This window comes from Pituophis catenifer, unplaced genomic scaffold (genome assembly GCF_029215685.1).
Source record: "Pituophis catenifer annectens isolate HBS135680 unplaced genomic scaffold, rPitCat1.0.hap2 SCAF_1, whole genome shotgun sequence".
Classification (NCBI taxonomy): Eukaryota; Metazoa; Chordata; class Lepidosauria; order Squamata; family Colubridae; genus Pituophis; species Pituophis catenifer.
The window spans coordinates 343,894,458-344,036,353 of record NW_027256881.1 but is presented as its reverse complement, the minus strand read 5'-3'; the positions used below and the strand labels follow the sequence as shown (position 1 = coordinate 344,036,353).

General features: G+C 45.4%; 4 protein-coding genes and 2 non-coding genes across 11 annotated transcripts; 1 reads left to right on the top strand and 5 right to left on the bottom strand.

The window, feature by feature from the left end:
- Window positions 1-1,039: 1,039 nt before the first annotated feature.
- Window positions 1,040-17,713, bottom strand: YJU2 (YJU2 splicing factor homolog). The gene is made up of 8 exons (XM_070931899.1): window positions 17,634-17,713; window positions 17,102-17,202; window positions 14,357-14,501; window positions 12,384-12,518; window positions 10,642-10,823; window positions 8,771-8,891; window positions 5,112-5,274; window positions 1,040-1,976 (listed from the first exon to the last, which is right to left on the bottom strand). The coding sequence occupies exons 1-8, from the start codon at window positions 17,655-17,657 to the stop codon at window positions 1,855-1,857; spliced, it is 993 nt and encodes a 330-aa protein (XP_070788000.1). The 5' UTR covers window positions 17,658-17,713; the 3' UTR covers window positions 1,040-1,854.
- An 11,314-nt stretch (window positions 17,714-29,027) lies between these two features.
- On the bottom strand, window positions 29,028-47,008 carry EBI3 (Epstein-Barr virus induced 3). 3 transcript variants are annotated; one of them, XM_070931896.1, is made up of 7 exons: window positions 46,934-47,008; window positions 41,752-41,830; window positions 38,414-38,656; window positions 36,380-36,494; window positions 33,936-34,126; window positions 31,643-31,806; window positions 29,028-29,297 (listed from the first exon to the last, which is right to left on the bottom strand). In XM_070931896.1, exons 2-7 carry the CDS (start codon window positions 41,828-41,830, stop codon window positions 29,145-29,147), a joined length of 945 nt encoding a protein of 314 aa, XP_070787997.1. In that variant the 5' UTR covers window positions 46,934-47,008; the 3' UTR covers window positions 29,028-29,144. The 3 variants fall into 3 exon arrangements, with proteins under 3 accessions (XP_070787997.1, XP_070787999.1, XP_070787998.1); XM_070931898.1 differs by having other exon boundaries at window positions 33,936-34,114; XM_070931897.1 differs by lacking the exon at window positions 46,934-47,008 and having other exon boundaries at window positions 33,936-34,108; window positions 41,752-41,839.
- A 7,962-nt stretch (window positions 47,009-54,970) lies between these two features.
- On the bottom strand, window positions 54,971-67,452 carry LOC139308376 (procathepsin L-like). Its single transcript, XM_070931895.1, has 7 exons — window positions 67,324-67,452; window positions 66,348-66,470; window positions 63,931-64,089; window positions 61,394-61,618; window positions 58,740-58,908; window positions 56,050-56,164; window positions 54,971-55,245 (listed from the first exon to the last, which is right to left on the bottom strand). Exons 1-7 carry the CDS (start codon window positions 67,450-67,452, stop codon window positions 55,146-55,148), a joined length of 1,020 nt encoding a protein of 339 aa, XP_070787996.1. The 3' UTR covers window positions 54,971-55,145.
- A 9,064-nt stretch (window positions 67,453-76,516) lies between these two features.
- DPP9 (dipeptidyl peptidase 9) lies at window positions 76,517-133,065 on the bottom strand. Of its 4 annotated transcripts, none has more exons than XM_070944557.1 (21): window positions 132,921-133,065; window positions 129,677-129,766; window positions 121,011-121,267; window positions 118,575-118,687; window positions 117,185-117,358; window positions 115,389-115,557; window positions 111,748-111,861; window positions 110,247-110,375; window positions 108,625-108,686; window positions 107,378-107,478; window positions 105,601-105,778; window positions 103,310-103,475; window positions 98,970-99,049; window positions 97,625-97,777; window positions 95,225-95,360; window positions 91,479-91,624; window positions 90,466-90,612; window positions 87,885-88,037; window positions 83,648-83,790; window positions 78,582-78,693; window positions 76,517-78,155 (listed from the first exon to the last, which is right to left on the bottom strand). In XM_070944557.1, exons 2-21 carry the CDS (start codon window positions 129,730-129,732, stop codon window positions 78,063-78,065), a joined length of 2,682 nt encoding a protein of 893 aa, XP_070800658.1. In that variant the 5' UTR covers window positions 129,733-129,766; window positions 132,921-133,065; the 3' UTR covers window positions 76,517-78,062. The 4 variants fall into 4 exon arrangements, with proteins under 4 accessions (XP_070800658.1, XP_070800664.1, XP_070800663.1 ...); XM_070944563.1 differs by having other exon boundaries at window positions 132,928-132,965; XM_070944562.1 differs by lacking the exon at window positions 132,921-133,065 and adding an exon at window positions 132,487-132,612.
- Window positions 133,066-133,968: 903 nt separating this feature from the next.
- TRNAG-UCC (transfer RNA glycine (anticodon UCC)) lies at window positions 133,969-134,040 on the top strand. The gene has a single exon. It is a non-coding gene; the product is annotated as a tRNA-Gly (tRNA).
- A 419-nt stretch (window positions 134,041-134,459) lies between these two features.
- TRNAV-CAC (transfer RNA valine (anticodon CAC)) lies at window positions 134,460-134,532 on the bottom strand. The gene has a single exon. It is a non-coding gene; the product is annotated as a tRNA-Val (tRNA).
- Between the last annotated feature and the right edge of the window lie 7,364 nt (window positions 134,533-141,896).

Below are 141,896 nucleotides of genomic sequence, written 5' to 3'. Positions count from 1 at the left end.
CAGTTGCCAAGCATCTGAATTTTGATCAAGTGACCATGGGGATGCTGCAGTGGTCGTTAAGTATGAAAAACGGTCGTAAGTGGGGCTGTTGTTCTGAGCTCCAAGCTTGGCAATTTGGCTGCAAACGTTTTGTCACCATTCGAGAAGACATCGTCGGTGCATTTTGAAGTGGGCTCGTCTGTCAAGAGCATTGGCCTTTCAATACCATTTCATGTGATGCAAATTAGCGTGGATGTTGTTTGTTCGGCTACTTCTGAATCATGGTCTGACTTGTCAGATAAACACTCACACTAATTTGCATCACATAAAAAAAAAAGGTATTGAAAGGGCAGCGCTCTGACAGACGAGCCCAATTCGAAGCACACGGACGACATCTCCTCGAATGGTGACGAAACATTTGCAACCAAATCACCAAGCTCAGCCCAACAGCCCAACTACCAGCCTGAGCTACTTATATTCAGGGATGGGCTCCTGGGGGTTCGGCAGGGTTCGGGCGATCCTCTAGCCAATGATTGCTGGGGTTCGGTAAACCCTCAAATCCCACTCCTGGCTGGCCACGCCCATCCTGCCCCGCCCCTCCCAGGAGTTTCCACGTGACCCATTCATCATTCCAGGTAAGTGCAGGGGCCGTGCAGAGGGTCTGGGAGGGCAAAAAACGGGCCTACCAGAGGTTCCAGAAGTCCGGAAACAGGCCTGTGGGAAGCTGTTTTTGCCCTCCCGGAGGCTCAAGAAAAGCCTCCGGAGTCTGGGGAGGGCAAAAAAATGCCCCCCCCACCGTGGTGCAGGCGGCCGACTAGGCCACACCCACCATGGCCACACCCACCCAGCAATGGGGCAGCAAACCCATTGCTAAAGGATCTGAAGCCCACCCCTGCTTATATTCAAACACATTTCAACGGTCGTAAATCACTTTTCTCAGTGCCGTTGTAACTTCGAACGGGTCCCTAAACGAATGGTGGCAAGTTGAGGACTTACCTGTGCACCGATCTTGCTCGAGAACAGAGGGGAATGAATCCATGAGTTGGCTGTCACAGGGAACACTCTACCAAAGTTGAAATTTATTATTTTTTTTTTTTTACGAACTGCCGTGAGGAAAATGCAGACTTGGCAAAAGTTAAGATTGTGGGGATTCACCCTGTGTGTCCACTAGTCTGGACAGGATCGTCTTCTTCTGAATAACCACTGTTAACATGCCAGGGTAAATTCTGACCTCTTCTGTTTCAGATCCATTAAAATGGCATTTGTCCAACTCAGCAATTTTAAGACGAATTCTGGGAGTTGAAGTCCACACATCTTAAAGTTGCTGGAGTTGAGGAATATCGAGTTAGACAAGAAGAGATGGGGGTGAGAAGATCTATGTAGTCCTTCAAGAGGTCCATTAGGACAGGGGTCCCCAACCCCCTCCCCCCGGGATGCAGCCCACTACCGGGCCATGGTCTATTTGGAATCAGGCCATGCAAGTGGCGGGCTGGATGCACACGCAGGACAATTTGCAGTCGAGCTGCCCGCACATGTGCATGCGTCCTAGCCCCTTAGCATGAGTTGAGCTGCCCTTGCACGCATGCACGCCGGCCTCCCACTCACACCTTCTGTTCACCCCAGCCGGGCTGCCAATACTTGAGAAAGGACACCACTCTCTCAACCAACTTCATCTTGGGGAAAAAAACAAAATAATGCTCTTTGCTCTTCTTGCCGGCCGGGAAAAGTGTTCGCTGGCGGTCTTATCCAGTAGGACATCCCGGATTTCAGCCGGAATGAAAAAGTTTCGCTCCTCAGAAGTGGTGGTGGTGGTGGGGGGGGGGGCTGGAGAAGGTCTTCTTGCAACCCCACAAGTTTTTTTTTTCCCCCAAGAATTCAGTCGCTTTTACTGTCGTCACTGTCTGAGTAAGCCCCCAGAAGGCCGAGGGAAGAGACCCCCATGTTTGAGTTGGGTGGGGTCGCTGTAGAAGCGCCGAGACTGTGCTGTTCTCCAACTCCTAGATGAAGATGTGACAATTCAACAGTTGCAGAAAGACACAAAGGAACTTCGCCAACCCTTCCCAACTCAGACTTCTCAGATCCTGGACTATTGAGCCCATATGCCCCGACCCTTAAGAAAGACAGAAGCTCAGTCCCTTCCCACGAGGGCATCCGAAGGGTAGAGAGATGGTCAATTCCCTTAACAGGAATTTTTGGCATTACGATTCCAACCAAACCCCTTATAAACTAACCCAATACATGTGGTGCTTGATTTATGACGGTAAGTCATGGTGGTTGTAAAGTGGATCGCCCAGCTAACCAACCCGATTTAGCTACAAGTCATCCTTGACTTAAAACCATTCAAAGTTGATGACTTTTTCTTGTGGCGGTCATATAAATGAACCCATGGGGCATTTTGCCACAAAACCCCCCAAAATAAATGCCGGTTGTCAATAGAAACGTCGTAAAAATGTGGTCAGGTGACTGCAGGTTGCCCACTGCCCAAAATGCAGTCACGTGACTGTGGTGATAGGGGGAGTCAGACATTGGAACTGGGTTTAAGCACCTTTTTTGGGGGGGGGGTTCATCTTAATTTTGAAAGGTCGTTAAGCGACCAGTTTTAAATCGAGGACTACCTGTAGTTAAATTCTAATCAAGTTAGGCAGAGTTTTTGCAAGAAAAAGTGAAGTTCAATTGCCACCTGAATCAGGGAGAAGATTAAGGGGATGGCTCCTTGATGCTTTCGATCTTCTGTCTAACTGTCTCTTCATTCAAGGGGAAGTGGCCACATCGATGACACATGAAGGGAATGTCCCTCTGTTTTTGCTCTGCAGAGTTTCACAAGCATCCTTTCTGATTCATCTGTCTGTCTCTCTATTATCTATCTATCTATCTATCTATCTATCTATCTATCTATCTATCTATCTATCTATCTATCTATCATCTATCTACCTCATCTATCTATCTATCTCTCATCTATGTATCTATCTCTATATCTCATCTATCTTTATCTATCTATCTATCTATCTATCTATCTATCTATCTATCTATCTATCTCATCTATCCATTTCTCTATCCATCTCTTTCTCTACCATCTGTCTGTCTATCTATCATCTATCTACTCATAATTTATCTACTGTATATCATCTATCCATCTATTATTTACTATCAATCAATCAATCTAGCTAGCCATCTCTCTATCTATCCATCTCATTACTATTATCTATCACCTATCTATCCATCTCTTTATCTATTGTCTGTCTGTCTGTCTCTATCATCTATCCATTTATCCATCCATCTTTTATCTATCATCTGTCCATCTATTTATCTATTTAGTCAATCTATCATCTATCTCTACGTCTATCTATTCATCTATTCATCTCCCTCTGTTATCTATCTATCTCTTTATTGTGTCTGTCTGTCTGTCTGTCTGTCAATCAATCATGCTGGCTGGGGAATTCTGGGAGTTGAAGTCCACCCATTTTAAAGTTGCCAAGGGTGAGAAACACTGATCTACAACCTGATTCTCGTCCTTTGAAACATCCCACTTCCTCTTTCATTTCAGAAATATTTCCAGACTAAAAATTCAACAGAGACAGAGATGCCAAAAAAGGCAACATAGGCCTCGATTACAAGATCATTTGGAGCACAATTCCTGGTGGATTACAAGGCACGTCCACACTGTCCTGTTGGCAATAATCAAGCCTAGAGTTCAGGAATATCTTGGAACTTTTTCCTGTGATCCCAATTAGCTTACAAATTTAGACTAAGCAGCTGCATGCTGCCCTCTGTTGGAACTAAAGCACTTCACACCATACAGGAAGTCCTCAACTTACAACTATTCACTTAGTGAAGTTACTTTAGACCTGAAAAAAAAATGGCTTACAACTGGTCCTTATCCTTACGACTGTTGCTGCAAGAAAGAGTTGACAGTGCAAAGCAGTATATACTGTATAAACAAAGAGCAAATTTGACACTCCCTTCTAGCACTGATGCTGTAACCTAGTTGGGTCATGAAATGTCTCCAACAAAACCACCAAGCTCAGACAGCACCATCATCTATCAGATCTGTGGGTCTATGTGTGCGCATGCATATGAATGATGAGCAGCTATGCAAAGAGTCTTTGACTCACATCCACAATTGAACCCAAACTGTCTGTTGCTAAGCAAGATACTCGAGTTTTGCCCCATTTTAAGACCTTCCTTGCCACCGTTGTGGAGCGAATCCCTGCAGTTGTAGAGTTAGTAACACGGTTCTTAAGTGAGTCTGGCAGCCCCTTTGCTTGTCAGAAGGCCGCAAAAGGCGATCATGTGACCCCGGGACAATGCAACCGTCGTAAATGTGAGTCGGTTACCAAGTGACCGAATTTTGATCACGTGACCCAGGGGATGCTGCAAATGTGAAAAATGGGTGTGTCACCTTTTTTCAGTGCTGTCGTAACTTCGAATGATCACTAAATGAATGGTTGTAACTTGAGGACTTCCTGCTATCAATCTGAATAAATAAAATCCTGTAATAAAATGCAATAAATAAAGCTAGCATGAGTCTCTATCAGGGATCACTGAGGGCGTCTGTACCAGACAGAAACTCATGTGTCTAATCACACTTGGCCAAATAAAATACGAGCATTGCTCAATTTACAACATTTCATTTAGTGACCGGTCAAAGTTAGAATGGGGCTGGAAAAGCGACTTATAAATTACGACCGTTGCAACATCCCAATGGTCACATGTGATCAAAATTCCGACGCTGGGCAACTGATTCACAGTTATGACGGTTGCAGGGTCACGCGGATCCCCCTTTGCAGCTTTCTGATGAGCAGAGTCGATGGGGAAGCCAGATTCATTTAACAACCGTGGGAACCAATTTAAACTGCAGTGATTCGCTTATAACGACTGTGGCAAGGAAAAGTCGTAGAACGTGGCGAAACTCACTTAGCAAATGTTTCACGTAGTGGCAGAAATTTTGGGCTTAGTTGTGATTGTAAATCGAGGACTATGTGTATTCAACTCAACTCAACTCAACCCAACCCAACCCAACCCAACTCAACTCAACTAACCCAACCCAACCCAACCCAACCCAACCCAACTCAACTCAACTAACCCAACCCAACCCAACTCTTTCTCCCCTGGAGCTGCCTTGTCCTCCTCACCTGCTTCTGATGCTGCCTCTCGGTTTCTTGGTCCATTGGCCGCCCCGGAAATGGGCTTCTTCTTGGCGGTCACCAATCCCGACAGTTGTGTTTTCACCGAGAGTTTTCCCACACTCCGTTCCCAGCTTTCCAGTTTTGGCTTCTTAGCTTGTGGCTCTGAATCCTGGGAAGGAAGGAAATGACACACCAAGGGTTACACTAAAAGCAGCTGTGGTCAAAGTGGACACCATTCCAGCCGTATTGTCAAGTTTCGTGGTCGTCTCGAATAAAATGCATTTCAAACAAAATCTTTGAAGAAAAAACTCCTAGTGAGCACGACATCCTAACATGACTCCAAACGAAGCCAACACTGACTTCCTGACCCCAAACCTTCCCTTTCCGTTCCCCAATTCTCAGCGTCCCATTGGCCCTCTTCCAAATCACTCTCCCCATATCTATTACTTCAGCTCCCAGGAATGTTCCCCCCCTCCCATCTCATCTCCTAGGGGATATTATCTTCAGGGAAAATAAGTAGGTGAGAAGTCAAGCGTCCTCTTGCCACCTGTCCCCTCTTCTCCTTCTTATGTCAGCACTAGAGTAAATGCAGGTTGAAGTGCTGACACGTATATAGTGGTTGTGACACCAAACAATGTAGGGTTGCAATTCCTGGTTTGTGTGTCTCGGTGTCCACTGAAACCACCTGAATTTTTCAATTCAATCAGAATAAATCTGGAGGGGACCTTGGAAGTCTTCTAGTCCAGCTCCCTACTCAAGCAGGAGAACCTATGCCATTTCAGATAAGTGACTGTCTAGACCCGTGATGGCGAACCTACGGCACGCGTGCCACAGGTGGCACGCGGAGCCATATCAGTGGGCACGCCAGCTCAGCTCTGGGGCGCATGCACACGCCAGCCAGCTGATTTTCGGGCCTTCTGGGCCCACCAGAAGTAGGGAAACAGGCTGTTTCCTGCCTCTGGAGGGCCGGGGGGTGGGGGTGGGGGTGGGGGAAGGCCCGTTTTTCTTTCTTACCTGGCTCTATATGCATCTGGGAAGGGCAAAAACAGCCTTTCCCACCCCCTTGGATGCCCTACAGAGGCTGAAAGGGCCCATTTCCAGACTCCCGGTGAGACAGGAAGTGATGTTTTTTCCTGTCCCCAGCCTCCAGAGACTCTTAAGAGAGGCTCCTAGAGACTCCTGGAGAGGCTCCTAGAGAGGTTCTGGAGGCTGGGGATAGCAAAAAATGTCACTTCCTGTCCCACCGAGAGTTGGGAAATGGGCCCTTTCAGCCTCCGTAGGGCCTCCAAAGGAATGGGAAAGGCTGTTTTCGCTTTTCCCAGATGCATAGAGAGGATCTGGAACCAGGTAAGAAAGAAAAACAGGCCTACCAGGCCATCATGCAGCAGGAGCGGGGGTGGGTGGGGTTGTGTGCGCATGCGCGTGGACACATGCACGCGCGACTCTCCCCCGTCCCCCCCCTCTCCTGGCACGCGATGGCAAAAAGGTTAGCCATCACTGGTATAGACTCTTCTTAAAAACCTCCAGTGATGGAGCACCCACAACTTCTAGTGGCAAGCTGTTCCACTGGTTAATTGTCCTCACTGTTAGGAAGTTTCTCCTAAATTCCAGGTCGCTTCTCTTCTTGATTAGTTTCCATCCATTCTTCTTATCCTGCCTTCAGGTGCTTTGGAGAATAGGTTGAGCCCCTCTTCTTTGGGGCAGCCCCTCAAATACTGGAATACTGCTATGTCACCCCTAATTCTTCTTTTCTCTAGACTCACCATACCCAATTCCTCCAACTGTTCTTCATCTGCGTTTTAACAAACTGCATCACTGTTTGGTTTGGTGGCAGCAGTGCCTCAGATAGAAAGTCCATACAGAGAGTGGTAAGGACAGCAGAGAAGATTATAGGAAGCTTGCTTCCCGTTATTCAGGATTCTGCTGTGCTTAGAGCTCCAAGCATTGTTAGAGTCCCCGTATACCCACTTCATGGTCTGTTTTGTTGCTCCTTTCTGGAAGGAGGTTTCAAAGTATTTCTAGCAGGACTACCAGATTCTGTAACAGCTTTGTTCCCTATGCCATCCATCTGGTAAACTCTCAGGATTCATTTCTCTCATCACGTACACGTATACATCCAAACTAGACTATGTTGTTTCCCTGGGTCATATAATAATATATGTGGGTATATGCATTATTTATTTATTCATTTATTTATTCATTCATTCTGTCCTGGTTATGCGGTGTATATTGGAGGTGGAGGCCCTTTGAGAGCTGTAGGCAATGAAATTTCATTTTAATGTATGCTGATCAGTGTACATTCAAAGTGACAATAAAGTTATTGTAAGTCTAATGTTTTAGTCTCCAGGCCTTTAATCATCTTAGTTGTCCTTCTTTGCACTTTTTCCAAAGTCTCAACTTTTTTTTCAGGGGATTTGATCAGATCAGGATTAAAGATTTCCACTCTGAGCAAATTTTGTATGAGCAAGGTGCGTGGGCATACACACAAACACACACAAACAAAAAAAAAACCTCTTGAGATCTGATGTTTGTTCTACCTACAGGTATCCCTCTATCAGCTTATCAACTCTTTGTCTAGCAACTCTTCGAAGTTACAAAGGGGCTGAAAAAAAGGGACTTATGACTGGTTCTCCCACTTACGACCATGACAGTATCCCCACGGCCATGCTGCGATAGCGATCTGGGTGCATGGCAACCGGCTCACACTTACGACAGTGGCAGAGTCCTGCGGTCACGAAATTGCCATCGGTGACCTTTCCCAGCGGGCTTCCAACAAGCGAACTCAATGCAGGTAGTCCTCGAGTTACGACCACAACCGAGCCCAAAATTTCGGTGGCTGAGCGAGACGGTTGTTAAGTGAGTTTTGCCCCATTTTTACCACCTTTCTGGGCACAGTTGTAAAGTGAATCACTGCAGTTGTCCAGCTGGTCATTAAGTGAATCTGGCTTCCCCCATTGACTCTGCTTGTCACAAGTGGGGATCACGTGACCACGGGACACTGCAACCGTCATAAATACGAGTCAAATTGCCAAGCGTCTGAATTTTGACCATGGGGATGCTGCAAAAATGGTAAAACTCTCTTAACTGGCTCACATTGTAACAGTCAATTTCAGTCATAAGTTGAGGACAACCTGCGCACGCATGCACACACACACACACACACACACACACACACACACACACACACACACAGAGTCGGTGTGGGGCATGGATTTGAATTTTCCCCCATTTTACGACCTTTTCGCCACAGTTGTTAAACGAATCACCGCAGTTGTTAAATGACTAACACGGTTGTTAAGTGAATCTGGCTCCCCCCCCCAATTGACTTTGCTTGTCAGAAGGTCGCAAAAGGGGATCGTGTGACCCAGGGATGCTACAACCGTCGTAAATCTGAGTCAGTGGCCAAGCATCTCAAATTTGATCATGTGACCATGGGGACACTGCAAAATGTGAAAAATAATCATGTTATCTTCTACAATGCTATTGCAACTTCGGTCATTAAACGAATGGCTGTAAGTCAAGGACTACCTGTAGAAGGTACTTTGGAGATCGCCCAGTCTGCGGCCTCACTGCTCAAGGCAAGAGGAGACCCCCGTGAAGAGGGACAATCCTTCTCCATGACATCAGCCAACCTCTTGGAGATGCTCAGAGGACTCCTTCCATACCTGTTGCAGGATGTCAGTGGGCTTCCCTTTTGCAAGTGGTTTTGGCCGAGCTGGAGGGAGGTCTTCTTCTGAATCGGAATCTTCCAGCAGCCTCCGGCTTTGGGCTTGCTCCAGCATGGATCTGGGTGAGAAAGAAGAGGGGGAAAGAGATATGTGGGTCGGCAACTGACAGGGAAGAGAGCGTGAGGAGGGAGTTCAAAAACAGAGATACAGTCATCGCATGCTGTTCTGCCCCAGCTACGGACCCCAAAGAACACAGCACACACAAATAACTCAAGTCTTTTTCAAAACAAAGGCTGTTAATAAACTTTCTTAACAGCCTACAAGAAACCAAAGACAAAGTAATCACAATCTTACTAAGGTTGGCAGAAAGCCCAGAAACAATTTGCAGAGAATCCAGACGCGAAGGAGAATGAACTAAAGTTGTTCCCTACAAATTGCTTCAGTCGGCGTTCCTCCTTAAATAGGCTAAGGGAGCAGCCAATTAGCCCCAAGCCCTACTCTCGAGGAGACCTCCTCCTCCTGAGTAGCCACTCCGGCCTTTTGGCAGCCCTGCGTGCCCGAGCATTGAGGAGAGGCTCCTCCTCTTTGTCCTCTCCACTGGAAGGAGCCTCTGGAGGTTCTGAAGGCCCTGGCTGAATCCCTGCCTCTGGCACCACATCTTCTCCAGCCTCCTCACTGTCCGACTCGAGCGCCGGCTGCATAGGCTGCTGGCGCAGCACCACACTAGCCCCCTCGCTGTCAGAATCAGCTACAATCCGCACAGGCCGCTGACGGGCCACAACACATGGTAGGAAACAAAACCCCAATTAAGGAAGTCCCAAATATGCTTTTTTTTCAAGAGGCAACTGGACTTTTGGGTTTTTCTTGGAAGACATTTCGCTTCTCATCCAAGAAACTTCTTCAGTTCTGACTGGATGGTGGGTAATGGAAGGATTTATACTCCTTCCAGGCAGCTGGTTGTTTGCATTCTTTGAGTGAGTCATTGAGGCCACCTGTCAAAAACTGAACAGCCCTCTCTCAATAGAAGGGGAGGGATACGACATCATCTATCTCCAGTCTACAACAGAGTCCTTTCAGTAGTTCCAAGGCGGCTCCATACCCATTTGCACAACTCAGGTGACCCGAGGGCACAGATAAACCTCCAAGTGGCCTCAACGACTCTCTCAAAGGATGCAAATGTCCAGTTGTCTGCAATGAGTATCAATCCTTCCATTCCTCACCATCCAGTCAGAGCTGAAGAAGCGTCTTATTCAAAGAAAAACAAAGACAATCCAATTGCCTCTTGAAAAAGCATCTCTGGGACAACCATGACCTGGATGACTGAGAATCTCCATTGACACCCAATCAAGGAACTACCAACTCAGACAAATAAGCTAAGAGTAAACAACAGCCCAATCAAAAAACACTCCCACCAACACTGACAGGGCAAGCCACTAGAATATAAATATAAATTGAGAGCAAATCTCTACTAGCACTGAGGATGTTATCTAACTGGGCCATGAAACGTCCACTAGAAAGCAAGCTCAAGAGCACCAAGGACCTCCAAGTTTTTGTTTGTTTTTCTGAAAAAAAAAAAACTTCTTCACATAAGTTAGCATGGACCTGTAGAATCCATAGCCACGAAACATGGTGATGGCCTCCAACTCTGATGGCTTCCAGGCACACTGGAGGAATTCATGGAGAACCTATCTATCAAGGGCTATCAACTGGGAAGCCTCTGTATTCTCTGTGGATTGGGACAGCAGAAGTCCAATGAGCACCGGTTGCTGGTGGATACTAGTGGGAGATAGTCTTAGAGGACACATCAAAGATCCCAATAAAAAAAAAATAGCAAGGGCAGATCCCGGGACAAGATTCTTGAGGCTCACTTCATTTCCTGCTCGTCTTCCTCCAATTCCCGCTGCTTCTGCTCTTCCTCAAACTCTTTGTACTGATGCAACATGGATTCAAAGTCCACGTTGGCCTGGCGCTGGTTGAGTTCTTTCAGCTCCTGCAGGTTTTCCAAAACTTCCATCTCTAGTTTGGAATCCTTGGTTCGGTTTTCCAAAACCTGGAAAGATTAAAGAAAACAGAAATGGGTTAGGACTCGGTGGGTAGTTAGTTAGAACTAAGAGTTAGAACTGAGGAAGGTTCTTGGGTGAGAAGCGAAATGTTTTCAAAGAAAGAAAGAAAAAAAACCACAAGAAAATCCAGAAGCCTTTGGGAAATCCAGCTGTGGGATGAGAACAAGAGACCTAAAAGCAAACATCTGCTTATTTTCGGTGTTTATTTTTCTTTTCTTTTCTTCTGGTCTGGCTCTTTCAGAAGGGAGAATGAGAATCAGTAGCGGCCAATCACCAGGAGATGGTGAGTTCTAGAACTGACTTGGGCATGAAAACCAGCTGGGTGGCTCTGGGCCAATCACCAGGAGACAGGGAATTCTAGTTCCACCTTAACCATGAAAGCTGGCTGGGTGACTTTGGGCCAAACACCAGGAGACAATGAGTTCTAGTCCCGCTTTAGGCATGAAAACCAGCTGGGTGACTTCGGCCCAATCACTAGGAGATGGTGAATTCTAGTCCTCCCTAAGGCAGCAAAGCCGGCTGGGCGACTGGGCCAATCACCAGGAGATGGTGAGTTCTAGTTCCACCTTAGGTATCAAAGCCAGCTGGGTGATTCTGAGCCAATCACCAGGAGATGGTGAGTTCTAGTCTTACTTTAGGCAGGAAAGCTATCTGGGGGACTTTGGGTCAATCACCAGGAGATGGTGAGTTCTAGTCCTGTCTTAGGCATCAAAGCCAGCTGAGTGATTCTGAGCCAATCACCAGGAGATGGTGAGTTCTAGTCTTACTTTATTGATTGGTTCGATTTACATGCCGCCCTTCTCCGGAGACTCAGGGCGGCTTACAATGCGTTAAGCAATAGCCTTCATACTTTTGTATATACCTGCTTAGTAGGGCTTTTGCCCCCCCCCCAGTGGTGTTCTTTTTTTATACAAAGTCAGCTTATTGCCCCCACAATCCAGGTCCTCATTTTATGTACCTCGAAAGGATGGAAGGCTGAGTCAACCTTGAGCCTGGTGAGATTTGAACTTGCACTAATTGCAGGCAGCTGGTGCTAGTTAACAGTACTTTAGTCTGCTGCGCCACCAAGGCTCTTAGGCAGGAAAGCTATCTAGGGGACTCTGGGTCAATCACCAGGAGATGGTGAGTTCTAGTCCCACCTTAGACATCAAAGCCAGCTGGGTGATTTTGGGCCAGTCACACTCTTTCAGCTCAATCCACCTCACAAAGTTGCTGTTATGGGGAAAATAGGAAGGTCTCCTGGCTATGTTCACTGAGTTATTTATAAAACCTATAAAGGCAGGAAATAAAAGAGTTGCCGAGTGCCCAAAATTTGGTCACATGATTGCGGTATGTTTGTGTGTCCCCTCTGTCTGCCATAGCTTCAAATGGTCACTAAGCAAGCGGTCATAAGTGGAGGAACATACCTACAGGAATATATAAAAACAACCAGGCAAAGCTATCCAATTCTCCCAAGTACTGAGTTCCTGCTCTTCCACAGTCGATTTAGACAAAAAAGGTAGAATAAAATTTCCTTTCCAGGCAAAGGATTGGTTAAATAACCCCACCTTCATGGGGTTATTCAGCTCTTCGTCTTCTCTTTCCTTCTGCAAGCGTTTTTCTTCTTCTTCCAGCAGCTTCTCGGCCTGGAAGTTTCGGGTGGCTCCATGCTCCATGGCATAATCTGTGTTTTCAGGGTCTGTCTGAAGGGAGAATAGGACAAAGAGAGGACAGGTTTAATTCTCTGATCTGTAACTACCTGTTACTACCAACCTGCCTTCCATTGAGGACCTGTATACTGCAGGAGGGGTCCTGCAGGAGAGGGCTGTGAAAATATTTACAGACCCCTCATATCCTGGACATAAACTGTTTCAACTCCTACCCTCAAAATAACACTATAGAGCAGAGGTGGGCAACTATGGCCCTTTTATGACTCGTGGACTTTAATTCCCAAAATTCCTGAGCTAATGTGGCTGGCTTAGGAATTCTGGGAGTTGATGTCCACAAGTCATAAAAGGGCCATAGTTGCCCACCCCTGCTATAGAGCACTGCACACCAGAACAACTAGACCCAAGGACAGTTTTTTCCCGAACGCCATCACTCTGCTAAACAAAAAATTCCCTCAACACTGTCAAACTATTCACTAAATCTGCACTACTATTAATCTTCTCATCGTTCCCACCACCCATCTCTTCCCACTTATGACTGTATGACTGTAACCTTGTTGCTGGTATCCTTACGATTTATATTGTTTCCTTATATGATTTGATTGCTTGTTTGTACCCTATGACTATCATTAAGTGTTGTACCTTATGATTCTTGACGAATGTATCTTTTCTTTTATGTACAGTGAGAGCGTATGCAACAAGACAAATTCCTTGTGTGTCCAATCACACTCGGCCAATAAAGAATTCAATTCCAATTCCTATTCCTATTCCTATTCCTATTCCTATTCTATTCTAACTGGAAAGGCTGAAGCCAAGGAGGATCTGCTGCTCTAATGAACTGGTTGAGTCACAAACTTTACACCGGATAGCAACAATTGAAAATCTAGGGAGCCGGCTAAAGAAACTTGTTAGTCAGAAGTGACCCAGCAATAAAACCCAGTTAATAGAAGCCATCATTCAATCTTGGTTTCACATTAGAACAGCTGCAGAACTAAAAGACTTGGTTCACTCCATGGGAAGACGTTGTAAGGCCATAATTCATGCTAAAGGTTACCTAACTATTAACTGCTGTGATAATTTTTGTGTATCTCATTTTCTCTATGGTGATAATGTATGTACATCTCATTTTTTCTACGTGTTTCACTTTTCTTCTTTTTACTGTAACTGCTATTCTAATAACAAATCCTTCATAAAATTTTTTGCATTACATTCTTGATTAAATTATCTTTCCATTGATATATAATTTTATGGTACTACTCTAAAAAAAAGTGGTGTTATTAGCTAGTTTTAGAAAATACACAATGAAGGTTATCACAATTTTGGCCACTACTGTACAATGCATACGTAAATGTTAGAAGTTGAAAGATTATCATGAATACCTAAACAGTATTATCATTGTTGTTAGTATTGTGTATAAAGTAAATTGACCCAGACAATGCACTGTTCCGAAATGGCATAGGGTCTTCTGCTCGAGCAGGGGGTTTGTTTGTTTGTTGATTTGTTGATTTATTGATTTATTATTTATTTATTTATTAAATTTCTATACCGCCCTTCTCCCGAAGGACTCAGGGCGGTGAACAGCCAGAAGATAAAACACAGAAATACAAAAATTTAAAATAGATTAAAAACGAATTAAATAATTTGTCTGAATTTAAAATACCCCATAATTTAAACAGATTAAAATTTGTATTTAAAATTTATATTTAAAAGGGGAGAAGATTTAGGCCACGCCAGCTTGATGAAATAAAAAAGTTTTAAGCGCGCGACGGAAGGTGTGCAGATCCGGGTTAGACTAGAAGACCTCCAAGGTTCCCTCCAACTCTATTATTTTATGTTCTAGGTTGGAAGGGAAGAGAGACCTAAAGAAGTTTTACCTTGAACGTGATTTCCGCCAGGCAGCGTGTGCATTTGATGTAAAACCGGAAGATGGGAAGTCCCAAATAAGATTCATTCTGGACTGTCTCTTTCCGGGCGTTAAATTTTTTGCCTTTGTAAATGTACTCGCCGCACGTCTTGCACCTACAAGATTGAAAAGATCTCAAGAAATGCAATTTCTCAACCTTCATCTGTTTCCAGACCTTTTTTCACCCTCCCCATGGAGGTTTATGTACAATTCGCCTTGCGGGCTCAGTCTATTTACTATTGCTGGTAGAAGCAAGTCAGGAGCCGTCAGCAGAAATTGTGTATACCGTATTTTCTGAAAAAAATGGGCCGAAAAAAGCCTCAAAAACAGGCTGAAAAAAGCCTCAAAAACAGGCCAAAAAAGCCCCCAAAACAGGCCAAAAAAAGCCTCAAAAACGGGTTGAAAAAGCCTCAAAAACAGGCTGGAAAAGGGCTAAAAATGGGACATGTGGAGGCCAAAAACTTTTTTGTTGTTTTCCTCTTCTAAATTTAGGTGCGTCTTATTGTCAGGTGCATCTTATAGTCCGAAAAATACGGTAGATAGTCCTTGACTTACGACCACAACTGAGCCCAAATTTCTGTTGCTAAGCAAGACAGTTGTGAACTGAGTTTTACCCCATTTTGCGCCCTTCCTTCCAAAAGCTGGTAAGTGAATCACTGCAGCTGTTAAGTTAAGTTCTTAACCGTGTTAAGAACACGGTTGTTAAGTGAATCTGGCTTCCCCATTGACTTTGCTTGTCAGGTGGTCGCAAAAGGGGATCACGTGACTCCAAGACAGTGCAACCACCATAAATACATGCCAGTTGTCAATCATCCAGATTTTGATCACATGACCATGGAGATGCTGTGACGGTTCTGTGAAAAATGGTCGTACTATTACAACTTCAAACAGTCACTAAATGAATGGTTGCAAGTCAAGATTTAGTGGTAATGATGAGTAAAGGAACAATCTCTACTGTAAAAAGAGCTTTTACAAAATCGTTTCCCATTTAAAGTGTCTTCACCTCAATCTGCTTTTTTTTATAATTTTTTTTTTTTTTTTTAAGACAGACAAACATTTAATACATCAATCCTCCTTTCTCTGTGACGCCTCGGTGTTATCTTCTAGTCTTCTTTTCCATCTTCCATGAGTTTCTTCTATCTTCACATTCTTCCAAACTATTCTAACATTTTTTATTTTTATTTTTTTTATTATTGAATTTCTATACCGCCCTACTCCCGAAGGACTCAGGGCGGTGCACAGCCATGAAATAAAACACATAGATATACAAAATTTAAAATCGAATAAAATGAATTAAATAAATTTGGCTGAATTAATACCCGTAATTTAAGATACCCATATTTTAAAATACATTAAAAATTTAGAATTTACACTTAAAAGGGAGAAGATTTAGGCGAGGCCAGCTTGATGAAATAAAAGCGTCTTTAACTCGCGGCGGAAGGTGCGCAGATCCGGAATTTCATTTCTAAATCAATATTATAGTCATCATTTGTACAGAATTATAGTATCAATCATTTATATCTCTTTTCCAACCAACTATAAAAATAATTCCATGTTTTAAAATATTCTGATTCCTCCTTATCTCTAATCATCAAAGTTAGTTTATTCATTTCTGCACAGTCTAAAAATTTTTTCATTACTTCTTCTTCCAAGGGTATTTTCTCTGATTTCCAATTTTGAGCATACACAATTCTTGCAGCTGTTATTACTTATCAATCTGCTTTTTGAATACAGGCAATCTTTGACTTACGATTCACAACTGAGCCCAAAATGTATGTTGCTAAATGAGACAGTTGTTAAGTGAGCTTTGCCCCCATTTTACTTTCTTGCCAGTTGTTAAGTGAATCACTGCAGTTAAAGTAGTAACACAGTTGTTAAGGGAATCTGATCTCCCCATTGACTTTGCTTGTCAGAAAGTCCCAAAAAGGGATCTCATGAGCCCGGGACACTGCAACCATCATAAATATGAGTCAGTTGCCAAGTATCGGAATTTTGATCACATGACCCACAGAGATGCTGCAATGGCCGTGTGAAAAACAGTCATAAGTCACTTTTTTCGGTTTCGTTGTAACTTCGAACGGTTACTATATGAATTGTTGTAAGTCGAGGATTACCTTGTAGACAGAATGCTAAAAGAAAAGCTGAAACAGCCACTCATGGTGACTATGTGTTTGCATGTCCTGCACTCATGGTTAAGACAATCATGATTTACACATCGGTTCATATTTTTGAACCGCAATGGCTGGTTTTTACAATGGCTGGTTTTTACATCTCATGGGTCCAAGAGCTTTAAGAATCAGATTCAACAATAGCTGGATTCAAGAAGTATCGTGGTTTAGCACAATGGGCAAACCAGGCCAATATGTTTACTTCCTATCAGGCAGCAGCTTTAACCCTGGAGTGCAGATATCTGCAACATTCTTTTATTGCAGTATTTCCAACCTTGGTAGCTTTAAGATGGGTGGACTTCAACTCCCAGAATTCCCCAGCCAGCTTGGAATATAATTTCCTTACTTTTGCTCTTGAATTTTCCTTTGAAAGCAAAGTTATAAACATAAACTATTAACATTTTTTCATCCTTATGGCCCTTTTTTCAGATTGGCCAGATTTTCCAAATTTGCCCTTTATTATTTCCAAGAAAATAGGATCGTCTCACCTTTAACTCATTTCAGAAATTGAATATTCCCCAAAGAAACAGAATTTAAGCATCTCTTACCGCATGTTAAAGGGAGCCATAAGCCGGACCACATATTGCCTGTCCTTTGGAAGTTTAAGCTTAGGGATTTTAGATGGATCGAAATCTGGAGGGTAGTATTTCTAGAACGCCCAAAAATAAAAATAATTGAAATTACTTTTGCCTTTTTTTTTTCAATTTTATTTTAGTCAAAAGATTAAAACACAAACTCCAAAAGAAAAAAAAAATCAAACCAACAAAACAAGACAAAAACATTAAAATAGTGAATTAAAAAAAACAAAAGACTAAAACACATATTAACTCCCAATTTTCAATTTTAAAAAATTGAAAAAAAAAGAGACAAAAAAAGAAATAACTGATCATTTATTAATATCAACAGCCTAGGCAGCCCCAAGACCTCAGTGGATCCCAGCAGATCCTTAATTAAATAAGCTGAAAAATCCACTTGCATAGTTTGGCCTATTTACAACAACCCTGCGAGGTAGGCCACCACCCCATTCCAAGCCCCCAACCGCCCCCAACCATGTTTTTCCGCCCCTTTCCTTTCACTCACGTTTAACACTTTCCTTTCCGACATTTTGCCCCTTCGCGGTTGTTCCCAGTCGCCGGGAAACTCTCCCCAAACACCGCCACTTCCCGGATTCCCAACTCGTTCCGCCTCCTTCGCTACTATTGGCTATCAAACGTCGGAACGGATCAGAAGGCGCATCTTATTGGTCTATTTGACGGTCAGTCAATAGTCATCCCCGCCCTAACCGTCGCGCGTCTATTAACCAGCGCCCAGCGTGCCTGTTTCTGTCGCGTCGTTTGTCCTGCCCTAAAATACTCCGTTGGGGAAACAAAGATCTGGCATTGGTAGTTCCGGGGCTGAAGAATGATGAGCTAGGTTGAATAGAAGTTATTAAAGGCCTTTCATAAAATATTATGCGCATTAAATATTCATCACCTCTATTAAATATTTAATACTTCGAAATATCGAAGGCTCCTTTTTTAATTAAAAAGCGAAATTGCTTGGGGGATAAGGCTTATTAGATGTTTGGTACTTTTTACATAGGACAGAACCCTAAAATAATTTTCATTGCAACCTGTATAATAGTTAATAATGATAATTATTGCTCCATGCTCAGAGTTTTCTTCCATCCTCCCAAGCTGAGTTTATTTATGTCTTATCTTTAAGATGTATATATTGCCTTTCCAATCCAGTTATCCCAAATAGCTTATGAAATTTTTTGTTATAACTTGAATTTTTAAATGCCAACTAAGTACAGCCACTAAATCAGTGGTGAAATTCAATTTTTTTTTTAGTACCAGTTCTGTGGGGGAGGCTTGGTGAGCGTAGTGTGTTGTGGTTTGGTGGGCATGGCAGGGGAAGGATACTGCAAAAACTCCATTCCCACCCCACTCCAGGGGAAGGATACTGTAAAATCCACATTCCCTCCCCACTCTGGGACCAGCCAGAGGTGGTATTTGCTGGTTCTCCGAACTACTCAAAATTTCTGCTACCGGTTCTCCAGAACCTGCTGGATTTCACCCCTGCACTAAATGTAAGCATACAATAGGTATAATGATGCATGACAGTAGAGAAATGAAGACCATTAAACCAACTCTTGTATTTATTTATTTATATTTCATTATTAAATTTATATGCTGCTCATGTTGTCCAAAGCGGTTCACTTATTAAATACCAACTAACCAATTTCTTTGGTGATTTCTCTGCATTTAAGGTACGAGGGCCTCTAAGCAGCCATCTTCATCCTTACCAGAAAAGAAATAAGGCTTTGAAGCCGAAAAGTAGCAAAAAAGAAAATGATCTTGAAAATATATAGTTATTTTTCTCTGACTGGAGACAAAATTTGTTCGTGATAATGTAGGGAAACAATAATATAGAATATAAAATACTGATATACTAGATTTAGTAAAAGCTTGTTATTCTGTAATCATTAGGTTCCTGTAACATATATATTGTGCTTTTGTATCACATATATTATTCCTTTCTATTTGTATCTCCTGTTACAAACATATTGTCATTAGGCCTCTGAAATGTATCTGGTATTTGTCAAACGTATGTCCCTGCCATTTGACCTGCTCATATCAATCTCTTTCTGTGCCACCTAAAAACATGGTACGTATCTGTTGGAACTCCAGCCATCAACAAAGGGGTAATTTACATCTCAATCCTAATTTATGTCTGATCTTGGTAAGATCTGGTCTTCAGGAGCCAGGCACTAAGTGTCCAATTAAGTAAACAAAGATAAGACTAATTGGAAGTTTAGATTCCTTTGCAGGGCAACAAAGAATACACAAACATAAATTAAGGGGCCAGAATTGGGGACCTAACTGGTGCTTTAAAGGTATAAAAAGTGGTTACATCTTCTCTGAAGATGTGAACCCTCCCATATACATATCTCTTTGTATGTGTTTGGAATGGTTTTACCCAGCCTTTTGTCTTTGATCAAAGATTAAATGTTGATTCTTATTCAAGCCTCCGTTTAAGTCTTTCTTTTTGGTTCACTGAGAGCTTAAGCGTATAGCCGGACCTTACATTTCTGGCGCCCAAGGAACGTGGGGCTTGAAGGCAAAGTTTTCTTTCAAGGTTGCCACATTTGGCCCCCCATGCAGCCAACCCCCTTGTGGTTTGGCGGCCTTCACCAACGGCGGACGGAAGAAACCGGCAAGGACCAGAGATGACGTCAAGAGCGCTCCCGGCAAGTTTAAACCGGTGACTTCGACCTGGTCGGCCGTCGGCAGATTCTGTTTCCAGCCGGACCTGAACGCCCTAATTGAGGCTTGAACTGGGTATTGGGGAAGATTGTCCTCTGCTAGGTGAGTAGAGACTTTTTCTTTTGGGTGGGGAGGGGAGTGTTGCTTTGTGAGTGTGTGAATGAGACGAGGGAAATTCCTCAGAGGTTTGCCCTCGAAGCGATGTGCGGAGATCCAATCTGCGTTTCTGATTATCCAAGAGGAGATCAGCCAGAGACGATCGCTTTGAAAGGAGTGTGACTGTTGGAATAAGAATCTGTAGTGCAGGAGAGGGCTCTGACCAAACTTCGGACCCACAGGGGAGGTCTGGGAAATCTCTTAGGGAAAAAGAGAGGGTTTGGTTAGGCTTCGCACCGACGGAAAGGTGTGGGAAATCTCCTCAGGAGACAGAGAAAGTCTAGTCAGGCTTTGAGCTGACAGAAAGGAATCCCCTGGAAAATGGGCAACCATGCTGGTAGTCCATTCGGAATGAGTAACTTTGTAAGAAAAACAAAGCCGTGTACCCCTCTGGACTGCGTGTTAGCCCATTGGGACACAGTAAAGCCTATTGCAGAAAAAAAGATTGTTTTAAAAAAGAATAAACTGAAAGCCCTCTGCACATCCATCTGGCCAACCTACTTAATTGGTCCTAACGTAGGAACCTGGCCTCCAGAAGGCAGCCTTGATTTAGATTTTGTCAACAAATTTGCTGAATTTCTGGCTGCCATAGGACGAACTGAAGAGGAGCTTTACATTAGCTTCTTCTCCAATCTCCTTTGTCGCCCAGACATCCAGAAAGCATGTGGGCTCACTCCAACACCCTCTTCTAAAATTTGCCCCATTGTCACTTTTGCAAAAAAGAAAAAGCTATCCAAAGTGACTGAAGAAGAAGAGGAGTTTCCCCCACCATATTATGTTGCTCCCCCTTCACCTGATGTAAATGCTGTGCCTTTAATGGCTCAGGCACCTCAGGCAACAGCACAATCTGCTGTGCAGGATCAGGTGCGTCCAACTGCCCCTCAGATTAATCCACAAGCTCAGGTGCTCCCAACAACATCACAGCCATCCCAGGCTAATCCACAAAGTTCAACATTCCAAGCAGCCCAAGCTCTGTATCCAGATCTGACGGCTTTAAGTCCTCCTCACACTAGGACGGGACAGACTTACGCACCTGCTGATCAACCGGGTCCCTCAGTCCTAGCCCCCCTTCGACAAGTTCCTATGAAAAACTAGAGACCCCTACTGCTAAGGACTTAGAGGCCCTCATTCAGACAGCTTTCACTGTCTATTCCCAAAGGGAGGAAGAGGAAGAAAAGAAAGAAGATAGGAAAATGAGAAAGCAAGCTGCTTTTTTAGCAGCGGCTTTGAGCCCCCAAAGTAAAGGCAGGGGGAGACCCCTCCCGAAAAATCAATGTGCCTGGTGTCATCAAACTGGCCATTGGTGGAGAGAATGCCCCAACGAACCACAACGGCCCAATAGGGGATGCGGACAAATGAGGGGAAGGGGAGGATACAGACCTGATCCCCCGCAAGCCCCCCTCATGTCAGCTCAGGCTCCTGAATTTTATCCAGAAACCTACTGAAGGAGCTCTGGAGGGCCAATTGCTTCCCCAGACCCTCTGATGGAGCTCAAAGTGGGGAACAAATCTTATTCCTTTTTGATTGATACAGGAGCTACCTTTAGCGTCCTGAACGATAAATCAATCCCTTGCCTCTCTTCTAAAACCACCCCCATTGTTGGAGCAACTGGGATAGAAGAGAATGCCCTGATCAGTCACCCAATGGTGGTTGAACCAACCAAGGGACCATCACTCCAGCATTCCTTTCTAATATTGCCACAATGTCCTATCAATATTTTGGGGAGGGATCTGCTAGGAAAATTGGGGGCAGTTATACAATGCTCCCATCAGGGAGTTTCCCTTGAAATTCCCCCAGAAAGAGCTTATCTTTGCTTCCTAGAGAAAGAAACAATCCTTAGAGGACCTGATTCAAATAAAATAAATCCCCAAGTTTGGTATCAAGGAATCCCTGGGTTTGCAAAATTTGCTACACCCCACATGGCTCAGCTCCTCCCAGATGCCCAACCTATCTCTATTCGCCAGTACCCTATCAAACGGGAAGCCCGGCTTGGCATTAAAGCACAGATTGAACTTTTTCTGAAAACTGGGCTCCTTGTCCATACACAATCTTATTGGTCAACGCCAATTTTTCCCGTTCCTAAGCCTGATGGGACTTGGAGATTTGTGCAGGACTTAAGAGAGGCGAACCGTAGGCTCCGCCCACTTCATTCAGTAGTGTCCAATCCATATACGTTACTGACTACACTCTCTAGTGACCAGAATTGGTATACGGTCATAGATTTAAAAGACGCCTTCTTCTGTATCCCTCTGGCTAAAGAGTGTCAGTCATACTTTGCTTTTGAATGGGAAGATCCTTCTGATGGTTCCAAGTGCCAGCTGACTTGGACTCGCCTACCACAGGGCTACCGTAACAGCCCAACTGCTTTCGCTGCAGCCCTTGCCCAGGATCTTAAAGACTTTGACACCCAACAAACTTCCCTCTTACAATATGTGGATGATTTATTAATAGCTGGCAAAGACCAGAAAGATGTTGAGGATACTTCAATCGCCCTCCTCAATCACTTGGCTGAAAAGGGCTACACAGTATCTAGGAAGAAAGTCCAATGGGCCACTCAGGAAGTACAGTATCTGGGTTTTGTTCTGCGCAAAGGCTGTCGGCTCCTACATGAGAGCCGCCTACAGGCTATTTCAGCCTTACCTACACCCACTAACGTTAAACAGCTACAGACCTTTTTAGGCATCACTGGCTATGCCCGGCTGTGGATTCCAATGTATTCTGTCATTGCTAAACCCCTTTATCAATTAACTCAAAAGGACATGGCCTGGGAGTGGACAGGGGAACATCAGAAAGCATGGCAGGACTTGAAAGATGCATTGGGCCGTGCCTCTGCCTTGGCTTTACCCGATCAAATGAAAGGCTTTGAACTCTTTGTTTCTGAAATGAAGGGTTGTGCCCTGGGCGTTTTATTGCAAAAACTGGGCCCCGAAAGAGTTCCTGTGGCTTACCTTTCAAAAATCCTGGATCCAGTGGCCAGAGGCTGGCCAGCCTGTCTCCGATCTGTTGCAGCCACAGCCATCCTCATCCAGGAGACTCATAAAATAACTTTGGGGGCTCCCCTTAACGTTTATACGCCTCATTCAGTTCAAGCTCTCCTCGAACAGAAACTCCCAGCATGGGCCACCTCATGCCGGATTTCTAAGTATGCAAGCCAGATTTTAGAATCAGACTCTGTTCAGCTTCATAGATGTGAAAGGCTGAATCCAGCTACCCTTTTGCCTTGCCCCCCCGAGGATGGTCCACAGCATGACTGTTTAGCCGTCTTGGAATCCGTGGTAGGCATTCGTGCAGATCTTAGGACTGAACCTTTTGACAATCCTGAGTCCCAACTCTGGACTGATGGCTCTTCTTTTGTAAAAAATGGGAAAAGATACACAGGACTGGCTGTAGTTTGCAGAGATGGCCCCCTCCTCCTACGACAACTCCCCTCTCACTGGTCCGCTCAAGCAGCCGAGCTTTTAGCCCTGATCGAGGCATGCCATCTGTCAGCTGGACTGCGCACTAATAACTATACTGACAGTCGTTATGCATTTTTGGCTGCACACACTCATGCTGCTCTATGGAAGGCTCGTGGCTTTACTGGTGCAGATGGGAAAAGTCTAAAGATGAAGCCCTTGCTAGAAAAACTTGTCACAGCTGTCAGACAGCCATCCCAGCTAGCTATCATTCATTGTCGAGGACACCAGACAGACCACAGTGAAATCTCTCGTGGGAACCGGGCTGCTGACTATTGGGCCCGCCAAGCTGCTGAATCAGGCCCTGCTGTCAATCCCAAGAATCTCTCAGCTTTGCTTCCCTGTGACCCCACGCAACACCTTCCTGCCCTATATGATACTAGGGACCAGCTACACCCTGATGGCAAGTGGTGCGATGGGTGGTGGGTTGTTCAAAACAGAATCCAGCTCCCTCAACAAATGGTGTGGAAACTTGTTCAACGAGCTCATCGCATGTCTCACAGCGGTCCTCGCCCACTCCAGAAGTGGCTCACATCCCGCTATTGCAATCCAAACTTGCGTGGCCTTTGCAAGACTGTTGTTTCTCAATGTGACATCTGCCAAAGGAACAACCCCTGAGGGGGCAGTCCGCTTCCTCTCGGTCGTCTTCTAACTGCCCGATACCCAGGGGAGGCTTGGCAAGTAGACTTTACTGAACTCCCAAAAAGGGGAGCAAAATCTAACCTTCTTGTATTTGTGGATTTATTCACTGGATGGCCAGAAGCCATCCCTACCTCCACCCAAAAAGCCAGAGAGGTGGTAAATGCCTTAGTTGATCACATTATCCCAAGATTTGGGGTCCCTAAGGGTCTTGAGTCTGACAATGGCAGGCATTTCACCTCACAGGTTACTCAGGATGTCAGTAAGTTTTTAGGCATCCCTTGGCACCTCCACTCTGTTTACAGACCACAGGCTTCATCAAAAGTGGAACGTTTGAACAGAACCCTGAAAACACACTTGTCCAAATTATGCCAAGAAACCCAACTCCCCTGGCCTAAGGTACTACCACTAGTCTTAGCAAGAATTAGAGCCCTGCCTTCAGGGAAATTAGGATTGTCACCCTTTGAAATGATGTATGGGAGACCCTTTGTTGCTTCTGCCCTGCCAGATTCTAGTGAAGGGGAAAGAAATATCACCTCATATTTGCATAATCTGGCGCAGGTTTTGTCCTCTATCTCTAAACAGGTCCAGTCCGCTTTACCTCCAGCTGCTGACGTGCCACCATTGGCTGAACCGGGCCAGTGGGTAAGGATCAAAGAACTCTCTCCCACCTGCACTCAGCCCAAGTGGTCTACACCCCGTCAGGTTCTTCTGAGCACCCCCACGGCTGTGAAAGTGGACGGCGTCAAAGCGTGGGTCCACGCATCACGAGTCAAGCACGTCCCCGAGCCCCCTGAGCAGTGGCAAGTCCAACAGCTGGAAGGACTCAAGCTGAAACTTCACCGCTCCCCAGCATCGCCTGTTGACCTGTTCACTGATGAACTGGATAGACTGGACACCCATTGAATATATTTGGTTTGCTGTTTTTGTTGTCTTTGCTGTTTTTCTGCTCTGTTGCTGCTGGTTTCCCCGCACATTCTTTGGAAAAGGTGACAATGGCTCTGATCTTTATTTTGGTTCCACAACTTGTCTCAATGTTTTTGATCCTCGGGACTTTTATACCCGCAGCCAAACTCTTCCCCAACTGAACCTCACATGATCCTTAAAACCATCCCTACTAAATATGTACCTCTTTTACAGCATGATGGAAAGCATTCCATCGTTTAAATAAAAAGAGTGAAATGTAGGGAAACAATAATATAGAATATAAAATACTGATATACTAGATTTAGTAAAAGCTTGTTATTCTGTAATCATTAGGTTCCTGTAACATATATATTGTGCTTTTGTATCACATATATTATTCCTTTCTATTTGTATCTCCTGTTACAAACATATTGTCATTAGGCCTCTGAAATGTATCTGGTATTTGTCAAACGTATGTCCCTGCCATTTGACCTGCTCATATCAATCTCTTTCTGTGCCACCTAAAAACATGGTACGTATCTGTTGGAACTCCAGCCATCAACAAAGGGGTAATTTACATCTCAATCCTAATTTATGTCTGATCTTGGTAAGATCTGGTCTTCAGGAGCCAGGCACTAAGTGTCCAATTAAGTAAACAAAGATAAGACTAATTGGAAGTTTAGATTCCTTTGCAGGGCAACAAAGAATACACAAACATAAATTAAGGGGCCAGAATTGGGGACCTAACTGGTGCTTTAAAGGTATAAAAAGTGGTTACATCTTCTCTGAAGATGTGAACCCTCCCATATACATATCTCTTTGTATGTGTTTGGAATGGTTTTACCCAGCCTTTTGTCTTTGATCAAAGATTAAATGTTGATTCTTATTCAAGCCTCCGTTTAAGTCTTTCTTTTTGGTTCACTGAGAGCTTAAGCGTATAGCCGGACCTTACAATAATATATTCCTGAACAAAGTCGTCACAAGCATTATAGGTTTTTTCCTTATCAGGAATGTGGTCAGAGTGTGTGCAGAGTTCTCATTTTATTTATTTTCTTGAAAAGTAGAGTGTCCCTGAATTTTGCTTTAACCACAAGATGTAAATAGCAGAGTTTTCCCTGAAATTATCAGAACCTGTGGATTTTTGCCTCACATAAAATGCCCAAGAGGAGAATTAAACTAAAAAAAAATAACAGTTTTTTATAATAACATTTATATTTAGCAGTCTTCAACTCCAGATCCTTCTGGAAAAGTTTATCTAAGTGGCCTCCAATAATCACCAGCAACTCGATGGCACATAATCAACCGTTCAGTAGTTTAGAGTATAATGATTAAAAAGATGGAACAAAAGAGAATATGATAACAAACAACAGTAGGGGAGATGGACTCAGTTACAATTGTGATGAAAACATTCTTGGGAAACCTGAAGGACAAGATCAGGGGGAGAGCATCATGGCGAAAAGTTATCTCCATAGAGACCACAGATATGTGGTCTGTCTATGGAGATTTTCAGTCATCCAGGCCATGATGTAAAAAAGATGTTGAAACTCTAGAAAGAGTGCAGAGAAGAGCAACAAAGATGATGAGGGGACTGGAGGCTAAAACATATAAAGAACGGTTGCTGGAATTGGGTATGTCTAGTTTAATGAAAAGGAGGACTAGGGGAGACATGATAGCAGTGTTCCAATATCACAGGGGCTGCCACAAAGAAGAGGGAGTCGAGCTATTCTCCAAAGCCCTTGAGGGCAGGACAAGAAGCAACGGGTGGAAACTAATCCAGGAGAGAAGCAATTTAGAACTAAGGAGAAATTTCCTGAGAGTTAGAACAAATAATCAGTGGAACAACTTGCCTGCAGAAGTTGTGAATGCTCCAACACTGGAAGTTTTTAAGAAGAGATTGGATAACCGTTTGTCTGAAATGGTATAGGGTTTCCTGCCTAAGCAGGGGGTTGGACTAGAAGACCTCCAAGGTCCTTCCAACTCTGTTATTCTATTCTATTCCATGGTTGTCCGAAAGGTGCTTTTTCAAAAGGCCACTGGACTTCTTGATTTTTTCCCTTGAAAACGTTTTGTTTCACATCCAAAAATCTACAGTTCTGAAGCTTCTCCAGAACTGAAGAAACGTCTTGGATGAGAAGTGATACGTTTTCAAGGAAAAAAACTTAAAGTCCAGCTGCCTTTTGACAAACCGCTGTTGCGATATCTATGTGGTCACTAAATGTTGACACGAATTCATGGCATATACTGTAGTTCTCAATTTCTTGTAGGCTGTTAAGAAAGTTTATTAACCTTTGTTTGGAAATGACTGAGTTATTTAAATTTAAGTTTTGTACAGACTTTGTGTGTGGTGTGTTCTTTGGGGTCCGTAGCTGGGGCAGAACAATAGTCCTTAACTTACAACCACAATTGAGCCCAAAATTTATGTTGCTAAGTGAGAAATTCATTGAGTGAGTTTTGCCCCATTTTATGACTTTTCTTGCCCCCTTTGTTAATTGAATCCCTGCAGTTGTTAATTTAGTAATATCGTTGTTAAGTGAATCTGGTTTCCCCATTGACTTTTTACTTTTGTCAGAAGGTCACAAAAGGCGAACACATGACTCAGGGACACTGCAACTGTCATAAATGTGAGTCAGTTGTTAAGTATCCGAATGTAAATCCCATGTCCATGGGGACGCTGCAACGGCCGTAAGTGTGAAAAATGGTCATATAGGTCGACTTTTTTCAGTGCTGTTATAACAGTCACTAGGACAGTGTTTCTCAACCTTGGTAGCTTGAAGATGGCTGGGGGATTCTGGGAGTTGAAGTCCACCCATCTTCAAGCTTCCAAAGTTGAGAAATACTGCACTAGGAGAAATGTTGTAAGTCGAGGACAGTTGTGGTTGTAAGTCAAGAACTACCTAAGAATAATTGTTATATGATGAAATTCGGAAAATTGTAAGCACGAAATGATTTTAACCGATTGAGATGCTGTCTACAATTGTTTGTAAGGATGATATTTTTATGTTGTCTTTTTTTTTATTTTAATCTAAAATAAAACTTTTTTCAAAAAAAAAAAAAAAGAACTACCTGTAATCAATCAGTCAATATAAATATAACCTGAAAGAGCCAAATTGGAAAGAAGAAACAGCTTTGGATAGGACAGACCCTGGAAATTCCACATTAGTGAAAACTCTGTGTGTGAACAAGCTTCACCACCATGAGTGGAAGAACAGATCTTCCTTGCCCTGGGATGGAGGAATCCAAGCCTCCCTCCTGATAGCCAAATCTGTCCCTAGGTTCCACCTTGGTTTACCTTTTCCAAAAAACAACCCAGTCGGAAGATCATTTAAGAGCAAATTTATTAAGAGTACTCTGAAAAAGTACGGTCTGCTTATGAAAAAGGGGAGCCCTCAGAAATGGATTTCCTTTACTTTTATTCTTAGCACAACAAAAGAACTTCAAAACAAAAATTGGTTGGTTTAGAAATAGTCAACTGTTCAGTTACATCACAAGAATCACAGCATCCAATGACGGGTGTGTGCCCATAGCTATAGAAAAAGAGCATTGTATTCTGAATAAAAGTAAAAGAAACATTTGCAAAGGAAAACTATTTTCTTCGTCCACGGAGGCTTGAGAACAGCTAAAAACGAAGCTGTTATCTACAATGTATTGAATGCTCTCCTGCCAGTCCCAGTTTCTGAAAGAGAGGCTTTTTCTTGAAGGTTAAAATTTATGGGAAATTATTAGCAATACAAGGGACGCAGTGGCTCAGTGGCTAAGATGCTGAGCTTGTCGATCAAAAGGTCGGCAGTTCAGCGATTCAAATCCCTAGTATGGCATAATGGGGTGAGCTCCCGTTACTTGTCCCAGCTTTTGCCAACCTAGCAGTTCGAAAGCACGTAAAAAAATGCAAGTAGAAAAATAGGGACCACCTTTGGTGGGAAGGTAACAGTGTTCTGTGCGCCTTTGGCATTGAGTCATGCTGGCCACATGACCATGGAGACGTCTTCAGACAGCGCTAGCTCTTCAGCTTTGAAACGGAGATGAGCACCGTCCCCTAGAGTCGGGAACGACTAGCACATATGTGCGAGGGGAACCTTTACCTTTACTTTTATTAGCAATACAATTGAAAAAGCACTAATTAATTAGCCAGTGCAGTAGTATTACAAAAACCATGTTTCAGGTATTACAAAGTCCATCCTCTGTGGCCCTCACTCTGGCTCCCAGGATGCCCCAGAGGCTGGAAGACTCCAGGCGCTGTATTCCCCATTGTCCAGGAAATCTTTCGCGGCTACTTGGATGTGGTAGGTTACGCCAGAACGGATCCCGGTGAGGGTAAAGGAAGTTTGCTCGATAGGCCTGGTCTGGGGAAGCAAAGAAAAATACCATTTGTTTAGTGACTGTTTGAAGTTGCAACGACATTGAAAAATGTGACTTATATGACTGGTTTTTACAGGACTAACTCTGTTGCAAAAAAGTAATAATAAAAAAAGAAATTCAGGTAAGATGTTCAGACTATGCATAGAATAGAATAAGAATAGAGTAGAGTAGAGTAGAGTAGAGTAGAGTAGAGTAGAATATTGGAATGAAGAACAGGACAGGACAGGATAGGACAGGACAGGACAGGACAGGACAGGACAGGACAGGATAGGATAGGATAGGATAGGATAGGATAGGATATTGGAATAAAGAATAGTGTAGAGTAGAGTAGAGTAGAGTAGAGTAGAGTAGAGTAGAGTAGAGTAGAGTAGAGTAGAATAGAATAGAATAGAATAGAATAGAATAGAATAGAATAGAATAGAATAGAATAGAATAGCAGAGTTGGAACCTTCTATCACATGTGGTGGACGTGTCCAGAAGCGAGGAAGTTCTGGAAAAAAATACAAAAATGGATCCAAGAAATATTAAAGGAGGATATTAATTTTCTGCCGGAAATCTATCTCCTGGGAGTGCTAAAACGAACATTTGGTAAGGACAAGAAATATTTGATTATTCATATTGTCACAGCTCTAGACTCTCCTATGCTAGATATTGGAAAGAGAAAAGAGGACCAACCGAGGAACAGATAGTCAATAAGATACTTGACTGCACAGAAATGTGCAGATTAACGTATGTATTAAACGGAAAGGAGGATTCAGAATTTTATACGATCTGGGATTTGTGGTATAGGTGGTTGGAAATTAAATGCAAAAGTTAATACTCATGAGGAATAATGCACAACTATTAGTTAATCCTATATATTATTATACTTTAATTAAACAGTAATTAATTTCATATATAAGAATTTTTGTACAAACTGTATAATTAATTAGATAATTGATTAGACACCGCACTTGTAAATATACAATATGACTACACGTTGCCGAACCGTATAGTTTGAACTGTAATATATTCTTAATTCAATAAAATTTCATTAAAAAAAAAGAATAGAATAGAATAGAATAGAATAGAATAGAATAGAATAGAATAGAATAGAATAGAATAGAATAGAATATTGGAATGAAGAATAGAATAGAGTAGAATAGAATATTGGAATGAAGAATAGAATAGAGTAGAGTAGAATAGAATAAAACAGAATATTGGAATGAAGAATAGAATAGAGTAGAATAGAATATTGGAATGAAGAATAGAATAGAATAGAATAGAATAGAATAGAATAGAATAGAATAGAATAGAATAGAATAGAATAGAATATTGGAATGAAGAATAGAATAGAGTAGAATATAATACTGGAATGAAGAATAGAATAGAGTAGAGTAGAGTAGAATAGAATAGAATAGAATAGAATAGAATAGAATAGAATAGAATAGAATAGAATAGAATAGAATAGAATAGAATATTGGAATGAAGAATAGAATAGAATAGAATAGAATAGAATATTGGAATGAAGAATAGAATAGAGTAGAATATAATATTGGAATGAAGAATAGAATAGAGTAGAATAGAATAGAATAGAATAGAATAGAATAGAATAGAATAGAATAGAATAGAATAGAATAGAATAGAATAGAATATTGGAATGAAGAGTAGAATAGAGTAGAATAGAATATTGGAATGAAGAATAGAGTAGAGTAGAGTAGAATAAAATAGAATATTGGAATGAAGAATAGAATAGAGTAGAATAGAATATTGGAATGAAGAATAGAATAGAATAGAATAGAATAGAATAGAATAGAATAGAATAGAATAGAATAGAATAGAATAGAATAGAATAGAATATTGGAATGAAGAATAGAATAGAGTAGAATAGAATATTGGAATGAAGAATAGAATAGAGTAGAGTAGAGTAGAGTAGAATAGAATAGAATAGAATAGAATAGAATAGAATAGAATAGAATAGAATATTGGAATGAAGAATAGAATAGAATAGAGTAGAATAGAATATTGGAATGAAGAATAGAATAGAGTAGAATAGAATAGAATAGAATAGAATAGAATAGAATAGAATAGAATAGAATAGAATAGAATAGAATAGAATATTGGAATGAAGAGTAGAATAGAGTAGAATAGAATATTGGAATGAAGAATAGAGTAGAGTAGGGTAGAGTAGAGTAGAGTAGAGTAGAGTAAAGCAGAACAGAACAGAACAGAACAGAACAGAACAGAACAGGATAGAATATTGGAAGGGGCCTTGGGCAAGAAACCCTACCCCATTTCAGACAAATGGTTGTTCAGTTAACATGGAGTGACTGCCATCTCCCGCACTCACCGTTCTGTTAAGCCTTGATCCGTCCCTCGAATAACGGATGATATATTGCAGGGGAAAATATTCCGGATATAACCAGGAACTAGGAGCCTTCCATTGTACATGCAATGTTTTTTTCTTCCCTTGGATCGGGGAGACCGTTACGTTTTCTGGAGGGTCTGGCTGGACTAAGAAAAGTGAAGGAGAGACTTAAACCAACCCAATATACCACTGATGGCGAACCTTTTCGACACCGAATGCCCAAACCGGAAGGCGCATGTGCGTGCACGCCGGAGCCCTGGAAACTCAAACACCAGCTGGCCGATGCACATGCCCGCCGGCCACCTGGTCTTCCACCGGGATCACCTGAGTGGTGCTCCTGGTTCCTGCAGTCGGCAATTTTTCCTCTGGAAATCCATTCCTACTCTCTACAGACTTTTAGCTATACAATTTGGGATGACCACTCTTGGAATGGTGTGGGAGTAGGAATGGATTGCTAGAGGAAAAAAATTGCAGACTACAGGAACCTGGAGCACCATTCAGGTGACTCTGAGGCAGGGGTGAAATGCTCCCGGTTCAGACTGGATCGCCCGATCCGGTAGCGATGGCGGCGGGTGGTTCGGAGAACCAGTAGCAAAAATCCCTGCCCTCCCCACCATGCCCAGCCGAGCCGAACGATCATCAGAGGCTTTTTTTTTTTAACTTTTCAAAGCATTTTTTCTACAACCTCTTCCGATGAAAAAATGCTTTTAAAAGTAAAAAAAAAAAAAAAGCCTCTGATGATTGCGCGGCTCAGCTGGGATCGTCAGAGGCTTTTCAAAGCATTTTTTTCTGCAACCTCTTTGGCCGAAGAGGTTGTAGGGGAAAAAAAATGCCTTTAAAAGCCTCTGAGGATCCCAGCTGAGTTGCCTGATGGTCAGAGGCTTCTAAAAGCATTTTTTTCTGCAACCTCTTTGGCCGAAGAGGTGGTTAAAAAAAATGCTTTGAAAAGTCTCTGACAATCCCAACTGAATTGCCTGATCGGCAGAGGCTTTTCAAAGCATTTTTTTGCAACCGATCAGGCAACTCAGCTTGGATCGTCAGAGACTTTTAAAAGAAAAAAGCCTCTGCTAATCAGGGAATGCTTTTAAAAGTAAAAAAAAAAGCCTCTGATGATTGTGCGGCTCAGCTGGGCATGGGGGGTGGGGGGTGGGCAGGGATTTTTGCTACCGGTTCTCTGAACCACCCGCCTCCATCGCTACTGGATCGGGCAATCCGGTCCGAATCGGGAACATTTCACCCTTGGGACAAACGTCCGTAGGTTAAGTTCAACCAACATTAAAACCAGGTTAGGTAGAAGCCGAGTAGCTGTGTTAGTACAACTTGTTAAGCTTAGTGTTTAGGTCCCAAAGGTGCTTTTTTTCAGGAGGCAACTGGACTTCCTTTTGAAAACGTTTCGCTTCTCATCCAAGAAGCTTCTTCAGCTCTGACTGGATGATGGGGAATGGAAGGATTTATACTCTTTCCAGACAGCTGATCATTTGCATCCTTTGAGAGGATTGTTGAGGCTACTTGGAGTTTTCAACTGTGTCCTCAGGGCAGGGGTGAAATGTAAAATTTGTTACTACTGGTTCTGTGGGCGTGGTTTGGTGTGTGTGTGGGGTAATGTGATTGGGTGGGCGTGGCCAACTTTTTTTTTTTTTAACTTTTCAAAGCATTTTTTCTACAACCTCTTCGGCCGAAAAAATGCTTTTAAAAGTAAAAAAAAAAAAAGCCTCTGATGATCGTGCGGCTCAGCTGGGATCGTCAGAGGCATTTAAAAGAAAAAAACCCTGAGTTGCCTGATTGGCAGAGGTTTTTTTTTCCTTTTAAATGCCTCTGACAATCCAAGTTGAGTTGACTAATTAGCAGAGGCTTTTTTTCTTTTAAATGCCTCTGAGGATCCCAGCTGAGTTGCCTGATCGTCAGAGGCATTTAAAAGAGAAAAAGTCTCTGCTGATCAGGCAACTCAGCTGGGATCGTCAGAGCCTTTTGAAAGCATTTTTTTACAACCTCTTCACCAAAGAGGTTGTAGAAAAAATGGTTTTAAACGTAAAAAAAAAAAAAATTGGCCACACCCACCCAGTCACATTACCTCCCCCCCCAACAAGCCACACCCACAGAACCGGTAGTAACAAATTTTAGATTTCACCACTGGTTTGTCCCAAGATATTAAAATGGCTGTCAGACCAAATTTCTGCACCAGGACTGAAAAACAAAATTCCGTTTTCCTTTCCTTGCAGGCTGTTTCAAAGCCCCCACCAGGCCGACGAGGGGTGAGAATTGCTTGCAAACTCACTGATCTGATCCAGGAAGACTAAAAAGAAGCCACTCGCTGTCCCCAGTGGATTCACGGCTGTCACGTTGAGCATGTAGGGATCGGTGGAGAACATCTGCAAGACGGTCAAACTGCAACTGTGGCTCCCTGCAACGGCTTGTTTGCACTGATGGACGTCTCCCGTTAAGCCGTGCCTGTGTCTCCAAGGAAAACTGGGTTCAGACATGCATTGCATATGCGGCAGCTTAAGGGTTGTGTGAACGGGTGTCCCGGTGACTGCAGTCATGGGGAGAAGTGCATGGATAACCTCTCTCCCTCCTTCCCTTCCTTCCTTCCTTCCTTTCCCTCCCTCATCCATCCTCTTCTTTCCTCTTCTCTTTCCTCTCTATTCTCTTCCTCCTTCCCTTTTTTCTCTTTCTTTCCATCCTTCCTCTCATTCTTTCCCTTTCTTGTTTCTTTCCTTCCTCTTGTTCTTTTTCTCCTTCCTTCCTTCCCTCCGTCCTCCTCTTTCTTTTTTTCTTTCCTTCCATCCTTCCTCTCACTCTTTTCCTTTCTTGTTCCTTTCCTTCCTCTTGTTCTTCTTCTCCTTCCTTCCCTCCCTCCTTCCTCCTTTCCTCTTTCTTCCCTCCCTCCCCTCGATCTTTCTTTTCCTTCCTTCTTATTTTTATTCTTTTTCTTTTCTTTTTTCTCTTTCTTTCCATCCTTCTCATTCATTTCCTTTCTTGTTTCTTTCCTTCCTCTTGTTCTTTTTCTCCTTCCTTCCTTCCCTCCCTCCTTTCCTCTTTCTTCCCTCCCTCCCCTCGATCTTTCTTTTCCTTCCTTCTTATTTTTATTCTTTTTCTTTTCTTTTTTCTCTTTCTTTCCATCCTTCTCATTCATTTCCTTTCTTGTTTCTTTCCTTCCTCTTGTTCTTTTTCTCCTTCCTTCCTTCCCTCCCTCCTCCCTCCATTCCTCTTTCTTCCCTCCCTCCCCTCGATCTTTCTTTTCCTTCCTTCTTATTTTTATTCTTTTTCTTTTCTTTTTTCTCTTTCTTTCCATCCTTCTCATTCATTTCCTTTCTTGTTTCTTTCCTTCCTCTTGTTCTTTTCCTCCTTCCTTCCTTCCCTCCCTCCCTCCTCCTCTCCTCTTTCCACCCTCCCTCCCCTCAATCTTTCTTTTCCTTCCTTCTTATTTTTATTCTTTTTCTTTTCTTTTTTCTCTTTCTTTCCATCCTTCTCATTCATTTCCTTTCTTGTTTCTTTCCTTCCTCTTGTTCTTTTTCTCCTTCCTTCCTTCCCTCCCTCCTCCCTCCTTTCCTCTTTCTTCCCTCCTTCCCCTCGATCTTTCTTTTCCTTCCTTCTTCTTTTTCTTTTTTCTTTTCTTTTTTCTCTTTCTTTCCATCCTTCTCATTCATTTCCTTTCTTGTTTCTTTCCTTCCTCTTGTTCTTTTTCTCCTTCCTTCCTTCCCTCCCTCCTTTCCTCTTTCTTCCCTCCCTCCCCTCGATCTTTCTTTTCCTTCCTTCTTATTTTTATTTTTATTCTTTTTCTTTTCTTTTTTCTCTTTCTTTCCATCTTTCTCATTCATTTCCTTTCTTGTTTCTTTCCTTCCTCTTGTTCTTTTTCTCCTTCCTTCCTTCCCTCCCTCCTCCCTCCATTCCTCTTTCTTCCCTCCCTCCCCTCGATCTTTCTTTTCCTTCCTTCTTCTTTTTATTCTTTTTCTTTTCTGTTTTCTCTTTCTTTCCATCCTTCTCATTCATTTCCTTTCTTGTTTCTTTCTTTCCTCTTGTTCTTTTTCTCCTTCCTTCCCTTCTTCCCTACTTCCTTCCTTAAATATATAGCCCCCCTCATCGCAAAGATTCTGAGCTGCTCACACACAAAAACAGTCCATCAAAATTATAAATACAATTAGAAACCCAAATACAATCCATCAGGCCTCCAAAGCCTTTGTCAGCACCTCAGCGCTGACATAGGAAGGGAGATAAACCCTGAACTTTTGCCTGCTAAATCCCTTTGAAGCCCAGTCTCCGTGGAAATGAAGAGGGGGGGGGAACATTCCTGTGAAATGACGAGACAAGAAGTCAGGAGAGTGACTTGGGAGATAGCCAATGAGAAGCAGATAATTGGGGATCGGAAAGGGAGGGATTGGGGGGGCAAAAGGTCAGTCTTGTCCGCATCGAGTCATGATCCGGTTGCTGTGCTCGAATAAAGGGAAGATTTCCTTAAAGATTGGCAGTTTGGAAATTCATTTATTTTGAGATAGCATCGAAGTCTGACAGCCTTCTTGAAAAGTTCCATCTTCAGCACTATTCTGAGATGTTTATTGCTTTTTTTTTTAATAAACACCTGGACACCCAGCTTGTCGATCAGAAAGGTCGACAATTCAGCGGCTCGAATCCCTAGTACAGGTCTCCTGCCTGAGCAGGGGGCTGGACTAGATGACCTCCAAGGTCCCTTCCAACTTTGTTACTGTTACCTTTGCTCTTTACCTGTAGCTGGCAAAGAAAGACGTGGGCAGGAGGGTGTCAGTTGCCAAAGTCCAGGAGCAATTGACCACTGGGTAGCTGATGGACCTGCAATGGATCGATGGTTTCTCGGGAGGATCTGCAAAGCAGAAGCCCAAAAGTTTTTTTTAATATAACTTTTTATTATTTTTTATAAAAACAAACATTTAGTACAGTACATCTGTCGCCCCCCTCCCCGTGACATCTCGGTGTTATCTTCTTCTTCTTCTTCTTCTTCTTCTTCTTCTTCTTCTTCTTCTTCTTCTTCTTCTTCTTCTTCTTCTTCTTCTTCTTCTTCTTCTTCTTCTTCTTCTTCTTCTTCTTCTTCCTCTCCCTCTCCCTCTCCCTCTCCTTCCTCTTCTTCTTCTTCTTCTTCTTCTTCTTCTTCTTCTTCTTCTTCTTCTTCTTCTTCTTCTTCTTCCAAAAAAGGAACTTTCTTCTATCTTGATCTTTATACAAACCATTTTAATATCTCCTTACTAAAATTCTGCCTATCAAATTTTTAAATATAATCATAAAGCTTTTATCTTATATATCTCTTTTCCAACCAAAAATAAAAACAGTTCCATATTCTATAATACTCTTATCTCTTCCCTATCTTTAATCCTTAAAGTCAATCTATTCATTTCTGCACAGTCCATAATTTTTTTTTTATCGCCTCATCTTCCAAAGGTATTTTCTCTGCTTTCCAATTTTGAGCATAAACAATTCTTGCAGCTGTTATTACATGTATAATCAAATAAGTATGTTCCTTATTGGTCTTTCCTGGAAGAATACCCAATAGGAACAGCTCTGGTTTAAATTCAATACGTCACTGTATCATCTCCAGAAGTCCAAAAGGTGAGTGACACATCTGGATCCCCTCTACCTCTACAGGTAGTCCTGGACTTATGACCAAAATTGAGGTCCCATATTTCTGCTGATAAGCAAGACAGTTGTTAAGTGAATTTTGGCCCATTTTACGACTTTTTTTTGCCACAGTGGTTAAGTGAATCACTGCAGTTGTTCAGTTAGAAACGTGCCTGCCAAGTGAATCTGACTTCTCCATGAACTTTGCAGGTTAGAAAGTCGGAAAAGGGGGTTGCCTGAGGGCATGAATCAGTGTTTTTCAAACTTGGCCACATTAACATGTGCAGAGTTCAACTCTCAGAAATCCCCATGCTGGTGGAGGAATTTTAAGAGTTGGTCCACACATCTTAAAGTGAGAGGTGCTTTCATGAAGGAAAGAGGGAGGGAGGGAGGGAGGGAGGGAGGAAAGAAAGGGAAGGAAGATGGATGGATGGATGGGAGAAAGAGGAAGGAAGGAAGGGAAAGAGGGAGGGTGGGAGGAAGGGAGGGAGGAAACAAGAAAAAGAGGAAGAAAACAAGGGAGGAAGGAAAGAGAAAGAAAGGAAGGGAGGAAAGAAGGGAGGGAGGATGAAAGGATGGAGAGGGAGGCAGGAATAGAGGAAGGAAAAGGAAGGAGGGAGGGAAGGAGCGAGGAAGGAAGGAAAACAAACGGATGGGAGAAAGAGGAAAAGAGGGAGGGAAGAAGGAAGGAAAGGATGGACGAAGGGAAAAAATGGGGAGGGAGGGAGGAAGGAAGGCGTGGAGAAAGGAAGTGAGGGAAGGAGGAATGGGGGAAACGGGAAAAGAGGGAGGGAGGGAGGAAGGAAGGAAGGAAAGGGTGGACGAAGGAAAAAATGGGGAGGGAGGGAGGAGTGGAGAAAGGAAGGGAAGGAAGGAGGAATGGGGGAAACAGTGGGGAAAAGTGGGAGGGAGGGAGGGGGAGGAAGGAAGGAAGGAAAGAAGGAAGGAAGGAAAGGAAGGAAGGAAGGAAAGGGTGGACGAAGGAAAACAATGGGGAGGGAGGAAGGAAGGAGTGGAGAAAAGAGGAAGCGAGGGTGGGAGGAATGGGGGAAAGAGTGGGGACAAGAGGGAGGGAGGGAGGGAAGGAAGGAAGGAAGGAATTGCCACATCATATGGCTGGATGGCTCCATTTGGGTAAGAGAGAGTTTGGGGCTCAGTTTTCTCACTCACAGCCCATCCGGAGATGAATCCTTCGCAGGGTCTGCCCAGTGCTGGCATCCTGGCAGCTGTATTCCCCTTCCTGGGCCAAACTGGCATTCTGCAAGACGAGGCTGCCGTCTTTTTGCACCCCGTTCAAAACGGTCTCCGAGGTCGTGTGGTTTTTCCATGCCACCCGGGATCCACCTTCAGGAACAGGGCAAGTCAAGACCACCCTGGCCTCCCCGAGTCGGGCATACTGACAGTCGATGGGCTCTATTGCAGTCAAGAAAGAACAATGACGTTGGTGGGAAAAAAAATAGCGTTCAGCATTTGCCTAACAATAGCCTGGCTTATCCTGAACTATGGTTTGCTTAACCATTGTATGTAAACCCTAATTTGGATTATGGCCTTTCTGGGGCCCCTAAAAGCAGTGTTTTTCAAAGCTGGCCACTTTAAAATGTGAGGATTTCAACTCTCAGAATTCCCCAGCCTGCATCTCTCTCTCTCTCTCTCCCTCCCTCCCTCCCTCCCTCCCTCCCTCTTTCCCTTATCAAGGAGAGAAGCAACTTAGAACTAAGGAGAAATTTCCTGACAGTTAGAACAATTAACCAGTGGAACAACTTGCCTCCAGGAGTTGTAAATGCTCCAACACTGGAAGGTTTTAAGATGTTGGACAATCATTTGTCTGAAGTGGTGTAGGGTTTCCTGCCTAAGCAGGGGGTTGGACTAGAAGACCTCCAAGGTCCCTTCAAGCTCTATTCTATTCTATTCTATTCTATTCTATTCTATTCTATTCTATTCTATTCTATTCTATTCTATTCTATTCTATTCTATTTCTATTTCTATTTCTATTTCTATTATTTCTATTTCTATTTCTATTCTCTGTCTATATTGTCTGCCTGCCTGCCTATTACCTACCTACCTACCTATCTACCTCTACACTAAGGTGACCAGACGTCCCGCTTTTGAGCAATTTGTCCCGCGTCCCGCGGCGTTTTAAAAAAGTCCCGATTTTTCATTCTGCCTCCTGGTTCCCGGCTGCCTCCTGAATCCCCGCTGATGGCTAGAGGGAAAAAACCTGTTTAAACTCTTGCCGGCGGGGCTTCAAAGGGCCGCCCTACGTTAATTTGCTCGGCTTCCCCCTCTCAGCTGATTTGCACAGGGCTCTGCTCTTGCTAAATTGCTCAGTTTTTTTTTCCTCTTTGTACAAACCAAGCTCAAAACGAAACTGAAAGTAAAACAGGCTGTTGGCTTTGCGGTTTGCTTGCAACGTTGGAAAATTAGGCAGCAGATTTATTTTCCTTTTCCTCACCAAAAAAGGTAAGTGCAAACAATGGAAAATTATTTAGGGCAAAAGAGGAGAGTTCAAGATTTTAAAACACAAAAGAAAAAAAAAGCTCTTTTTAACTAGGGAATTGTAATAATTGAGATATTATTAATTGTATACTGTGTTGAAAGCAGAAATGGTTAAGTTGTGGTTTGGAGGAATATATGGGGGAAATTATTTGGTTTATTATTATTGGTAAGTATAATTAATTGATTTGTAAGAAATTGGATTGCATGGAAATAATTGGAATATTCATGTTCATATTGATTAATATACAAAAAAGATAGTTATATAACTAATTGATTTATATTAAAATGTTGAATTTGTATTAAACAACTGTATTACATAATTACATAATTAACCAATGTGAGGATGGATATAAAAATAGATGACAATGGGAAGGGGTATAAAATAGAATAGAAGGGAAAAATTGAATTTGATTAAGATTAGAGATGAGGATGAAGGGTAATATTGTTTTTTAAAAAAATAGATGAGGAATAAATATGGCAAAAAGGAAATATAGAAATTGTAAATTTAATTGAAATGACTAAACACGGTTTAAATTTGTGAACCAGCCAAATATTCTGTTCAAAGAAAATACATTGTATGTATGTGTGTTTCTAATTATTGCTATTTATTCATATTTGTTCTCTTTTATTCTTTAAAGTTTAACAATTCATTCTTTATCTTAATATCTTTATATTTGTTTGGGGTTGGCTTTCTTCCCTTTCATCTTTTTTATTGTACAGCAATCTTTCTCCTCAAACCTACCACCTCTCTTTTCTTTCCTTCTTACTTTCTCTTCCCCCCCTCTTCTTCTCCTCCCTACTTCCTCTTCCTTTCTCCTTCTCCTCCTCTCTTCCTCCCTCTCTTAACCGTCACTCCTACTCTAATTTCCCTTCCCTTCCTTCATCCCTCTCAATTACTGTATCCTTTTATGCATATGGACTACTCAGAGGGCTGAAAAAGTTATTTTTGACTGGTCCTCGCACTTTTGACCAGTCCTCGAACTTACGACTGTCCTCACATTTTACATTTTTGCCCTATCTTGTCATCATGGTGAAGAGAAGCAGTTGTGAAATGAGTGACATGGTTGTTAAGAATGCTGCACGGGCATAAATGTGAGGATGGTCATAAGTGTGAGGACCAGTCAAAAGTGCGAGGACCTGTCAGAAATGACTTTTTTCAGCCCTCTGGTTAGTCCTTTTGTGCATATGGACTACTCAGAGGGCTGAAAAAGTTATTTTTGACTGGTCCTCGCATTTTTGACCAGTCCTCGAACTTACGACTGTCCTCACATTTTACGTTTTTGCCCTATCTTGTCACCATGGTGAAGAGAAGCAGTTGTGAAATGAGTGACATGGTTGTTAAGAATGCTGCACGGGCATAAATGTGAGGATGGTCATAAGTGTGAGGACCAGTCAAAAGTGCAAGGACCTGTCAGAAATGACTTTTTTCAGCCCTCTGGTTAGTCCTTTTGTGCATATGGACTACTCAGAGGGCTGAAAAAGTTATTTTTGACTGGTCCTCGCATTTTTGACCAGTCCTCGAACTTACGACTGTCCTCACATTTTACGTTTTTTGCCCTATCTTGTCACCATGGTGAAGAGAAGCAGTTGTGAAATGAGTGACATGGTTGTTAAGAATACTGCACGGGCAATATTTATTTTAAATATTTTAACAGTTTCTGATAGAGAGAGGAGGGGCAAGGAGGGCCCACCTAACAACATCCAAGCTGCAGGCCCAGATTGTTTCTTCTCAGACGTCCTGCTTAGAAGTACTAAGGATTTCCCCCCCCCAGTCAATCATTTTAGATCTGGAGATCTGGCTCTCTTGCTTTAAGTGAGATAGAAGCATGGAGACTTTGGCCAAACGTACCATAGAAAGCAAGGTGCTAGCCCTCATGAGGTTTTACAGTATTTTTTTCCCCAAGCAAGCAAATAATTAAAACATAAGAAAATCAAATATAAAATCAAATCAAATATAATATAAAAATACAAAGCAAATAATTGACCTACCCAGAGCCTCCCACAAGTCCTACCTTCACTGGTCCAAGCAGTACTTGCAGAGACAATGAGACCAGACAGCAAGAACATGAGGAGAGACAGGATCCACTGCATCTTGATCATGAGGAAAAGAGAGGTTTGAAAAAACCGCTTAAGAACCGCTTAGCACTCTTCCAGAGTCTCAACGTCTTTTTTTACGTCATGGCAACCAAAATTGGATGCAATCGTAGAAAGTCAGCACCCACCCCTCTCCTAGAAGAATGAAATATTTTGAGGAATATTAAAAAAAAAGACAGAATATTATATTTCGCTAAGTGAGAAATGGAGAAACATTTTTTTTTCGAGGCAGGAAGCAGCCCCAATCTCCCTGCCCAGAAGCAGAAACCGAGGAGGCAGCATTAAAAAATGCAAAGATTTGGTAACCCATTCAAGACAGGATATTTTGAAACTCCGTGCAGCGAAGTCTGAACGAAGGCAGACGGGGAAGGATTGGCCCCTCACTCAAGATCCAACACAGGATAAAGCCATTAAGCCACAATAGGAATTGCCCAACACCCTTTCAGAACAGAAGCCCCTTCATTGCATCACTGGACAGCAGTCCAAACTTCAACCAAACTTAGCTCAGACAAACACCTCGGATTTCCATTTCCTCTTTTGCCTATAGAGCCAGCTATGACAACAGCCAATAGAATACATGTTCTTGCACAGGAACAGGAAGCTCAAGTGCAAAGCCCAAAGAAGGTATAAAAAAACCCCACTCTCAACTCCATTTGGTCAGCTGCCCAGAACCACAAACCCATGTGGTTCTTCTTCATCAATAAACCATCTTTCCCATCAGCCGCCATGTTTCCAATGTCTTTCTCCCAGCTTGGAACTGAACCAAATGGATATTTCTTCTCACCTTGGTCTTACTAAGGCATTATAGAGTGATACCAATGTAGGTAGGTAAATGCGGATCCAGCTGGATGATCACTGAAGGACCCTCTTTAAGAAAGGAAATGTGCTTGTTTGAGGGAAGCCAATTATCTCCAGTTGAAAGGAGAGAATTCCTTTGAAGTAGAAACATTCAGAAGAAGGGGCCCCTCAGTTGTCAGAGATAAGAGACATTTGGTGATATACAGTATGAAGGTTAAAGAGATCAAGTATGACCACATGTAATATTAACAAGAGATAATTTGAATCTATGCTTCAGTAATTGGCAAAAAGAATTATGATTGTTGGCAAAGAATAAATGAAACAGTAATTGGGAAGTTTCAATTAAATACGACAAATGTATATGATCACATAAACTGCTGAGTTAACAGAATCCTTTGTCTAGAAGGGTATAAAAACCATTGTACCTAATTTCTGTCTTTGTTCAATGCTTCATGTACAAGAGCTTTGAACCTATTGTGCAATATACATTGTCTCTGATTAACCCAGAAAAGTTGTGTTGGTCTTACTAAATCCACAACAATACTAATACTGTACTTCGTGCAATCTTAGTGTTGTGGTCCGCCAGCAGCCTGTGGAGCTGGCAGCGGAGTCGGACAGCGACGAGGCTGAGGAAGAACATGGGCCGGTCCTGGAGGCTGGGGAAGGCCCGGATGAGAGCTCTGCGTCGGAGGCAGAGATGGTGCCAGGGCCATTGGGGAGTGAGGTGCGGACTTTGGAGCCTCCAGAGACTGATAGGAGTGAGGCAGAGGAACAGGAGGAGCCTGTTCCTAATGCACGTATGAGAAGAGCTGCCAGAAGGCAAGAGCAGCTCAAGCAAAGAGGACGACTTGGGAGTAGGGCCAAGAGATGATTAAAACAGATCAGCAACGGCATTTGGGCTTTGCCGGAAAACAACATTGGTAGCTTTGTCTTCGTCTTCGTCTACGTCTTGTATTTATTTTTGTATCTGTGACTTCTGAACGTTTGCCAAGAAAGGCCTTTGGCAGTTTGCCTAATTGGACCAAGGTTTGCGATAGGACTGAGGAATTTGTGTTGGGAGGAATTTGTTTTAATTTAGTTGAACAACGCTGGGAATGAAATAATTCTCAGCTGTTCTAATAAAGTTTGTTTGTTTTTTCACGGACTGATTTTCCTACTACTTACTTGGGCCTGGGTCCCAACACTAGATTCTATCCCTCTGTTAATGCAACCTAGAACTGTGTTGGCTTTTTTGGCAGCTGCAGCACACCCCTGGCTCATATTTAACTGATTGTCCACCAGGACTCCAAGATTCCTCTCACAGTTACTACTATTGAGCCAGGTACCACCTATCCCCATGATGGCGACACCTGCCAGAGGTGGCATGCAGAGTCCTCTCTGTGGGCATGCATGTGCCAGCCACCTAGTCTTCGGGTTTCCGGGGCTCCAGCGAATGTGCACGCGTTCCGGTTTGGCCACTCTAATGTAGGTAATGCGGGTCCAGCTAGATGATCACTGAAGGGCCCTGTTTATTCATAGTATTGTAAGAAAGAAAATGTGCTTGTTTGAGAAAAGCAAAATTATCCAGTAGAAACAGTACAAAGGCAGACAAATTCCTTTGAAGTAGAAACATTCTATAAGAGGGGCCCCTCGGTTGTCAGAGATAGAGACATTTGGTGATATACAGTTTGAAGGTTAAAGAGACCAAGGATGACCACATGAAGTATCAACAAGAGATAAATTGAATCTATGCTTCGGTGATTTACAAGAAGAATTATGATTGTTTGGCAAGAATAATATGAAACTTAGTAATTAGAAAAATGTCATTTGATGTAACGAATGTCTGCAATGATAAAACTGCTGAATTCACAGAATCCTTTGTTTGAAACTGTATAAAACTGGAGTCTCATGATCATAAAGTTGTTCAAAGCTTCATGTACAAACTGGCTCTGAACCTATTGCGCAATACACTGTCTCTGACTAACCTAGGAAAGTTGTGCTGGTCTAATTATTCCACAACAGCTCGGTGCTGAAAAGGTTCACCATCACTAACCTATCCTATACCTGTGCATTTGGGGGGTTTTCTTGCCTAAATGTAGAGCCTTATTTTTCTCACCAGAGGAGGCTGACATATATTTCATTTTGTTGGATAGGGCCCAATGCTCAAGTCTGTCAAGATCCTTGTTTATCTTAAGCCTCTATTCTGGGCTGTTGGCTATTCCTGCCAGCTTGCTGTCATCTGCAAATTCGATGAGTTCTGGAGAACTCATCGGAAATCTGTTCGTCAAGGCTACGTTGGAAAAAAAATCACAACTCTTTTATTTTATTTTTTTTCAACCAGAGAAAGCTAAATTTCTCTGTTTTGGCTTCATCTGTGCTCCCTGCTGTTGTCTTATTTACAGCTTCTCTCTTGAAAGCATTGCCTATAAATTGCAGCCAGTTCCCCCAAGAGGAAATGGCTTCAAATTCCCCTTTTTTCTCCATGTTGCAGCTGCAATAGCAAACATCCAGAATGACAAACACGGATGTGGAAAGCCCCTTTTACTGTAGGTCTCCTGCATGCACACAGGTGTTTGTATGGGTGTCTAGGCTTCCCTAACAATTGGGATTTTTTTTAAAAAAAAAAAATTCCAATCCTGAGTGTAATTCTCACAACAACCCTGTGAAGTGGGCTTGTTGGCCAGAAAAATTAAAATCCATGCACCCAACACTTCTGCAAAGTTTTGCTCTTGCAGCCACTCGAGTCTTTATATATATTTTAAAAGTACCTTTTCACTGATTTGACAGTTGTATTTCATGCCTTTTTTTTCCCACTTGTATTTGTTTATGGATTTGGGGGAGCGGGGGGCAGAGTCCGTTGGGGTCTTGCTTCTCAAATCTGGGACTCCCTCCCTACCCTTGTCCCATGTTTTGGAGTGTAAGTTCCAGGCTAGGGTTGGGAATTTTAGGCTTTGGAGTTGCAATGCATTGGTTGGGAACGATGGGAGTTGGGATGCCCAGATATTTGATATTAGACAGAGAGACAATGTGGTCTAGTGGTTAAGGCACAGTCTGGAAAGCAGGAGGGTGTGAGTTCAAGTCCTGCCTTAGTCACAAATGCTGGCTTGGTGACTTTAGGCCAATCACTAGGAGACGGTGAGTTCTAAACAGGGGGATGGAATCAACATCACGTGAAGTATTAGTACTGCTTTATAAATCCTTAGTAAGGCCACACCTGGAATACTGCATCCAGTTTTGGTCACCACATTACCAAAAAGATATTGAGACTTTGGAAAAAGTGCAGAGAAGAGCAACTAAGAAGATCAAAGGCCTGGAGACGAAAACATATAAAGAAAAGTTGCAGGAATTGAGTGTGGCCAGTCTAGAGAAAAGAAGGACTGTGGGGGACATGACAGCAGTCTTCCAGTATTTGAGGGGCTGCCACAAAGAGGAAAAGGTCAACTTATTTTCTAAAGCACCTGAAGGCAGGACAAGAAGCAATGGATAGAAACTAATCAAGGAGAGAAGCAACTTGGAATTAAGGAGAAACTTCCCTAACAGTGAGGACAATTAACCAGTGGAACAGCTTGCCACTAGAAGCTGTGGGTGCTTCATCACTGGAGATTTTTAAGAAGGGACTGGACAGCCATTTGTCTGAAATGGGATAGGGTTTCCTGCTTGGAGCTAGAAGACCTCCAAGGTCCCTTCCAGCTCTATTCTGAAATAGAGCTGGAATTCTCTATACGCGGAAAGCCATCTGGGTGGCTTTGGGCCAATCACTAGGAGACAGTGAGTTCTAGTCACACCAGCTGGGTGACTTTGAACCAGTCCCTCTCTCTCAGCTCAACCCACCTCGCAGAGTTGTTGTGTTGTGAGGCAAATAAGAGGAGGAAGGAAGGAAAGTGTGATGGATATGTTCACTTCCTTGAGTTATTTATAAAAACAATAATAAAGGCAGGATACAAATATATAGTTGTAGGGCGCCAGACAAAGAGAGGGAAGGGAAAGGAAGAAGGAAAAAAATAGCGTGAGGAAGTCAAAAGGGAAGGAAAAGAGACAGAGGACACAGGAAGGAAGGAAAGGCTATGTTCTCGGTCTAATTTTTGCATAATCGATGATAATAACTGACGGTATCGCAGAAGAAACACGGCGCTGAATTAAGGAAACAGGATTTGCTCTCTCTAACTTAAAAGTTAAGTCTTTTTTCTTTTTGGACTGCATTGGTTTCCTTTGAACTAAAAAGTTCATATCAGCCTTCTTTTAAATTTTGTTTTCACTCATTTGGTTTTGTGGATGACACTGGACCCTTGACCCTAGACTGGCCTTTAAGAGCGTGCTCCTTACCTTAAAATATGCCTCGATCCACCAGACATGCAGTGCCCTTCGTCAAAGGAAAACAGGACGATGGGAAAGGCCAGGATTGCAACAGAGCATTTCGACATGCTAAGCAAACCCTCGTTCTGGCTGGAAAGGAAACAGGCCTTGAACCGCTGCCAAAGTGCGTTGTCATTCTGTTTTAGTTGTTGTGTCACACGTATGCTGTTTGGGTCATGCGTTTTTGGTACTTTTGTTTATTGTTTTGGTATGATTATTATTATTATTATTTGATATGGTATGGAGTATGTAAACTGAGAGTTTCTGCACTGGAGACAAATTCCTTCTTTGTCCAATCACATTTGGCCAATAAAAAAATTCTATTTTGTTCTGTTCTGTTCTGTGTTCTGTTCTGTTCCGTTCCACTCCATTATTCTGTTCTGTTTTGTTTTGTTCTGTGTTCTGTTCCGTTCCACTCCATTATTCTGTTCTGTTCTGCGTTCTGTTCCGTTCCACTCCATTATTCTATTCTGTTCTGTTCTGCGTTCTGCGTTCTGCGTTCTGCGTTCTGTTCCGTTCCACTCCATTATTCTATTCTGTTCTGTTCTGCGTTCTGCATTGTTCCATTCCACTCCATTATTCTGTTCTGTTCTGTTTTGTTCTGTGTTCTGTTCCATTCCACTCCATTATTCTATTCTGTTCCGTTCTGTGTTCTGTTCTGTTCTGTTCTGTTCTGTTCCGTTCCTTTCCACTCCACTCCATTATCCTATCCTATCCTGTCCTGTCCTGTCCTGTCCTGTCCTGTCCTATCCTATCCTATCCTATCCTATCCTATTTCAGTATTCTATTCTATTCTATTCTATTCTATTCTATTCTATTCTATTCTATTCTATTCTATTCTGTTCTGTTCTGTTCTGTTCTGTTCTGTTCTGTTCTATTCTATTCTATTCTATTCCATTCCATTCCATTCCATGTTTTCTATTCCATTCCATTCCATTCCATTCCATTCCATTCCATTCCATTCCATTCCATTCCATTCCATTCCATTCCATTCCATGTTTTCTATTCTATTCTATTCTATTCCATTCCATTCCATTCCATTCCATTCCATTCCTTTGAGACAACTATGACCTGGATGACTGAGACTCCACACAGACATTTTGCCTAAATTAAGATAAGTAACAATCAACCAGTGGAACAACTTTCCTCCAGAAGTTCTGGGTGCCCCCATCACTGGAGGGTTTTTAAGAAGAGACTGGACAGCCACTTCGGAATGGTATAAGGTCTCCTGTTTGAGCAGGAGATTGGACCGGAAGACCTCTGAGACTCCTTCCAGCTCTGTGATTCTATAAGCTGGTTTATCTAAAAGTCATACAAATATCAGGAACAACGCTATTGGCATGATCTGCGTCCTTATTCTAAAAGAGGACAACCCTAAAAAAGGTTTTTTTTTTTGCCAAATATCACATTCTCGGACTGCAACATTAGTTAAGTGTGAAAAATGGTCATAAGTGACTTTTTTCAGTGCCTTTGAACGGTCACTAAACGAAGTAATGTGAATAAAAGAAGGAATCATACAGAGTCAGCTACATGAACTCTAGGAGACCCTCTCTATTCACATTATTATAAGAGAGAAACGTGCTTGTTGGAGATTACATTAAAAAACAGCTAAACCCCATTAGTGGTAATAAATCTTCTGATGAGGCCTAGCCGTCACGGAAGGACAGCCATAGGGAAAACATCTGAATGGCCTCACTGTCAGATACACAAAAACAGACACAAGAAACAAAGAGTCACTTATTACCTCTTATTACCCAAGGACAGCAGTAAATCTCCCATTAGCAGACCACAGCACTTAAGGAAAAGTTGTGTGGCTAAGATAATCTTATAAAACTAGCAAGTAATGGTTTAGTAATTAGATGTACATATTATCAAATGTATGTTAACCATATATGGAAAACTGATGTGCCAGCAAAATCCTTTGTCTTGGATATGTATAAAAGCAGTCATATCAGAACACTTTCCTTGTTCAGAATTCCAGATACAAATCTGGTTCTGAAACTGCGCAAATAAAACTGTCTCTGGCTGACCCAGGAATGTTGTTTGGTCCCTTCATTCCACAACAGAAGGGTTGTAAGTCAAGGACTATCTATACTGTTAGATCAGGCGCAGGAAAGGAAGACTGGACCAGCTCGATACATTTAGCAACTTTTATTAAGTACAAAGTAACGAGTCAAGACTGCTGGCGCGCTGCCGGAGCTCGCCTTATATTCGCTCCTGGCAGACGCACTGCCCCTTGACAGGGATTCAAATTTCCCGCCCGATGGCTGGCAGCCAATCAGGGCGGATGTCCTTATAAGGACATAACACTCCTCCCCCCTTAGTCCGAACTGTCAATCTCGTTCACGACAGTCACGTAATCGCGCAGGTACGCCGGACGCCTCGGCACCCTAGCTGACCTGCGCAGTCTCACTTCTCCTCCGTCTCCGACCTGGAAGGACGGGGCTCCTTCGTCTCCTGGTTCCCTCTCCGGAACCGGGCTCGGTTCGGCTGTCGAGTGAGCGGGGCCACCCCCAGCGCCTCCGGCCGGACCGCAGACCTTGGATGGCTGGTCCTGGTGGTCTTCCTCCTGGCCTGTGGATCTCTCGCCTCGTCTCGGTTGCTCGGTTCCGACCCGGGAAGAGCGTCTGAGTCTTGGTAAGCCCATTTCTTGCTCCTCCCTGGTCTCCCGGGCGCTGTGGTTCGGTCTCTGTCCGGCTTGCTGTCGCTCGGTTGGTGGTTCCGCTCGGTTCGGGTGGTGCTGGCTTGCGTTGTTGTCGTTGTGCCGTCCGACCTCGCAGGGGTGGCGTTGGTCCCCTCGGTTGGGCTGGCGTTGGTCTCCCTTGTCTGGTCGGCGGTGGTCGACCTGGTCGGGGTGTTGTTGCGGCGCTACCTCTGCGGGGCGGCGGCGGTCTCCCCTGCCGGGGTGGTGCAGGTCTCCCTGGCCGGGTTGTTGTCGGCTTCCCCTTCCCCCTAGTCCCTGGTCTACCGTTGGTTGGTGCCTGGGGCCATCCGGGTCGGGGTGTCGTTTCTCGGCTGTCTTCTGTGATGGGCGGGGGTCCCCCACGTCGGTGAGTCGTGTGCCACCCTCGCCCGTGGGTCGTGGGGTGCCCGTCTTGGCTGGGTCCCGGTCTACTCGCCTGGAACTGCAGTCTCCCTGGCTGGGCTGGCATGGGCTGCTGTAACTGGTGGGGTGCGCTGCTCCTCCTCTGGGCAGGTCCCGGTCTACCTGCGGGCTGGGTTGGTGGTCCCTGGCCTTGCCGTGCCCGGTGCCCACCTGGCTGGGTTGGTGTTGCCATCCTCCGTGCGGTTGGCCCCGGTCTACCTCGCTGGGCTGCTGACGTGACAGCATCTGGTAGTGGGCTGGGCCGACCTTGTCGGGGTGGTGCTGCTCTGCCTCGCAGGGGTGTGGTAGGCCTACCTCGTCGGGGTGTCGCAGGCCTACCTCGCCGGGGTGTTGTAGGCCTACCTGGTCTGGGTGTGGTAGGTCTACCTCGCCGGGATGTTGGAGGCCTACCTCGTCGGGGTGTTGTAGGCCTCCCTCGTCAGGCTGGTTTTCCTGTGCTCCCCCCCACCTTTTTCGGAGTCGGTCGATGTGGCGTCTCGTGAACTGTCCATCTTCCAACTCGACGATGTAGGATTTGGGGCCGGTTGTGCTGGCAATTTTCCCCTTCAGCCATTTAGGAGAGCCGCTGAAATTCAGTGCGAAAATTGAATCTCCGTTGCTGAAGGCGCGAAGCCGGCGGCTGGCGGTTGCGGTCACTTCCGTGCTGTATTGGGGGTGCAGCCGGTCCAAGGGTGACCTCAACCTTCTGCCCATCAACAGTTCAGCCGGGCTCTTGTGGGTGGTGGCGTGTGGCGTGATGTGTTGGGTGAGGAGGAAATTGTCTATGCGCTCTTGCCAGTCCCCCGGGCCCATCTTGGTGAGGGCCTCTTTGGTCAGTCGGACCATGCGTTCGGCTTGTCCGTTTCCGGCCGGCCTGTAAGGGGCGGACAGGGCGTGGCGGATGCCCAGTCCTGCCAGGAAGGACTCCATGGCCAGGGATGTGAGCTGGGGGCCGTTGTCTGAGACCAGCACATCCGGTAGACCATGTGTGGCAAAGAGGCGGCGCAGGGCTCGGATCGTTGCGTCTGTTGTGGTAGATGCCATGGGCACCACCTCGAGCCATTTGGAGAAGGCATCTACCACGATGAGGAGGTGTCGCCCTTGCATCGGACCCGCGAAGTCAATGTGGATCCTCGACCAGGGGTTGCTGGGGGTCTCCCACTTCGCGACTTCGGATTGCGGTGGCGCTGGGCGAACTTCTTGGCACGGGTCACATCTGGAGACCCATTGTTCAATGTCTCTGTCCATGGAGGGCCACCAGACGTAACTCCGTGCCAGGGCCTTCATGCGGACGATGCCCGGATGCCCCTTGTGCAGGGTCTCTAACGTCCGCCGTTGCAGAGTGCTTGGAATCAGCACCCTGTCTCCCCATAGCAGACAGCCTTTTATGGTGGACAGCTCCTCCTGTTTCCTGGCGAACGGGCTGAACCTTTCCTCTGGCTTTTCCGCTGGCCACCCTCTGAGGATCCAGGACTTCACTTGTCGGAGTGTGGGGTCCTTTTGGGTGTGGACGGCCACATCTGCGGATGACACCGGGCAGCTGGCGTCGTCATCAATGTGAAGTAGGTGGAGCGTGGGGGCTGGGTCTTCGACCGGCTTCTTCGACGGGCATCTGCTGAGAGCGTCAGCGTTTCCTATGGCTGTGCCTGGCTGGTGCACGAGCCTATAGGAGTAGCCAGCTAGGAAGATGGCCCATCTCGTCATTCTTGGGGACATGAAGGTCGGGGTTGGTTGGTCGCCTGCGAGGAGTTCCAGGAGAGGCTTGTGGTCTGTGACTATGGTGAAGCGTCTTCCGTAGAGGTATTCGTGGAAGCGCTTCACTCCAGCCACGATGGCCAGGGCTTCTTTGTCCAGCTGGCTATAGTTCCGTTCTGCGCCGGACATTGTCTTCGAGAAGTACGCGATCGGGGCTTCCGAGCCATTGGGCAGTTCGTGGCTGAGAACTGCCCCTACCCCATACGGCGACGCGTCGCAGGTCAGTCTGATGGGGAGCGTCTCGCTGTATTGGATGAGGACGCTTTTGGACGTCAATAGTCCTTTGATGGCCCGGAATGCCGCTTCCTCTTCCTGGCCCCACTTCCAGGAGGCCGATTTCTCCAGCAGGCGGTGTGGAGTGGCTCAGCAACTGTGGCTTTCTGTTTTAAGAAAATGGCGTAGAAGTTGAGCAACCCAAGGAAAGCCTGAAGCTCCGTTTTGTTTTTTGGGCTTGGAGCTTCATGGATTGCTTCCACTTTTGATTTGGTGGGGTGTATGCCTGTGCTATCAATGAGGAAGCCCAGGAACTCGACTTCCTGTACTCCTATGATGCACTTGTCCCGCCTGACCCTCAAGCCCTTGGCCTTGAACCGCTGCAGGACAAGCCTGAGCCTTTCAAGGAGTTGGGCTCTTGAGTCACCGGAGATGAGCACATCATCGAAGTAAGGCACCACCCCTGGAACGCCTTGGAGAAGGCGTTCCATCATGGATTGGAAGATACCAGGGGCAGCACTGACTCCAAATTGGAGGCGGTTACATTTAAATGCCCATCTGTGCGTGACAATTGTTTGAGCCTCCGCCGTTTTGTCATCCACTGGCAGTTGCTGGTAAGCCTGGGCCAGGTCCAGTTTCGCGAAAATTGATCCCGACCCCAGGGAATGCAGCAGATGTTGCACCACTGGGACTGGGTATGCGCTCTGTGCCAACGCCTTGTTGATGGTACAACGGTAGTCAGCACAGATGCGCACAGACCCATCATGCTTCAGTGGGGTCACAATGGGGGTCTCCCATGAGGCATGATCGATCGGTTCCAGGACGCCCTGGGCGATCAGCTTATCCAGCTGTTCATCTACTTTAGGCCGCAGGGCAAATGGAACTCGGCGGGGCTTGAGCCTGATTGGGGTGATTCCCTTGTCCAGATTAAAAGAGATTGGCCTCCCCACAAATTTCCCCAGCTTACCATCGAAGACTTCTTTGAACTCTTCGATGATGGAGTCGAGTTCGTCCCTGCGGATCTCGTGGATGCCCTGAAGTGAAAGTCCTAGCGGCTTGAACCACTCCACACCCAACAGGTTCGGTCGGCTGTGCTGCACGATGGTGATGGGTAGCTTTCCGTCGAAGTCATTGTACTTCACATGGATGGTGGCTCTGCCTAGGATTTCAATGGGGTTTCCGTTGAAGTCCACAAGTCTCGCTTTCGGGGTTTTCAGCTGGGTCCTTTTGTATGCCGGTTTCAGCTGTTGTAGGTGCTGCCAGTCCATGATGGAGTAGGCGGATCCGGAGTCTACCTCCATCTTGCATGGAGACCCCTCTGCTAGCAGCGTCACGTGGAACTTGGTGGTCCCCTCGTCGCTTGTGTGGGCAATGGTGGTGGTCTGGTGCACCGTTCTGCTTCGGGGATATTCCTCCTCCCCGCGCCGGGACTGGTTTGAGGACCGTTTGGATGTCCTCTGGTTATCTTTGCGATTTTCCCGGAATCGTGGTCTGGGCGGTTCCGGGGCTGGGTCTGTGGCTCTGCAGGCCTCGGCGATGTGGCCCCCTCTTCAGGCATCGGCGGCAGGTCACGTCCCTCCATCTGCAGTTTGCCCTGGGGTGGTCGCCTCTGCAGCTGCCGCATCGCTCTCCCCGGTCGCCATGCTGTGGGTCTTCCCGCCTGGGGGGGCGGGACACCTTGTGGACGGCCATTTCCTCATCAGACTCGGATTGAGTGGTTGCCTCGTCTGATGAGGTCGGGCCCGACTTGTGGATCTTATGGATCCCTCTTGCTTTTACCATTGCGGCGGCTGCTTGCTCAGACGTTTCAGCCGCTGTTGCCTCGTCGAGGACGTCTTTCAGCGGGATCCTCTTCCGGTTGAGGAATTTCTTTTGCAGCCCCACATCTCGCATTCCAAAAACAATGCGGTCCCGGATGGCATTGTCCACATTGTCGAACTCACAGTTGGCAGCGATTTGGCGAAGCGCTGCCACGAATTCCTTGATGGATTCACCTTCCCGCTGGTTTCTTTGCTGGAAGGTGAACCTGTTTGCGATGGGGGTGCCTGTAGGTGCATAGTGCTCCTGTAGGACTTCCTGCAGGTCGTTCCAGGACATCTCCTCGATGTCCCTGGGTGCCACGAGGTCAATCGCCATCTCCAGGACATCCGATCCGCAATGAGCCAGGAAGAGGGCTCTTTTCCTCTCATCGTCGAGGTTCTGGTATCCATTGCCTCGCAGGAACTGCCGGAATCGGACCATGTATGACCTCCACTTCTCCCGGGATGGGTCGAACGGGTTCAGCGCGGTCATCGGGGCTTGCGGGGTAGCCATTCTGGAAGGTCGCTGTGGTGTGGTGATTCTGTTCGGTGGGCGATCGTGCCACGAGTCTTGTTCAGGTTCTCTCCTCTAGTCCTTCGTCGCCAGTGTTAGATCAGGCGCAGGAAAGGAAGACTGGACCAGCTCGATACATTTAGCAACTTTTATTAAGTACAAAGTAACGAGTCAAGACTGCTGGCGCGCTGCCGGAGCTCGCCTTATATTCGCTCCCGGCAGACGCACCACCCCTTGACAGGGATTCAAATTTCCCGCCCGATGGCTGGCAGCCAATCAGGGCGGATGTCCTTATAAGGACATAACATATACCATATATAAAGAGGGAGCAAATCCCACACTCACTAGTACTGATGATGTTGCCTAGCTGGGTCACGAAACGTCTGGAAGAAAACCACCAAGCTGAACGAGCACCAAGGACCACACAGTTCAACCCTGAGCTACAAATATTCTCTTCTATTGGTACTCACATTTATGCAAAAAAAAGAGAGAAAGAGAGGGGGGAGGGAGGGAGAGGGAGAGAGATGGGGGGGAATAAAGGAAAGATGTAGGAATCATTCCATTAGGCACTGGATAAGCTCAAGAGAACATTTATTAAAACTTGCGTACTGCAGACCACTCATCATAAGATCCAGGAAGCTGTTAACAACAGCCGAGCACACCGTAGAGAAACTAGGATCAGAAACCAGGAAGAAATAAATTTGATTTAAACTTTTAACCCAATCTGAGGCGACGATGCCGGCAAAAGGAGAGCTCAGTTGGAAAGGTTGAAACTCCGAAGCGGAGAAGATTTGGGGTGAACCAATGCTGGATCCATTACATAATTGGATAACAAGCTTGATTGGCTACACCACAATGGTTATCATATCCTTTCACCAATCGCATGTAGCCCTGCTCGCCCCACTTCTCGGTCCAGCTGGGAAAGAGGAGAAAGGGAGATTAATAGGTGGACAGTTGATGGTGCACGGCAAAAGCTATGGCTCTTTGTTAGAAATTCTGTTTATATAAAGCACCACCAGAACAAAGAGTACAATCACCATGTGCTTTACTGCTCAACTATATAACTATAACAGGACACAGGAAACTCTACTTAGAACAAAAGAGCATACAGTTTATACCATAGAGCCAAACTTGTAAATACTGCCATCTACTGGCTGAATACTACCGCAGTTGCATAAAAATACATTCCAACAATGAATTCCAACACTCTTGAACCGATCAAGAGGTTCTGCTGTATCCCTTCTACAGCTGCCCCGGAATCTCCTTGGTGCTGAGGTTGAACTGCTTTTTTTTAAAAAAAATATCTGCGTGAAATAAAGACTGTGCAATGGATGCAATTCACATATAATAGAGGGAGTTTGATCGACTTAAGGCCCCAGGCTAGAAAGTAAGAGATTGGGAGTTCTAGTCCTGCTTTAGGCATGAAAGCCGACTGGGTGACTTTGGTCCAATCACCAGGAGATGGTGAGTTCTAGTCCCACCTTAGGCATAAAAGCCAGATGTCAGACTTTGGGCCAATCACCAGGAGACGGGGAGTTCTTAGGCATAAAAAGCCAGCTGAGCCAATCTTCTCAAGGCTGAGAAACCCTGATCTAACAAATAGCCCCTCATTCTTTCTTATCTAAACCAGATGATAAGATAAAATGAGATTTAACTTTGACCTAGGAATTGATTTTCGATGCCCTTCCTCTTCATCCTGTGCCGTATCCTCTTAAATCACCTGTTCTTTAGGATCCAATAATTTGTGGTCTTGTTATCCTCCTGCTCAACGCTGTAGCCCACGGCCAGCATGGCGTGGTTGACGTGATGGGTGCACCAACTGCTTGCAAAGATACCTGAGCAGAAAAGAACAGAGGAGAGAGAGAGAGAGAGAGAGAGAGAGAGAGAGAGAGAGAGAGAGAGAGAGAGAGAGAGAGAGAGAGAGAGAGAGAGAGAGAGAGAGAGAGAGAGAGAGAGAGAGAGGACTCTCAGAAACCATTAGCAGGCGGTCTTTTGAAGACAGAATTCACTGTCTGTGTTCAGCAAAAGAAACATGGGCTGATCTTCAGCAGGCTAGCCTTGTTTTAATAATTTGACGTTATGATTGAGGGGTCTTTGGTGCTCTCTGAGCTTGGTGGTTTTCTTGCACATTTCATGACCCAGCTAGGTAACATCATCAGTGCTAGAAGGGAGTTGGTTTTGCTCTCTGTTTATTAACAGTATAGAAGTGCTTTGCCCTGTCAGTGTTGGTGGGAGTGTTCTTGGTGATTCTTTGATTAGATAGATTAGACAGATAGACAGACAGACAGACAGACAGACAGACAGACAGACAGACAGACAGACAGACAGACACTTGGATGGATGGATGGATGGATGGATGGAGATAGACAGACAGACAGACAGACAGACAGACAGACAGACAGACAGACAGACAGACAGACAGATAATAGATGAATGGCTAGATAGATAGGTAGATAAATGACAGACAGATGGATGGCTGGATGGATGGCTGGATGGAGATAGGTAGATAGGTAGGTAGGTAGGCAGGCAGGCAGGCAGATAGACAGAATTGGATGGATGGATTGATGGATGGATGGATAGATGGATGGATAGAATTGGATGGATGGATAGAATTGGATGGATGGATGGATAGATAGATAGATAGATAGATAGATAGATAGATAGATAGATATGAATGGATAGATGGATAGGTAGATAGATGACAGACAGATGATGGATGGATGGATGGATGGATAGATGGATGGATAGAATTGGATGGATGGATAGAATTGGATGGATGGATAGATAGATAGATAGATAGATAGATAGATAGATAGATAGATAGATAGATATGAATGGATAGATGGGTAGGTAGATAGATGACAGACAGATGATGGATGGATGGATGGAGATAGATGATAGGCAGACAGATAGACAGGCAGGCAGGCAGACAGATAGAAAGATAGACAGACTAAAGAAATACAGTACCTTATATTGCATATATTGACTGCAGCACATATTGTATACGCACAATATTGGAAGAAGGAAACACTACCAACGGAAGAGGATTTAATTAAAAAAATTCTAGAATGTGCAGAATTAGATAAATTAACTAAAGAAATTAAGGGGAAAAGAAGAATCAAAGTATTATAAGGTTTGGAGTAGATGGTATGAATGGTTGAAACATAAGGAAATAAGTTAAATGAATGAAGAAAGGAGGGGGAAAATGTAGATGATCTTTTGTTAGTAAAGAAGAAATGATATAAAGTAGAAAATGAACGTCAAATAAGTTTATACTTAAAATATTTGTAAATATTGATGTATAGAAAGAGCAGACCGCTGGGTATAGCTGAAAAGAAAAGTGATATTTTTCTTTTTTGTGTTATTTTTTGTTGTATGTATATGTTTGATTTTTAATGTGTTTTTAATGTGTTTAAAATAAAAAACTTTTTTAAAAAAGAAAGACAGACTGACTGACAGATGTGAGACTCTTGGTGCTCTCTGAGCTTAATAAAATGAATAAAATAAATAAATAATGGTTTTCTTGCAGACGTTTCATGAGCCAACTAGATAATATCATCAGTGCTGGAAGGGAGTCTTAATATGCAAGTGCTTTGTCCTGTCATTGTTGGTGGGAGCGTTCTCAACAGTTCCTTGATTAGGCTGTTGTTTACCATTTGATTTTTTGTCTGAATCTGTTTTGCCACTAGTATATAAACAGAGAGCAAACCCCACTCCCTTGTAGCACTGATGATGTTACCTAATTGGGTCATGAAATGCCTGCAAGAAAACAACTAGCGGTATGTAAATATAAGCAGGGAGCAAACCTCACTCCCTTCTAGAACTGAAGATTTTACCCAAGCCCAATAGAGGTCGTCCTTGTTCAGCAAGCAAAACTGGCACCAGTGACTTGGTCATTAAGCGGAGCAGTCGCTCAATGACAGCATCCTGTGCTCCAGATCCGACTTTCTTTTGCTTTACGGAGCTATAAAGCCCTTCCAGACAAGGATGGCTCACAAAGTGACTTTTTCATGAGCGTCGTAACTGTGAACTGTCTGAGGCAGTCACTAAATGAGGACTGCCCTTATTTAGCCCCGAAATCTATCTTACAGCAATCTCACACTCCCCAGCAAGGGTGTCAAATTTCAATTTCATTGAGGGCTGCATTAGGGCTGTGGTTGACTTCAGGGGGGCGGGGGCGGGTGTGGTCAACTGGGCAGGTATGGCTGACTGGGTGGGTGTGGCCGAGTGGGTGGGCGTGGCCAGCTTGACACCACGCCCCAAACTGCTGGCATGTTTCCTCTTCGCATTGGGTAGACCAGGACGGCCATATGGGACGGATACAATCACATCGCGGCCCAAATCCGGCCCATGGGCCTTCAGTTTGACACCCTTGCTCTACAGATTCCCAATTACCTCAGTTCTCCTTACCCGACTTATAGAAATGGAACTGGAAACTGTGAGCGTCCACAGCCAAGGATATTGGTCCCATCGTGGCTACCGCTTGCTCCAGAGCCGTCTCGTTCTCTGGCGGAATCATCACTAAGGACGTGCAGTTGCCCACCCGAGTTTCCGGGTTGTAGTGACAGTTGAACTCGTCCTGCAGAGATGGGATGAGAAGATGCGGGGAAAATTTAGCAGCCCCCTTTTCAGACCGACAACTAGAACCTTGGTGGTGCAGCGGACTAAAGTGCTGTTAAAGTAGCACTTAGCTGTCAGCTGCCTGCAATTACTGCGAGTTCGAATCTCCCCAGGCTCAAGGTTGACTCAGCCTTCCATCCTTCCGAGGTAGGTAAAATGAGGACGCGGATTGTGGGGGCAATAAACTGACTTTGTATAAAAAAGAACACCGCTTGGGAGGGGGCCGAAAGCCCTACTAAGCAGGTATATACAAAAGTATGAAGGCTATTGCTTAGCGCATTGTAAGCCGCCCTGAGTCGCCGGAGAAGGGCGGCATATAAATCGAACCAATAAATAAATAAATAAATAAATAAATAAATAAATAAATAAATAAATAAATAGAACACAGAATCGTAAGGACTGGAAGGGACCTTGGAGGTCTTCTAGTCCAACCCCCTGCTCAGACAGAAGACTCATATACCATTCTTGGACAAATGGCTCTCCAAACTCTTCTTAAAAACCTCCAGTGATGGAGCACCCACAACGTCCTCTCCTGAGCAGTGTCTCTCAACCTCAACAACTAGACTGCGTTGTTTCTCTGTGCCATATATGTGGGTATATATGCATAATTTTGTATGTATTTATTTATTTTATCATGTTTATGTATATTGGAGGTGGTGACCAGGGATGGGTTCTAAATTTTTTTACTACTGGTTCAGTGGGCATGGCTTATTTTGTGGGCGTGGCTTGATGGTCATGTGACAGTGGGCATGGCTTGATGGTCATGTGACTGGGTAGGCGTGGTCAACTCAATGTCACTCACGTCAAGGGGAGTCATAGTTTTTTGACCACGCCCCTTGTTCCTTCCTCTCAGGCTCAGTTTTGACTCAGTCGGTCAGAGAGAAACATCTCTAGCAGATCTGGCTTTCAGCCATTGTCTGTTCGATTATCTCAGAGTCACTGTGAGTTTTTTGACCAAACAATTCTTTAGGATTTAGCAGAGGTACTGGTCTACCAGGCTTTTAACTGCTTGCAGAGCCATACCGGTCTACCCATTTGTTTTTGGAGCATTCTGGTCTACCCATTTGTTTTTGTAGCGCGCTGGTCTACCACCACACTGCCTTTTACCGCTGATCAGATGTAGGGCGGCCCTTTGAAGCGCCACGGCAAGAGTTTAAACAGTTTTTTGCCGCTTTGCCACCACCAAGAGCATCGGAAACCGCTTTCAGGCAGCTTGGCCTCAAGTGCCAATCTACCACCACCGAGCGGTTTACAAGGAGCGGATCGTTGGGAGGCTTCTTGGCTTATCAATTTAAAGCGACAATGTCTTCTTTTTTCTCTCTCTCTTCTTTGTCAAGTGAGCCCTGATTTTTTTCCTTCTAGCCGATCAGCTGGTACTCGGGAGGCAGCAATTAGATTGGGGGCGGGGCCAGGCAGAAGTGGCATTTACCGGTTCTCTGAACTACTCAAAATTTCCTCTACTGGTTCTCAAGAACCGGTAGCAACCCACCCACTGGTGGTGACCCTTTGAGAGCTGTATGCAATGAAATTTCATTGTAATGTATGCCGATGAGTGTACATTCACAGTGACAATAAAGTTATTCTAAGTCTAAGTCAACTTTAAGATGTGTGGACTTCAACTCCCAGAATTCCCCAGCCTACTTCTCTGAAACACCAGAAGGAAGGACAAGAAGCAACAGATGGAAAGTAATCAAGGAGAGATAATCAAATACAGGTAGTCCTCGACCTACGACCCCAAATTGCTGTTGCTAAGTGAGACATTTGTTAAGTCAATTTTGCCCCATTCAGGCCACATTTGTTAAGTGAATTGCTGCAGTTGTTAAGTTGGTAACATGTTTGTTAAGTGAATCTGGATTCCCCGTTGACTTTGCTCGTCAGAAAGTTACAAAAGGGGATCACACTGCAACCGTCATAAGTATGAGTCAGTTGCCAAGTGTCTGAATTTTGATCACATGACCATGGGGTTGGCGCAATGGTCGTAAGTGTGAACCAACGGTCCTAAGTCACTTTTTTCAGTGCCGTTGTACCTTTGAATGGTCACGAAACGAACTGTTGCAAGAGGAGGAGATCCTGTAAAGTATGATCTCTTAGCAAAAAAGATCATCGGCAAAAATGACCAGTAAATAGAGGAATAATAACCACAAACAGAGAGCTCCAAAATGCGAGAGCTGTACAATCTTGGGCCGTCCTTGGTAGTCTCTGAACTTGGTTCTTTCCTCGCAGACATTTCGTGACCCAACTAGGTAACATCATCAGTGCTGGAAAGGAGTGGGCTTCTCCCTTCTAGCACTGATGATGTTACCTAGTATGTAATGAGACGTCTGCAAGAAAAGCACCAAGCTCAGAGAGCACCCAGGACCCCACAGTTCAACTCTGAGCAACAAATATTCTCTTCCATCCATATTTTATGCCTTTCCCGCATCCGCCTCGTTTCCCTCTCTCACCTTCTCCTGGTAAGGATAATCCTGCTCCGAATTGATGCCTCCGTTTTGCCGAACGTACTCGAAGGCGTGGCTGATGTAGCCCCCATGACAGCCCTTGTTGCCCAGCTTCCAGGAGCAATCCATGAGGTTCTGCTCGCTCAGGGACACCAGCTTGCCGGTCTTCTTGAAGAGCAACCCTTCCAGAGCCCCCGTGGCACTGAAGGCCCAGCAGGAGCCACAATGTCCCTGTGGAGAAAAGCAAGAGGCTTGGAGGAGCTCCAAGGAGGACCAGGAAGCCAAGCTGGCTGGCTGGGTTCCATATTGAATTGAGGAAGAGGAGGAGCAGGAGGAAGAGAGAGATGGAGATAGAGAAAGAAAAGGAGAAGGAAAATGAAGAGAAGGTAGGAGGGGAAGGGGGAGCTCCAAGGAGGACCAGGAGGCCGAAGCTGGCTGGCTGGGTTCCATATTGAATTGAGGAAGAGGAGGAGCAGGAGGAGCAGGAGGAAGAGAGAGATGGAGATAGAGAAAGAAAAGGAGAAGGAAAATGAAGAGAAGGTAGGAGGGGAAGGGGAGGAGGAGGAGGAAGAGAAGAGGAGGAGGAGGAGGAGGAGGGGAAGGAGTGGTAGAGAGGGAGGCGGAAGAAAAATGGAGAAGGAGGAAGAGAGAAGAAGGGGAAGGGGAAGGAAGGAGGAGGAGAAATGGAGGAGGAGGAGGAAGGGGACAAGGAGGAGGAGGTCAGCAGAAGGAGAGGGAGGAGAATTGGAGAAGGAGAGAAGGGGAAGGGGAAGAAATGGAGGAGGAGGAGAAATGGAGGAGGAGAAGGAGGAGAAGAGAAGGGGAAGAAGAAGGGAAAGGGGAAGGTGTGGTAAAGAGGAAGAAGGAGGAGAAATGGAGGAGGAGGAGGGGGACAAGGAGAAGGAGGTTAGCAGAAGGAGTGGGAGGAGAAAAAGAAAGAGGAGGAAGAGATAGGTAAGGAGAAGAAAGAGAACAAGAAGAAGGAGAAGACAGGAAGAAAGTGAAGAGAAGAAGAAACAAAAAGGAAGATGAAGATGATCCCAAAAAGCTAGCCTGTATGTATCCAAGTTTGCAATCTAAGTGTTGAAGATGCAAATGTGATGATGCCACGTATTATCATATATGGTGGACATGTAAAAAAATTAAGGCATTTTGGATAAAAATATGGTGGATTATCCAAAATATTCTCAAAAAGAAGATAAAATTTACTCCACAGTTCTTTTTGCTAGGCATAATTACAGATTGTACTGTTATAGAGACTAAGTTGATTTTAAATTTAATAACAACAGCCAAACTCTTGGTGGCGCAGTACTGGAAGAAGGAAGACTTGCCTACTATTGAAGAATGGACACTAAAAGTAGTGAACTTAGCAGAGATGGCTAAAATCTCAGCGTATTTGAAGGACCATTCAAACGAAAGATATATATCGGAATGGAGAAGATGGATTGACTATATTCAAAACAAATATCAGACTAAAAAGTTCCAAATAGCCTATGAATGAAACCAATATTTTCTTTTTGAATTATGTTTTGTTAGTTCAAGAGCAAGAGGGAGTTTGGGGACTACAGAAAGTTAGCATATTTTAGTTTATGTTTGTTAAATGTTACACCCTGTATTTGCTCTGGGAAGTCCAGGGGTGGGGGGGTGGGGGGGAGGGGGGGTTGGAGGGAAGGGGGGGAGGAGGGATGGGAAAAATTGCTGTAATACTTGTTAAAACTTTTTAATAAAAAAAAAGGAAGATGAAGAGAAAAAGGAGGGGATAAGGAGGAGAGAAGGAGAAGGAGAAGAAGGAAGAGAAGGATCGGAGAAAGAGGAGAAGAAAGAGAAGGAGGACAACAAGAAGGAGAAGATAGGAAGAAGGAGAAGATAGGAAGAAAGTGAAGAGAGAGGAAGAAAGAAAAAGGAAGGTGAAGGTGAAGAGAAGAGGGAGAAGAAGGAGAAGGAGAAGAAGGAAGAGAAGGAGGACAACAAGAAGGAGAAGATAGGAAGAAGGAGAAGATAGGAAGAAAGTGAAGAGAGAGGAAGAAAGAAAAAGGAAGGTGAAGGTGAAGAGAAGAGGGAGAAGGAGGAGAGAAGGAGAAGGAGAAGAAGGAAGAGAAGGAGGACAACAAGAAGGAGAAGATAGGAAGAAGGAGAAGATAGGAAGAAAGTGAAGAGAGAGGAAGAAAGAAAAAGGAAGGTGAAGGTGAAGAGAAGAGGGATAAGGAGGAGAAAAGGAGAAGGAGAAAATGGAAGAGAAGGATCAGAGAAAGAGGAGAAGAAAGAGAAGGAGGACAACAAGAAGGAGAAGATAGGAAGAAGGAGAAGACAGGAAGAAAGTGAAGAGAGAGGAAGAAAGAAAAAGGAAGGTGAAGGTGAAGGTGAAGAGAAGAAGGAGAAGGAGGAGAGAAGGAGAAGGAGAAGAAGGAAGAGAAGCTGGTTTTCTTGGTCCCGTATCATTGCAGGAGGAGGAGGAGGAGGAAGAGGAGGATATTTTATAGAGATGCAGGTAAATGTGGAAAAAAGAAAAATTCTAGCTGGACTACAAAATCTCCAGGACTCACCTGGTTTTTTACAGGAGTAACGTAACCCTGCGTACGCCAGTCCACCTGCTTGGGTGTCTCCTCCGTGGCTGATTCTTGGAAGTAAGCGTCACCCTCTTCGTACTGTTCGGCTTGATTGGGCTGGAAACGGTTCAGCATCTGGTTAAACTCCTCATCTGTCTGGAGAAGAAATCAGGAATTTCGTCTCCCACTTGTGAGCCTTAAACTTTTCAGCAGGACAGCAGAGCAAGCCGCAGGAGAAACCGAGGCAGAGAAGGTGCAGATGGAAACTGGAGCTACTTGTAAGGTTGTCATCGAAGGGAGGCCAACGCGTGTAGCCCTCTAGAGCAGCGTTTCTCATTCTTGGCAACTTTAAGGTAGGTGGACTTCAACTTCCAGAATTCCCAGACAGCATTTCTGGACTTCAACTCCCAGAATTCCCCAGCCAGCATCTGTGGACCTCAATTCCCAGAATCCCCCAGCCAGCATTTCTGGACTTCAACTCCCAGAATTCCCCAGCCAGCATCTATGGACTTCAACTCCCAGAATTCCCCAGCCAGCATCTGTGGACTCAATTCCCAGAATCCCCCAGCCAGCATTTCTGGACTTCAACTTCCAGAATTCCTTAGCCAGCATCTGTGGACTTCAATTCCCAGAATTCCCCAGCCAGCATCTGTGGACTCAATTCCCAGAATCCCCCAGCCAGCATTTCTGGACTTCAACTCCCAGAATTCCCCAGCCAGCATCTATGGACTTCAACTCCCAGAATTCCCCAGCCAGCTTCTGTTAACTTCAACTCCCAGAATTCCCCAGCCAGCATCTGTGGACTTCAACTTCCAGAATTCCCAGCCAGCATCTATGGACTTCAACTCCCAGAATTCCCCAGCCAGCTTCTGTTAACTTCAACTCCCAGAATTCCCCAGCCAGCATCTGTGGACTTCAACTCCCAGAATTCCCCAGCCAGCTTCTGTTAACTTCAACTCCCAGAATTCCCCAGCCAGCATCTGTAGACTTCAATTCCCAGAATTCCTCAGCCAGCATCTGTGGACTCAATTCCCAGAATCCCCCAGCCAGCATTTCTGGACTTCAACTCCCAGAATCCCCCAGTCAGCAAGCGCCACTATGAGTTCTAGCTCTAACTGTATTGTCAGGTTACATTAACAGAATCTTACAAAACTTAAAAGTACAGGTAGTCCTTGATTTACAACCATTCGTTCAGTGACCATTTGAAGTTGTAACTGCACTGCAAAAAGTGACTTACGATCGTTTCTCACACTTACGACTTGCAGCATGCCCATGGTCACATGATTTACATTTGGGTGCTTGGCAACTGGCTTATATTTATGACGGTCGCAGTGTCCCAGGGTCACGTGATGACAAGCAAAGTCAACGGGAAAGCCAGATTCGCTTAACAACCAGGTTACTAACTTGACAACTGCGGTGATTCACTTAACAACTGTGTGGCACAAAAGGCCGTAAAATGGGGCAAAACTCATTGAACAAATGTCTCACTTTGCCACAGAAATTTGAGGCTCCTTTGTGGTCGTAAGGCGAGGACTACCTTTACTTTGGCGACCCAATGAGAAGAGAGGACTTATTGGAGAAGACCCCGATGTTGGGAAAGACGGAAGGCAAAAGAGAAGGGGACGGCAGAGGATGAGATGGCTGGATAGAGTCATCGACACAACCAATGTGAATTTGGCAAAATCTGGGAGACAATGGAGGACAGAGGCACCTGGTGTGCTGTCGTCCATGGGGGTCACAAAGATCAGACACAACTGAGCAACTGAACCAGTGGTGGAATTCAGCCGGTTCGGGCTGGTTTGGGTGAAGCGGTTATTTAAATTGCTGGCTGGCCCCGCCCCTCCACGCCCCGCCCCTTCTAGGAGTTCTCACGCGCCCCGTTTTGGCTCCCAAGTAAGTGCAGGGATGTCTAGTAGGCCGGGGTGAAATCCAATTTTTTTTACTACCGGTTCTGTGGGCATGGCTTGGTGGGCGTGGTGTGGTGTGGCTTAATGGGCGTGGCTTGATGGGCGTGGCATTCCCTCCCCATTCCTGAGGGAAGGATATTGCACAATCTCCATTCCCACCCCACTCTGGGGCCAGCCAGAGGTGGCATTTGCCGGTTCTCCAAACTACTCAAAATTTCCGCTACCAGTTCTCCAGAACCTGTCAGAACCTGCTGGATTTCACCCCTGTAGTAGGCCCAAAATTGAGTGTGGGGGGTGTAGTGTGCCCCCCGCCCCCCCGTGGCCCGTTCTTGCTCCTGGGGGGGGTGCAGGAGGCCGAGTGCTGCCTGTCACACACTCCTGGCCACGCCCACCATGGCCACGCCCACCCAGCCAGTCATTAGAGCAGAGAACCGGTTGTTAAATGATTCGAAACCCACCACTGAACTGAAATGCAACCCCCACCCCTTCCAGAGTTGGCCTGGTTACCAGATCACCCAAGTGGTTCATGGCCAGTTGGAAACTGTGTTTGCCGCGAGCGGCTTCCAAATTGTGCTGTTCAATTCTCCACAGGTTCTTCTCCCAGACCGTCCGACGAAAAGCTTCTTCCTCCTGTAACGACACAAAGGGCCCGTCACAAACTGAGACAAGCCCAAGATCGCCCCAAGGGAAAAAAACCCCCCCAAATTTAAAGAACATTTTAATTTAAAGTTTCGTTTCAGGGAGACACCAGGATCCAGCAGCTTGATAAAAGGAGCAATAACAGATCTCGAGACAGGTAGTCCTCGACTTACGACCACAATTGAGCCCGACATTTTTGTTGCTAAGCGAGACAGTCGTTAAGCGGGTTTTGCCCCGTTTTACAGCCTTTCTGAGTCAGCCTGAGTCTTTGGAGAGGGGCGGCATATAAATTAAATTAAATTAAATTAAATTAAATTAAATTAAATTAAATTAAATTAAATTAAATTAAATTAAATTAAATTAAATTAAATTAAATTAAATTAAATTAAATTAAATTAAATTTCTGGCCATAGTTGTTAAGTGAATCAAGGCGGTTGTTAAGTTAGGAACGAGGTTGTTAAGGAGAATCTGGCTTCCCCATTGACTTTGCTGGGCAAAAGGCCACAAAAAAGGATCACATGACCACCGGACAGGGCAACCGTCATAAATATGAGCCAGTTGCCAAGCGTCTGAATTTGATTATGTGTCCACGAGGATGCTGCAATGGTCATAAGTGTGAAAAGTTGACATCCACCCAACTTAAAACCAGTTGGCTGAGGAATTCTGGGAGTTGAAGTCCATCCATCTTAAAGCCTGCTGACTGGGGAATTCTGGGAGTTGAAGTCCACCTATCTCAAAGCTGCCGAAGTTGAGAACCCTCGATGTAACCTTACAATACAGTAGAATTAGGTTTTCTGTACACCCTTCCCATCTGGACTACCTCGCAAGACTCACACAAACTCACCTCCAGGTAGTCCTTGGTGTGTGTTTCTTTCCATCCCTTCCATGCTCCTTCTAGGGCCAGATCTACGGGGCTGCAGGACACCTTCAGGAAGATGAGCGTCATCACGATGAGCCGAAAAAATGACAACATGTCTCTGTCTTGGTGGAAATGAAGATATCCTGAGGATTAAGGATGCTCAAAGCTGGGGACCCTTTGTCCCCTGTGATTTTATCCACCCCCTCAATTGATTGATTTATCTTCTGAATAGAAAACTTTGCATTTGTACCAGTTAAATTTCAGTCTGTTGTTTTATTATTGGTACCTGACTCAATAGTAGTAACTGTAAAAGGCGAAAGATTTATACGATCTGAAGAGAAACCAGAGTTCCCTATAAGGAGAATACATATAAAATGCTGTATAGATGGCACCTCCCTCTGGCTAGATTATCGAAGATGTTCCCGGGAACCTCCCCGGTTTGTTGGAAATGCTCTGGGAACTTATTTTCATACTTGGTGGACCTGTCCCCGAGCAAGAGAAGATTGGGATAGAATCCAAAAATGGATTTTTGAAATCATAGGGTGTAGGATAAAATTGAACCTGGAAACGTTTTTATTAGGCATGAAACCAGATAATTTAAATAAATTTAATTGGTATCTTGCTCTCCACATCATCATTGCAACCAGGATTGTGTTTGCTCAAGAATGGAAATCCAAAAATATACCATCGGAGGCTATGTTAATCACAAAGATCATGGGCTGTGCAGAGGCAGACACGCTTACCGGTCTCTTACAAGATAGACAAGAATCGGGGATGTATATGAGTTGGGACCAGTGGTATGCTTGGCTACAAGAAATTAATCCTAAGAAGAATGTAAAATAATAATCTCAATACGATTGTGGGTAAATATTTATAGGAATATTGTATGGTAGTTGGTAATTCTCTCTCCTGGATATTTTTTTTTTTTTCTCCTGGATATGCCTTCTATTTTGATGTTTTTGTCTTAATGTATTATGTTACTCTCTGCAATTCTATCCATATTGCTATATTTTTCTTTTGTATTTTTTTAATAATTTTCAATAAAAATTTCAATGAAAAAAAATAGTAGTAACTGTGAGGGGGATCTTGGAGTCCTGGTGGGCAACCATTTAGATATGAGCCAGCTGTGTGCAGCAGCTGCCGAAAAAGCCAACACAGTTCTAGGCTGCATCAACAGAGGGATAAAATCCAGATCACGTGAAGTGTTAATACCACTTTATAATGCCTTGGTAAGGCCACATTTGGAATAATGCATTCACTTTTGGTTGCCATGATGTAAAAAAAACGTTGAGACTCTAGAAAGAGTGCAGAGAAGAGCAATAAAGATGATTAGGGGACTGGAGGATAAAACATACGAAGAATGGTTGAAGGAACTGGGTATGTCTAGTTTAATGAAAAGGAGGACTAGGGGAGACATGATAGCACAGTTCCAATATCTCAGGGGCTGCCCCAAAGAAGAGGGAATCAAGCTATTCTCCAAAGCACCTGAAGGCAGGAGAAGAAACAATGGATGGAAACTAATTGAGGAGAGAGAAGCAACCTGGAATTAAGGAGAAACTTCCTGACAGTGAGAAACAACCAGTGGAGTGCTTTTACAGCCCTCCCTAAGCAGTTTACAGAGTCAGCCTCTGGCCCCCGACAATCTGGGTCCTCATTTTACCTACCTCAGAAGGACAGAAGGCTGAGTCAACTTTGAGCCAGTGAGACTTGAACTGCCAAACTGCAGGCAGCCAGCAGTCCGCAGAAGTAGCCTGCAGTACTACACTCTAACCACTGCGCTAGCATGGCTCCCCTGCTTCAGGGTGTGGTCGGGGCAATTGAACATTTACTGGCTGGATGCCCTTCCTGACGCCTACGTGGAGTGTGCAGAAGTTACCATACTTTTTGGAGTATAAGACACACTCCCCCCACCCCCAAAGAGAGTGGAAATGTCGGTGTGTCTTATACACCGAATATGGCAATTTTTGGTCTCACTAAACTCCGCCTCGCGCGTCCCGTTTTTTGCAAAAACGGGATGCACTGATGGTTTGGGAGGCCTGCTCCTGAGGGCTGGGAAGGGCAAAAACGGCACACGGGCGGGGGGGGGTTGGGAGGCCAAAAATAGGCCTGTTTTTTAAGAAAACAGGGCGCGCAGAGAGTTTGGGAGGCCTGCAGAGTGCTCCTGGGGGCCGAGGAGGGTAAAAACGGGATGCGTGGGGGGTTCAGGTGGCCAAAAATTGGCCCATTTTTCATAAAAACAGGATGCGCAGAAGGTTTGGGAGGCCTGCAGAGTGCTCCTGGGGGCCCGGGGAGGGCAAAAACCAGACGCGTGGAGGCCAAATACTATTTTTTTTTTCTTGTTTTCCTCTTCAAAATCTTGGTACGTCTTATCTCCGGTACATCTTATAGTCCGAAAAATACAGTGTTTTTCTTTTTGTGCCCTGAAAGAGAAACTCCTCTTGCTGCCTAGGATCGAACTCTCAACCTTCCGAGTAGGAGGTGAGAGTCCTCACCTCTAGACCACCATGCCACTCTATTGTTACTTTACAATAAAGTAGAATTAATTCATCGATCTGCGCAAGACTTCATAGACTTTATAAGTCTAGCAAGCCCATTCTGGCTCCCTTCCCGTTGGTGGCTGTTTCTGGGCTTCTGCTCCCCTATACACAGCCACACCCCACACGCATGCACAAACACACACACACACACACAAACGTGAGTGCACCCATGTGCACAGAGGAAGCAAACCTTGCCTCATCGAGATTGCAGCATTTCTGGGAAAACTAGAAGAGAACTTTTCTGCAAAACATCCCGTTTCCAAAAGTTACACCGTTTAAAAAAAATACAGGGTTGGTAATTGAGGAGAATTTAGGATTTAGGTTGCAGGAATGTTTTTTTTCCAAATCCACCCACCTCTTCCCCAAGGGGTCTTCATGCTGTGTCCATCGCTACACCTTTTTACAATATTTTGGGCAGTGACGACTTCCTGATTTTTGCAGCTAAGATTAGAAGGAGCAGCCACACCATATGGCAGGGGTTTGGCAACTGTGGCCCTTTTACAACCTGTGGACTTCAACTCCCAGAATTCCTGAGACAGCCAAGCTTGGCTGTCTCAGGAATTCTGGGAGTTGAAGTCCACAGGTTTGTAAAAGGGCCACAGTTGCCCACCCCTGCCATATGCGATTCATTAATTCCGGGTCTCGTCCTTTTGAGTCCTTCGTCCGACTTCGACAACTTGTGTTCTTCTCACGTTCTGTGTTCCTTCTTCATTCACAGGACTCTAATCTGGGGAAAAGCACCATCTATTTTCATAAAGAAATACCACTACCCCACCACCCCATTCTGCCATTTTTCCAGTTTGGCAGTTCGAGTCTCGCCGGCTCAAGGTGGACTCAGGCTTCCATCCTTTGGAGGTGGCTAAAATGAGGAGCCAGATTGTTTGGGGGCAAGAGGCTGACTCTGTAAAGGGCTGTAAAAACACTGTAAAAGCAGTATATACAGTAAGTCTAAATGCTCTTAATGTGAATGATGTAGGAATAGTACAGGGTCAGCTATATGAACACTGAAGGACCCTCTTTATTCACATTATTATAAGAAAGAAATGTGCTTGTTTAGAGATTACACTAAATCAGCTAAATTTCATTCTTGGTAATATATATCTTCTGAGGGGCCTAGCTGTCAAGGATGCAAGGACATCCATATGAAACAAAAGTTACTTATTATCCAAAACAGCCATGAATCTACGCATCAGCAATCACAGAACTGAGGAAGGTTGTTTAGCTAAGATAATCTTACGAACTAGAAAATAACGAAGGAATTTAGTAATTAGAAAGTGTCAATTATAATGTAACAAATGTATGTTAACCATATATGGAAAACTGCTGTGCTCACAAAATCCTTTGCCTTGGAGATGTATAAAAGCAGTTGTATCAGAGCTCTTCTTGGTTCAGAATTGCAGATACAAATCTGGTTCTGAAACTGCGCAATAAACTGTCTCTGGCTGACCCAGGAATGTTGTTTGGTCTCTGGTCTCATCATTCCATAACACTCTTGCTATCTTCCTATCAATTTATAATAGAATAACAGGGTTGGAAGGGACCTTGGAGGTCTTCTAGTCCAACCCCCTGCTCAGGCAGGAGATCCTTTCCTATTTCAGACAAATGGCTGTCCAGTCTCTTCTTAAAAACCTCCAATATTGGAGCACCCACAATTTCTGAAGGGAAGCTATTCCACTGGTTAATTGTTTCTCACTGTCAGGACGTTTCTCCTTAATTCCAGGTTGCTTCTCTCTCCTCGATTAGTTTCCATCCATTGTTTCTTCTCCTGCCTTCAGGTGTTTTGGAGAATAGGTTGACCCCCCTCTTCTTTGTGGCAGCCCCTCAAATATTGGAAGACTGCTATCATGTCACCCCTAGTCCTTCTTTTCATCAAACTAGACACACCCAATTCCAGCAACTGTTTTTCGTATGTTTTAGCCTCCAGTCCCCTAATCATCTTTGTTGCTCTTCTCTGCACTCTTTCCAGAGTCTCCACATCTTTTTTACATCGTGGCGACCAAAACTGGATGCAATATTCCCTTACCAAAGCATTATAAAGTGGTATTAACACTTCACGTGATCTTCATTCTATCCCTCTGTTAATGCAGCCTAGGACCGTGTTAGCTTTTCTGACAGCTGCAGCTGCCAAAAAACCTGATAATTAAGTTATAACTCTTAAAACTTATACCATCCGCACCAACAACAATCTACACAGCTGCCTCTTCTCACATGTCTATTGGACCACATAAAAGGTGTGTGCAGTGGTGGGATTCAAGTAATTTAACAACCGGTTCTCTGCCCTAATGATTTCATCCAACAACCAGTTTGTGAAACTGCTCAGAAAGTTAACAACCGGTTCTCCCGAAGTGGTGCGAACCGGCTGAATCCCACCACTGGGTGTGTGTGTGTGTGTTTGTCTGTGATCAAATGAGATGACATGAAAGGGGCACAAGCATCTTAGGCACATGACCAAGATATCCCTGGCTGCAGGATGGTGAAGCGGAGCTTCCAGAGGCTGGGGCAGTCTACCTTAAAAAAACAACCACCAAGCATTCCCTAGGATCTTGAGTGCAGCTCCCTGTTTTAATGGGCGATGGCTGGCGTTCCCTTTACCAAAACAGGAGTTCTGTCCCTGATTTATGACCTGTTTCTCCCAGGTGCACTTACCAATTTCCTGCAGAAAAGGCTAGGAAAAGAGATGCCCCCTGCCTTGCCCGTCTCTCTGCAACGGCAAAAGTTCCCAGATCTCTTGAACCTTCTCTTCCCCCTCAGTTTCCTTTCACTGGCCCTGCCTCCACCTGCTGGGTTTTGCAAAGCCACAATTTTGTGATGCGAGCCCAGCTTCTACATAGCCTCCAGCAGTAGCCCTCCAGTGCAACAGAGGATGTGGTTTCCTTGCGGTGATCCGGAACTCGGTGCTTGATAACTCAAGTTATCTCGTGAGGTTCGAAGAAGAGAAGTAGGTACAAGTGCATGAAAAATAGTACAGTCGTGGCCAAAATTGTGGAAACCTTTTGGGAAAAGCGTATTTTCTAAAACTAGCTAATAACACCACTTTTTTTTTTTTTTTTGGAGTAGTAACCATAAAATTATGCATCAGTGGAAAGATAATTTAATCAAGAATGTAATGCAAAAACTTTTATGAAGGATTTGCTACTAGAATAGCAGTTACAGTAGAAAGAAGAAAAGTTGAAACGCGTAGAAAAAAATGAGATATACAAAAATTATTACCGTAGAAAAAAACGAGATACACAAAAATGATCCCCATGCCAGTTAATATTTAGTTGGGTAACCTTTAGCATGAATGACGGCCTTACAACGTCTTCCCATGGAGTGAACCAGGTCTTTTAGTTTTGCAGCTGTTATCATGTGAAACCAAGATTGAATGATGGCTTCTATTAACTGGGTTTCATTGCTGGGTCGCTTCTGACTAACAAGTTTCTTTAGACGGCTCCCTAGATTTTCAATTGGGTTAAGGCAGTGGTGAAATCTAAAATGTGTTACTACCGGTTCTGTGGGCGTGGCTTGGTGGGGGTGGTGGTAATGTGACTGAGTGGGCGTGGCCAACTTTTTTTTTTTTTACTTTTAAAACCATTTTTTCTACAACTTCTTCAGCCGAAGAAGTTGTAAAAAAATGCTTTTAAAAGCCTCTGATGATCCCAGCTGAGTTGCCTGATCGTCAGAGGCTTTTTTTTCTTTTAACAACATTTTTTCAACCAGAGGTTGTAGAAAAAATGCTTTTAAAAATAATAAAAAAAAAGCTTGATGATCACGCGGCTCAGCTGGGCATGGGGGGGGGGGCATGGATTTTTGCTACCGGTTCTCCGAATCACCCACTGCCATCGCTACCAGATCACCCAGGGATGAAATGCTCCCGGTTCAGACCGGATCAGGCGATCCAGTCCGAATCGGGAGCATTTCACCCCTGGGTTAAGATCTGGGCTATTCCCAGGCCATTCCAGCAGCAGAATATGATTATTTTGAAAATCCCCCAAAAAATGGTGTTATTAGCTATCAAACCTCAAAAATACTTTTCCCAAAAGGTTTCCACAATTTTGGCCACTACTGTAAATGCACGGGACCGGGAAGAGAACTTCCCTAGGGGTGCAGGGGAAAAGGATGAGAGATCCTTTCCAGCAGTGAAAAAAGAGGTCAAGATAATTTTCGGAAACGATGCTTCCAACACAGAGCAGAGCAAACGCCGCTGAGCTCTTGGTCATTCCAGTTCTGAACACCTCCTCAAATCTACACCCCACTTTAGAAGAGACAGGGAGAAGCTGTCAGACAGAAGAGATGAGATAACTTGCTCATTTTTTAAGAGCTCCAGATAGTCAATCAGAATCAGAATAGAGCTGGAAAGGACCTGGGAGGTCATCTAGTCCAGCCCCATTCAAGCAGGAGACCCTACACCATTTCAGACAAGTGAAGGTTTTAAAAACCTTCAGTGATGGAGCACCAACTTCTGGAGGCGGGTAGTTTCACTGGTTAATTGTTCTGTTAGGAAGATTCTCAATTCCAGGTTGCTTCTCTCCTTGGTTAGTTTCCATCCGTTGTTTCTTGTCCTGCCCTCGGATGCTTTGGCGAATAATGGACCCCCCCTTCTCGGTGGCAGCCCCTCAAATACCGGGAGACTGCTCTCATGTCCCCTAGTTCTCGACTTACGACATTTGAGCCTGACATTTCCATGGCTAAGCGAGACAAGTTGCTAAGTGATTTTGCTCCATTTTAAAACCGCCTTTCTTGCCACGGTCGTTAAGTGCATTAAGTGCAGCCGTTAAGCGAGTTAACAGGGTTCTTAAAATGACTAAAAGTCAGTGGCTTTCCCCACTGACTTTGTTGGTCGGGAGGTCGCAAAAGGAGATGATGTGACCCCGGGACACTGCAACCGTCATAAATATGAGCCGGTAGTCAAGGGTCTGAATTTTGATCGTGCGACCACAGGGGACGCTGCAAGGAAGGGTCGTAAGTGTGAAAAACGGCCATAAGTCACTTTTTTTCAGCGCTGTTGTGAGCTTCGGTTATTGAATGTATGTTTGTGAGTCGAGGACCACAACTCAACAACAGAAATGTGATAATAAATCAAGGACTATCTGTAGCTTGGAAAAGTTTGATTTAGAGCAGGGGTCTCCAACCTTGGCAACTTTAAGCCTGGAGGACTTCAACTCACTCATTCCCTCGTCACCTCCCGCCTGGACTACAGCAACGCTCTCTACATGGGACTCCCCTTGAAGAGCACCCGGAGACTTCAGCTGATCCAGAATGCGGCTGCGCGGGTAGTGACGGGAGCCGCATGGCGCTCCCACATAACACCTCTCCTGCGTGAGCTGCACTGGCTCCCAGTGGTCTTCCGGGTGCGCTTCAAGGTGTTGGTTATCACCTTTAAAGCGCTCCATGGCATAGGGCCTAGCTATCTCCGAGACCGCCTGCTGCTACCGACGACCTCCCATCGACCGGTGCGCTCCCACAGAGAGGGTCTCCTCAGGGTGCCATCGGCCAAGCAATGTAGACTGGTAGCCCCCAGGGGGAGGGCCTTCTCTGTGGGGGCACCTGCCCTCTGGAATCAACTGCCCCCAGAGATATGAAGAATTCAAGACCTCGGTGCCTTCCGCCGTGCCCTGAAGACCTTCCTTTTTCAGCAAGCTGGGCTGGCTTAACACTTTTTAAATGTTTTTAATATGTTTTGTTATTGTTTTTTAACTTTGGGGCCAAACTTATATCTTTTTAAATTGTTTTTAATGTTTGTATCTATGTTTTTTACTTTGGCTGTACACCGCCCTGAGTCCTTCGGGAGAAAGGCGGTCTATAAATTTGATAATGTGGGAGCCCCAGCCCTGTGGAACGAACTGCCCCCGGAAATTCGTTAAGATCTCCGACCTCCGGGTGTTTCGCTGCGCATTGAAGACCCTGTTGTTCCGCCAGGCCGGACTATCAACACAATAGTTTTAAATTGGGGTATTTAAATTTATTGGGGTTTTAAATTTGAGCCACTTTATTTAATTATTTTAAATTTTCTATTGTTGTTTTGTCTGTGTTTTTAAATAGGCTGTACACCGCCCTGAGTCCTTCGGGAGAAGGGCGGTATAGAAATAAAATTATTATTATTATTAATAAATAAATAAAATAAAACTCCCAGAATTCCCCAGCAGCTGGCTGGGGAATTCTGGGAGTTGAAGTCCTCCAGGCTTAAAGTTGCCAAGGTTGGAGACCCCTGATCTAGAGCAGGGGTGCCAAACTCGATTTCATTGAGGGTCACATCAGGGTTGTGTTTGACCTCGGGGGGGGGCGGGGGGGGGCATGGCCAGCTCGACATTGCATGTGCCACAGGCGGCCCTCCTGAGCTCCGTTTCCGCTGGCAGAGGCACCACAGGCAAGTCCTTCCATTCTTTCCAGGATAGCCCTGTGGTCCAGATCTAAGCATCAATTGTGGTCGTAAGTCGAGGACTACCCAGAGTGGTTTTATTTTTTGGTCATTCCTGCAATCCCAGCAAGTCAAAGACTAGGGGAGGAAAAAAAAAAAAACAGCTCCCAAACATCTTCGGTCTAGACCCTCAATTAGCCCAATTCATTTACTCGACAGGCAATTCTGCACAATTTTAAAAGACAAAATAAGAAAAAACAATAAAACAAACAAAAACCACACCAGGCGGGAAGCAACAGGGTGCCTCGTTCCAATAGTTTAATGAGTCACTACATCTTACCACTCATAATTATAAAAGAATAAGAATCCATAAAAATATTTTCTTTTCATAATACGCACTTAAAGATACTGGGGAGGAGGAGAGTTGGGGGTTGTTTTTTGTGTGTGTGTGTGGTTCAGATTTTCCTTCTCCCCCCCCCCCTCGTGTTGTGGGCAGGTCGACGTTTCCTTCTCGCTTTCCATTTCACCCCACCCAGGGGGAAGCAGGAGCAGACGGTCGGGCCGGGTGGGTGGGAAAAGGGAGGCAGGAGAGCAAGCCGGTCGAGAGTTTCTCCAGAGGGGCGACCGCGAGACGAAGCCTCCCCCCCCCCTTCAGATCTCTTCCCGGATCGCCGTTTATGTTGAGTGGGTGCAACGGGGGAGACGGAGGGGAGAGTGCTACCGCAAAGAGAAGAACAAACAAGCGACATCCGTTGGAACGGGGGGGGGGAGGGGGAGGAGGGGCGGGGGGGACCAAAAAATTACAGTCGCTGACCGGCAGAGAACTGAAGCCATGCCTAACTTACCGGAGCCCCTCCCTCAAGGGAGACAGGACAAGGAGGGAGATTAGGACATAACCAGAAAGAGGGGGAGGAAGAAAAAAAAAAAGAAAGACGTCCATAAATAATCTCACGAAGGCTAAAGAAAAGCTAATTTTGTTAAAAGAAAAAAGAATAAAATAAAAATAAAATCCCAAACCAAACTCGGCCACCGTTATGCCTGGTTTCCAGATAGGTAAACAAGGATGGCTCGCACCTTTCAAACATGCTGGGGGGTGGGGGGGGGAGGGGAGAAAGGGGTGGGTCAGGGTGGGGGGAGATCCAAGACAGCAGCACCACATGCTTATAAATAGAGCCCCCTTACAATCCACCCCCCCCCCCGAGTTCCTGTTCCAGTCAATTTCCCTCTCTCTTTCCCTCTCTCCGTTTCCTCTTCCTTCCCCTTTTCCCTTGCCTGCTGAGCCCACCTCAAGTCAGAAAAAGGGTCTCCTCCTGCATCCGAGGCGGGGGAAGGGGGGGGAGCCAAGCCAGCAACAAGGTGGAAGGTCGGGGGACGGACGGACGGACGGGGAGACACACACAGAACTCTTAGCAGGTAGAGAGACAGACAGACAGACAGACAGACAGCCGAAGGGGTGAGGTGGGATGAGGGGAAAAACTGCCCGTCTTTTATTTCCAGCACAAAGAAAGTAGCAGCAAATACTTGGGGGAAGGGGGACACGGGTGGGGGAGGTTGTGGGTGGGTGGGGGGGGGACAGAATAAGAAAAAGCCCTAAGAGAGGCTGGAAAACAAACAAAGGTTAGAGCTGCGCCATCTGGAAAGCAGAAGGGCCTCCCTAGGGCCCAGCGCGAGGAGAGATGGGCCTCCCCCCCCCTCCTCCCGAGACGGTTTTTGTGCTCTGCGTTCGAAGGCTGCCCCGTGGCTGAAAAGAAGCAGCGGGAGCAGAGCGCGGGAACCATGTTGGCGTCCACGGCGGAGGTGGAGGTGTGTGTGGGGGGGGAAGCAGGAGGGGAAGGGCCCGTCCGCCCCTCTCAGAGGTATTCTTGAAGAAAGTGCAGCAGCGTGATTTCGTAGTGCTCCCCGGACTCAGGGCAACGAATACTGTGTCGTTCGTTTGGATAGATCTGCGGGGACGAAGGGAGGGAAGAAAACGGTGTTAAAAGAGTCTAGGAACGGGCACCGCGGAGGAGGGCAGGGGGGCCCCTTGGACCTAGGTACAAGGCTGGGGGGTACAACTAAGACCACAGAGGCCCATCCTCTGTTCTCTCCTCGTCACCGTCAGTCGTTGTCGTACTTGTCCTCCTTCTGCCCCTCTCCCTCCTCCTTTCTGCAAACTCCATCCCCTTCTAGCACTGATAATGTTACCTAGTCAGGTCATGAAATGTCTGCAAGAAAACCACCAAGCTCAGAGAGCACCAAGGACCCCTTCAATAAAAATAAATAATTACCAGTACCTTAGCTGGCAGGGGCCTGCACCTTACCAATTGCAATAGTCCTCTGTTCCCAGTGGGCAGGACGGTGCCCTCTTTATTTCCAGCACTCTCACCTACCTGTAGCTGATACGGTTTCCCAGCCCGGATTAATTGGGAGATCAAGAAACTGGTGTGGAAAAAGTGCACGTTTTCATCCAGAAACCCGTGGAGGATCAGCAAGCGGTTGGGCCTGGGAAGTAGAGAGAGGAAAAATGATCCAGGGTTTAAGTGTCAACCTACTTGGTCAGTTAGGAAAGAAAGAAAGACTCCTGGCCCACGATTAGACAAAAAAAATATACTTTACTAAAGCCAAAGTAGCTACAGAAGGGGCAAAGCTGGATCTGAGATTTTCACGCACAAAGTATATAATTTAACATTTCCTTTTCAGCAGAGAAAATCCTTACAGAGGAGAAGTAATTAAGAAAATATTGGAATGTGCAGAAAAGAATAGATTAACATTGGCAATTAAAGAAAAAGAAAAATCGGAGTATTTTAAGGTATGGGGACAATTTTCTTTCTTATTTGATTTATATGCCGCCCTATCTCCATAGGACTCAAGGTGGCTCACAACAATAAAATATCCGAATAAAAGCATGTTAAAATACATGTCAACCCCCCAGTCCAGGCTGAACAGTCCAGGCGGAAGGTGCGGAGGTCAGGAGCCAACCGGAGCCCCAGAGGAAGTTGGTTCCAGAGGGTGGGAGCACCCACAGAGAAAGCTCTGCCTCTAGGGGACGCCAGTCGACACTGTCTAGCCGACGGCACCCTGAGTAGGCCCTCCCTGTGAGAACGCACCAGGCGATGAGGAGCTGTTGCTGGTTGCAGATGGTCCGACAAATATCCTGGTCCTAAGCCATGTAGGGCTTTATAGGTCATCACCAGCACCTTGAATCTCACCTGGAGGGCAACCAGTAGCCAATGCAAGTCACGCAGGAGGGGTGTAACATGGGAGTATCGGGATTCTCCCATCACAACCTGCGTGGCTGCATTTTGCACCAGCTGAAGCCTCCGAGTGGTCCTCAAGGGCAGCCCCATGTAGAGAGCATTGCAGCAGTCAATACGGGAGGTGACTAGCGCATGAGTAATTTTATCAACGGTTAGAGAAGAGATATATATGAAAATCAATATAATTAAAATTTTTGGGAAAAATGTAATGAATGAAATGTAAAAGCAAGATAGAAATGTAGTAAGAAAAATGGGGAGAAAGGAGGCATAAAATGAATTAATATAAACGTAAGAAATTTGGAAAGAATGTTGTAACAAATTACAATATAAGATGCATCTTTCCCCCCCAAAAGGGGATGAAAATTTAGGTGCGTTTTATACACTGAATGTAGCCCCGCCCACTCACTGGCCCCCACCCTTTGGCCTCTGCCTCCCAGCATTTAACTCCTTACAGCAAGCAGCAAGAAAAAACAGCTCCTTTCAGCTTCAGCACAGCCTAATTAGCACAAGTTGATTGGATCGGCCTCCCGACTCACAGTTGTTTTACTCTCAGCTGTTTTGCTAGGGCCTCTGCTGCTTGCTGCAAGGAGGTAAATTGCTGGAGCAGATTTTTTTTCCCCCTTGTGCTAATCAAGCTATGCTGAAAACGAAAATGAAAGTAAAGCAGGCTGTTTGCTGTTTATTTATTTTATTTATTTATTAATTTAATTTATATACCGCCCTTCTCCCAGAAGGACTCAGGGCGGTGTACAGCCAAAATAAAACACACAGATATAAAATTTAAAAAACAATTTAAGAAATATTAAATAATTTGGCCCATATCTAATTAAAATAAAACTACCCATTTTGGATATTTAAAAGTTAAAAGTTAATGATAAAAATTTAAAAATTAGGCCAGCCCGGCTTGTTGGAATAAAAGCGTCTTGAAGGTGTGTAAGTTGGGAATCCTCCGCATCTCGGGGGGCAATTCGTTCCAGAGGGCAGGAGCCCCCACAGAGAAGGCTCTCCCCCTGGGGGTCGCCAGCCGACATTGTTTGGCCGACGGCACCTGGAGGAGCCCCTCTCTGTGGGAGCGAATTGGCCGGTGGGAGGCTATTGGTAGCAGAAGGCGGTCTTGTAAATACCCAGGTCCTAAGCCATGGAGTGCTCTGAAGGTGGTAACCAATACTTTGAATCGCACCCGGAGGACCACCGGAAGCCAGTGCAGCTCGCGCAGGAGAGGTGTTACATGGGAGCGCCATGACGCTCCCATAATCACCCGCACGGCCGCATTCTGGACCAGTTGGAGCCTCCAGGTGCTCTTCAAGGGGAGCCCCATGTAGAGAGCATTGCAGTAGTCCAGGCGGGAAGTGACGAGGGCATGAGTGACCGTGCATAGGGAGTCCCAATCCAGAAAGGGACACAACTGGCGGATCAGGCGAACCTGATAAAAAGCCCCCCTGGCCATGGCCGTCACATGTTCTTCTAAGGACAGCCGTGTATCCAGGACACCTAAGTTGCGAGCCCTCCCCGTGGGGGCCAACGACTCGTCCCCAATAGTCAGAGATGGCACCACCTGACTATATCGGAAAGCCGGGAGCCACAGGCACTCAGCCTTGGACGGGTTGAGCTTGAGCCTGTTTCTCCCCATCCAGATCCGCACGGCCTCCAGACACCGGGACATCACGTCAAGGGCATCATTGGGGTGGTCCGGGGTGGAGATGTACAGTACAGATGTACTGGTGGAACTGCACCCTGAAACCACGGATGATCTCACCCAGTGGCTTCACGTAAATGTTGAACAGAAGAAAGGACCGACCCTTGCGGCACCCCACACACAAGGTGCCTCGAGGTCGACCTCTGGCCCCATCAACACAAACTGCGACCGGTCAGAGAGAAAGGAGGAGAACCACCGCAACACGGTGCCTCCCACGCCTAACCCCTCTAACCGGCACAGCATGATACCATGGTCGATGGTATCAAAAGCTGCTGAGAGATCTAATAGGACCAGGACAGAGGAAAAAACCCTGTCCCGAGCCCTCCAGAGATCATCAACCAATGCGACCAATGCCGTTTCTGTGCTGTACCCGGGCCTGAAACTCGACTGGAATGGATCAAGATAGACCGCTTCATCCAGATACTGGGGGAACTATCGCGCCACCACATTCTCAACAACCTTTGCCACAAAGTGGAGGTTGGAGACTGGACAATAATTCGCTAAAACAGCCGGGTCCAGGGAGAGCTTCTTGAGGAGGGGCCTCACCACCGCCTCTTTCAAGGCGGCGGGAAAGCAACCCTCACTCAAAGAAGTGTTGATAATCCTCTGGAGCCACCCTCGTGTACCCTCCCGGGAAGCCAGCACCAGCCAGGAGGGACACGGGTCCAATAAACATGTGGCCGCACTAAGTCTACCCAGAATCCTGTCCACATCTTCGGGAGTCACCGGGTCAAACTCTCCCAGATAACACTCTCAAGTCCTTCCTCCATCACCCCGTCTGAACCTACCCCATCAGTCCAAACCTTCCCGAATTTGAGCAATTTTGTCATACAGATACTGTACAAAATCCTCAGCCCTACCCTCTAAGGGGTCTTCCCGCGCTCCCAGATGGAGCAGGGAGCGGGTCACCCTAAACAGGGCGGCTGGGCGGTTATCTGCAGATGTGATAAGAGCGGAAAAGTAGTCAGACTTTGCCGCTCGTATCGCCACTAGGTAGGTCTTAATATGAGACCTCACCGGTGTTCGGTCAGATTCGGACCGGCTGGCCCTCCAACCGCTCTCTAGGCGCCTTTTCCGGCACTTCATTTCCCTCAGCTCCTCGGAAAACCAGGGAGCCAACTGGGATCGGCACCGGGTCAGAGGCCACAAAAGCACGACGTGGTCCAAAGCTCCAGCGGCCGCCCTATCCCAGGCGGTCACCAAGTCTTCAGCCGTGTCATGAGCCAGAACCTCAGGGAATGGCCCAAGCTCCGTCTGGAACCTATCTGGGTCCATCAGGTGCCTGGGGCGGAACCACCTAGTCGGTTTCGCCTCCCTGCGGCGAGGTGCAGCGGTTTGAAGGTCAAGTTGAAGGAGAGAATGATCTGACCATGACAAGGGCTCGATCACAATATCCCCTACATCAAAACCATTCAGCCACTGGCCAGAGACAAAAACCAAGTCCAGAGTGTGTCCCCCTGTGTAAGTGGGCCCATGAACTAACCGGGTCAGGTCCATGGCCGTCATGGAAGCCATGAACTCCCGAGCCGCCTCAGACTTCTCAGGTTGAAATCCCCCATGACCATAAGCCTGGGAGTATCAACCGCCACCCCAGCTACCACGTTGAGCAGCTCAGGCAAGGCCGCCGCCACGCGGCAGGGAGCCAGGTACGCGATCAGCAAGCCCATCTGCCCCCCACGGCCCCACTTCACAAAGAGGGACTCACATCCAGCTATCTGAGGCACAGTGGCCTCCCTCGGACCAAGACCTTCCTTTATAACAACCGCCACCCCCCCCTCCCCTCCCCTGAGACCTCGGCTGATGGAATGCGCGGAAACCTGGTGGGCACATTTCAACGAGGGGGACCCCCCCCTTCCAGGCCCAACCAGGTCTCCGTAATATCCACCAGGTCCGCTCCCCCCTCCTGAACGAGATCACAAATGAGGGGGGCTTTATTTACCACGGACCTGGCGTTGCACAACATCAACCGAAGGCCCGGGCCCTGAGGATCTGCGCAACCCAGGGAACAAGAAGAGCATTGGGGGCCGGAGCGCGCAATCGCTCGAACACTATGGCTGTGAAAACCTCCAAACTACCTTCCAACTCTGTTATTCTGACTTTGCTTGTCTGAAGGTCGCAAAAGGGGATCACATGACCCCAAGACGCTGCAACCGTCATAAATACGAGTCAGTTGCCAAGTGTCTGAATTTTGATCATATGACTGTGAGGTTGCTGAAATGGTCGTTAAGTGTGAAAAACGGTCCTACAGTCCCTTTTTTCAGTGCCAGTTGTAACTCTGAACGGTCACTTAATGACCTGTTCTAAGTCGAGGACTACCGAAATGTGTGCGAGCAGCCAAGACAAGCTACCGTCTGCCACTTAACGTCGTGCTTTTTGCATAACCTCGCCTGACTGTCCGTCTCAATGTGGAGACGTTGCGAATTTTGCTGAGGGGGCCTCGTCCTTGGACCCCTTCCTCTACGCGCCCCTCCCACCCCATCGGATATCCTCCCATAATACTCACTCGTTAGGGAGTTTCTCGACATGCAGGGCCACTGAGCCCGCTTCGTAGCCTTGCTGGTTGTTCTCCGGGACGTCCATGTACCGCTCCGTGTATCCGGTATCGTAAGCCATCCAGACGGTGACGGGGGCTCCTGCTATGGCGACCTACGGGAGGAGAACGAAAGAGGATAAATCTAGAGCGGAGTCTTCCTGCCTCCAACACAAACACACACACACACACACACACACACACACACACACACAGAACCAGCCTCCTGCTGCACACATTTGGCCAAACAGGAAACCTGTTTGATAAAATTCATCCATGAATTTTATCACGGTTGTTAAGTGAATCTGGCTTCCCCATTGACTTTGCTTGTCAGAAAAAACGGCCAGTGGAACAAAAGCCATTCCACTGGTTAATTGTTCTCCCAGTTTGTTCTCCCTCAGCTACGGACCCCAAAGAACGCAGCACACACAAAGTCTGTACAAAACTTAATTTACTCAAATAACTCAGTCTTTTTCAAACAAAGGCTGTTAATAAACTTTCTTAACAGCCTACAAGAATCCACAGATAAGGTAATCACAGTCTTACTAGGGTTGGCAGAAAGCCCAGAAGCAATGTTGCAGAGAATCCAGACGCGAAATAGAGTGAACTAAAGTTGTTCCCTACGGCTTGCTTCAATCGGCGTTCCTCCTTAAATAGGCTAAGGGAGTGGTCAATTAGCCCCAAGCCTTACTCTCGAGGAGACCTCCTCCTGAGGAGCCACTCCTGCCTTTTGGCCGCTCTACGCACCCGTGCATTGAGAAGAGGCTCCTCCTCTTTGTCCTCTTCACTTAAAGGAGCTTCGGGAGGTTCTGAAGGCCCTGGCTGAATCCCCGCCTCTGGCACCACATCTTCTCCAGCCTCCTCACTGTCCGACTCGAGCGCCAGCTGCACAGGCTGCTGGCGCAGCACCACACCAGCCTCCTCATTGTCGGAATCAGCTACACAGGCCGCTGGTGGGCCACAACACAGTTAGGAAGTTTCGCCTTAGTTCCAGGTTGCTTCTCTCCTTGATCAGTTGCCATCCATTGCTTCTTATCCTGCCTTCAGGTGCTTTGGAGAATAGGTTGACCCCCCCGCCACCTCTTCTTTGGGACAGCCCCTCAAATACTGGAAGACTGCTATCGTGCCACTCCTGGTCCTTCTCTTCGTTAAGACTAGACATACCCAAATCCTGCGACCGTGTTTCGTATGTTTTAGTCCCCGGGCCTTTAAATATCCTAGTTCAGGGGTGTCAAACTCACGGGCCGGATGCATCACACGCTGGCCACCCCCAGTCCCATTTTAGCGAAGGGGGGGAAAAGTTACAATGTCATGTGACGTTGACACTCATGTCATAGTTGATTATATACACATTTTTCTTGTTAAATAAGGATGAGAAAGTAACTACCGTATTTTTCACTCTATAAGACGCAGTCTGTCCCCCCGTAAAGTGGGTGGAAATGTCTATGTGTTTTATGGAATATTGCGGCGGGGGAGAGGGGGGTTGGTGTGGTGGCAGCCTGTCACTGCCACCATTCACCGCCACCAGGGAATGCTGGAGCCTTCGCTGCCAAGCAGCTGATTGGTGGTTGGATCGGCCTCCCAGAATACCACCGAGCAGCCATTCGGCGGCGGCGGCGATCAGTGGCAGTGACGATCCCCACCACCTAGGACAGCTGATCGACGATATTCTGGGAGGCTGATCCAACCGCCAATCAGCTGTTCGGCAGCGAAGGTTCCAGCGTTCCTGGCGGAGGCAGCAATGGCAGCGTTTCCAATCAGCCGGCCCACTGATCAGCAGGGCTACAGGAGGCTGGGATCCAGCTGTCGCTCAGCTGATCGGTGGTGGGCGCAACGGAGCGGAGCCCTGCCGTGCCACGTGCTAGAGCTGTGATAACGTGCTGAAGCTGATCAAGCTGTTTGCTGCAATATTTTTTTGGATATTGGATGTTTGTGTCGATTCCCCCCCCTTTTTTTTTATACACAATTTTTTTTTGTTACTGTTGGATGTATGTTTTTTCTGATTTTGTTTCTGTTTTGTATATTATTCTCCTCTATTGTAGGTGATCTATCTGACCGTCGAATTTGCTTCCACTATTTGCTTCAATCTGGGCGGGCGCCATCACTCCTGTCCACCGAAAAAGCCGACTTCTTCTCCACCAATTTAAGAGGTTAATCGCTCGACCTCCCTGATGACAGCGCAACACCAGGGGGCTTCGCGAATTCCTCTTTCGTTTCCCGATCCCTCCGAGTTCGGGGATGCTCTTAAAGAGCAATTAATGAGGAAATTTGGATATCAGAAATGGAGCCTCCGTTTCCTCACCCGTTCATGATGACGTCACCGCCGGAAGTTCCTTGTATATTATTCTCATTGATAAAACATAATATAATTTTTAAAAAAGAAAGCATGTAAAATGCGAGTAGATAAATAGGTATCGCTTCAATGAGAAGGTAACAATGTTCCAGGCGCCTTTGGCATACAGCCATGCCAGCCACATGACCACGGAAGCGTCTTCAGACAACACTGGTTCCTTTGGCTAGCAAAAGGAGATGAGCAGCGGCCCCTAGAGTCAGGCACAGCTGGACAGGGGAAACCAGTTGGGTCTATGACAACTTGTCACAGCCAAGTTGTGGGGCCAACTCGCTGTACAACTCCCCACAGCCAATTCGCTGCAGGACAAGAGTTAAGCTAATAACTGTGTTTCCCCAAAAATAAGACCGGGTCTTATATTAATTTTTTCTCCAAAAGACGCATTAGGGCTTATTTTCTGGTTAGGTCTTATTTTTGGGGAAATACGGTACTAAATGCATCCATCTGGCTGACAACCTTAACTGGGGCTTATTTTGGGGGTAGGGCTTATATTACGAGCATCCTGAAAAATCATGCTAGGATTTATTTTCCCGTTGGGTCTTATTTTCAGGGAAACAGGTTATCAAAGAAATAGTGGAATAGAATCATTAAAGGATGCAAAAGGACAAACAAAATGAAATGTGAATGGCAAAAATTAAAAATATTTTTTTGTTCATTTTAAATAATTAAATAGAATTTATTTGTACCCTATGACTATCAATAAGTGTTGTACCTTATGATTCTTGATGAACGTGTCTTTTCTTTTATGTACACTCAGAGCGTATGCACCAAAGACAAATTCCTTGTGTGTCCAATCACACTTGGCCGATAAAAAAATTCTATTCTATTCTATTCTATTCTATTCTATTCTATTCTGTTCTGTTCTGTTCTGTTCTGTTCTGTTCTGTTCTGTTCTGTTCTGTTCTGTTCTGTTCCCTTCCACTCTGTATTCTATTCTATTCTATTCTATTCTATTCTATTCTATTCTATTCTATTCTATTCTATTCTATTCTATTCTATTACTTTCTCTTCTCTTCTCTTCTCTTCTCTTCTCTTCTCGTCTCTTCTCTTCTCTTTTCTCCTCTATTCTATTCTATTCTATTCTACTCTACTCTACTCTTTCCATTCCATTCCATTCCATTCCATTCCATTCCATTCCATTCTTTCTCTTCTCTCCTCTTCTCTCCTCCCCTCCCCTCCCCTCTCCTCCCCTCTATTCTATTCTATTCTATTCTACTCTACTCTTTCTATTCCATTCCATTCCATTCTTCTTCTCTTCTCTCCTCTCCTCTCCTCCTCTTCTCTCCCCTCCCCTCCCCTCCCCTCTCCTCCCTTCTATTCTATTCTATTCTATTCTATTCTATTCTATTCTATTCTATTCTATTCCATTCTTCTCTTCTCTTCTCTTCTCTCCCCTCTCCTCTCCTCTCCTCCCCTCTATTCTATTCTATTCTATTCTATTCTATTCTATTCTATTCTATTCTATTCTATTCTACTCTTTCCATTCCATTCCATTCCATTCCATTCCATTCCATTCCATTCTTCTCTTCTCTCCTTTCCTCCCCTCCATTCTATTCTATTCTACTCTACTCTTTCTATTCCATTCCATTCCATTCTTTCTCTTCTCTCCTCTCCTCTCCTCTCTCCTCCATTCCATTCCATTCCATTCCATTCTACTCTTTCTATTCCATTCCATTCCATTCTTCTCCTCTCCTCTCCTCTCCTCTCCTCTCCTCTCCTCTCCTCTCCTCTCCTCTCCTCTCCATTGTCAAATTGTGCCACAGCAAGTGGTTGGCCGTGGCGAGGTGTCCTGCTGCGAGCTGGCCAATGGTGAGTTGTCCCATTCCAAAAACCTTTACCGTTTCAGGCAGCCAGGCTCACCTTGAAAACGTGGGGCTTGTAAATGAGCCCCACCAGGGAAAGGAAACCTCCGTACGACCAGCCATGGATGGCCACGCGGCTGAGGTCGACGAACCCGTATTTCTCCGCGACGTAATGTAAACCTTCCACCTGATCCTCGATCTCCACCTGGCCCTGAAAAGGGGATTGCAGAGGAAAAGAAAGAATTAACAAGAGTTGGAAGGGACCTTAGGTGGACATCTAGTCCAGCCTCCTACTCAAGCAGGAAACCCTATACAGGTAGTCCTCGACGTACAACCGTTCATTTAGTGACTGTTCAAAGTTACGACGGCACTTTAAAAAGTGACTTACGGCTGCAGCACGCCCGCGGTCACGTGATTTACATTTGGAGGCTGACAACAGCCCCCCCCCCCCTTTTCTAGCTTTTTTAGTTTTTTAAATTGTCAATGGGTTTTAGTTTGAATGTTTTAAATTTTGGGGCCAAAGTCATGAAATTCTTTTTAAAAATTTAAATTTTGTATTGGTATGTGTTTTAGTTTTGGCTGTGCACTGCCCTGAGTCCACTAGGAGAAGGGCGGTATACAAACTGAATAAAATAAATAAATAAATAAATAAATAAATAGTTATGATGGTCGCAGTGTCCCAGAGTCATGTGATCCACTATTGCGACCTTCTGACAAGTAACGACATTGGGGAAAAACCAGATTCACTTAACAACCGCGTTCCTAATTTAACAACTGCAGTACCATACTTTTCGGAGTATAAGATGCACCTTTTTCCCCCAAAAAAGAGGGTGAAAATCTGGGTGCGTCTTATACTCCGAATGTAGCCCCACCCAGCTTCTCAAACGGAGGTTTCAGAGGCTGAAAAAAGCATCAGAAACGAAGCTTCAGAAAAGAAGCCCCCAAACAGAGCCTCAGAGGCTTTTTTTTTTCTGAAGCTCTGTTTCAGAGGCTTTCAGAGGCAGGAAAAAAAGTTTTTTCTGAAACGGAGTTTCAGAAGTTTCAGAGGCAGACAAAAAAGCAAAAAAAAAGCCAGGCACAGAGCTCACAACCAAGGAACCTGTTGCTAAAATTCACCTCTGGTGAATTTTTTCTTATTTTCCTCCCTAAAAACTAAGGAGCATCTTATACTCCGAAAAATACGGTAATTCATTTAACAAATGTGGAGAGAAAAGCCGTAAAATGGGACAAACTCACTTAACAAATTTCTCACTTAGCAACGTCAATTGTGGGTGTAAATCGAGGACTGCCTGTACCGAAAGGCACATATAAGGAAAGGAAAGAGAGTTTGGAATAATTTTTATCTATCGTCATCATCGTTTTCCCCATTTCCCGACAGCCATGGAGCAAAAATCTATGGAGATACAGGTAGTCCTCGACTTATGACCACAGTTGAGCCCCAAGTTTTGGTTGTTAAGAGACACTTGTTAAGTGAATTTTGCCCCATTTTATGAAAGGAAGAAGGGAAGGGAGTCCTGGACTTATAACAGTTCATTTAGTGACTATTCGTAGTTACAATGGCACTGAAAAGGGATGACCATTTTTCCCACTTATAACCGCTGCAGCATTCCCATGGTCATAGGATCAAAATCTGACCGCTTGGCAACTGGCTCGTATTTATGACGGTCGCAGAGTCCCGAGATCATATGGTCCCCTTTTGTAGACTTCTGACAAGCCAAGTCAATGGAGAAGCCAGATTCACTTAACAACCACGCAACTAACTTAACAACTGCGGTGACTGACTTAACCCCTGGGGCAAGAAAGGTTGTAAATTGGAGCAAAATTCACTTAACAACCGACTCACTCAGCGACAAGAGATATTGGGTTCAGTTGTGGTAACTCAGTGGAAGAAGGAAGCAGGGAATGGCGGCTAATAGCGTAGGAAGTATTTATTTTAGGAAATAAATATATTTTTTTTATTTATTTGTTGAATTTATTTGCTGAGTATCTCACCGTGAGGCTACGCTAGGAGGCTTAGAATAAAAAGGAAGAAAATGAAAGAGCATCAAGAGAACAGGAGTAAAAATACAGGTGGTCCTCAACTTAAACAGTTCATTCAGGGACCATTCAAAGTTACACCGGAACAGGAAAAAGTGACTTATGACGATTTCCCACACTTACGACCTTTGTTGCAGCCCCATAATCATGTGATCAAAATTCAGATGCTTGGCAATATGAATCATTTGCCAAGCATCTGAAGTTTGATCATACTTATGATCGTTGCTGTGTCCCAAGCTCACGTGATCCCATTGCGACCAGTAAAGTCAACGGGGAACCCAGATTCGCTTAACGGCCGTGTGGCTAACTGAACAACTACAGGGATTCACTTAACAACTCTGGGAAAAAAGGCTGTAAAAGGGGGGGGGGCAAAGCTCACTTAACAAATGTCTCACTTAACAACACAGTATTGGGCTCGATCGTGATCAAGGACTGCCTGTAACCGCAGGATAAAATAAACAAGGAAAAAGAACGCAACGAGAATATAGATCAATAGGATAACATAACATTTACTGATATAATAATAATGTAATATTTTACCCGGTCTGAATTGCAAAATAAGAGGGCAGATCCACTGGCTGGAGATAATGACAGGAACTTACCATCTGATTCTTAAGAGCTCCCTCGAACTTAAGGCCTCTCTGACATGAGCCTCGCCCGTCTATCACCACCACGGCGTAGCCGAGGGACGCCAGCGTGTTCAGCCGCAGGTACTTGATCCCTTTGAAGGAATTATTCACTAGTTGGACCTAGGAGACGAGCAGAGGAAAAGGGACGGGGGGTGGGGGGACGGGGACAAGGCACCCATCTGTTAACGGAAGCAGCTCTTTGGGGGGGATCCACCTTCCTGTGCAATCCGGATTTTGAAAATGTTGCCCCAAAGGTGCTTTTCCCCCCCCCAAGAGGCAACTTGGGGACTTTCTGGTTTTTCCTTTGAAGATGTTTTGCTTCTCATCCGAGAGGCTTCTTCAGCTCTGGCTGGATGGTGGAGAATGGAAGGGTTTATACCCCTTGCAGACAGGTGGTCATTTGCATTCTTTTTAGAGCAAGCCCTATCTGATGTGGTCAGATCCGGCCCGCAGGGTCATCCTGGAAAATGTTAAGGGGCCGGTCCTGTCTATCCAATGCAAAGAGGAAACATGGGGCCAGCAAGGCTTCGGCCTGATCTACCCAATGCAAAGAGGAAACATGCCAGCAGTTTAGGGAGTGGTGTCATGCAGGCCACACCCACCCAGTTGGCCACACCCAGTGAGGGGCGTCAAGCTGGCCACGCCCACCCAGTTGCTCCCACCACCCTCGAGGTCAACCACAACCCTGATGCAGCCCTCAATGAAATTGAGTTTGACACTCATGTTTTAGAGAGTCCCTGAGGCCACCTGGAGGGTTATTATTTGTGTCCTAAATTGAGTCAACCTCCAAGTGGCCTCAACGACTCCCTCAAAGGATGCAAATGACCAGCTGTCTGCAAGGAGTATAAATCCTTCCATTTCCCCACCATCCAGTCAGAGCTGAAGAAGCTTCTTGGATGAGAAGCAAAACGTCTTCAGAAAGTCCAGTTTCCTCTTGCAAAAAAAGCATCGTTGGGGCAACCATGATCTGGATGAATCTCGCTTACCTGAGGCCCCCCGTAGACAAAGAGCACCGTGGGATGCTTCTTGCCAGGTTGGAGGTCGTGTGGCTTGTACACCATCCCGTAAAGCTCGACATCCGACTGGGTGCGGAAATGAAAGATTTCAGGGGGGATGTAATCCGCAGGACAGCCTGCAAAACACAGGAAGCAGAGTAGGGGGAGAGTCACATTGGCTCATCCTCACACGGTGCTTTCTCACTAATGAAGATGACCTGGACATGCAACGTTGCCATTGTGGCCTGTCAGCCACCAGACCCTCCAGCAGCCGAATCAGGAGGAGGAGGAGGAGGAGGAGGCGTGGGAGTCAGGGTCAGCATCAGGGCAAACTGGGAGCTCCGAGGGGGAAGTGGGAATGTAGCTGTCAGAGATAGAGACAGAGGTGGAGCCTGGGCCGTCCATCAGCCCTCAGATGGAGAGTCAACAGCCTCCAGGTCCGGAGGTGGCTGAAGAGGAAGAGGAGGAGGAGGAGCAGCTGGGTCCAGTGCCTGATGCGCAGAAGGCAGAGGAGAGGAGAGCAGTGGAAATCTATGGACTGGTCCTTGGGACGGAAGAGCCACCCTAGCTCTGGGGATAAAAGGCAGGGGACAGAGATGAATGGAATGGAATGGAATGGAATGGAATGGAATGGAATGGAATGGAATGGAATGGAATGGAATGGAATAGAATATAGGGTAGGGTAGGGTAGGGTAGAGTAGAATAGAACAGAACAGAACAGAATAGAATATAGGGTAGGGTAAAGTAGGGTAGGGTAGGGTAGGGTAGGGTAGGGTAGGGTAGGGTAGGGTAGAGTAGAGTAGAGTAGAGTAAGTAGTAGAGTAGAGTAGAGTAGAGTAGAGTAGAGTAGAGTAGAGTAGAATAGAATAGAATAGAATAGAATAGAATAGAATAGAATAGAATAGAATAGAATAGAATAGAATAGAATAGAATATAGGGTAGGGTAGGGTAGGGTAGGGTAGGGTAGGGTAGGGTAGGGTAGGGGAGAAGAGAAGAGAAGAGAAGAGAAGAGAAGAGAAGAGAGGAGAGGAGAGGAGAGGAGAGGAGAGGAGAGGAGAAGAGAAGAGAAGAGAAGAGAAGAGAAGAGAAGAGAAGAGAAGAGAAGAGAAGAGAAGAGAAGAGAAGAGAAGAGAAGAGAAGAGAAGAGAAGAGAAGAGAATATAGGGTAAGGTAGGGCAGGGTAGAGTAGAGTAGAGTAGAGTAGAGTAGAGTAGAGTAGAGTAGAGTAGAGTAGAGTAGAATAGAATAGAATAGAATAGAATAGAATAGAATAGAATAGAATAGAATAGAACAGAACAGAACAGAACAGAACAGAACAGAACAGAATTCTTTATTGGCCAAGTGTGATTGGACACACAAGGAATTTGTCTTCGGTGCATAAGCTCTCAGTGTACATAAAAGAAAAGACAGATCCGTCAAGAATCATAAAGTACAACACTTAATGATAGTCAGAGGTGTGGCGGACAACTATTCATCTCCCCTGCCTGATGGACTTGTTAGCCTGCTGTGTGTGAGAGAGAGATTTTTTGCTGGCGCTCCTAATAAAGGAAATATTTAGCTAACTACAGAGGGTTTGTCGTGTTTGGGAGCCAGGTCAGGACAGTTTCTCTGTGAACGGCCCTGCATAAACCAGGTTCTCATTTTTTGAAAACAGAGAGTCTTTGACTTACGACCACAATTGAGCCCAGAATTTATTTATCTTGCCAAGGGAGACATTGGTTAAGTGAGTTTTGCCTCATTTTATGACATTCCTTGCCACAGTTGTAAAGCGAGTTGCTGCAGTCGTTAAGTGAGTAACACGGTTGTTAAGTGAATCCGGCCTCCCCATTGACTTTGCTTGTCAGAAGGTCGCCCAAGGGGATGAGGTGACCCCAGGACGCTGTGACCGTCATCAATACGAACCAGTTGCCAAACAGCCAAATTCTAATCACATGACCAGGTTGTGGGTAATACTGCAGGGGTCGCAAGTATAAAAAAATGGCCATAAGTCACTTTTTTCAGTGCCGTTGTAAGTTTGAATCGTCACTAAATGAACTGTTATACGTTGAGGACTAACTGCATTCTGCAGGCATGAAAAGAGAAGGAACTTCTAAGGAAGATGTAGATTTGGGTTCTTCGAGCCAAAATGCTAGAGTTGTTCTCCCAATACAGGTAGTCCTCGACTTGCAACAGTTCATTTAGTGACCGTTCAGAGTTACAGTAGCACTGAAAAGAGTGATTTGTGACTGTTTTTCACACTTATGACCGTTGCAACATCCCCATGGTCACATGATTTTTACATTTCAGATGCTTGACAACTGACTCACATTTATGACCGTTGCCGCTTCCCCATGGTCACATAATCAAAATTTGGATGCTTGGCAACTGACTCACATTTATGACCGTTGCTGCTTCCCGGGGGTCACATGATCCCCTTGTGCGCCTTTCTGACAAGCAAAGTCGAGGGGGAAGCTGGATTCACCTAACGACCATGTTACTAACGTCACAACTGTGGTGGTTCACTTAACAACGGTGGCACAAAAGTTCATAAAATGAGGCAAAACTCACTCAACAACTCACTCAAAACTCCCTCACTTTTTTTGTTTCGCTGAACAACAAAAATGTGGGGCTTAATTGTGGCCATAAGTCAAGGACTACCTGTAAATACTGCCACGCAAAGGAGGCCTTCTCGGTGGTGGCTCCTTCTTTATGGAACTAGGGTTGGGCCCCCATCCTGTTGCTTTTCTGCTAAGGCCCTAAAAACGTGGTTTTGCTAGCGGGTCTGGGGGCTACGAAAAGAAGGAGCACATTGAGTGGTTGATTTGTGTCACAGAGGGTGTGTGTGTGTGTGTGTGTGTGTGTGTGTGTGTGTGTGTGTGAGAGAGAGAGAGAGAGAGAGAGAGAGAGAGAGAGAGAGAGAGAGAGAGAGGGAGAGAGAGAGAAAGGGGGAAGAGAGAGAAAGGGAACTAGAAATAGAGCTCTGGTGGCTCAGCAGACTAATTAACATCCACTTACATCTGCTGCCTGCAATTACTGCAAGTTCAAATCTCACCAGGCTCAAGGTTGACTCAGCCTTCCATCCTTTCAAAGGTAGGTAAAATGAGGACCCAGTTTGTGGGGGCAATAAGCTGACTTTGTATAAATATACAAAAGGATGAAGGCTATTGCTTAGCGCATTGTAAGCCGCCCTGAGTCTCCGGAGAAGGGCGGTAAATAAATCAAATTTAAAAAGAGAGAGAGAGAGAAAAAGAGAGAGAGAGAAAGAGAAAGAAAGGGAATGAGAAAGAAAGGGAAAGAAAGAGAGAGAGAAAGGTGAAAGGGAGAGAAAGAGAAAGAAAGGGAATGAGAAAGGGAGAGAGAGAAAGAGAAAAAGGGAAAGAGAGAGAGTAAGAGAGCAAGGAGGAAGGGGTAAGGGAGAGAAAGAGAAAAAAAGTGAATGAGAAAGAGAGAAAGGGAGCAACAGAAAGAGAGAGAAAGAAAGGAAGAGGGTGGAGCTGGGGTTTTTATGTGGTGAATTTTTAAAGCCACCTGGAGTCACCGATGTTGGGTAGCAATATACATCTTTATATCAATTTAATTTAATTAATTAATTAATGTCCATCAAGTAAAAAGGGTGGGACGGAACTAGTCAATCCCAAATTTCCCCCCAGTTCCATAGAGAAGCTGGCTCACCCCTTATCCCTAAGACTGCAAGGCAAAGCTTGGCCACCTCTGTGCCCTGTGGCTGAATGTGGACGCCGGGCCCAAATTTTACTCACTGGCTGCTTCCATCATGCTGGCCCAAAACTTTGGCTGCTTGTGAAGAGGGTCTTCGTCTGAGCCGCTGAGCTTGTAAACGTGCACACAGGGAGGGGTCCTGACGCTACTGTAGTGACTGATGAACATATCGAAGTTCTGCGAGAGAAGAGGGAGTAATAACTTTAGTGTCACTTTGAATACATAAGTAAATAAATACAAAATTATGCATATACCCACAGATATTATATGGCACAGAGAAACAACGCAGTAGTTTGGATGTATATATAGACATTGCAAGAGAAACGAATCTCGAGAGTTTGCCAGACGGATGGCATAGAGAACCAAAGCTGCTCCAGAATTTACTAGTCCTGCTAGAAATACTTCGAAACCTCCTCCCAGAGGGGAGCAACAAAAACAGACCATAAAGTGGGTGTGTGGGGTCTCTAACAATCCTTTGAGCTCTAAGCACGTAATGCTTATAGGCAGCATCCTGAATAACGGGAAGTGAGCTACCTATGATCTTCTCCACTGTCCTCACCACTCTCTGTAGGGACTTTCTATCACTTAGAAAGATGAAGAAGAAAGACTAAAGATTAGAGCACTCGGGATCTAGCCTTGACGACTTTTAAGACTTGTGGACTTCAACTCCCAGAATCCTCCAGAACTTCAACACTCAGAATACCCTGGAGCCTGAACTCGAAAGGATCAGGTTTTTTTTTTTTTTTTAATTTGATTTATATGCCGCCCTTCTCCGAAGACTCAGGGCAGCTTACAATGTGCTCAGCAATAGCCTTCATCCTTTTGTATATTTATACAAAGTCAGCTTATTGCCCCCACAAACTGGGTCCTCATTTCACCTACCTTAGAAAGGATGGAAGGCTGAGTCAACCTTGAGCCTTGGCGAGATTCGAACCCTGCAGTAATTGCAGGCAGCTGGTCTTAATAACCAGCTTAATAACAGGGTGCCTTAAACCCCTGTACTACCAAGGTTGCTGGTGACATGCAAATTTATTCTGGAAAGAATTTGCTGGTCAGAATACAGGTAGTCCTCGACTTACAACAGTTCATTTACTGGAAAATGGAAGGGCGTCTTATACACAGGAGGCCAAGAGGAGAAAGAGTGGCCCATCCCCGTCCTCCAGCTCTGCCGCACATGCTGACGAGCCTCTACCTTATATGCAGTTCTATCATTCCTCTCTATTGTAGTTGTTTCCTGTATCACATTGCCACTCTAAGTTTCATCTCTATTGTTCCTGTGATGCATTTCCTGTTCTTGTATTACTCTCTCTCTAATAAGTTGGTTTCTGCACAGGGATGGCTGGTAGTGCACTTATTTACTTACTCTATATCAGTGGTGGGTTGCTCCTGGTTCGCACCAGTTCGCAAGAATCAGTAGTAAAATTTTTTAGTAGTTCGGAGAACCGGTAATAACATTGGCTGGCCACACCCCCAAACTGGTCCCCAGCCTGGTCGCCGCTCGTTTACCCCACAAAACCTCATCAGAGGCTTTTTTTTTTTTTTACTTTTCAAAGCATTTTTTCTACAACTTCTTTGGCTGAAAAAATGCTTTTAAAAGTAAAAAAAGCCTCTGATGATCGCACGGCTTAGCTGGGATCGTCAGAGGCTTTTCAAAGCATTTTTTCTACAACCTCTTCAGCCGAAGAGGTTGTAGGAAAAAAAACAACTACCTCCTTTAAAAGCCTCTGATGATTCCAGCTGAGTTGCCTGATCGTCAGAGGCTTCTAAAAGCATTTTTTTCTGCATCCTCTTAAGGTTGTAAAAAAAAAATGCTTTTAAAAGTAAAAAAAAAAAAAAGTTGGCCATGCCAAGCCACGCCCACAAAATAAGCCACGCCCACAGAACCAGTAGTAAAAAAAATTTTAGAACCCACCCCTGCTCTACATGAAACATGGGGGCATCTTAGAGACGGAAAAATACGGTATATTCATTCGCCTTCGTTCAAGGAAGAAAATCCAGCTGCCTTTTGAAAAAGCAACTTTAGGGACAACCGTTAAGCTGGATGACAGAGAACCCCCCCCCCAAGACACCTACCTAAGGAGGATCCTGGATCTGCGCACCTTCCGCCGTGCTCTTAAGACCCTCTTATTCCAGAAAGCCGGCCTGGCCTAATTTTTCTCCCCTTTTTAAAATTTTAAATTGAAATTTTAATTGGTTTTAAATTTATTGGGACTTTAATTGTCGTGGGCCAATATTATTTAATTTGGTTTTAAATTGTTCTTAACTTTTGTATTTCTGTATTTTATCTTGGGCCTGTTCACCGCCCTGAGTCCTTCGGGAGTAGGGCGGTATACAAATTTAATAAAACTAAACTAAACTAAACTACCAAGGTGTTGTGGGTTTCATTTTAACCCGGATGGACTGGTTGCAAGAGGTCGGCTTTCAGACGCAGGGGAACTGACCTGACTCATGGAACAGCTATGGGAGAAGCCCAAGGTAGTGAGTCGCACGACCTCGCCAGGAGATTCGTAGCTGACCACGTAGAGGTGATGTTCCAAAGGGGTATCCTTCGTGCCCTGGAAATACACCAGCTTCGTTTCTTCATTGACCCAAATCTGGAGAGACAAAAGAGACGGAGAGAGAGGATGAGGGTGGGCCGAGCGCACGTGAAAAATGAAGAATAATGGGAGGCAGAACCCGCGCGATCATTTCAGCCACACATCTTAAAGCTTCGATGGTTATCTGCACCGTTGGGTTGAAAACGGCAGTGGTGGTGTCATCTTGAAAGCTCAGGACCAATTTTGATCACGGCCAAAAACTGGCTTTTTGGGAACCTGCCCTGTGGACACCTCCCCTGCTTAGCTTAGTTGCAAAAGGATTCCAGAGTCTGCAAATTATAAATAAATCCTGCAATTAACGGTAATTCTGCCCAAGGCACTTCTTCGGCAAAAGGAAGGGTTACCAATTGGAAAAGTCTGCTAAAGTAAAACGGCATTTGTGTGAGTGTGTGTGTGTGAGCCTTTGAGTCAGTTTTTGTCTCCTCGTGACTGCCTGAACTAGTCCCTGCAGTTGTCTTGACAAAGTTTTTTTTTTAAAGGGCGTTTGTCCTTGCCACCTTCCTTGGGGTGAGAGAGAGTGACTGGCCCAAAATCACCCAGCTGGCTTTCATGCCTAAGGTGGGACTAGAACTCACCATCTCCTGGTGATTGGCCCAAAGTCACCCAGCTGACTTTCATGCCTAAGGCGGGACTAGAACTCACCGTCTCCTGGTGATTGGCCCAGTCACCCAGCTGGCTTTCATATCTAAGGTGGGACTAGAACTCACCATCTCCTGGTGACTGGCCCAAAATCACCCAGCTGACTTTCATGCCTAAGGCGGTACTAGAACTCACCGTCTCCTGGTGATTGGCCCAAAGTCACCCAGCCAGATTTTGTGCCTAAGGTGTAACTAGAACTCACATCTCCTGGTGATTGGCTCAAAGTCACCCAGCTGACCTTCATGCCTAAGGCGGGACTAGAACTCACCGTCTCCTGGTGATTGGCCCAAAGTCACCCAGCTGACCTTCATGCCTAAGGCGGGACTAGAACTCACCGTCTCCTGGTGATTGGCCCAAAGTCACCAGTCTACTTTCATGCCCCAAGGCAGAACTAGAACTCACCGACTCCTGGGATCTATCCTGGCGCCTTAACCACTACACTAATCTGTCTCTTTGATTGCTGCAGTAGGAGACTATCAATCAGAAACCAGAGAAGCGACGGCAAAGACCTGAAATGGAGTTTTCACTGGGGGAGGAAGAGACTTCGTACCTTGTACCCATGTCGGGCCAGAACTTCCCATTCTCCACTCGTGAGGGCCACTTCTTCCTTCAGAGGGCATTTGAAGTCACCTGAAAAGGCAGAACCGCGTTGGACACGGTGGCCCAATTTCACAGCTGCTTCCTGAAATCAGCTGCGAGGGCAACGCACCAGCCGCAATTGGCTGGACGGACTCCAGTTTCCATCATCCCATCTTCCAAAGACCTACGGAGACCTCTGGATTTGTCCCACCTCAAGACGAAGACGAAGGCGAGCAGAACACTTGGGAGTGTCCATCTTCCCGTTTGTGACCCCCCACTTATAACAGGACAGGATGCTTTGCTCCCCGTGGGTCTAAAATGAAGTGGGAACACTTCCCGTTTCTGAAAGGAGAAATTCTTGGTGCTCCCTGAGCTTGATTATTTTCCTGCAGACGTTTCCTGACCCAGCTAGGTAACATCATCAGTGCTAGAAAAGAGTGGGATTGGCTCTCTGTTTGTACACAAGTGGCTTGCCCTGTCAGTGTTGGGGAGTGTGTGGATTTCTCATTAGCAGTTCCTCGATTAGGCTGCTGTTTACTATTTGACGGTCTGAGCTGGTGGTGCATATATGTCAACCCTGAAGCTGACCTGACTGAAGCCATTTTTGACCGCTTCGGTGTTGCCATACCGGAGCTGAGGGATAGGGAGGGGGGGATTTGAGATAGAGGGGGATTCTGTAGTCAAAACAAAATACTTTCTCTTGGGAGCCAAGGACTTTCTCACACCTGGTCAGAGGAAGGCAGAGTGATGCCACCTGCCTGCCAGTCCACACCGTGATTGGACCATGCGACGGATTGTTTTGAGAAAGTAGAAAAACTTTTACTTTTAATTCGGTGAAAGCTGCGGGAGACTTCAGAGTCGGTTTTCACCAGATATGTGCCAATATAATTCCAATAAAATTGTTCTTTGAGGAATCTACCTGCCTCGGAGTTTTGTTCCGAGGTTCCAAGGTTCCAAGTAATAAAACTTTATTACTTGGAACCTTGACAATATAGAGAGCAAACACCACAATCCCCTCATAGCACTGATCATGTTACCTAGTTGGGTGATGAAATGTCTGCAAGGAAACAGCCAAGCTCACAGAGCAGCAGAGATCCCACAGTTGTCATTGTGGTCCTGCACCTTTCCTTCTCCTCCACTCCACAAACCCCGCTCCCTTCTAACACTGATGATGTTACATACTTGGGTCGTGAAACATCTGTAAGAAAGCAACCAACCTCAAGGAGCATCAAGGACCCCCGTCTTCCTCCTCTTCTCCACAAAACCCCTTTGCCTTCTAGCACTGATGACGTTACAGAGTTGGGTGGTGAAACGTTTGCAGGAAAACCACCAAGCTCAGGGGACATATCAAGGACCCTTCATCTCAACCCGGAGCTACAAATATTCTCCTTTTTCTGAAAGTCTCAGGAGGGGGATAGCTGTTCTGACCTAGGCGTCACCAAATCACGAAACAGACTCCTTATCCCCCCCCCCCCAAAAAAAACCTTTTTATTTGGCTAATGTGAATTCCTAGCATTCACATCCAGCAAAGTCCCGGCAAACAGTCTTTCAAGGGTGAATTGCAACTACAGACCTTATCAGTCTTTGGATAGTTGCTAGTCCGATAGCTTCCAGGCGCAACTGCTGTACAATGAAATGCTTGGCAAGGGGTCTCAGTGAGGCACAGACTCAGATAAGCAAATCTTCACACTATTAATAAACTAATTGTCTCCTGCAAACACCGCTGCCCTTTTGGTCCTATTTATTTATTTTATTTATTTAGATTTGATTTGATTTCTATACCGCCCTACTCCCGAAGGACTCAGGGCGGTGCACAGTCAAACAATAAAATACATACATACAAAATTTAAAAGTGGAATTAAAATCAAATTAAATAGTTTTGGCCCAGACAAATTAAAACCCCAATCAATTTAAAACCAATTTTAAAATTTGAATATATAAAATACTAAAAAATATTAAAAATTAAAAATCTTTTATAAAAGAGGGAGAAAATTAGGCCAGACCAGCCTGGTGAAATAAAGAAGTCTTTAAAGCGCGGTGGAAGGTGCACAGATCCGGGATCCTCCGTATCTCTGGGGGGAGCTCGTTCCAGATAGTAGGTGCCCCCACAGAGAAGGCTTTTCCTTTATTCCCTATGGGAGGGGCCATTCAACGTCCCCTTGTGCCTTTACTCCGAAGTCGACCTGCTCCTTAATTGTTCCCTTCTCCTGACAGCTCTGCGCATGCGCACATCGGTAACAGGTTCAGCTGTTCTTCTGCCCCACTTATCTCCGACTCCAAAGGTAGCTGTTAACTGTTGGACGGCCATGGCCCCCTCTCTGCCTCCGATGTAGAGCCCTCATCAGAGCCTTCCCCAGACTCCAGGACTGGCCCATGTTCCTCCCCAACCTCCTCACTGTCCTGAGTCTGCTGGCCAGCTCTGCTGGCCGCTGGCGGGACACAACACTAGCAAGAAGAAACCTCGTGAGCTAGAAAGAGACAACAAACACCGATCGAGAAGTATTTCCGCCAGATCACAACATTCATGCAATCCCAGAAAGAGGAGTTTGCAAGTGCGCGTTTTGCAACAGTGCTGGCAAAACATCTTCACATTGTTGTTTTCTCGTTCTCAACTGGTGCTATTTTGCTTGCCACTTTTAAAAAACTGTACTTAATGGCTTTTATTGTTGTTAAATGACTGGTCAGTTAGTGACTGTTTGAAGTTATTATGGACAGTGTGGATTTGATTTAAATCGAGTTGATTTAAATCACAATTTAAATCATGATTTAAATCACTAGTAAAAAGGCTTGATTTAAATCAACTCAATTTAAATCATAATTTTTAAAGAGCAACTGTCATCTCTGCTACTCCTTTGACCCACTGTTGACTCACCGATAGTCCCAGGGTTGCAGAATATACAGCCTCATGCTACATAACTAAGCTCCATTTCATGCTGAATAAACTAAATTATTTATGTATCTTAAATAGAAAACTATCTTACGATAGATTTTTATCCCAAGTTTTTTATTAAAATAAATTCGATAAAAATAAAAAAAATCCGATTTAAATCAAAAAAATCTGTTTTGATTTTTTTAAAAAAATCATTGATTTTTATCCACCCTGATTATGGACACACACATCAAAAAATGTACTTTTCAGTTTCAATCAGACTAGAGCCGGAAGGAACCTTGGAGGTCTTCTAGTCCAACCCCTCGCAATTCCAAAATTTCAACGGCCACACAACTCCCCGCATTGTCACAAGATTGTATTTTAGGTGCTTGGCAACAGGCTTACATTTACAGCCATTTGCAACATCCCGTAGTCGCATGACAGGATTTTTGGCACTTTTTTTTCCAGCAAAAAATGCCTATTGGGTATAATGGATTCGTTTTACATTCACTTAATGACTGCCACAAAAATTTGTAAAATCAGGCAGTCATGTGGTGACTCAATAAATGACCACAATTCTAAGTTCAATTAAGAGTTGTAAGTAGAGTAATGCATATGTGTGTGTATGTGTATATGTTAAGTATGTATGTACCATATTTTTCGGAGTATAAGTCGCAGCTTAGTTTTTGGGGAGAAAAATAGGGGGGGAAAAATCTGCCTACCAGGTATTCATCTGGCTAGTGTCCTTAGTCTGGTCGGCTTCAGCACATTAGTTTGCTGGTTTTTTTATCCCCTGCTTGGGGATAAAAAACAGCTTCTAAGGCACAGCTGAGAGGAAGCAGCAATGAGAAAAGCAGGCAAAGCACGGAGGGAGATCGCTTCACTCCTAGTTAGGGCCTAGTTAGGGCTGGAAAAAAGCTTCAAAAAAGCTACATTCGGAGTATAAGACGCACCCAAATTTTCAGCCTCTTTTAGGGGGTAAAAAGGTGCGTCTTATACTTTGAAAAATACGGTATATACATACACAAAATGTTCAGCATCTATTGAAACCAATTTGTTAAAAAAAAACACAAGCAAGCAATGAAAAAAAACCCCACTTCTTTCAATGAGCCAATGTAAACAAAGCTTTGTAAGGAAGTGATGGTATATTAAAATATTCAAGACTGGGATCAGTGCTCTTTGAGCTTGGTTATTTTCTTACAGACATTTCATTACCCAACTAGATAACATCATCAGTGCTACAAGGGAGTGGGATTTGCAGGGAGGAAGAGGAGGAGAGGACTGTGGGGTCCTTGGTGCTCTCTGAGCTTGGTCATTTTCTTGCAGACGTTTCGTGACCCAACTAGGAAATACCATCAGTACTAGAAAGGAGTGGGATGTTCATCCTTTCCACATCCCAAGAATTACATGCGAAGGAAGGTCCAAGCGCTTCCAGCTCTCACCTTTGCTAGGCACGTACGGCTGAGTCCAGTCGTACATCTTGCGCTGCAGGATGGCTGTGACTCTGTACAGGTGGCAGAAGCCCGTCCTGCATTCATTCGCCCGGAGAAAAGTCAGCTCGTCCTCTTTCTCCTCTGACTGGGCGAAAGGGTAGAAGATGTCGTGGACCTGCCCGGGGAGACAAAAACGGCAGAAGGTGCTGAGTACCATCTGTTTAAACATGCCGTGATTGGGAGGAGGAGGGCAACAGTTGTTGGGTGAGCTTTGCCCCGTATTACGACCTATCTTGCCATTGTTGTTCAGCGAACCAGTGCAGTTGTTAAGTGAGTTACATGGTTGTTGAGTGAATCCGGCTTCACACGTCTTCTCAAGATGGGGATCCCAGAGGTGCTTTTTTTTCAGGAGGCAACTGGTTTTTACTTGTTTTTTCTTTTGAAGACGTTTCGCTTCTCCTCCAAGAAGCTTCTTCAGCTCTGACTGGATGGTGGGGAACGGAAGGATTTGTACTCCTTGCAGACAGCTGCACATTTCCATCCTTTCAGAGGGTCGCTGAGGCAACTTGGAGGTTTCTCTCTGTCCTCAGGGTCACCTGAGTGGTGCTCCTGGTTCCTGTGGTCTGCAATTTTTTCCTTCTGGAAATCCATTCCTACTCCCACACCATTCCCTGAGGAAACAGATAAACCTCCAAGTGGCCTCAACGAACCTCTAAAACAGTGTTCTCAACCTGTGGGTCGCGACCCCTTTGGGGGGTCAAACGACCCTTTCACAGGGGTCGCCTAAGACCATTGGAAAACACATATTTTCAGTGGTTTTAGGAATAATTTTATGGTTGGGGGGTCACAACATGAGGAACTGTATTAAAGGGTCGCGGCATTAGGAAGGTTGAGAACCACTGCTCTAAAACAATGATGTCAAACTCAAGGCCCACGGCCCGGATCCGGCCCATGGGGTGCTTAAACCTGGCCCGTGCCATGTTTTTGGCCTGGATGGCCCCCTGTTCCACCCTGCCAGCCAAAACGGGGTGCGGGGGGCCCGCATGTGGTGCTGCAGGAGCCCTCCGTCCCGTATTGTCTCCCCCCCACCCATCCCCACCCTGGCGGCCGGCCCGCAGAGAACCACAATGCTGGTCCAGCCCTTGAAGAAATCCAGTTTGACACTCCTTCTCTAAAAGGATGCAGACGACCAGCTGTCTGGGAGGAATGGTGTGGGAGTAGGAATGGATTTCCAGAGGGAAGAAACTGCAGACTACAGGAACCAGGAGCACCACTGTAACGTTCTCTACATGGGGCTCCCCTTGAGGAGCACCCGGAGGCTCCAACTGGCGCAGAGTGCGGCCGTACGGGTGGTTATGGGAGCAACATGGCGCTCCCGTGAGACACCTCTCCTGCACGAGCTGCACTGGCTCCCGGTGGTCTTCTGTGTGCGCTTCAAGGTTTTGGTCACCACCTTTAGAGCGCTCCATGGCTTAGGACCTGGTTATCTACGGGACCGCCTGCTGCCACCAGTAGCCTCCCACCGGCCAGTACGCTCCCATAGAGAGGGGCTCCTCCAGGTGCCGTTGGCCAAACAATGTCGACTGGCGGCCTCCAGGGGGAGGGCCTTCTCTGTGGGGGCACCCACTATCTGGAATGAGCTCCCCCCCCTCCCGGAGATACGGAGGATCCTGGATCTGCGCACCTTCCGCCGCGCTCTCAAGATCTTTTTATTCCATCAGGCTGGCCTGGCCTAATTTTCTCCCCTTTTTTAAAATTCTTTTAAATCGAAAGTTTAATCTGTTTTAAATTATTGGGATTTTTAATTGTCTCGGGCTAAATTATTTAATCTGGTTTTAATTATGTTTCTAACTTTTGTATCTATGTATTTTATTCTGTGCCTGTTCACCGCCCTGTGTCTTTCGGGATTAGGGCGGTATAAAAATTTAATAAAAACAAAAACAAAACAAAAACAAAAACAAACAAAACACTCAGGTGACCCTGAGAACACAGAAAAACCTCCAAGTGGCCTCAACGACTCTCTGAAAGGATGCAAATGACCAGCTGTCTGCAAGGAGTACAAATCCTTCCATTCCCCACCATCCAATTAGAGCTGAAGAAGCTTCTTGGAGGAGAAGCGAAACGTCTTCAAAAGGAAAAACAAGAAAGTCCAGTTGCCTCCTGAAAGAAAGCACCATTGGGACAACTGTGACCTGGGATGACTGAGAATCTCTACAGGCAAGAATGGGGAGCATGAGAAAATCTGGGGGAGGGGAGGGGATTATAAGTGAGAAAAGGCCCCATATCTGAGCCCGCCTTACGTTGATCCAGACATTGGTGACTTCTTCGTAGACGATGAAGGGATGGGTGTCCTCGGGCACGGCTTTGGCAAATTCCAGGCGCTGTTCCTCGTTTTCCGGTACCGGGATGAAGAGGGCGGGAGGGAAGAGGACTAGCTGGAGCTGCTGCTGAGGTCTGTCGAGGAACATGGCCCATGCGCTGCGGGGAAGAGGGAAAAGGAGGGAAAAGAGCCTTGGTGGCACAGCAGACTATAGCACCAGCTGCCTGCAATTACTGCAAGTTCAAATCTCACCAGGCTCAAGGTTGACTCAGCCTTCCATCCTTCTGAGGTAGGTAAAATGAGGACCCAGTTTGTGGGGGCAATATGCTGACTTTGTATTAAAAAAAAAAAGAACACCGCTTCGGGGGGCCAAAAGCCCTACTAAGCAGGTATATACAAAAGTATGAAGGCTATTGCTTAACGCATTGTAAGCCGTCCTGAGTCTCCGGAGAAGGGGGGCATATAAATCGAACCAATCAATCAATCAATCAATCAATCAATCAATAAATAAATAAATAAAGGAAAGGTTGTGAGCAGGAAAAACCAATGGGAGCAATTGCACGCCGATCCTTAGGAGCACGGCCGAGGAATGCCGTGAACCATGGGAGCCTCCAAATGTGGCAACTTTTAAGGTTTTGTGGACTTCAACTCCCAGAATTCTGGGAGTTGAAGTCCACAGGCCTCAAAGTTGACAAATTTGGGGATCCTTGTCATAAACTGAACTCAGGGTTTACGTCTCAAATTCCTCTGGCACAGCTTTTCCCATTTTTTTTTTTTTAAAATTCAACTTTCCGCATCTTTAATCACTAGCATCTGAAATTCAAAAGGCAGGCAGCTTGGGAGCAGGGCAGGACGGAGCAGCCACAGATGTCGGGAAACCATGATCCAGACACCCAAAATGTTGATGAAGGAGGATATTTGTAGCTCAGGGTGTCAGCACTTCAAGCTGCATTTACTCTAGTGCTGACATAAGAAGGAGAAGCGGAGGCATCTGGAAAGGGACGTTTGACTTTTCACCTACTTATTTTCCCTGGAGATAATATCCCCTAGGAGATGGACGGGAGGGGGGAAATTCCTTTGAGCTGGAGCAGTAGATTAGGGGTAGAGTGACTTGGAAGATGGCCAATGAGTGTAGAGGAGTGGGGAAAGGAAAAGGAGGGGTTTGGGTCAGGAAGTCAGTGTTAGCTATGATGGAGTCAGAGTTAGAATGTCGTGCTTAATAAATGGAAGTTTTTCATCAAAGACTTTGTTTGAAATGCAATTTATTTGAGACGACCTCGAAATCTGACACAGGGTTGAAATGAGGGGTCCTTGGTACTCTGAGCTTGATGGTTTTCTTGCAGATGTCTCATTACTCAACTAGGTAACATCATCAGTGATAGAAGGGAATGGGGTGTATGGAGAGGAGGAGGAGGAGGAGGAAGAGGAGGAAGAAAGAGAAGAGGAAGTAGAGGAGGAAGAAGGAGAAGAGGAAGAGGACGAAGAAGAAGACAACAAGGACTGTGGGGTCTTTGATGCTTTCTGAGCTTGATGGTTTTCTTGTAGACATTTCATTACCCAATTAGGTAACATTATCAGTGCTTCTCCTCTTATTACCCTAGTTTAGATAATGAAACATCTGCAAAAAAAAAAAAAAACCCACCAAACTCACAGAGGAACCAAGGACCCCCTTACTCAGATATTGATCGAAATACACAAATACTCTAACCTGGGATAAGGTAGCAAGCTGTCTCCATCTCAACTACAAAGATACTTACTATTTGCCATCTCGGGTCCAACCTGCTCGCGCAATATACTCCACGTTGGGGAACATGGTAGCAAAGGGGTGGACCAGCTCCATGTCGCTGGCATGAACGATCTGCAAATATTCAGGGAGGGGGAGGGGAGGTTGAAAATGTAACCGGAGAAAGTTATGGATATCGCAAAAAGTACACATCTTTGCCAAGAAAGTTATCACCAAAGCAGAAACAACATGCCCACTTCCACCGGGGTTGGGTAGCTTCTATAAATCCAACTTAATTAAATGACCAATTCAAGCAAATTACTTAATATTTTTTTTAAAAATTAAAACAATAACTTCCTTTTCATTCCTTCATTGATGAAGGCACTTTTGTTTTTATTTGGTTATTATTTTACGAAGTCGCTTTTATAAGCCATCCAACTCCATAACTACTTCGGGTGACACAAAATATACAATTAAAAGCATACGCAATTAAAATAATAAAGGCAGGACGCAAATGAATACATTCCAACCACGAAAAGAAAACCCAATACAGTAAAAAGAACATCTAGAGAAAACAATTGCCATCATCATCCGGATAGTTGTAGTTAATTTTATTTAATGATTTAATTTTTTTTTAAAAAAAAGGAAGATAGAAGATTTGCCCAAAGAAATTAACCAAATAAGATCTGAGGTTGTTTTGGTGTTTTGTTTTTTTAAATTTTAAATGACACAAGCAGAGTTACAGCCCCAATTTTCTCCCTAAAACACACTGAAATAGGCAGGGGGAGAAGCCAGGATGCAAGATTCAATATTAATCAACATTCCCCAAAAGCCACTAAGAAAGGGACTTGGTGGGCGTGGCAGGGGAAGGATACTGTAAAATCTCCATTCCGTCCCCACTCCAGGGGAAGGTTATTGCAAAATCCCCATTCCCTCCCGATCAGCTGGGACTTGGGAGGCAGAGAATAGATGGGGGCAGGGCCAGTCAGAATTTTTACTACCGGTTCTCTGAACTACTCAAAATTTCCACTATCGGTTCTCCAGAACTGGTCAGAACCAGCTGAAACCCACCTCTGTCCAGTATGGTATAAAAGGCTTCCTTCCTTGGCTAAGGAGCTGGACTAGAAGACCTCCAAGGTCCCTTCCAGCCCTATTTTGACTCTATGATTCTCTGTCCTAGTCTCTATTTTTTAAAGAGTTGGTTGGAAAAAGTCAAGCAGGGCCTAAGATAAAGCGTAAAAATCAAAGCTTCCGTATCGGAGCCAAACAGGTTATACTCACCTTTCCTTGGCTGTCGGTTTGAAACTCTGCCAGCTTTAACGAGATTTTGGGATTTTTGCTGCCTGAAATGGAGATATAATAAAGAGATGCAAAATATAGTGATTTGAAGCTTTGACATCTGCATTTAGGTGGGGGGGGGGGGTTTCCCCCATCAAGGGAGAAAAAAAAAAGGTCTACTCACTTAGATTAATTTCTTTGCACCTGACAAGGGGGCCCCTAAGTAGATAATCCAATTTTATCCACAATCCTATCTGGTGCACAATATGATGCCTTAACTGTATGCTCCTCCCTCCTCACAGTGCTCATTTAAGGATATCACGTCCCACCATGGAAAAGCCATGATTAAAGATAAAGGTTCCCCTTGCACATATGTGCTAGTCGTGACCGACTCTAGGGGGCGGTGCTCATCTCCGTTTCAAAGCCGAAGAGCCAGCGCTGTCCGAAGACGTCTCCGTGATCATGTGGCCGGCATGACTCAACGCCGAAGGCACATGGAACGCTGTTACCTTCCCACCAAAAGTGGTCCCTATTTTTCTACTTGCATTTTTTACGTGCTTTCGAACTGCTAGGTTGGCAGAAGCTGGGACAAGGAACGGGAGCTCATCCCGCTACGCGGCACTAGGGATTCAAACTACTGAACTGCCAACCTTCCGATTGACAAGCTCAGCGTCTTAGGCACTGAGCCACCCTGTCCCTATAAGCCATGATTAGATTACTCCAAATTGGTGAGGGTCACAAAGGCATAAAAGCCTGTTAAAATAGCACTTAGCTGCCAGCTGCCTGCAATTACTGCGAGTTCAATTCTCACCAGGCTCAAGGTTGACTCAGCCTTCCATCCTTTCGAGGTAGGTAAAATGAGGACCCGGTTTGTGGGGGCAATAAGCTGACTTTGTATAAAAAAGAACACTGCTGGGGGGGGGGGGGGGGGCGAAAGCCCTACTAAGCAGGTATATACAAAAGTATGAAGGCTATTGCTTAATGCATTGTAAGCCGCCCTGAGTCTCCGGAGAAGGGCGGCATATATAAATCGAACTAATAAATAAATAACAAAAAAGATGTTGAGGCTCTAGAAATATTTCAGACACCCACAAGCAGATTAGGGGATTGGAGGCTAAACTCTATGATGAATGGTTGCAGGAACTAGGTATGTCAACTCTATCCAAGAAAAAAATTAAGGATGACATGATAGAAAATGTTCCAACATTTGAGGGGCTGCCCCAAAGAAGAGGGGGGTCAACCTGTTCTCCAAAGCACCTGAAGGCAGGACAAGAAGCAAAGGATGGAAACTAATCAAGGAGAGAAGCAACCCGGAATTAAGGAGAAGCTTCCTAATAGGTAGAATAATTAATCAGTGGAATAAGTTGCTTCCAGAAATTGTGAATGCTACAACACTGGAGGTTTTGAAGAAGAGACTGGACAACCATTTGTCTGAAATGATATAAGTCTCCTGTTTGAGCAGGGGGTTGGACTAGAAGATCTCCAAGGTCCCTTCTGACTCTTTTATTCTATGTTCTATATGTCAGCCTGCATACAGACTGCATGTGGACATATAGACGTCCCTTCCAGTTCTGTTAGGCTTAACTATAACTTTCTTCTCCTTCCATCCATCATCCCCCACTGACCTGTTCTGGGATACCGGTATGTGTCCGTTTTCCTTTCTTCCAGGGCCGGTGAAGGGACGTGAATCACCTCCACCTCAGATTCATCGACTTCCTCGTACAGAATTCGCAATGTCTTCCAGCCTTCCGGTCCTAAATGGAAATCAGGCAAGTAGGAGGATTAGGAGGAAGGTTATTAGATAAGGGAAAATATAAAGTTTATTGTCATTTTCTCTGGGTACACAATGGCACATATTAAAATGAAAATACAATGCCTGCTCTCAAACTATATAGACATACACATGCCCATATACATATTACCTATATATACATTTAGATACATCTGGTGTGCATGTGTATACAAATACATACATAGAAACACAAGATGTATATACATCTTGTACATACACACACACACAGGGACCCAGATTAGAAGAGAAGATGATTGGAAATGATGATAAAATTGTGAAATATAAAATGAAAAGAAGTTTAAATGAAATGGAAGATAGTTTTATGATTGGATATGATGATATAAATTGTGAAATATAAAATGATTTATTTAGAAGGGATTTATTTAGAAGGTGAAACGGAAATTTGAGTGAAATTGAAATGGAATAAGGTATTTTTATTTTAAAAAGATGAGGTGGGAAGCAAATTTGAAGAAATATATTGTTAAAATGGTAAAATGATTAATACGGAAATAAGACATGATAACCTGGCCCATCTTTAGAAAACAATGGAGATTAAGAAATAAGTGTGAAATATTAAAAAAAAAGGATTGTGTGTAAATTAAAGGGTTTCAATAGAATAAAGAAATATTGAAAAAGATACGTGATAAAGGGAGAAATAAAAGAATGATATGAAATAAGATTAAGATTAGGAGGTTAGGGCGGATGGTAATATTGATTATATATTAAATATAAAATCGAGATGAAAAAGGGAAAAGTAGAAAAGGAATATACAATGGCAGATATTGAAATACACTGCTCAAAAAAAATCAAGGGAACACAAGCAGAAGACATCCGAGATCTGAATGAATGAAATAGCCTTATTAAATACTTTGTTCGTTACATACAGTAGTTTATACACTGCTCAAACAACTAAAGGGAACACAAAACTACTGTATGTAATGAACAAAGTATTTAATAAGGCTATTTCATTCATTCTGATCTCGGATTTCTTCTGCTTGGGTTCCCTCTATTTTTTTGAGCAGTGTATATAAATCAAATTTGGGGAAAATAAGGTGTATGAATTTTGACTCGGTCAATACTCTATTCAGAAAAAATGTATGTGTGTCTTAAAAAAAATAAAAAAAATGTACAAAAGAAAAACAAAAAGGACCCAGATTATTGGGGGCAAGAGGCACTGTAACCTTGAATGGTCATTAAACGAACCGTTGTAAATCGAGGAATACCTGTACAGCCCTACCAGGTGGCTTTGACACGTGGTTGTGGGGATCATTCAGATCTTAATTCAGTGGTGAGAAGAAAGCAGCTGCTTGGAGGGGGCAGCCTGGACCACGTACCTTCTTGGCAAGACGTTGGACACCACCAGTACCCCGTAAAGCGATCAAATTCTTCTTGGATGACGAAAGTGGCCACACCGGCTGACTTGGGATCGTCTAGCACGCTGGATAAACCTGGGGAAAAAAATAACTGTGAGGCTCCTTAGATCAAGTGCCTTAAAACCCTCAACTAGGTTAAGCTACCCAAATATTGTTGCCTCCTAGAGGTAGTCCTCAAATTACAGCAATCTCCTCTGATATCAAAGGCAGGCGGCTGTTAAGTGAGGTCTGCTCCATTTTATGACCTTCCTAGGAACAGGTGTTAACGGCATCCGTAAGGTTAAGCGAGTAACGCCGTTGTTAAGTGAATCTGGCTTCGCCATTGACTTTTTGCTGGTCAAAAGGCGAGCCCAGGACCCCGGGATGCTGCCAACGTCGTAAATACGTGTCAGTTGTCAAAGCGTCTGAATTTTGATCGTGCGACTATGGGGATATTGCAACGGTCCTTAAGAGTGAGAAAGAGTCCTAAACCACTGTTTTCAGTGCCGTTCTTAACTTCAAATGGTCACTAAATGAACTGTCGTTGGCTCGAGGACCACCTGTGTTTATTCAGAGATTATGGGAGCCCTGGGAAAGAGTGCACCAAAGCTTCAAACCATGTCTCAGAATCATAAGAATTTGCTATTTACCGAGGAAATAAAATATTTAATCTTACACATTATAACAGCGGCCCGTATGGTATATGCACAAAATTGGAAAAAAGAAAATATACCAACAGAAGAAGAGTTGATAAAAAAAATCTTAGAATGTGCCGAGATGGATAAATTAACAAAAGAGCTTAAAGAAAAAGAGGATACAGAGTATTATATAATCTGGCACAAATGGTATAAGTGGCTGGAGGATAGGAATAGGAATAACGGAGAAGAAAAATAGGGGTGAAATGTAAAAAAGGAAATGATTATGTCAACGTATAGAAAATATAAAGTTAATAGGGGTCTTAATAAATACACTGTAATTAAAAGAGAGGGGACAAGAAGAAACTGGAATAATCTAAAGGGAAAAGGGAGAAAATGTAAATACTAGAAGATCATCACGAAATAGCTGTTAAGAGAGTATATATATATATATATATATATATATATATATATATATATATATATATATATATATGTAGGTCTTGGTTATTCGGGTCTTCTCCCACGTAAAATTGGAAGTGTCTTGGCGACGTTTCGACGAAGTCTCATTCGTCATCTTCAGGCTGGTGTTGTCGGCTTCGTGCTTCCAGGAGCAATGTGAGATCGCAGCTGTCACATTGCTCCTGGAAGCACGAAGCCGAGAACACCAGCCTGAAGATGACGAATGAGACTTCGTCGAAACGTCGCCAAGACACTTCCAATTTTACGTGGGAGAAGACCCGAATAACCAAAGACCTACATACAAACACCCGCGAAAACCTGAGAAAACAAATATATATATATGTAAATGTATGTCTTGTAATGTCATTTTATGTTATAATAATAATTAAAAAAAAGAATTTGCTATTTAAGCGGCTGTTGTGTCATGTTGTATTGTTGTTGGTCATTCCCAGCTACCCATCGGCTCAGCTTGAGAGATTGTATGCACTTTTGACATACGGGCAGCAGTGGGTTTCACTAGTTTGCTGTGCGCGTACATGCCCGCTTTGCGCATATGCCTTCCCACGCATGCAACCGGCCTCAAAAACATCCCTAAATAAGACGACATAGAGCCAGGGCGGAAGGGGGGGGCAGCCCCACCCGCGATCTCCGCTACCGGTTCACACAAACTGGTACGAACCAGCAGAATACCACCTCTACATGCAGGTAATCTACTCTGCAGTGCATCTCAGTTGGAAAGTAAACCCAGGTTCAGTGTGAACGTTAGCCATGAGGTCCCACCTACAGGTCAGATAAAAGTCTCAAAGGGATACAGTACTTAAAAGGGAGGAAGAACCAAAATTGTCCTTTTGTTTTGGAGGGGTGCATGTAAACAAGGTATTTAATTCGTACACACCTTCACAAAGCGTGCCTCGGTCCTCTGTCTCTGGCGCAGAAAAGCTTCCCCTTCCCCTTTAGCAATCAATCAAATCTCTCACAATCTTTCTCTCAATCCGTATTCTATCATCTAACCTCTAATTCCTTTATCTATGCATCTCTATGCAATCATCTCTATCCATCTAGCCCCGTGATGGCGAACCTATGGCACACGTGCCATATCAGTGGGCATGCCAGCTCAGCTCTGGCACACATGCACGTGCCAGCTGGCTGATTTTTGGACTTTCTGGGCCCACCAGAAGTAGGGAAACAGGCTGTTTCCTGCCTCCAGAGGGCCTCGGGCGGGGAGGGGGGGGGTGTTTTTCTTTCTCACCTGGCTCCAGACCCTTTCTATGCATCTGGGGAGGGCGAAAACAGCCTTCCCCACCCGCTCGGAGGCCCAAAACGGCCCGTTTCTCAACTTCCGGTTGGACAGGAAGTGACATTTTTTGCTGTCCTCAGCCTCCTGAGACTCCTACAGAGGCGCATAGAATTATGGGTGTGGGCACACGCGCGCACGAACCTCTCCCGCCCCCCCCCGGCACGCGATGGCGAAAAGGTTAGCTATCACTGATCTAGCCAATCAACCATCCATCCATCCACCTATCTCTGTCTATCTGCCCATCCATCCATCCTGATTTTAATTCCTTTATTACTTTATAATAATTCAAAGTGGCACACATACTTTCCACCTTTTATTTTCCCTACAACAACAATCTTGTGAGGTGGGCTGGGCTGAGAGAAAGGGACTGGCCCAAAGTCACTCAGCCAGCTTTCATAACCAAGGCAGGACTAGAATTCACTGACTCCTGGTGATTGGCCCAAAGTCACCCAGTCAGATTTCATGTCTAAGGCGGGACTAGAACTCACTGTTTCCTTTTTTTTTTTTTTTTATTGCAAAAGTTTTACAATTACATTTTCACCCCTTTTTTTCACCCCCCCCACCTCCCTCCCCAAACTTCCCGTCCTCCCTAACCCTCCCTAATCCTCCCCCCCCAGACTTCCCTATTATGTACTCATAACTAATAACACTGATATATAAACCTGAACCCATCCCTCCCCCTATATAATTTTTCCTCTTTTTCTCTTTACATTAAGATATTTCTAATACATTATTTTCAAATAAAAGCTATTAGAACTCACTGTTTCCTGATGATTGGCCCAAAGTCACCCAGCCGGATTTCATGTCTAAGGTGGGACTAGAACTCAGTCTCCTGGTGATTGGCCCAAAGTCATCCAGCCAGCTTTTATAACTAAGGCAGGACTAGAACTCACCGTCTCCTGGTGATTGGCCCAAAGTCACCCAGTCAGATTTCACGCCTAAGACAGTACTAGAACTCACCTGCTCCTGTTTTTAGCCTGGTGCCTTAACCACTAGACCAAATTGGCACTCTTATATTATGGGCATACTTTATATTGTTCCTTATAAATTGTTGTTAGTTATGTATGGATCTATACACATTTCCTAAATAAATAAAACAATCCCCGGAAGGCTTCAGAGAAACAAGAAGCCATCCGGTGTGAACTATTTTTGCGCATCCACGCACTGAAACCAAAGCTTCCGTTGCCTTCCGGGCGTGGGAACATCCCTCCAAGGCCTGGACAGCGTACCTTTCTGGCAGAAAGTCAGGCGCCGTTCTTCCCCCGTCTCGATGTTCGCCACCCACAGGTCGTTGTTGTTGATGAACGAGAAGAAGGAAGGGTCTGCTGAGCAGATTTTGGGGTCCATCCTGGGTCCCGAGCATTGCGTCTGGATTTCCAGCGGCTTCATAGGAGAGACCTGGAGCCGAATAAATTGCCTTTTTAACTGATCATTTATAGATACTCCTGAACTTACAACCATTTGTTTAACGGCTGTTGTTATAAAGAGTGTCTTTTTTATGACTGGTCGTCGCATTTACAATGATTAGAGCATCCCCCCGGTCACATGATCATCAACATTCGGGCACTTTGCAATAAGATTTTCAAGAGCTGTGGTGGCGCAATGGTTAGAATGCAGCATTGCAGGCTAATTCTGCCAACTGCCAGAAATTCAATCCTGATTGGCTCAAGGTTGAGTCAGCCTTCTATCCTTCTGAGGTCGGTAAAATGAGGACCCAGATTGTTGGGGGCAAATATGCTGACTCTGCTTAGAGAGGGCTGTAAAGCACTGTAAAGCGGTATATCTTTCCTTCCTTCCTTCCTTCCTTCCTTCCTTCCTTCCTTCCTTCCTTCCTTCCTTCCTTCCTCCCTCCCTCCCTCCCTCCCTCCCTCCCTCCCAAGAGTCCTGGTGGCACAGTGGTAAGAATGCAGTTTGATTCTGACTGGCTCAAGGTTGACTCAGCCTTCCATCCTTCCGAGGTCAGCCTTCCTTTCCTTTCCTTTCCTTTCCTTTCCTTTCCTTTCCTTTCCTTTCCTTTCCTTTCCTTTCCTTTCCTTTCCTTTCCTTCTTTCCTTTCCTTTCCTTTCCTTCCCTTCCCTTCCCTTCCCTTCCCTTCCCTTCCCTTCCCTTCCCTTCCCTTCCCTTCCCTTCCCTTCCTCTCTCAAGAGTCCTGGTGGCACAGTGGTAAGAATGCAGCATTGCAGGTTGATTCTGCCCACTGCCAGGAGTTCAATCCTGACCGGCTCAAGATTGACTCAGCCTTCCATCCTTCCGAGGTCAGCCTTCCTTTCCTTTCCTTTCCTTTCCTTTCCTTTCCTTTCCTTTCCTTTCCTTTCCTTTCCTTTCCTTTCCTTTCCTTTCCTTTCCTTTCCTTTCCTTTCCTTCCCTTCCCTTCCCTTCCCTTCCCTTCCCTTCCTCTCTCAAGAGTCCTGGTGGCACAGTGGTAAGAATGCAGCATTGCAGGTTGATTCTGCCCACTGCCAGGAGTTCAATCCTGACCGGCTCAAGATTGACTCAGCCTTCCGTCCTTCCGAGGTCGGTAAAATGAGGACCCAAACTGTCGGGGCAATAGGCTGACTCTGTAAACTGCTTAGAGAGGTCTGTAAAATCACCGTAAAGTGGTATATAAGTCTCCTTCTTTCCTTCCTTCCTTCCTTCCTTCCTTCCTTCCTTCCTTCCTTCCTTCCTTCCTTCCTTCCTTCTTTCCTTCCTTCCTTCCTTCCTTCCTTCCTTCTTTCCCTCCCTCCCTCCCCTCCCCTCCCCTCCCCTTCCTCTCTCAAGAGTCCTGGTGGCACAGTGGTAAGAATGCAGCATTGCAGGTTGATTCTGCCCACTGCCAGGAGTTCGATCCTGACCGGCTCAAGATTGACTCAGCCTTCCGTCCTTCCGAGGTCGGTAAAATGAGGACCCAAACTGTCGGGGGCAAAATATGCTGACTCTGTAAACCGCTTAGAGAGAGAGAGAGAGGCTGTAAAATCCCCGTGAAGCGATATAGAAGTCTAAGGGCTGTTAAGGAAGGGAATATCCTGCCGGCGGAAACGCTCACCATGAAGCCATTTTGGCCTCCGTCTCGACAGTAGAAGAGGCTGTTGCTGGCCTGGAAGAGGAAGAGGCCGCTCTCTCGGTGGAAGTCGTAAGAGGTGATCCCGAAGACCCCGAGGCGCTTCCGTTCCCTCAGCAGCTCTTCCTCCCTGGAGTACATCCCGTGGTGTGGAGTCGCCTGGGGCGGAGAGAAAGAACCGGCAGGGTGAAGGAAAAGAGGCTTGACGTGGATTCAGAGAGGGCCAAGAAATTAAAGCATTTCCCTTTTAAATAAAGGACATTACAGGTAGTCCTCGCTTCACGACGGTCCTGTTTAGTGTCTTTTCCAAGTTGTTGCCTGGGTGAGAGGGAAAAAAACTGGTGGGATGAAGGAATGGGGGCTCTGGTGTGGATTCAGAGGGGCCCAAGCAATAAATGTATTTCCCTTTAAATAAAGGACAATACAGGCAGTCCTCACTTAATAACAGCCCTATTTAGCGACGATTCCAAGTTGTTGCCTGGGGCAGAAAGAAAGAATCGATGGGATGAAGGAATCCCTGGCGTGGATTCAGAGGGGCCCAATTAAAGCATTTCCCTTTCAAATAAAGGACATTACAGGTAGTCCTCACTTTGCGACGGTCTATTTAGTATCTTTTCCAAGTTGTTGCCTGGGTGAGAGGCAAAAAACCAGCAGGATGAAAGAATGGAGCCCTGGTGTGGATTCAGAGGGGCCCAAGAGATAAATGCATTTCCCTTTAAATAAAGGACAATACAGGTAGTCCTCACTTAACGATGGTCCTGATTAGTGACCACTCCAAGTTGTTGCCTGAATGAGAGGATAAGAACTGGTGGGACGAAGGAATGGGGCTCTGGTGTGGATTCAGGGGGGCCCAAGCAATAAATGTATTTCCCTGTAAGTAAAGGACAATCCAGGTAGTCCTCACTTAACAACAGCCGTATTTAGTGACTGTTCCAAGTTGTTGCCTGGACAAGATGGGAAAGAATTGATGGAATGAAAAAACGGAGGGCCTCCTGTGAATTTAGGGTGGCCACAAAAATATAAATTCCGTTTTCCTTTAAGTAAAGGACCGTACAGGTAGTCCTCACTTAACGATGGTCCTATTTAGCGACCACAGCTACAAAGTAATTTTCCCACAGTCACGTGATTTCCCTTTGCATGCTTGTTAAGCAGCTTCTGTTAAGCAGAGTCAATGGAGAAACCGATGTTTTGCTTAATGACCATGGAAAAAAGTAACATTGTTAAGTTTGCGAGTCACGTGATGCCTTGTTTAATGACTATGTTGCTTAGCAACGGAGTTGCAGATCCCAAAAGTGGTCGTTAAGCGAGGACTACCTGTGTCCAGAGTCCTGATTTGGCTGAAACACCCGAGGGCCACCCGCGCAGGTGTTCTCACCTGGAAATGATCCAGCATCTGCTTCCATGACAACAGCAGGAGGGCTTCCTTCCGTACCTTTTTGGGAATCTCCGAATATAGGAGAGAATTTTCCCGGCTTCCATACGGCATTCCTATTGAGGAAAGTCAGATTGACAGAAAAGAAGCCATTTATTTAAACTCATAGATGAGAAGTCAGTCACTTCCTGGCTCTTTGTAATTTCCCTTATTTATTTTATTTATTTATTTATTTTATTTTATTTATATACCGCCCTTCTCCCGAAGGACTCAGGGCGGTGAACAGCCATAATAAAAACAATGTACAAAAAATAGAATTTAAGAGCAGATTAAAATAATTAAATCATGGGCCAAATTTAAAACTCTCATTTTAAAACCAATTTTAAAACCCCATTAAGACCAAATTAAAATCATTTATCCCATCAGAGTGGCTTGCTGGAATAACAGGGTCTTCACTGCACGACGGAAGGCGCGGAGGTCGGGGATCCTTCTTATGTCCGGGGGCAATTCATTCCAGAGGGCAGGGGCCCCCACAGAGAAGGCTCTCCCTCTTAGAAGTTTAAACACTTGAAGTTTTTCTTTTTAAATTCTGTTTATTTATTTATTTATTTATTTATTTATTTATTTATTTATTTAATTTGTATACCGCCCTTCTCCCAGAAGGGACTCAGGGCGGTGAACAGCCAAAATTAAAAAACATACAAATGCAAAAGTTAAGATAATTAAAAGAATTAAATCATTGGCTACCCAAATTTAAAACCCCAAATCCATAAAATTTAAAATCCCAATTAAAAAACCATTTAGGCTAGGCTGGCTTGATGAAATAAAAACGTCTTCAGGGCCTTACGGAAGGTCCGGAGGTCCGGGATCAATCGTATTCCAGGAGGCAGCTCATTCCACAGGGCGGGTGCCCCCACAGAGAAGGCTCGCCCCCTGGGGGCCGCCAGCCGACATTGCCTGACCGACGGCACCCCGAGGAGGCCCTGTCTGTGAGAGCGTATTGGCCGGTGGGAGGTTATCGGTAGCAGCAGGCGGTCTCGCAAATACCCTGGCCCTAAGCCATGGAGCGCTTTAAAGATGAGAACCAACACCTTAAAGCGCACCCGGAAGACCACCGGGAGCCAATGCAGCTCGCGCAGGAGAGGTGTTACGTGGGAGCGCCACGTCGCTCCCATAATCACCCGCGCGGCCGCATTCTGCACCAGCTGGAGCCTCCGGGTGCTCCTCAGGGGGAGCCCCATGTAGAGAGCGTTACAGTAGTCCAGGCGTGACGTAACCAAGGCATGAGTGACTGTGCACAAGGAGTCCCGATCCAGAAAGGGGCGCAACTGGCGTATCAGGCGAACCTGATAAAAAGCCCCCCTGGCCACATTTATTTGTTGACCAAATAAAGACACAATCTGGAAGACTTTGCATTCTAGTCCCCAACCTTAGGCATGAAAGCTGGCTGGGCGACTTTGGAATAATCACCAGGAGATGGTGAGTTCTAGTCCCGCCTTAGACATGAAAACCAGCTGGGAGGCTTTGGCCCTGTAGCCAGCAGATGGTGAGTTCTAGTCCTACCTTAAGCATGAAAGCCAGCTGGGAAATTTTAAAATTTTAAAAGAATTACAATTTTATTTTACTAAGCTTTCGTCAGCCATCTGCTGACATCGTCAGAGTATTAAACTACAGTTACAGAGATCTCTGCTTTTATATGCCATTAATCAATTTGGCCCTTGCGCGTGTAATAGGCTCTTCCAGCTGTCTCCCACTTGTAATCAGCTGTGTTGTTTCTTTACTAATATACCTGGAACTTGTATTTTTAGAATAGTTTGTAATATATATATAAATGGCTGAAAACAAATAGACATGAGATTATAACTGGCAGCCTAATGGCAGCCTGGTCTTAAGAGAAGGATTGTTTTTGAAACAGAAGACACACATGTAGGAAATGTATATAACAGTGAAAATGGAGGGAGGGAGGGAGAAGAAGGAGGAAAGGAGGGTCGGAGGAAGGAAGGAGATGGAGAGGGAGGGGGCAAGGAGAAGTAGGAAGGAAGGGGAAGGGGAAGAAGGGAGGGAGGGATCAGAGGAAGGAAGGAAGGATGGAAGGAAGTAAAAAGCTTAGTCTCCTACATAAATCCAATTTCTCTTTAAAGCTGGTTCAGAATTCTAATCCTGCAGTGCCTCTTGCTCTATGGCAGAGGTCTCCAACCTTGGCAACTTTAAATCTAGTGGACTTCAACTCCCAGCTTTGCCAAAGCTGGCTGAGAATTCTGGGAGTTGAAGTCCACAAGTCTTAAAAGTTGCCAAGGTTGGAGACCACTGCTCTATGGAACATCCTCCCCTTGGAAAAATAAACGGCCAAATCCAGCCTGAACCTCTTGACGTTGCGACCGACCGTAACGACGACTTTCTGGTGGCTTCTAAGTCCTGCCAACCAACATGAGGTCATACCCAGGTAATATAGCCGATGGGAGTGAGGACTCGATTCTTCTGTTTTACGGACGAATTGGAAGTCGTGGGGGGCCTTGTTCACGATCATTCCTGTGTACTTCCGGCTGCCGTGAATGATGTCACGCAGCCCCTCCCACGAGTGTTTCTCCACCTGGAACTGGGACGTGGAGGCGTCCTCCATCTCTACTGCCTCGGCGCTGTCGGACAGAGCGTCCACCGCGGTCATCTTCAGCCTTCCTCCAGAACTGGTCAAGGAACTAGGAGAAAAAGGGCAGAAAACAATTGACAGGAAGGAGAAGACAGGAACGCAAGAATCTGCCTTTATAAAGCCTCGGTAAGGCCACACCCGGTACACTGCACCCAGTTTTGGACACCACGCAACAAAAAAAGATGTTGAGGCTTTGGAAAAAAAAGTGCAAAGAGGAGCAACTAAGACGATTAAAGGCCTGGAGACTAAAACATAGGAAGAAGGGCTGCAGGATTTGGGTTTGGCTAGCCCCATAATGGCGATCCTATGGCACGCGTGCCGGAAGTGGCACACAGAGCCATCTCTCCGGGCACGCCAGCCGTCCCCTGTTGCTATTCCGGGTTCTGGGGCGCACGTCCAGCTGGCCTTCGTGCACCCAGGAGCACCGGAAACCGGAAGCGTTCATGTGTGCCCTGGGAAGCTGAGCTTCCGGTTTCCAGCACGCAAGCTGGTCTTTGTGCACGCATGTGCGCCAGAAACCGGGGGTACTAGGTGACCAGCACGCCGGAAACCAGAAGCTCAGCTTCCCGGTGTGAACATGCGCGCCAGGGAACTGCTCTTCCAGTTTCCGGTGCTCGCGCCCGCACACGCGCTCCTGTTTCAGCACTCAAATTGCAAAAAGATTCACCAACATTGGGCCAGTCTAATGAAAAGAAGGACTAGGGGAGACATGAGAGCAGTATTCCAGTATTTGAGAGGCTGCCATAAAGAGGGGAGGGGGTGTCAATCTACTGTATTTTTCGGAGTATAAGATGCACCTTCCCCCCCCCCCGAAAGAGGTTGAAAATTTGGGTGCGTCTTATACTACGAATGTCGCTTTTCCAAAGCTTTGTTTCAGCCCTAACAAGGCACTAGCGAGTGAAGCGATCTCCATGCTTTGCTCCGACTCTCAGCTGTTCTTTAGAAGCTTTTTCCAGCCCTAACTAGGCGCTAGCAGAGTGAAGCGATCTCCCCCCGTGCTTTGCCTGCTTTTCTCATTGCTGCTTCCTCTCAGCTGTGCCTTAGAAGCTGTTTCTTATCCCCAAGCAGGGGATAAAAAAACCAACAAACTAATGTGCTGAAGATGACCAGACTAAGGATGCTAGCCAGATGAATACCCGATAGGCAAATCCCCCCCCACTATTTTCCTCCCCAAAAACTAAGCTGCGTCTTATACTCCGAAAAATACGGTATTTTCCAAAGCGCCAGAGGGCAGGACAAGAAACAATGGATGGAAGTTCATCAAGGAGAGAAGCAACCTGGAATCAAAGAGAAACTTCCTAACAGTGAGGACAATGAACCAGTGGAACCGCTTGCCACCAGAAGTTGTGGGTGCTCCATCACTGAAGGCTTTTAAGAAGAGACTGGACAACCATTTGTCTGGAATGGGATACGGTCTCCTGCTTGAGCAGGGGGCTGGACTAGAAGACCTCCAAGGTCCCTTCGAGCTCTATTCTGATTGACTGATTGGTTGCCTCTTTGGGATTGAGGGCAGAACGGGCTAGCTCCTCCTTGAATGCACCCAACTGGCAATACAGGCAGTCCTCAACTTACAACAGTTCAACTTAGTGACTGTTCGAAGTTACGACGACATGGAAAAAAATGATTCTCTCTCATCTATATCTATCTATCTATCTATCTATCTATCTATCTAACTATCTATCTATCTAATCTATCTATCTATCTCTCCATCCATCCATTCATCCATCCATCCATCCATCTACCTACCTACAATCTCTCTCTTGTTGGGGGCAAAAGGCTGACTGCTTAGAGAGGGCTGTAAAGCAGTATACAAGTGCTGTTGCTATTCATGGCTGATTGCATCATCCCATGGTCATGTGATCACGATTTATGTTTTAGCGGGAAACCAGCATTTTCAGCCACTCACGTCGCGAGATGGGCAGCGAACAGATTTGATAATAGCAATAATAATTTGCTTCCACTTTTCAGCAAACACCCCCGATATCAAGCAATGGGTTCGTTTAATACCCCGCAGATCCATTTTAACCACACAGTGAATCGCTTAAGATCCTTAAAACAAGGGTCGTAGAATTGAGTTCTTCATGCAGTGGCACGTCTTACGACAATCACCACCATAAATCGAGGACTACCTGTGCTAAAGTTACCAAAGAAGCTTGCTTACTATCAGGCCTGGTTCACACCAGTCTTCTCCAAGCTGCTGATCTACAGGATCATCACACCCCTTGTCAACATGGCCGTCTCGCATCGGATGGCCGAATAGGGGGGAGTCCTTGACTTATGACCACAATTGAGCCCAGCGTTTACATGTTTACTTCACTATTGTGAAGTGAGTTTTGGGCCACTTTATGACTTTTATTACCACAGTGGCTAAGTGAATCACGGCAGTGATTCAGTTAGTTAAGTGAATCTGGTTTCCCCGTTGACTTTGGCTTGTCAGAAGATCGCAAAAAAGAGATCACCTGACCCCGGGATTCTGCAACCGTTACAAATACGAGTCAGCTGCCAAGCGTATGAACTGAATGAATGAATATCCATTGGGATGCTGCAACGGTCGTAAATGTGAAAAATGTTCGTAAGACACTTTTTTTTCAATGCCAGTGTAACTTTGAAGTGTCACTAAGTGAACTGTTGTAGATCAAGGTCTACCTGTATGCAGCCATGCTACCTGAAGGCAAGAAGTTGAAGAAACAGCACTTGATATGAGTGCTTTCAAGATACGCTTGAAAGGAAGACAAGGGGCCTGGGTAGAAATTTTAGAAATTAGGCAGTGGAAGAGGGTAGAGGTGGGAGGAATACTTAGATTGAACATCCAAGAAGCAAACACAGACAGAGATAAAGATTTAAGAGAGGAATTCGGGAGGCAAGTCAAAAAAAAAAAAAAAAGCATAGCACTTAAAGTATTGAAGCGGGCAAGAGAGGATGGATAGATGATTTTGTTGTTGTTGTTGTTTTGATTTGCTTTTCCTTTTTCCTATCTTTATTTTAAAGCATAACAATTGAAGTATTGAAGCGGGCAAGAGATGATGGATAGATGATTTTGTTGTTGTTGTTGTTTTGATTTGCTTTTCCTTTTTCCTATCTTTATTTTAAAGCATAACAATTGAAGTATTGAAGCGGGCAAGAGATGATGGATAGATGATTTTGTTGTTGTTGTTGTTTTGATTTGCTTTTCCTTTTTCCTATCTTTCTTTTAAAGCATAGCATTAAAGTATTGAAGCGGGCAAGAGATGATGGGTGGATGGATTTCTCTTTTTTGTTGTTGTTCTGAGTTGCTTTTCCTTTTCTCTCTCTTTCTTTTCTTTTTTTTAGGTAGGTGACACGATTAGAAGTTAGATAGGAAAGAAAGAAAAAGTCTCTTAATAAAGGGTGATATGATTAAAAGTTAGAATAAGTGATAGAAACAAGAGAAGGGGGAATATTAGTGTATACATTTTTATATCATAAAATGAAAGTAATAACAAGAGAAAACATGGAATAATTGAATAATGATAGACTATAACTTAATTCAAGTGTGTATTATTATTATTAGAAATACATAAGCGGATTGAATATAATGATTATGATTAACCTGATTAGTATTTGCATTAGAATGCATGACACCCAGTTGCCACACTGTTCACGCATCGATTTGTTATCTTTATAAAAAATAAAAAAAGAAAAAACTTGAAAAAAAGAGAAAGAAAAGAAACAGCACTTGGTGGAATTAATCTGAGTGGTCTAATCCCTCAACCCGTCAACCTTTGACTTTTACAGAACATCAAAAACAATTCTGAGGAACGTACAAAAGACAGAAAAAGCACTTTCCATTTTGGGTAAGAAAAGCTGTACAAATTGTCCAGCAAGGGTCAAGGTAGCTGAGAAGACATTTTTTTTAATATTGCTTGGAAAAACTAAAACAAACTTCTCAAAGCCTTCCCAGACTCGCAAGAAATCTGGGTAATGTTTGGATAATGAAACGTGGACGTGAAAACAATCCAGCTCAGATAGCACCAAGGACCCCTTCTTAAAAATCTTTTTAAAAACAACAATCACCCTCTCCCAAACAACTGTGCAAAACCGATCTCGAACCGACTTGGCCTCCCTCTCCTCTGGGAAAAATCCAAACAAATGCTGATGCAACTTTCTGCAGCCTCTCACCCAATTCCTGACATTGTCTCCCGGGCCAGGTGTGGCTGCGTTCAAACACCAGGACTGTGTCTCTGTCTCAAGGCCAAATAAGGGGGGGGGGGGAGAGATTTTTTTTTCATTATTTGTGCATTCCTGTACCAAGGGATACTACAATCACCCAACTAGGAAGTATCCCCTTAGGACCGTGATGACAAACCTATGGTACGCCTGTTGCTCTTCCTGGTTCCAGTGCACTGGCCAGCTCGTCGGGCATGTGCCAGAAACTGGAAGACTAGGTGGCCGGTGCGCATGCGTGCATCAAAAACCAGAACATCATTTTCCCGGCACATGTATGCATACCGGGCGGCTGCTCTTCTGGTTTCCACTTGGTGCCAAAAAGGTTTGCCAATACTGCTTTAGGACCTGTTGTGATCCACCAGCAGCCTGCGGAGCTGGCAGAGGAGTCGGACAGTGAGGAGGCTGGGGAGGACCATGGGCCAGTCCTGGAGGCTGGGGAAGGCCCGGACGAGGGCTCTGCGTTGGAGGCAGAGATGGGGCCAGGGCCATTGGGATGCATGGACTCTGGAGCCTCCAGAGGCTGACAGTAGAGAGGCAGAGGAACAGGAGGAGCCTGTTCCTAGTGCATGTATGAGAAGAGCTGCCAGAAGGCAAGAGCAGCTAAAGCAGAGAGGACGACTAGGAGTAAGGCCAAGAGATGATTGGCCCCTCCCATAAGGCTTAAAAGACGAGCAATGGCTCTTGGCCTCTTTGCTGGAAAACAACGTTGATTGTTCTTGTCTTGCTGCACTTCTCTCTTGTCGGCGTCTTCTGCTTCTGAACTTTTGCCAAGAGAAGCCTTTGGCAGTTTGCCTAATTACACCAAGGTTGGTGATTAGACTGAAGAATTTGTGTTAAGAAGAATTTGTTTTGATTTAGTTTGGACTACCCTGAGAATGAGTTAATTCTCAGTTGCTCTAATAAAGTCTGTTTGTTTTGGAACTGTTTGCGTCTAATACTATCTACTTCGGCCTGGGTCACAACAGGACCGTCATTCGGGTGGAATTGAATCAACGATACGAAAACAGATGTGGAGACCCTGAAAAGTGTGCAGAGAATAGCAACAAAGATGATCAAAGGTCTGGAGGCTAAATCGTATGATGGACAGCTGAGGGAGCTAGGGATGTGTCGCCTATCAAAGAGAAGTCTATGGAGAGTCTCAGGCATCCAGGTCATGGTTGTCCCAAAGGTGCTTCCCCCCCCTTCAAGAGGCAACTGGACTTTCTGGTTTTTCTTTGAAGACGTTTCGCTTCTCATTCAAGAAGCTTCTTCAGCTCCGACTGGATGGTGGGGAACGGACGGATTTATACTCCTTGCAGACAGCTGGTCATTTGCGTCCTTTGAGAGAGTCGTTGAGGCCACTTGGAGGCTTATCTCTGTCCTTCAGAGTTTTCTGCTCTGTGTTCCTGCAGAATCCTGTGCTTTCTGCAGAACATCCAGAAGAAGGCACAGCAGTTCTGAGAAGGATCCACACACATTTGCAGGTGACCCTGAGGACACAGAAAAACCTCCAAGTGCCCTCAATGATTCTCTAAAAGGATGCAAATGACCAGCTGTCTGCAAGAAGTATAAATCCTTCCACTCCCCACCATCCAGTCAGAGCTGAAGAAGCTTCTTGGAGGAGAAGCAAAACGTCTTCAAAAAAAACCCCACAAAGTCCAATTGTCTCTTGAAAAAAAAGCACCTTTGGGACTATCAAAGAGAAGGATTAAAGGGGGGGGACACACACAGACATGATAACTACCTTCTAGTACTTGAGGGAAATTACTTTTAAGAAATTAAAAGAGGCTTGCTCCTTGGGAGGAAAGCTATGGCAAATCTAGACAGCATACTAAAAAGCAGAGACATCACCCTGCCAACAAAAGTGTGTATAGTCAAGGCTATGGTGTTCCCAGTTGCAATGGATGGCTGTGAAAGTTGGACCATAAGGAAGGCTGAGCGCCAAAGAATTGAGGCCTTTGAATGATGATGCTGGAGAAGACTCCTGCGAGTCCCTTGGACTGCAAGGCGATCAAACCGGTCAGTCCTAGAGGAGATCAACCCTGACTGCTCTTTAGAAGGCCAGATCCTGAAGAGGAAACTCAAATACTTTGGCCACCTAATGAGAAGGAAGGACTCCCTGGAGAAGAGCCTAATGCTGGGAACGATGGAGGGCAAAAGAAGAAGGGGACGGCAGAGAATGAGGTGGCTGGATGGAGTCACTGAAGCAGTCGGCCTGAGCTTAAATGGACTCCAGAGGATGGTAGAGGACAGGAAGGCCTGGAGAAACATTGTCCATGGTTCAACGTCGGGTCGCGATGGGTTGGACACAACTTCGCAACTAACAACAAAGTACTTGAGGGGCTGCCACAAAGAAGAGAGTGTCAACCGATTTTCCAGAGCACCTCAAGGCAGGGCAAGAAGCAACGAATGGGTAGAAGCCCATTAAAGAGTGATACAACTAAGAAATAAGGAGAAATTTCCTGAGAACAAATTTATCAGTGGAATAGCTTGCCTCCAGGAGTTGTGGGGGTTAAAAACACTGGAGGTTTTTAAAAATAAGACTGGATGACCATTTGACCAGGATGTTATAAAACAGGGGTGCCCAAGGCCTGGGCTGCGGCCCACTAGCAGGCCGCGGCCTTTTCAAAACCGGGCTGCGCGGGAGATGGGAAAACCAGTGGGTGAAGCTCCACATGCGCGAGCCGAGGATGCTTGCCCTTGCACGCGAATGGATTTCAGCGTGAGGGCCCTCCCCTCGTGCGAGGGGAGCTTCAAGTGTGAGCACAAATGCCTGCCGCTTGTGTGAGTGGAGCTTCGCGCGCTGAGCGCAAGTACCCTCCGCTCACACACGAAACTCCATTTGTGCAAAGTGGAAGGCAAGCACGCCTGTCCCTCTCACAAATGGATTTGTGCGCCAGCTAGCTCCTGACACACACACACACATGTGCCAGGCCGGGCAGCTGGAAAAGCTTGGGGACCGCTGGTATAAGGTCTCCTGCTTTGGGTTGGACTAGAAGACCTCTTAGGTCCCTTTCAGCACTCTGATTCTATGTTCTGAAAAAGGAACATCCAACTCACAGGAAAGGGAAATCAGTATCGAAGGAGGGAAGGCGTGTCCCCCTTGAAGTTGACTTAGAAAAAAATAATAAACTCAAATCTTCAACTCAAAATAATCTTCACGGGCAACTATAAAATCCTGTTTGAAGAATTCCACCCCCCACCCCACCCACCCCCCATTCCAGGGAATGCCACCTTGATTTCAACATCTCCAAGACCTAATAAATAGCCTTTTTAAAATGCCTCCACAGCTCTGTAAGAAATTTTGGAAGACAAAGAGTTTTTATTTTCTCCGGGATTTTTTTTAAAAAAAAACAAAAACAAAATGTCCACGTTAAAAAAACCGGGTCCAAACTGCACAACCTAGGGCGATGAGGAACTAAAGAAACCCACATTAAAAAGGAAAGGGAAAGAGCTCCTATGGATGAAGCCATAGCTTATTTTAAGGCAGAGTTATATTTTGAAGGTCAGTTTAAGAGAGAGAGTCATAAATGATCTAACCCCCTGCTGATTAAATATGGCAAACTGCCTTCCTCATTTTCAAAGTCAAACCTCACCACACATACACAAACTAAGTCATCATGTCCCTTGCCTAGGTGATTACGGGGGACAAAACAGCAAACATTTTCCGAAGGACGCAGAGATTTAAAGATAGTCTAAGCATCTACAGGATTGTGTCTTAGATTGAGATGCATATAAACAAAGGACTAGATAAAAAAACAAGCAAGCTCAGAGAGCATCAGGGACCCCAACAGCCGGCCTCCAACTCCCACTCTCTTGTAGCACTGATGATGTTACCTAGTAGGGTAATGAGAAGTCTGCAAGAAAACAACCAAGCTCAGAGAGCACCAAGGACCCCATAGGGAGAAATATTAAACAGTATGGAGTTGTGGGTACGCCATTGCTGGAGGTTTTCAAGAAAATATTGGAATGGTTGTCTCTGGTGGTATAAAGACTTTGCCTTCGGCAGAGGGTTGGACTAGAAGACCTCCAAGGTCCCTTCTAAAACTCTAGGATTCTATGAAAGCGCCCAGTTTCAAATTCAAAGCACCACGTTTGCAAAACTACCTACACAAGTGTCGAGCAAGCTTTCTAATTTGAGAGCAAAACGCCACCTTTTCCCCATCCGAAAGTAAATATTATGACCAGCAACATGGAACAACCTGCTATAAGCTGTGGCTGCCTGTTCTTACGTTGCAGAAATGGACAATTCCTGCTTCCTGAAAGAGAAAACAGGCCTCCTAAGGAAAGTTACCTTCTCCAACTTCCTGTGCTTTCGTTTTCCAGCCGAGCCCTCTTTATTTTCTGCATCAACTGCTAAGCAAGCCTTAGACGGGATAAGAAACTGTGTGGAAGAAAAAAGAAAAAACGGAGCATGAGAGAGGCCACTAATTAAACAGTTTAACTAAAAGGCATTTTACTTCGCCCATAAAACCTGAATCAAAATAATTTCCTTGAGTTAAGAGTGCCCAACTCATAACTCCCCCCACCCACCAGCCTTAGGCAAGATCCAACCACCTATTATTGCAATTTTAAAGGCAACATTAAAGGAAAAATACTAAACAATGGCAAGCAATTCCATAAACTGTATGCAATTAATTTAAATCAATTGTAGGTTTGGGTCCTGATCCATCCCAACATATTGTGAAATTATGTGGCCCATAAAGGATTCTGTATTGCAGAATAGCAGGCAACCACCTTTTAAACATTTCAGCAACCCAGAACTAAGGAGAAATTTCCTGACGGTTAGGACAATTAGTAAGTAGAACGATGAATTGCCTCCAGAAGTTGTGGATGCTCCTAACACTGGAAGTTTTTAAGAAGAGATTGGATCACCATTTGTCTGGAATGGTAGTTTCCTCCAAGATCTCTTCCAACTCTGCAATTCTGTTGTTTTCCTCAAATGTTACAGGGCAGCACCAAGCGCTGAATCGGAGAGCTTCCGCATGTTAATTCTGGAATCTGCTAGCAATCGCAAGAATGAAAGTGAACGGTCTGTAGATTCTTTTTTAAGGGGTGGGGAAAACCCCTCCATTCTGAAAAATGTTTATTTAGAAGATCTAGCATTTTCACGGAAGAGAACAAAAGTGCCCATCCGCATGCATAATTATCTAGCTCCTAAAACGAAAGACCCACACACAAGTGGATTGCATGCCAAATTGTATGCTGAGGCTGTGATACGGTAGATAAGGTTTATAACTTTTATAATTGACATGACTCAGGAATCTCAGGCCTATTACATTAACGTTCACCTGTCAAAATAAAGGTTGGCCTGATCGTTGATGCTCTGAGCTTGTGTGGGGTTTTTTTTCCCCCCCAGACAAAAACAGAGAGGGTATCAACGACCCCACAGATCAGGCAAGCTTAGCTTTAATAAATAGAATTTTTTATGAATTTGAAAATGAATGTTAATGTAATAGGCCTGGAGTTTTTGCTTGAAATGTCTGCAAAAGAGACAACAACAAAGCTCAGAGAACATCCAGGGCCTCACAAGTCAGCCCTGAGTAATATTCTCTCCTCTATTGGCCTGATTTTTCCCATCACTAGTTTGATAACATGTTTTAATTCAAATTTAGCCAGAAAGGACTACCGTAATCAAGGGTCTTGCGATGTTGCAGACCTGACTCCCACCTTAATTTACCAAACTCGCCCTCTGGACTGGGTACAAAGACCATGTCCAACCCTGCTTAATCCAATATAATTGCTGGGCTCGCACAACAACCTTTAAAACTTAAAACTAAATTATTGCATTTTGTTATTCCTTCACATGACAGCAGCCCATCCATACAACTGCGACCTTCTTGGTAATGATATTACCTAGATGGGCTGTGAAATGCCTGCAAGAAAACCACCAAGCTCAGAGGGCACCAAGGACCCCACCATCCTCCTCCTTTCCACAAACCCCCCTCCCTTCTAGCACTGATGATGTTACCTAGCTGGGTCATGAAATGCCTGCAAGAAAACCACCAAGTTCAAAGAGCACTAAGTATCCCAAAGTCGTTTTCTTCCTCCTCCTCTTCTCCACAACCCCTCCTTGCACTGATGATGTTACCTAGCTTGGACATGAAACGCCTGCAAGAAAACCATCAAGCTCAGAGAACACCAAGGACCCCACAATCCTTCTCATCCTCCTCTCTGCAAACCCCCGGTCCCTTCCAGCACTGACGATGTTCCCTAGATTTAACAGATTAACAGAGTTGGAAGGGACCTGGTAGGTCATCTAGTCCAACCCCCACACCCGCCCAAGCAGGAGACCCTACACCAGTGGGTCTCAACCTTCCTAATGCCGTGACCCTTTAATCCAGTTCCTCATGTTGCGGTGACCCCCAACCATAAAATTATTCCTAAAACCATTGAAAATATGTCTTTTCTGGTCCTAGGCAACCCCTGTGAAAGGGTTATTCGACCCCCAACCCACAGGTTGAGAACCACTGCCCTACACCATGTCCGACAAACGGCAGTCCAGTCTCTTCTTGAAAGTCTCACGTGAGGAAGACGGGTCACGAAACGCCTGCAAAAGAAAACCCACCACCCCGCTCCGAGGGAGCACCCCAGGGACCCCGCAATCCAACCCCCAGCTGCCAAGGTACGGATTCGTAACAACAGGCTTTGCCATGCAATCAAGGAAATAAATGAAAGACAACACCCTACCACCACAGCCATTCTATTACACACAAACACACACAACCACAATTCCCCTTCCACCCATTTGATGCGAGTCTAGTGGAACTCTAGCTGATAAAACAAGGGGGGGGGGCAAGCAAATGGTTGCAGGAGAACCCAGTTAAAGAGGCAGCCCAAGAAGGTTTATTCCATTCCAGGGTGCATTATCTCCCTTCTTCCTCCAAAGGTCACCTCCCTGAAGCATCCACCTTCCACCCAGAGCCAATAGAGCTAATTCTCTCTATCTTGGCAGCTTTCAGATGGGGGGAGACTACAACTCCCAGAATTCCCCAGGCAGCTTTGCTGCCTGGGGAATTCTGGGAGTTGCAGTCCGCCCCCCCATCTGAAAGCAGCCCAGGTGGAGAAGCCCTGCAGAGAAGCCATGAATGAATCCCTCGCTACCCTTTTTTTTCTCACGCTGCAGCTCCAGCCCAGGGCAAGCGAGGGCAATCCCGGGCCAGGCCGGCTCCGCAGCTCCCCATCACCCTTCGGAACCCCCAAACGCCTCCAGGCGCTGCCCGGGCTCGCCTCCTCTCCGGCCCCGGCGCGCGCATCACGTGAGTCCAGGGTCCGAGGGGCGTGGCCACGCTCCCTGGAGGGCGGCCGCAAGATGGCGTGGCCTCGCTCTCCCTCCCCACCCCGCGGAGGGCGTGGCCACAAGCCCCGCCCACCCGTGCCAGCACGCGAGCTGCGGCCGTTGGGAACCAACCCCCCCCCCCACACCACACACATATATACACCCTTACGTCCTCCGCAAGGGCGTGGCCAGGCCGCGCGTTCCCTCGGGGCGTGGCCAGCGCTCCTCAAGGGCGGGGCTTCCTCCCCACCCACCTTACCACTCACGACGTGGCTGAGCCGGCCTCCCCCAAGGCCGTGGTTTGTCCGCTGTGGGGGGGGAAAAGGGGGGAGGGAGGGGTCGGGAGGTCCCGCGGCGGCGTCACTCCCGCTCCATTTCCTTTCCTGTAGACTCAGGAGGTCCCGGAAACGGGGGAAGGAGGGGGGGAAGGGAAACCGCCGGCCAGTTCGAGCCTCCCACCGCGACCTTTCGCCCGGAAACGGAAGTTGGTATCGGCCTCCCTCGGGATGCTGCGTCATCTCGCGAGAAGGACGGGAGTGGGGGGGAGAACTGAGGGAGGGAGGGATTCTTTCTAAGTTCTCGCGAGAGGTGAGGGTGCATAAAACTCCGGTGAGGCATGATCTCGCGAGAATTAGGGAGGAAAATAAAAAGGCGCGGAGTCCCAGTTCGGAGATTGATGGGCGGGGACCATTTCATTGAAAATATCAAAGGGAGGGGGGATCTTGGAAGGAACCATTCGGTAAAATTGGGGAGGAGAATAGCGTGGCTGAGAGAAAAGGATTGGAGGTGCTAGGAAATAAAAACACAAATGAGAATTACAAAACTGTGTCGCTTTTTGGCTTTTCGCGGTCCGTATCTGCCGTCCCGTAACTAACTCCTGAGGATTACAAACGGAAAACCTATAAACGACATTACAGTTTTGTGTAAAAAGGAAAATAAAATAAGGGTGTGTAAGCCTTGCTTTGGACGGAACGATTCCCGAAAGAGGGGAATGGCGGCTTTGGGCCGCGTTACCATGGCAGCGGCCGGCGTTGCCAAGGTCACCAGTGGGGTGGATCCCGGCACCTGAGGCGGAAGAAACCATTTCTTTAAAAAAAGGAGGGACGGAGGTTGTGCCTCCCAGGAAAAGAAAATAGACCCGACCCAGCCAAATAGCCGTTTCTCTCTTGTTCCCTGCCGAGCATTTTTAAAAATCTTTCGGGGTGAACGACATTTAATGCAGAAAAACAATATTCATTTTCAGAAATGGTATCGCCCGTATCGAATAAAACTTTGAATGGGACTAAAACGAAACCGAAAATGAAGCGGCGTTGGTGGTATAGTGGTTAGCATAGCTGCCTTCCAAGCAGTTGACCCGGGTTCGATTCCCGGCCAACGCAAAGTTGTTTTTACTATTTATTTACCTATAAACCAACTTTGCTTATATTTACTAGAAATGATACCCCCAGATTGCCATCAAGCACCCCCGGATTGGAATCCTCTCTGAAGCCCCTGGATCCCTCTTCCACCCTTTTCCCCATCCTGTTCCTCCCCCAATTCCTGCAAACCCACCAACGCAGCGTCCCTTGGCAAAGAAATCCGTCTATTTTTTTTTTTGGGGGGGGGGGGGTTGACTGCTGTAATTTTAATTTTTGTTTCTCTGATTGCTTTGCACCATGCAAGAACGAGGCTGATTCGATTAAAGTGACCCATTCATTGAAAAAGGAGGAAAAAGAAACTTGGAAACTCTTTTAAGCCAGTGCAATTCTGAATTGCAACTTGAATGCAAACAATAACAATAAATTAAATTTAAAAAAAATGTTTCCGCCCGGGATTGAACCGGGGACCTTTCGCGTGTGAGGCGAACGTGATAACCGCTACACTACGGAAACCCTCCTATGAGAAAGCTTTTTATTTTTCCTTCATATTAAATATTTTGGATATTCCTGGAAAAAAAAGATTTCTATTTCTGAAATATCCCTGGGTTCTTCTTCCTTTTATCCCTGTGCATCTCTCGAAGCAAAAGTCCTGCTTATAAACTTTTGATTTAGGTTAATTTCAACCCTTCTCTCAATTGGATTCATGCAGGGATATTTTCCAGAATTTGTTTTTCTGGGCTGTGGATCCCACTGAATGAAATAAAAGGAGCGGTGGCCTCAATGTGTAGCCCTTTTTGAGGTACCACAGGATTCTACAGCCAGAGTGGACTTCAACTCCCAGAATTCCCATCCAGGATGGATTTCATCTCCCAGAATCCCCGGCCAGGGTGAACTTCAACTTCCAGAATTCCCTAGCCCGGGTGAACTTCGATTTCCAGATATCCCCAGCCAGGTTGGACTTTGATTCCCAGAATTCCCAAACCAGGGTTGACTTTGATTCCCAGAATTAGCGAACCAGGGTTGACTTCGACTCCCAGAATCCCCAGCGACTTCAACTTCCAGATATCCCCAGCCAGGGTGAACTTCAACTCCAAGAATTCCCCATCCAGGGTGGCCTTTGACTCCCAGAATTAACCCACCCAGGGGGGATTTCAACCCCCAGAATTCCCTGGCTAGAGTGAACTTCGATTCCCAGAATTCCCCAGCCAGGGTTGACTTCGATTCTCAGAATTCCCCAGCCAGGATGAACTTCATCTCCCAGAATTCCCTGGCCATGGTGAACTTCGAGAATTCCTCAGTCAAGGTGGCCTTTGATTCCCAGAATTCCCCAGTTAGGGGGGCCTCCGACTCCCAAAATTCCCCAGCCAGGGGGGACTTCAACTCCCAGCATTCCCTGGCTAGGATGAACTTCATCTCCCAGAATTCCCTGGCCATGGTGAACTTTGAGAATTCCTCAGTCAAGGTGGCCTTTGATTCCCAGAATTCCCCAGCCAGGGTTGACTTCGATTCCCAGAATTCCCCAGCCAGGGTTGACTTCGATTCCCAGAATTCCCCAGCCAGGGTGAACTTCATTTCCCAGAATTCCCCACCCAGGGGGGACTTCAACTCCCAGCATTCCCTGGCTAGGGTGAACTTCGACTTCCAGATATCCCAAGGCAGGATTGACTTCAATTCCCAGAATTCCCTAGCCATGGTGAACTTCATCTCCCAGAATTCCCTAGCCAGGGTGGCCTTTGACTCCCAGAATTCCCCAGCCAGGATGGATTTCATCTCCCAGAATTCCCCAGCCAGGGTGAAGTTCGACTTCCAGTTATCCTCAGTCAAGGTGGCCTTCAACTCCCAGAATTCCTCAGCCAAAATGGGCTATGAAATGCAACAAACTGTGAAATTCACTGCAACCAGGTATGATTGTACTTCCTCGCTGGGTCTTGGGTCCCCTTGGATCTTCCTTGCTGGTGTGTTTATACAATAGTATCTTTTTTAGAGTTTGGTTGTACAGCTAATCCTCAATTTACAAGTATTTGTTTAGCAACTGTTCAAAGTTACCACTTTTAGCACAGAAAAAAGTGACTCCCAAATGGTCCTCACACTTATGACCGTGGCCGCATTCCCACAGTCACGAGATCAAAATTTGGGCACCAGCATGTATTTTCAATGGTTGCAAGTGTCCTGAGGTGACGTGATCCCCATTTATTACTTTCCCAGACCATTTCCAACAAGTGAAGTCAACGGAGGAAGCCGGATTCGCTTAACGACTGTGTGATTCACTTAACAACTTCAGTGATTCGCTTAACAACCGTGACAAAAATAGGTTGTAAAATTGGGCATGACTTACTTAACAAGAGTTTAGCAATGGAAATTGTGGTTGGAAATGAAGGAACTGATTACTCATAACACTTGGCTTGGATTTTTCCCTTCAGAATAACTCCTCAATTCAGTGTTTCCTTCACATTGGAAAATTTGCCAGCAGAGGTCAGAACCCACACAGATATCAAAATCCATCTTTGTACACCCAGAGAAATTAAACAGTGGCAAAAAGATAAAACTTCAGAAATACCATTTATTGACCAATACTTATTTTATACACTTTCTAATCAAAATTTCTCTTTTTTAAAAAATGAAATCTAACAAACCATTTTTTTTTTTATTTGATTTATATGCCGCCCTTCTCCGGAGACTCAGGGCGGCTTACAATGCGTTAAGCAATAGCCTTCATACTTTTGTATATTTTATACAGCTTATTGCCCCCACAAACTGGGCCCTCAATTTACCTACCTTAGAAAGGATGGAAGGCTGAGTCAACCTTGAGCCTGGGGAGATTCGAACTTGCAGTAATTGCAGGCAGCTGAATGTTAATAACAGGCTATTAGTCTGCTGCGCCACCAGGCTCTTAATTTTTAAGGATTGCTTTGAAATCCTCCACCTCATTGATAGGAAGTCATTGGGAATTAAGCGTAATAATAACACCGATATTGATACAGCCTTTCTAAAAAGCACACATTAAAAACGATTTTAAAAACGAAAGTACTGTATAACGTTTAAAGTATAGGCAAAGCAACACAGATTTAAGCAAGTGTTAAATTGCTCAGGTCGATAGTGTAGATCAATCTTGCCAATTTAAAAATGCATGGTCTCCGATTCCCAGAATTCCCCAGCGACCATGCTTTAAGAAGGGTGGACTCCAATTCCCAGAATTCCTCAGCGGCCATGCTTTAAGGTGGACTCCAATTCCCAGAATTCCCCAGCCAGATTGAGAAACAATGTGAGCTTCTTTACTGACTTCTAACAAGCCAAATCAGTAGCAAAGTAGCCAGTTTGGTACAGTGGTTAAGGCACCAGGCTAAAAAGAAGGAGACTGTGAGTTCTAGTTCTGCCTTAGGCAAGAAAATTGATTGGGTGACTTTGGGCCAATCACCAGGAGACTTGGAGTTCTAGTTCCACCTTAGGTATGAAAGCCAGCTGACAATCACCAGGAGACCAGGATTCTAGTTCCACCTTAGGTATGAAAGCCGGCTGACAATCACCAGAACAGGAGTTCTAGTTCCACCTTAGGTATGAAAGCCAGCTGACAATCACCAGGAGACCAGGATTCTAGTTCCACCTTAGGTATGAAAGCCGGCTGACAATCACCAGGAGAACAGGAGTTCTAGTTCCACCTTAGGTATGAAAGCCGGCTGACAATCACCAGGAGACCAGGATTCTAGTTCCACCTTAGGTATGAAAGCCGGCTGACAATCACCAGGAGAACAGGAGTTCTAGTTCCACCTTAGGTATGAAAGCCGGCTGACAATCACCAGGAGAACAGGAGTTCTAGTTCCACCTTAGGTATGAAAGTCGGCTGACAATCACCAAGAGACCAGGAGTTCTAGTTCCATCTTAGGTATGAAAGCCAGCTGGCCAATCACCAGGAGACCAGGAGTTCTAGTTCCACCTTAGGTATAAAAGGCGGCTGGGTGACTTTATGCCAATCACCAGGAGACGGTGAGTTCTAACCCCGTTTTAGACACAAAAGTCAGCTTGGGTGACTTTGGCCCAATTACCAGGAGACTTGGGAGTTCTAGCCTCATCTTAGATATGAAAGCCATCGAGGTGATGCGGCCAATCTCTTTCTCTCTCTCCAGACTCCAGAGCTATCACCTCACAGGGGTTGCTGTGGGGAAAATAGGAGCAGGAAGGCATATTGGATATGTTCGGTGTCTTGAGCTATTTGTAAAACTAATAAAGGCAAAATAAAATGCAAAGTAAATAAAGTAAAGTAAATAAAACAAAAGACGACGGAGAGCAAAATCTTTTCCCTTTACTCCTTTAATTACAAGAATGTCGGCCTTGGCATCAAGCGAGCCAAACCCCAAAACCCCTTTCCAGCGATGCTCGCAACTTGATGAATCTTTCCCACTCTCGTTTCATGCCCCTGGTTCTCCCTAATGAATCCAGCTGGATTGCGAAAAGTTCCTCGTTTTTTTTCAAACGTTCAGGATGATTGGCGCTAGCTGGGTTGAGGCAGCCTCTGGGGTTCGGCTGATTGTGGACGGCTGTCCCCCGAGGCAGAGGCCTCCTCGCCGTCCGTGCCCTCCGCGGACTCCCTCCCATTAGGCGCCGAGGCCTCTCCTTCTCCGGAGATGCTGAGGGGTTGTCGAAAAGCACAAACTGGAGATGCAAGACCGAGGATGCACAAACCGTCCGTTTGTGCTGCGGTTCCTTCCACCGACATGGCTTCGGTTGCACGGACTTTAATTGGCTTTATTGGATGGTCGGTTGCCTTGCCAAAATGGATTCTCGGCGCTAGGAGTTTGAAGATATCCTGGGAAGCAGTAGTGGGATTCAAGTAATTTAACAACCGGTTCTCTGCCCTAATGATTTCTTCCAACGATCAGTTTGCCAAACTGCTCAGAAAGTTAACAACCGGTTCTCCCGAAGTGGTGCGAACCGGCTGAATCCCATCACTGCTGGGAAGGTTTACACGGGGGGGTGTCAAACACCAAGTTTGGCATGCCTTTCTTCAATAGGCACCCATAGATGATCGGGGTTGGGATTTACAATAGTCCTCGACTTAACAACTGTTTGTTTAGTGAGGGTTCAGCGTTACAACGGCACTGAGGGGAAAAAAAGGAATTTTACATTGGTTTTTCATACTTACGACCATTTCAGCATCCCCGTGTTCATGTGATAAAAATTCAGCCGCTTAGCAGCTGGCTCGTATTGGCGGTTGCCATGTCCCATGGTTTACGGGATCCGCTTTTGCGACTTTCTGACAAGCAACGTCAACGGGGAAGCTGGATTCACTTAACAACATCTGCGGCAAGAGGTGGGTTTCAGCAAGTTCTGACCAGTTCTGGCGAACCGGCTGCGGAAATTCTGAGTCGTTCGGAGAACCGGTAGTAAAAATTCTGACTGGCCCCGCCCCCATCTATTCTCTGCCTCCCAAGTCCCAGCTGATCGGGAGGAAATGGGGATTTTGCAGTAACCTTCCCCTGGATTGGGGAGGGAATGGAGATTTTGCAGTATCCTTACCCTGCCACGCCCACCAAGCCATGCCACACCCACCAAGCCACACCCACAGAACCGGTAGTAAAAAAATTTTGAAACCCACCACTGATCTGCGGTGAAGGGTCTGGTTGTTTTTAATTTTTTTTCAGGGTTGAGTTGGCTGCGCTACTCCATTTACACCACGATGTTAATGAAGACTCTCCCTGTTAATGAAGGTCGCTTCTTGTGAGCTGTTTCCATTAAGAGTAAGCCAGTAAAATAAATGAAGCCAAGGGAGATCATCAGAATAACGAAGTTGGAAGGGAACTCAGAGGTCTTCTACTCCAACCCCCTGCTCAGGCAGGAGACTCTATACCAGTGATGGCGAATCTTTTCGACACCGAGTGCCAAAAAGGTCGCACGGAAACGTCACGTGCGTGCACACTGATCAGGGCTGCGCTCCGGAAAAGCTGAACTTCCGGGTCTTGGCGCACATGCGGGCCTGACGATCAGCTGGCCGTCACGCATGCACAGGCCAGTTTTCGGCACTGCCGCGCATGTAAAATTATCGCACGGCGGAAAAGCTGAACTTCCGGGTTCTGGCACGCAGGTGCAGCCAACAGCTGGCCGGCGTGCATGCGTGCACACTGGTTTTGGCACTGCCGCGCACGCAAAGGACAGCTGATTGTCATGCCCGCAGGTGCGTCAGAAACCCGGAAGACAAATAGGCACGGCTGGGCGTGCGGGGCGACATGGCTTTACGTGCCACTTTGGGCACACGTGCCATAGGTTCGCCATCACGGCTCTATACCATTTCAGACAAATCGTTGTCCAATCTCTTCTTGAAAACCTCCAGTGATGGAGCACCCATAACTTCTGGAGGCAAGTCATTAATTGTTCTAAGTGTCAGGAAGTTTCTCCTTAATTCCAGGTTGCTTCTCTCCTTGATTAATTTCCACCCATTGCTTCTTGTCCTGCCCTTCAGGTGCTTTGGAGAATAGGTGGACCCCCTCTTCTTTGGGGCAGCCCCTCAAATATTGGAAAACTGCTATCATGTCCCTCCTAGTCCTTCTTTTCTCTAGACTGGCCATATCCAATTCCTGCAACCGTTCTTCGTATGTTTTAGCCTCCAGCCCAGGGGTGGGTTCTAAATTTTTTTACTACCGGTTCTGTGGGCGTGGCTTATTTTGTGGGTGTGGCTTGGAGGACATGTGACTAGGTGGGCGTGGCTAGCTGGTCAGAGTCATTTCTGGAAGGTCCTTGCACTTACGACCCGACTCATTTGTTTGCTTTTAACACTGATCAGCTGTAGGGCGGCCCTTTGAAGCCCCGCGGCAAGAGTTTAAACAGTTTTTTTCCCCTCTAGTCATCAGCTGGGACTCAGGAGGCAGCAATAGATTGGGGGTGGGACCAAATAAAAGGTAAGAATAACATGGGGGGTGGGAGGGCAGGGGGGGAGAACCGGTTAGGTGACATCATATCGTCACTGCTACCGGCTTGGCCGAACCGGACCGAACCGGGAGGAACCCACCACTGCTCCAGCCCCCTAATCATCTTTGTTACTCTTCTCTGCACTCTTTCTGGAGTCTTTTTTTTTTTATCATATGATGACCCAAACTGGATGCAGTATTCCAAGTGTGGACTTACCAAAGGCATTGTAAAGTTGTATTAACACTACATGTGATCTTGAGTCTATCCGTCTGTTAATGCAACCTAGCTTTTTCGGCTGCTGCCACACACTGTTGGCTCATACTTAAGTGATTGTGATTAAGTCAAGGTTGACTCAGCCTTCCATCCTTCCGAGGTAGGTAAAATGAGGACCCGGTTTGTGGGGGCAATAAGCAGACTTTGTATAAAATAGAACACCGCTTGGGGGGGGGGCCAAAAGCCCTACTAAGCAGGTATATACAAAAGTATGAAGGCTATTGCTTAAAAGCATTGTAAGCTGCCCTGAGTCTCCGAGAAGGGCGGCATATAAATCAAACTAATAAATAAATAAATAAATAAATAAATAAATAAATAAATAAATAAATAATAAATAAATTGTCCACTAGGACTCCAAGGTCCCTCTTGCAGTGAAGACTGCTGAGCTAGGTTTATCAATTTTCATAATTCTGATTTTCTTCACGGAGTTAGCCTGAGTTCATGGCCAAAGCGAGACACGACCCTAATGAACTGGGAACAGGAGGGGCTGGGGTCAGTGGTGAAATCTAAAATTTGTTACTACCGGTTCTGTGGGCGTGGCTTGGTGGGAGGGGGGGGTAATGTGACTGGGTGGGCATGGCCAATTTTTTTTTTGTAAAAAAATGCTTTGAAAAGCCTCTGACGATCAGGCAACTCAGCTGGGATCATCAGAGGCTTTTAAAACCATTTTTTCTACAACCTCTTCAGCAAAGAGGTTGTAAAAAAAT

Coding starts and splice junctions, on each gene's coding strand:
- YJU2 (XM_070931899.1), bottom strand. CDS start 17,657: ATGTCGGAAAGGAAAGTGTTAAAC. Junction 14,502..17,101: donor ATGGCTCCCTTTAACATGCG/GTAAGAGATGCT, acceptor TCAATCTTGTAG/GTGCAAGACGTGCGGCGAGT. Junction 12,519..14,356: donor TGGCGGAAATCACGTTCAAG/GTAAAACTTCTT, acceptor TTCTCCCTTCAG/ACAGACCCTGAAAACACAGA.
- EBI3 (XM_070931896.1), bottom strand. CDS start 41,830: ATGCAGTGGATCCTGTCTCTCCTCATGTTCTTGCTGTCTGGTCTCATT. Junction 34,127..36,379: donor TCTTTCTTTGCCAGCTACAG/GTAAAGAGCAAA, acceptor GTCTGAACCCAG/TTTTCCTTGGAGACACAGGC. Junction 29,298..31,642: donor GATCAAGGCTTAACAGAACG/GTGAGTGCGGGA, acceptor TTGCTTCCCCAG/ACCAGGCCTATCGAGCAAAC.
- LOC139308376 (XM_070931895.1), bottom strand. CDS start 67,452: ATGTTGTCATTTTTTCGGCTCATCGTGATGACGCTCATCTTCCTGAAG. Junction 61,619..63,930: donor TTACTCCTGTAAAAAACCAG/GTGAGTCCTGGA, acceptor TTTTCTCCACAG/GGACATTGTGGCTCCTGCTG. Junction 58,909..61,393: donor ATTATCCTTACCAGGAGAAG/GTGAGAGAGGGA, acceptor CCATCTCTGCAG/GACGAGTTCAACTGTCACTA.
- DPP9 (XM_070944557.1), bottom strand. CDS start 129,732: ATGCAGAAAATAAAGAGGGCTCGGCTGGAAAACGAAAGCACAGGAAGT. Junction 90,613..91,478: donor TTGTCTACGGGGGGCCTCAG/GTAAGCGAGATT, acceptor CTCGTCTCCTAG/GTCCAACTAGTGAATAATTC. Junction 88,038..90,465: donor GAGCTCTTAAGAATCAGATG/GTAAGTTCCTGT, acceptor TCCCCTTTTCAG/GGCCAGGTGGAGATCGAGGA.